The sequence below is a fragment of the Amia ocellicauda genome, chromosome 4 (assembly GCF_036373705.1).
Source record: "Amia ocellicauda isolate fAmiCal2 chromosome 4, fAmiCal2.hap1, whole genome shotgun sequence".
NCBI lineage: Eukaryota > Metazoa > Chordata > Actinopteri > Amiiformes > Amiidae > Amia > Amia ocellicauda.
In genome coordinates this window covers 40340511-40484689 of record NC_089853.1, presented here as the reverse complement: position 1 = coordinate 40484689, position 144179 = coordinate 40340511, and the positions used below count along the sequence as shown (strand labels likewise).

Sequence of the window (144179 nt, the reverse complement as noted above, 5' to 3'; positions counted from 1 at the left end):
ACGTGTTCCGAAATACCACAACACATTTCTGAGAAAGTTAATCACGTGTCTGCTTCTAATGCATGTATCATCGAGAACGATGTTCTCCAATAAATTTGGTTTCTTTTGCCGCTGCATGTCAGGATCAGTGCTGTCACTTGCGCATGGCTTCCTCCTTAACTACTACCTAAGGGAGATCAAAAGCAAATAAGATGCCGGATGATTTGATCTTCGTAGTTGATGTTTTTCTAACCCCACAGAAAATTATTTACATAAAGGGATAGGGTCAATCCAGATACGCAGCTAGGATGTTATTGATGAGGTTCCAGGGAAAAAATAAAAAGTTAGTTAAACCGTGGGTCAGACAATCAGTGATACGGTCAGAGAGAAAGAGATCCAGCAACATCTGCTTTGGAGGGATGAGAAAGCCATGACCTAATTCAGATAAAAGTCTTAATTTAACATTTCCCACAAGTGCAGCTCGTTTCCTGTATCCCCTTGTAAACACAAACACATTGCTTATTAGATCTTTATCAATAGCAATTTTTGTAAGTACACAGAAGTGGCCGTGTCCTGATAACTGGGAACATGAAAGGCAGCCCGTCATGCAGGAATGAATGTGTCTGTAGAGCGACTGAAACGTACATTAACTCACAGATACGCTTTAAAGGTCATAAATTGGTATTAAGCAAATCACAGTATGGCATTTTCATTTTGAGAACGCAGGAAGCAGCCTCAGCAATATCGACAAGTCTTAATCAGACCACAGTACATATGACACCAGATCTAGTAACAAAGGTTCATTGTAGGCGATGAACATTAAATGATGATACTTTTGGGTTTTTATTCTGTCAGTTCCTAGTCTTCTTGTCTTAGATCCTGGAGCTTGGCTGATGCAACACACATTACATCTCCACATCAAGACCAGTTACATCACATCTTATTTCCCCTTTTAGAGTTGCTTTCATTTGTGTGTAGTATAGTAGACCACTTTCTACTAATACACAGTATACAATTGAGAGAGCAGAAAACACATTTTAGAAAATAATGTTTGCAGATTGCCACAGTAAATTGTTGGCAATATACAGTTTTATGTCACATTCATAATATTGGTGGGACTGACGTGAATAATTATGTTGCATTAAAGCTTTATGTCTTCATTTTCCCACACCTGTAGAAATGTTATGGTATGGAAGCTTTTTTTGTGGGTGGAGGGCAGTATATTGAGGCACGATCAAGCATTCAAAATCAGTATATACAGTTAGGTCTATAAATATTTGGACAGTGACACAATTGTCATCATTTTGGCTCTTTACACCACCACAATGGATTTGAAAGGAAACAATCAAGATGTGCTTTAAGTGTAGAGTCTCATGTTTAATTTGAGGGTAGTTACTTCCAAATTGGGTGAACGGTGTAGGAATTACACCCATTTTCATGTGGTCCCCCCAATGTTAGGGTCTCAAAAGTATTTGGACAAACTAACATAGTCATGAATTCAATTGTGAGTTTCAATACTTGGTTGCAAATCCTTTGCAGTCAATGACTGCCTGAAGTCTGGAACCCATAGACATCAGCAGATGCTGGGTTTCTTCCCTGGTGATGCTCTGCCAGGCCTGCACTGCAGCGGTCTTTAATTCCTGCTTGTTCTTGGTGCGTTTTGCCTTCAGTTTTGCCTTAGAAATCAAAACAAACCAATCAGAGAGATGGCAAAAACATTAGGTTTGGCCAAATCAACTATTGGTACATTCTTAAAAAGAAAGAACACCCTGGTGAGCTCAGGAACACCAAAAGGCCCCGAAGACCATGGAAAACAACTGTGGTGGATGACAGAAGAATTCTTTCCCTGGTGAAGAAAACCCCCTTCACAACAGTTGGTCAGATCAAGAACACCCTCCAGGAGGTAGACGTATCTGTATCAAAGTCAACAATCAAGAGAAGACTTCACCAGAGTAAATACAGAGGGTTTACCACAAGATGTAAACCATTGGTAAGCCCCAAAAACAGGAAGACCAGATTAGAGTTTGTCAAAAAAACATCTAAAGAACCCTGTACAGTTCTGGAACAACATCCTATGGACAGATGAGACAAAGATCAACTTGTACCAGAATGATGGGAAGAGAAGAGTATGGAGAAGGGAAGGAACTGCTCATGGTCTGAAGCATACCACCTCATCTGTGAAGCATGTTATAGCATGTGCATGTATGGCTGCCCAGGGAACTGGTTCCCTTGTATTTATTGATGATTTAACTGCTGACAAAAGCAGCAGGATGAATTCTGAAGTGTTTAGGGCTGTATTATCTGCTCAGATTCAGACAAATGCTTCAAAACTCATCGGACGGCACTTCACAGTGCAGATGGACAATGACCCGAAGCATACTGCGAAAGCAATCCAAGACTTTAAGGCGAAGTGGAATGTTCTGCAATGGCCAAGTCAATCCCCTGACCTGAATCCAATTGAGCAGCATTTCACTTGCTGAAGGCAAAACTGAAGAACAAGCAAGATCTAAAGACCGCTGCAGTGCAGGCCTTGCAGAGCATCACCAGGGAAGAAACCCAGCATCTGCTGATGTCTATGGGCTCCAGACTTCAGGCAGTCATTGACTGCAAAGGATTTGCAACCAAGAATTGAAACTTACAATTTAATTCATGATTATGTTAGTTTGTCCAAATACTTTTGAGCCACTAAAATTGGGGGGGGGGCACATATAAAAATGGGTGTAATTCCTACACCGTTCACCCACTTTGGATGTAACGACCCTCAAATTAAAGATGAAAGTCTGCACTTGTTTCCTTTCAAATCCATTGAGGTGACGTACAGAGCCAAAATGATGTCACTGTCCAAATATTTATGGACCTAACTGTACACCTGAAAGTGGCATGGCATCACCAACCCATTCCCTTACTAGAAAAGATGTGAGAGAGCCATGATGAGATTGTACTCACCCCATATATTTTCAATTATTACCTTGGCACTTTTTACTCTTGCAATTACAATGTACAATGCAGTGATAAATAACTCAATGGCTTAACACAGTGGTGTGAAATAGACCCTCGCCAAGTGGTGTTTTAGGGCAGATTACTCCCTGAGGGACAATACGCTCTGATAGCATATCAATAGATCAGACTGTGGTGCGCAGTGGAGAAATGGATCTCACAAAGTCACTTAGCGAGTGACTGGGCAGTTTCAACTTCCTCCCACAATTTATGTGCCTTTTGTAGTAGGTTTTGGCTGCTGCTCTGCTTCGTGTTGGGAAGAAAGAGATTTGTATCAGGTTATTAGAACTAAGAAGTACTGTTCCCATTCAAGGGTTGTAGTGTATAGGGCTCAGGGGCTGACTGCCAGCGCAGTGAAGATGGGCCTCCGATTTCATCCTTGCTGATTGGAAGTGGAAAGTTTTGCAGTTGATTTTTTGTACTCATCAGTGTAGTCATAGCTGCTTTCCTGTTTTTTCACCATTTTCTATCAGATCAGAAGGTAGACTGTTAGCTCAGACAACACAGATCAAATCGCCAATCCATTGAACGGATTATGTCGTTGGGCTGAGAGGACAGTTCTTGTTCTTATGCAAATTGAAAAATTTGTGGATTACGCCGAAGAGCAGAAATGTGCAGGAACTGTTTATGCTGCCTGCTGACTGAAACACATTGCCCACCACACACAAAAGGATTTGCATTTACGTCCTGATGGTATGACGGGGTCACAGACACAGACGCTCAGACAGAAGAAATGTGTGGCAAACGTGTTATCTGAATATTACATCACGGTTTTGACAAAAGGATTGGAAGAACATCCATGGCGTCCTAGAATAAAATGACCAATAGTCACATGCAGCACTTATTCTTACAATATTTGAAGAGAGATATTGCCGGTTCTGTGTAAAACATATTTAAATGAATTTGATTAATAATGCGGAGAGGGTATATAAAGATAGCAAGGCCCTTAAAGTAAAGTGAAAATAGATTTAGATAGATTTAGGAAATAGAATAGGTTACGTAATCTATAACTAAAGTCATCATTCTGAACACTGATTTATACTCCTTAGTAATACACTGCATCGCCATGACAGTCCTCCTCCAACTCCTGAGATTTCCTCCACCCATTCTCTAGAGAGTCTAGGGATATCTTTAACGATGTCATTTAGCTTAAAAAAAACAATGGCTTTGAAAGGATTCCATTTTGAAAAAGAGACTAAGGTTATTTTAAATCACTTTCTTCTTTCATGACTAAAAGACAGAAGGTATAAATTACTTCCCAGACATCATGCTGTATGGTCCAACATCCCATTTGCAGCGAAAATGTAAAAAGCGACAGTTATTAAGTTGATAAAGTGCTTCTCATGGACAAAATCTGTCAGGCTCAGTTCTGAGCCGCTAAAGGGAAAAAAAAGGCATTCTTCTAGACTTGGACTAATAAATAAATAAATACATAAAAGATAACTTATTGACTTCAAAGTTGGGCATCATCCAGAAAAGTGTATTTTACCATGTCAGTTTCTTTAATACAAAAAGAGATAAAATTGACTTTCTTGTTTCATCTTAGATGTTATGTGGATTACAGTATAGATTTGGCATTAGCTGGTGTTTCCAGTAATCTTGTTACAGTAATCTTGTTTACAAATTCTACGAGTGAAAGTTAAACAGTAATACATTTAAAAATGTCACGTTCTTACATGACAGTTGGAGAACTTTCTGATGGCAAATTAATTCCCCAGTTGTGACTGATGTAGAAGCATTCCACCGAATGTATTCCTTTAGGCAATAGAAACACATTTCTCTTGTAGAAAGTCTGAACGTCTACGCTGATAACAAGGTGGCATTTACCAAGTGCATGTAGGCAGGTCTGAAAAGTATTATCGAGTTTTTAAATATTAAAAAGAAAAAACAATAGACACATTGCTTTGGAAGAACTGCTGCAGACCGTTCTTGGAAACAGCAGAGTCAGAACAGCATGTATTACAAAATGGGATTGTAGATTTGTATGCAGTATGGCAGGGTCCATTTTTAGTTCAGATTAAGATCTAAACCTGTGTACGCCCCCTCCCAAACTCCTCTCTCTCACACACAGACACAGGAATCCTCTTTTACCACCAAGCACTTTCAGCCCCCCAAGACAGTTTCTTTTTTTCTAATGGGAAAGGACTATCTATATTTAATGTTCATAAAAAGGGAGAATGGGAAGAAAACCTTTTAAATGGAGTTTGTTAGAAAGCTGCTGGGCTTGCTTTTTGGCCCACTCTGTCAGGGCTTGAGTCCCTTAGTCTTCTCTCTCTCTCTCTCTCTCTCTCTCTCTCTCTCTCTCTCTCTCTCTCTCTCTCTCTCACTCACACACACACACACAATGAAGTAATGGGGATACTGGGTGATATCAGACACTGAATGAGGTAGATTCCTTCTAATACACCACAGTAGTGTCTAAGAAACATCTCTAGTGCTCACTGGGGGAATTTGAAACAGCACTGCAGATTATGAAATGGCCAACATTTATCACTCCTTCCTGCTTTACACCCTTACCACTAAAAGCAGTGCGAGGGATTTGCCAGATCTGAGGCCAGCTCCAACACGTTTTTACACATCAAACGAGGCTCAGAAATCGCCCTGATCGATACCATGTCACCAAAACCCCGGTCCTTTGAGTGTCGCTCAAAACTGCTTAGCCGTCGATCTGCAGGGCTGTGGATCCTCTAATTGGCCTGTCAGTATCACTGCGGTTCACATTAGCGGCGGGGTGGGAGGGCAATGCTTTATGCATGCATCTGTTTTGTTCGGTTTTCTTTGAACGCATCTAGCAGTTCACAGATTGTAAGATGCACATATTGATTAACTGAACATACATTAGCGGACGACCATCCAAGGTTGCTAGCTGATTGAGGGCTAAGTGTTGGGTTGAGATGTTTTTTTAAGGGTTAAGGGTGCGTAAGCCTTGGCTGGGCCTGTTTCGTTCCTGTTTCCAGGTCTTGTCTTCTCCCCTCCTATGGGAGATCGGTAGTTTATTCACAGCAGCACCCTTCCTCAGTCTAGGGTGGGATCTGATAAGGCTAACCTAGTGTGCAATGTGAGTCCTCAATCCACAAGGGAGAAACCCAGTTTGTGGCGCAGGCAGTTGATTGTCTCAATATAGCGCTATAGTATCTCCAGGCCTCTACTTTATATGATAAGGCTGTGCCGATTCAAAGGGAATCAACTGATGTAGGACAACATGGATCCCTGGAGACAGGTCATGTATCTGTTTCGAATATGTTCGGCCTTTGACTTTAATTCCTCATTCAGGTATTTATTTATTTATTGAACTAGGGGCTTGCCAGCTGTACCAGGATTCATTGCCACTTATTTCCAGGAAGCTGTGGAATCCCCTTTCATATCAGAATTGTGTCTTTCGAGAACATTTCTTTGAATTGCCATGCATGAGCTCCACGGTCCAACACCTCATGTAAACCATTCTGACCGCATTCATCAAGCTGCTCAATCATATTATAACAGGATGCACCACCTGTCCCACCCATATGTCCAGCACACAAGCTTTGCCTGTTTCTCCAATAGAGATGTCACATCGACCCTCTCTGAGCCCTGGGCTGGCTGTTTGGGGTCAGCGATCGCGTGTGAAATGGGCCAGATCCCTCGTTTGCTGGTTGGAGGTTTTTGTTTGCACGTTTAGGATACCTCGGATACCCCTGACCTTTCTGTGGGGGACTTTCTTTGTGTGTGTGTGTGTGTGTGTGTGTATGTGTGTGTGTGTGTGTGTGTGTGTGCGCTCCTTTTAACACCAGCTGTGACTGATCCCTGCTTGTGCTCAGCAGAGCAGAAATCCACAGCCCTCCTGCCACTTTTTTCCTCTCTGCAGATTGAACCTCAGGATGCAGGTACATTAATTACAGTAAATATACATTAGCGGTTCGATTATTACCTGAGTTTTAACACAGATTTACCAACTAATTCCATTACAGGGAGCACAGCCAGTTATAAATGCACGCTGGTAATTCATTACGCATTTCACAGGATTTGCAAGAGAAGTGCATGAAGCCGGTATGCCGGTGATGGCAAATGCCTTGTAAAATACAGCACTTAATGCACCTCTGTTTTGTAGTACATCTTTGTTCCCTTTTTTTTTTTTCCTCCATCGGCTACACAATTCTTTTCTGGATTTATTTCCTGCTGTTTTCCTGGGTGTTTCTAATTAATTGTTCTCCAAATGTGCACACACCTGTTTTCCAAAAGCATTATGTTTTAAAATATCAGGATCAAAGGTATGTTGTCTGTCTTGTCTGGCATAGACACTGTAACAAGACATTCAAATTAAAAAACGCATGGCTCCGGGATCAACCTCTGCTTCAATTGGCAGCTTCTGCCAAATTATTTAACTCCTCTCTCTGTAACTTGGCATGGCATCCTGAAGTTGAGACTCTTTGAAAACGAGACCTGCAAAGGTTCGTTGTGCTGATGTAGTTTTTGTCTTTGCTCTCTGAGGGGCCAGAATCACACAAAACGATGTGCCGCTCCCAACGAGCCGGCGCACGGAGTTACATGGTGCAAGGTAGAGGGCACAACTGTACTTCAGACCCACAATGGATGCCAATATGCAGTTTGGAGGAGTGATTACCAGTTACCGCATGGATGAATCCTGCAACGGGATTATTCAGCCTCTGCTCCACAAACCATGACCCAATCCAAGCAGACCTGACCTAAGAGATTAGGCTCCTTTACAATAATGTATTCAGGCAATGAACACACTGTACTCACTTAAAAAATATAATGGTCAAGATATAATCTGAACGAGTCACAATGTAGGACTCCGAAGGCAGACCTTAGAGCTTTGCTTCGTACCGTGCACTTTGCAGAATTTACTACGAGCACTTAAGGTGCAGCAATGGGATTGTAATGAGAACAATGATTTGGAACTGAGGGCATAAATGATGTCGGTTCCACACCACTGTACTTGTGATAATGAAATCGTGGGACACGCACCCAACAAATAATGCATAATTTAGATACCAGCACACTGGGCTTTTAGTGATCCGGAGACGTGGCTTATGAACAGATGCCAAAATCTATATTTAGCATTTTTCAATTTTCAGTTACTTTTGCAGAGATATCAAAGGCAAATATCTTGCGCACATTTACACCCAACCATCCTTGTCCAGAACAGGCTCGACAGGCCAGCCTCTCTCCTGGCTAGGGTGTCCACCCCATGATGTGACTCAACCCATGGTGCACTGTTCTTTGGGGTCCTGCAGCTGAGAGCCTATCAGCTGCGCTTCCCACCGAGCAGAAGTTCGCTCACACGCCACTGCCTCAGACTGTGCTTGAGTGGACCGTGGACAGCAGTGTCAACGTGTGGAGCCCCAGCAGTGCGCGCTCTGCTCTATAATTTATCACATGAGACTCGAGCCCCTCTGCCCTGAGCTATTTACAAACCTTCTGCTTCACTCACTTGCAGTGCTCTCCCCTCTCTGGTTTGAAACAGCTTCTTTCCATTTGTGTTGTTTTCTCTCACTCTCTGTCCTTATGCATCAAGGGCTCTCCAAGACACTGGAAAGGGGCCCGGTGATTAGTGCTTTTTCTCGGAAAAGTGTAATTCAAATCCACTGCAGCAATGGTGTCGAATATGTTTTGGTTTGTTTTCTTATTTATTTTATTTTTTTATTCGAATGCATGTTGACCGCAGTTTTGTGCACCACACTCTCAGAGAGCAATTCAATCTGTTTGCATCACAATTAAGCCTTGGCCCCCCAAATAAGTACATAAATAGACAGAGAGAGACTTTGTATAAATTAATTGCATCATAAAGCAAAGCAATAGAGCAAAGTTCAAGCCAGGCATGAATTTTGTTGTTCAGAGGATGAATGTCTTCCTTGTACTTTCTCAGCTCAGAGTAGGTACTGTGCTCGGTAAAGCACTGTGTTTTAAATGCCAGGAGATTTAATTCTCCATGAAGAAGAATAAAAACCAATAATAAGATTTGTATATTTAATATTGTTATTATTAGACAAGCTTTTAAATGCATGCATTTGCTTATACCAGCTCTTACAATGAACTGGTATATCCCACAAATCAGGCCCCAGTCAATGCTGGAGCTGCTGTATGGAAGCCCTCCAGGTCTTAATCAGGTAAGTGCAGTGTTTCTGTCGGGCAGAGTGACTTTCAGCTGAAACACTGTGTGTGCCGTGGCCTGGACTGAGCCACATTAATCTGACCGCCACTGTGGGTTGTCAGCCTCAGCTGCTTCTTATTCTACTCGCAACTCCTCCGATTCCTGCAAATCAGTGGAGATGTGGGGCGGGGATTGTGCACTGGGTGTTCTCCAGGACAGAGGCTTGAATCAGGGCTCTGCCCAAACAAGGTCTCTCCCAGCGTGGAAACTAAATAAGATCCTTCTGGGAACATCACAAGATCCGTACCAAGGGGAAAAACTGCCCAGCTACAAACGCAACATTTCTCTTGGTTTCCCTGTGGACAGACTGCAGACGGTGTGCCCATTCTGTAGTAGATGAATTAGATGAGTGGTTTACTGACAGTGGGGAAATCAAGTCATTTGTTTTTTCTCCACATGCAGAATTTTCTATATGTATTTTTTGGTGTATCTCATCATGTGCATGAACTATAATTTTTGATTTCATGCATCAGGTTGGGGAATGATTATTGAATGCACTGCATATTCAGTATGCTGAATTTACACCCTCTTCAACCCCTTAAAACAATGAAACGGCTCCTGCCCCATTACTGAAATACCCATATCACATATCAAAATGTAACCAAACATGCACAAGACCAATATTAAGGTTGTACAAAATGGCACGACGGATCTTTAAAAAATCTGCATAATTTATGCAATGTCTCGTCCCTTTCCTTACATCACTGTCATTCAAACCGGAGCAGAAGTGTGTGCTGCAGAACCAGAGCTGGCGATATCAGTGCAGACAGCCCCCCTTCCTCTGGAGAATTATTTTTAAAACCGCCTATTGATGCAGTCAATTTCACGTTAACAAAGGTTATTACAAAAAAGAAAAAAGGGAGAAAAAAAACCCCTCTACTGCATTCAATCCCTTTGAGATTTACCATCTCATTTCAAGGAGGTCCTGGGGGAGATGTTCTTTCATGAATTAGAGATAGCCGTCATTCCTTCACTCGGCACTGTTGGATAAAACAGCTCACTTTGGCAGTTTGAGCGCTGATTGAAAAATAAGTGTGTGCATGAGTCACAGAGTCTACTAAGTCTCCTTAAAGCAGAGACAGTTGATGGGATTCTTGTTTTCTTTTCTTTTTTCCTCCCCTTCTTTTCTCAGGAAGGTACACAAACACAGCTGTCTTTTTATTATTATTATTATTTCTTCATCTAAAGAAATTATCTGAAAGCTGCCATAAAAAAAAAACACATAAAAGTTTCACTTAAGAGGTAGCCAGTCAAAGAAACTTTTTGACAGAATGCCCTTCATTAAACCCCGAGATTTGTGAACTGTACTAGAGTTTCTCGTTAGCCTGGCTCCAGTATTGAAGCTGACAATTTCATCTGACAGGGGCCACAGATAGTGGCTCAAAAATCGAGCAGTTGTGAAGACATCACAGAGCCAGATGTGAAAGCATAATTTAACACCCGCAAGAAATGGGGATTATGGATTCACCCCTCTAACAGGAGTTTAAACATTTAGACAATTTGACACAGTTGAAACTTAAGGGAGGAACACATCCACTTGTATATAATCTGAGTGCAGTAATGCAGACGCTGAACCATCCATCTCTTGTTATTTTGCCACTCTGTACACTTTTCTCCTCCTCCCCAGTGTTAATTTTGGCAGCAATTTTAGATATAGTTTTAATCTTACTAAAATGCTTATTAGTCTTAGTCATATTTTAGTCACTTCATCTTTCACTAGTTTTAGTTAATATTAGTTGATGAAAACTTCATTATCACCATTATGCATCATGTCTGATGTCAGATGTTTACATCATTTAGTTGATGGGTGCAAAACAAACATATTGAGTTCATTTGAAATGTATTCAAATGTGACTTGTGAAATCAAGTCACAAACAGCTATTGCAAACTTCATGGTCACTTTTCAAATTACTGTAATTCAAATGCTCTGAGGTTTGAGGTCTCTCTTGAAAAACTGTTTTTTTTGTAAAAAGAATAAAGTTACAAGAACAGAAGACCCATCAGTTGAGTTTCTTATTGTTGGTGCACAACATAAAACAAGTTAAATGGCAATAGTAACCAAAAAAGTGCTGCTACACAATATCTTATCTGCTGCATTGTCCCTTGGTGAGGTAACCAGTGACACTAAACACCCTCTCTGAAAAGGCTTGGCATGCTGGCATAGCAAGCAGACCCAGGGCAAAGGGTTTAAGAGTTGTTTCAGTGATTTGTAGTTAGGAAAAAAATACTTTTAAATATTATTAATGGTAGTAATTTGTTGTATAAAAAAGGGAAAATATATATAAAAATATCTTCTGAACTCACCTGTTATGGAGGGAAAGGGGGAACTGAACTTGAGTTGCTGGGGTTGGTGTGTGGGCAGCCATGTTGGTGAAGGACAAGGTGGTTACAGAGGCCATTCTGGAGAAGTGCAATGTATACTTGTCCATTACCATATTCATTGTGTGAAGGTAGCCACTCCTAATTCTCTGGCCACAAGGGAAGGGTTCAAGTGTTTGTAGGAAAGGGTTTGTGCAATAATGTTTTGCTTTATTTTCTTTGTAATAATGTTGGATTGTTTTGCTTTATGGTATTAGATATTATAACTAATGTTATTTATTTCTATCATGAGGGTGTGCAATGTATTGTATTTGTATTTATTAATGGTCTGTTCTGGGGGGATGAGCTCTAGACCTTGGGTATAAAGAGGGAGTGCAAGAACTGCTACAGAGTCAGGTGGGAGGAGGTGGTCAGAATAGAGCCCTGTTAACCAGGGTAGCTCTGTTTTTCCTGTTCTCAGGAGTTTTTGTTTTCTCTTTGGGAAATAGTAGGTTTGTTGCAATCATTCTGTTTGTTTATTTGTTAATGTTTTGAAGACAAGAAACTGAAATAAATTAGTTTATTTTTGAGAACTGTCTATCTGGTCCTACTTGTTCCCTGCATCATAACATCTCACCCTGGGTCCACAACATTCAGAATGTGGCTAGAAATATGGTTTTGTTCTACCAACATGGGGACTACTTTCTCTCAATGGTTTCTTGATCTCATATATGTACTTAAGCTGTAAATAAGTTTTCTATTTGAAACTTGCCAGTATTTCAGTAATACAACATCAAACTTCATACTTTTGGTCACAAATTCATATTTCAATAACTTTACTATCTCTTCAGTTAACAAGCTGATATTCGAAGGTCCTATAGAACTTTTTACTTTTTATCAAATGCCTAAATGCCAGCGAGACTTATCTTTTAACTACAATATAAATCAAAACATAAAAGTACACTTTCTGCAATATCTCAAAGGCACAAATTGAAACTTCATCACAGTTTCCTTTTTGTTTAGAAGAGTCATGCTCACCCATGGGTGCAGCCATCTTTGCTCTGATCTCGCCCCTCTGTGTGAGAACTTGATCAATATAGCCCTCTGATTGGCTAGAGCGCGGACCGAGTGATTCAACATTGTAGTTGGAATGAATACAAAAAAATTGGCAGAAATCACGCAGAGAACTTTAAGATTTACCATTAAATAGTATGAATAGAATATTTTACAAGCGTTAGTTTTTGGACCCCCGATTACAGGAACAAACAGAAAACTCGTTGATCACAATACTTTGTCGGTGATGTATTGTCAGTGATGAATTGTGGCAGGTGATGAAAAGCTTGTGATGAAATGTTCGTATTTAAAAGTTCGTGACAATGACTGAATACCACTGTTAGGAATCCTGAAGGAAAATCTTGTAGGATTTACTGCAGGATTCCTACAGCACCTTTTTGTAATTAGGGGATTGACTGCATGCCCATGAGAAACCATGGTTCATATATGATCAATAATTATTTATAATAATAATGAAATCTTATTAAGAGTTTTACTGTGAACTACTTAAATCAACGAGCTCAATTCATATGTTGGTACTAAAAATTATACAAATGTTAGTATAACAATAAAAATACCTTATTTCTATTAGCAACCGCTAACCAAACTGAGATTGAAAGCACAAGAACTGACTTTGAACTAAGAGTCCCTCAATTTTATAACACATGACACATAACACTTTGGTATTTCCCTTACAAAAAATTAATTAATAGCTAATCACGAATTCATACATGGTCAAACATAGCTAGCTATAGTAAACTTACTAAGGCATATGTTAGTGGATGGTGAGCCTTCAGATGTCTTCAAGTTAGTTGTATTCTTCCCAGAGAGCTTTTGACCACAGTCCACTAAGCTTCCCCTGGCCTTGCACAATACATACTGTTTTGTTTTTATCAGGGTTGTGTTATTATCCCACACACAAGATTTCTTATTACCGAGCTGAAAAGTGCTGTGGTGTAGCAGGTCTAATCAAGGGCCTTTTCTAAGCATTCAAATGATGGCCAATGACAGAATTGTGCTGATGATTTTGAATTTCAAGGCATTTGAAGGCATTCATGATTATGATTGGACAATGAAGTGATTGGTCCCTCACTGCCCCGCAAAATACTGTAATTTATGTCCATTAGTCATGTGTTGAATTTTCATTGGTCACATTATTCAACTAAACGTAGAAGGCATTTATTTTTAGTTATCGTTTTTTTCACAGTATGCCATCTGGTTTGTCATAGTTATCATCACTGAAAATAGGTCGTTGATTAATATTTTTCATCATAGTTTTTATTGAGGAAATTAACTCTACTCCTCCCCCCATGACATTGCATCTATCACAGACACCAGACCATGTATGTCACGACCACTGGCCTCTGTGTTCCCCCTTCTCTTCCTTTAGAGATCCCATTCCTTTGAGTTGCAGGTGTGTCTTTGCAGGTGTATTTTCATCATTAGCTCATTAACCACACACTTCTGCTCACTGCAGGCCTCTTTCGATGTTCTGGTGTAGCTTCAAAGCACCACTTACTACTTAAAAGCTGGGGGTGAAACGAAGGTTGATTTGGCCAATTAGGAGTGCATTTTGTGCAGTAAATGAATTGACAGTTCGGATGCTATGAAGCCCTGTGGTTCTTGAGCTGTGGAGCTTCCTAGTCTAGTCTGCATTCCACCCTGAACTTTTAATTGCCCAACTGGATTAATTATTTGCTTTATTGGAGCAATTTAACAGTTTAATTTAAACTTTAACTAATGTAGCTGGGGACTGAAAAAAAACTAAAAAACCTCTGGAGTTCAGATCAGGTTGAGCTCTGCTGGTCTACTCTCTCCCGCCAGACCACATTGGACACAAGACCGCCTCGGCTCTCATTTCAGCAGGGCTGGAGGGACTTTAAAATAAGGGGCCAAAGACTGCCTCAGCCGGCTGCTAGAGCGGTGATGAATATGCAAAGACCGGGACATGAGTTGCGATGGAACGCCTGATAATCAGACTCATTTATTAAAAATGAGCTGTGTGTTTTGGCGGTGGAATGTTAAGGAGACAATGGGAATACATTTACAAGTTAATAAGAGTGGTGCCACCCCCCTGGGGCGCACAACAGCCTTTGAAATGCTGTCTGAGTATAGGACTGTGACAACAGGCAATACAGAGGGAGAGAGAGAGAGAGAGAGAGAGAGAGAGAGAGAGAGAGAGAGGTGAGGGGCCAGTCCTCTCCTCAATGTGTGATTTTAGTTAAATAAATAAATAAACATGAACTCTGAAAGAGCAGGAGAGTCGGGCACTGCGGACAACAAAAGGAGCTCCTTGTGTGAAAATGATAATGGATTTTATTGCATTCTGTATGTGAGCTGGACTGTCCACTGATGCCTTTTCCTGCAGAATGAACACTCTGACCCTTCTGTGAACAAATGCCACTTGCGTGGTGTGCTTCCCATTAACCTAACGTTATTCCATTTACTCAGAGCTGTAACAGTACAGGGGCAGGCATGATGCCAGCAGGTGTCAAGAGGGCCTCCTCTGAGAGCCGCACACGTACTCTCCCCTCCAACAGAAACAGGCCGACGAGAACGAGCCTCAGAAGCCTCAGAAGTGCCTTAAAATCTGGCCTCTGCACAACACTTCAGCGTAGCATTATCCGTCTGTCCTCCCTGTGTCTCAGTGCAGGGGCAGACTGGATGTGTTGCAGTGTGCCAAAGCCCCCCAAAACCTCCCCCAGGGGGCTTCGATGGTGTCACGCAGTTCTTGCCCTCTTTATGGCAGAGGGAGGATTGCGTGGCAGATTGGTCTGAGGAAACCAAATGGTGATGTCTGTCCCGATCAAGATCACAGTCACCCTCCGCCTGACACATGCGCAGGAGCCAGCCCTCTCCCTGCGCAGCATCCGCAGCCAAACTGAAGAATAAGCAGCACAATAAAAATGCTGTTGCTTTGTCTTCCCGTCTCCTGAACTTACAAGCCATTTCCCCATCGTTTGTCTGCGATTTTGCTTTTGGACAATGAAGGCGGGAAAAAAGGAAAAACTCAGAAAGGACCTCTGTTCTGTCAGTGAGATGGAAGTAAGGCTCCCATTGCATAGCAAGTTTTACAAGCTGCAGGCCTCTGCTCAATTATACTGATGAAGCCAGAAAGCAAATCTAAATTATTTTAGCTCTGCCTGTCTGTCTTCGCAAATTGTCTCAAAACGGGAGCATTTAATATCCAGCACCTGGTCTTCCCTCGTGCACAGGAGCCTGCAGCTTGTTAAACTTGAAACCTGCACTGCAGTGGGAGTCTGATCGCAAGGCCCTTGACTCTAAAGCACTGCGGGACTGTGCGAAATGATGGCACCCCTGCATCAAACTGCATGAGTAAAAGTTCTGAACTCCTCACCCCTACTCTCCAGGACCGTTTTGTTCTCCTGCGTGGGGCTTGTTAAATAAAGCATCCCTGTGGTAAAAGCCTGGCTTGCTGCTTGCTGTCCTGTGCTGGAGGAGGGGGGACAGCATGTGGTGGGTCGTCAAGAGCCAGATCTCCAATTAAAAGAAACAAAAATTTATTAACGAGCATATCCTTTTTTGCGGATAAGCGACAGTCTTCCTTGGCATGCTCCTGATGATGACTCATTACTCTAATTACCTTCAGCACATTACTCCCATCGTGGTCTCTCAAGTGACTGGTAGCCCTGTTTTAACCTCCTGTCCGCCCACGCCACGGTTTAGAGGTTTGTGTCCCGGAGAGCCAGGGACGCAGCCTGAAGCCTGTACCTACGGCAGGCAGAAGATGGCTGTGCTTTCATAGCAACTGACCTTCAGCTGCGCAGCATCCCTTTGGAAAGAGCAGCTCTGACCTCTGTGGAAACGCAGGCAGGGAAAAAGGGTGTGGGACTTCATGGTAGATTTTTAACTTGGCAGGCATGGGGCCAGCTGCTGTTTTTATTTTTTTTGTCTTGGCACACTTTCTCATAAATGGCACAAGCTATCTGGTCCAGAAATATAAAGGTAGACCGGGGAGAGGCTAAAGTGGCACCTGTGTGCTCTCCCATGCTGGGATAAGGCATCCCGAGGTACAGCTGGGAAACAGTACATTTCTGAAAATTAGAGCTGTAAAACACCCCTGGAGAGTGTGTTATAATTAAAGAGGTAACTCAGGGTAGTCACTATGATATATATCTGTCTCACTACAAGAGGTCTGGGCCTTTCTGCAGTTGTACTTTCAAAGCTTGCACAGTGAATTACAGGGGGAATAACTCTCACATTTACAGTCAAAATTATACATTTGTTATCGAACTGATATTACATTATCTAATGCAAGAGGTTTACAAACTCCACCGCAGTGTCTTCTGTCCTCGTTGCAACTGAGCTTGACAAATACCCAATTGGACCAATTAATATGTTTAATTGGTACAAGGTAGAATTTTCTTCAGGACCCAGGCTCTGATTTGCTCACTTATCATCAGATGATGCATGCAAAACCCACAGGACTGGGGCGATCAGTGACTGGGATGCCTGACCCAGGGCTTTTAGGTTTTACAGTATTCAAATATTTTTTCTGAAACAAAATATGGGTAGCTAATTCTGCACTATTGTATTAGATTTTGATAAAAATCACAATTTTGTCGGACTGTCTGTTAAGAACATAAGAAGAACATAAGAAAGTTTACAAACGAGAGTAGGCCATTTGCTCCATCGTGCTCGTTTGGTGTCCATTAATAACTAAGTGATCCAAGGATCCTATCCAGTCTATTTTTAAATGTTCCCAAACTTTCAGTTTCTACCACATCGCTGGGGAGTTTGTTCAGATTGTGACGCCTCTCTGTGTGAAGAAGTGTCTCCTGTTTTCTGTCTTGAATGCCTTGAAGCCCAATTTCCATTTGTGTCCCTGCTGATCTGGAAAAGCTCCTCTGGTTTGATGTGGTCGATGCCTTTCATGATTTTGAAGACTTGAATCAAGTCCCCACTGTTACAGGTACTGTTACAGGTATATTACTTCACGTGAGCAAACCACTACGCAGTTTAGCACCTTTGGGCCACACTTGTGGGGGGTTTGGGTGGGAGTGTGGATGGGTCCATGAGAGGAAGGTATCTGTAGGACAGCGCACTGCCCGGGGGGTACACACAGGCTATCAAGTGTCTCCAAAATTATGGTTGTTTATTCGTGCAGTCCCAGCGTGGGCTTGGCATTTGATGAATGAGCAGCGATCTTGCCCTGTTTTTAATTAGTGCTCAGTAACTCTCTTGCTTATCTTGTGAATGAGCAACTGTCTGACACACACACACACACACACACACACACACACACGCACACGCACACACGCACACACATGCACACGCACACACGCACACACACACACACACACACACACACACACACACACACACACACACACACATGCACATGCAGTGAAGGTACATTAAATGCTTTAATTGACTGCAGGGCTTAGTTTCCCTTGCTTCAGCATTGCGAATCCAGCTCACCGCTCTCTGTCTTCAGATGTCGTGTCCCACACTCATTCTCCAGTACCTCTGTGAGGAGAATTTGCCTGACTTCAATCAGGTCCAGCAGGATCAAAGAACGGCATCGGTTTAATAAGATGAAGGCACAGAGAGCACTGGCGCGCTCTGGGCAACAGCAAAGTAACTGGCATGCAAACCCGAAAACCTGCAGCTTAAATGCATTTCTTACAATCATTAGAGCATACATTATACACAGAGTGACCTTGTGTTCGTGCTGACCATGTTGCTGACATGGCCGATTGTTAACCCCTGGACAATGTTCCTGCTATAATTATAGTCCAGATATGTATGTCTCCAGGTAACTATTTTATTTATCATTGGCCTTCAAGACTTTCACTTACCCTTCCCAGCATGCTTTACAAATGTTACCCATCCTAAGATCCCCAAAAAATGCAAAACAGGATTATATTGAAGCATTACATGTATGACTACAGGGAAATTATTCATTTATACATTCCCCACCTATAGACCTTTGATGACAGTTAAAAGAAAGCCCATATAGTGTATCCTTATGCATGTTTTTTCACTCTGGTCAATGTTCTTGAAGGTCTGGAGCTGATCCTGCTTTCTTCCTGTGTTCTTAGCATTTCTCTGACATCTCAAACCACTGAGGTGCTAGGACCCAGGGTGCAACAGCTCCAGCACTGGAAGGCTTGAGTCCCAGGAGATCTCATGAGTCTCTTTAAAGTACGCTATCCATTTCTGGTGGATGGACAGGGAAGGAGAGGAATGGAGGAAAGAAAAACAGAAGACAGAGGTGGCCTGCGACAAAAATCAGCCAATTATCATCCAATTAGATAAGACTTTATGTCTCGTATCCTTATAGTTAAATGCTTTGTCGTTTACTGCAATGAAAAGCTATTAAAACAAGGAATGAAAGGAAATGCATTTCTTTACATTGTGTGCTCACTGAGAGTGGTGAGAGTGGCAGAAATCGAGACTCATCAGACCAGGCAACATTTTTCCAGTCTTCAACTGTGCAATTTTGGTGAGCTTGTGCAAATTGTAGCCTCTTTTTCCTATTTGTAGTGGAGATGAGTGGTACCCGGTGGGGTCTTCTGCTGTTGTAGCCCATCCGCCTCAAGGTTGTACGTGTTGTGGCTTCACAAATGCTTTGCTGCATACCTCGGTTGTAACGAGTGGTTATTTCAGTCAAAGTTGCTCTTCTATCAGCTTGAATCAGTCGGCCCATTCTCCTCTGACCTCTAGCATCAACAAGGCATTTTCGCCCACAGGACTGCCGCATACTGGATGTTTTTCCCTTTTCACACCATTCTTTGTAAACCCTAGAAATGGTTGTGCGTGAAAATCCCAGTAACTGAGCAGATTGTGAAATACTCAGACCGGCCCGTCTGGCACCAACAACCATGCCACGCTCAAAATTGCTTAAATCACCTTTCTTTCCCATTCAGACATTCAGTTTGGAGTTCAGGAGATTGTCTTGACCAGGACCACACCCCTAAATGCATTGAAGCAACTGCCATGTGATTGGTTGGTTAGATAATTGCATTAATGAGAAATTGAACAGGTGTTCCTAATAATCCTTTAGGTGAGTGTATATATATATATACACACACACACACACACACCTAAATATGCTATTGATTTATACTTGAATAGTGTGGAATATTACACTTTATACTCTCTCTCTCTTATATGTGTGTGTGTGTCTGTATATATACACACACACACACACACACATGTAAGAGAGAGAGAGAGAGAGAGAGAGAGAGAACAATGGTAATAATCAGTTCTTGCCTGTTTGCATTAGTGCGTGTTTCCGTGTGTGAGATTTTATTATTGGGTTTTTGAAGTTGCAGTTTGATCGAGTGACTGTTCCACTACATTCTGCCTGCAGCAACTCTGACTTGACAGATGTTCTTGATTACAATTCCACAGGAGCTCAGTTATTGTACACTACACAGGGTCAGGGCTCCCTGACGATTCTGGGTTACAAGTGTAGCAAAAGCTGCCTTTTCAGAGGGTTAGGCTCAGATGCACTGTGCATCAGAGTACTTTCATAAAAGGTATATTTTATGTGTGGTGCTGGCAGCCATTCTGCATTGCAAAAAAGGGGGAGAATTTAGGACATTTTTTAAGTAATAAACTAGAAGAACTGAATTGGATTGGAGCCAGGACACTGGAATGAGCTCCTGTACTGTTTTCAATACTGCCATAGGATCATTAATGACGACACTAGTCAGGACTAAACATCTCAACCACATTTTAGTTATGTGTGACAAACCACAAGCATGATGGTATTCATTCTGAAGAACTGAAACTCAGCTATCCTGAGTTGTCCCTGTACATTTCACCCAGCACTGAATGCAATGCACAGTGTATCTTATTGATGGCTTATTTAAATAAAATGGAAGGGAAAGGAGAGCCTCTAGATGCAAGTCTGTGTTTTATTGTGTCGCTGCAACCAAAATCATGGCCTAATCGGAGTTTATTATTATTGCCGCACGTTCACAAACTAAATAAAAAAATTACTAAACCCGAAACGAGCTTAAGCCTAAGTGATTTATATCTAATGCGAGCATTAGAAGGAATTGATTTAAGAATGGATTTACTGTATTTATGTATCACTTATCTTAATAGAGCATAAGGAACAGGTGGGGGGCAGTAATCTGTAATCTAAAATCCTAATGTGGAGCCACATAAATGACGATAACCCTGTTCTGCATGTTAGCTGTGATCAATGTTTGCGACTGTACTCTGCTGGGGACTAGATAGTCCCTTAATTGCTCTCAGTGTAGGCTCCTTGGAAGTTTTAATTGTAGGAGAGAATATTCCACAGAAAACATTCTGCCATTAGCAGGGAAAAGCAAACAATCGTAATTAGAGATGGGGATAGGGAGTTTGCTATTCCCTTTAATAACTGTGTAGTTATTTTCAAGACCTCGGTTCTCCATCTGTGTCCTATTCCCAGATGAGATTTTATGGAGGTCAGTGTGTGTCTGCAGTTTCCCTTCCTTTTCGTTATCCGTGGTTCCCAGTCCAGATGGAATGGCGATGTTTACTGCTGTGGCCTGACCAGCTAGCTTACCGACAGTGATAGTGTGGCAGTGCCAGTCTGGGACTTTCAGCGAGGACAAAGCACCCTCTGCACAGTTCCTTCTCCTCCATTTCCTGCAATTGCATCCCTCGTCTGCCTCTCAGCTGTCAACAGTACTCCAAGTGAAACGAAGGCACAGAAATGGAAATCACGAAAAGTAAAAAAATCTAATCAAAACAACAAGGAGGAAAAGGATAGGCTGCTTTTCTTATGACATTTTGGGAAATGTAGACACACGGGCTGGTCAGTTTGAATTGATCAGCACCAGTGTCCGGAAGGGCTGACAGCACAAGAGGCATGATTTACACTTGGACAGCTAGAAAACTTGATTTTGTTGTTATGACTTATTTTATTTATGTGTCTTGCAGGATACACAACGCTGTAGGCTGTAAACACAAGACCCACACCTTCCCCTGTAATTATAAAGCTTTTGAACCAATAGCTGTGTCTGAATTGAAATGCTTTTGCTCAGGCTTAACACTCAGCTAAAGTACACTAAATTAATGAAAACCAGGACAAGAAAAATAAGCAGGTCCCTCATTGCTATTATCTTGTGTTTTTCTTCTGCATCGATGACAGAAAAAAAGCAGTGTTGATGTTTCAATACTGACAGCTTGTAACAGTACTCAGCTGCTTCGTATTGGCATAAGGGACTGCGATGCTGCTCAGTAAAGTACGTTCTAATTTATATTTCACAGATAATCCTATAGTTGTGTGGCTTATTGATATTTTATTATTATTATTTCAAAATGTTTAGCATGTGTAATTATATAGCTATATAGTGGTTATAAAGTCTTATGCACAGAGTACTGCTTTGTATTGATAACAAGTTTCATGCAGTTGAGATAGATATTTTATATATTGTCATATCCACAAGTCATTTAAAAATGTAATTACACTGTCATTATGTATCTGTAAGGCTTTTATGAATCATTATTCGCCTATAAGACACTTGTTATAACACTGTAATACTTAGCCGTTTCAGTGATTAGCCCCGAATGTCCTTTAAATTACCACGACTCATATATATTCAGTAGGAGGCACTAATCCCCTTGTCAACTCTCTCTCTTGCTGACATGTAGGCTGCTGACTACTTTAAGCCTTACATTCAATGTTTGCATTAGCTTTGCTCCAAAGTGTTTTCAGTGCTTCTTAACCCGTCAGATATTTTTGATTAAACTGAATTGAAAGACCGCAATTATTACTGTACGTCTCTGCTGGCTTTAATCTGAACTCTACACAAACTTATTTTCCCTCTTCAATCCCCACCATACCCACCCCCCACTATCTCAAGCGACGCGCTGTTGATTTGCTCGGAGTACGCTGTAATGGAAAGCACTATTTTTTCAGCCAGCCAGGTCAGCTCTGTCCTCCAGGTCCTCCGGTGCATCATTCCAGTCATTATTGTACGGAGGAGAAGTTATGAACCATCAGAGGCAGCCCGAAAGTGTGCTTTAGCAGCCTGGACATGCACTTTCTTGACATAACATTATTTGTTACTTACAGCCCCTTCAGTAGGAGCTCAAGCCTCAGCAAAGTTGCGAAGCAGAATCGGTAACGCTTGTTCAGTAAGACATCAGAAAAGAAATATCAAGCCCTGTGACATTTCACTCCCCCACCAACTATGGATATAGACTCGCTGTCTTTGTTTAGGCTGGATTTGCCTGTAGGCAAATTTGCGAAGGATAAAATAAGTGCCCATCGCTGAAAAGGGAATCTTTAAAAATCACTTTATATCTTAAACATAAAATATACAGAACCCTGCCACATGAGAATGAGCCATCCTGACATACAACCTAGAGTGGAAAAAATTAGCAATAGTTTGTTCTTTAGCCTAATGCATCACACTGGAACTATTTGGCCTTCTGCTGTGGGCAACCCAAACAGTTCCAGTGTGTGGTGGTCATTTTATTGGGTGAGGGTTTGGATTTCCTGATTTCAATTGCTTAAAAAACTCTGGTTTCCAAATCGTCCTGAGCCTACTGGTGCGAGATGCCGGAGCAACATGACTCCAAGAGCAGGCAGGGGATGGCAGGTTTAGAAGTCGAGATTTCATGTCGAGGCTGTGCTGAGGTCCTGACTGTGTCTGTTCTGTGTCTTTACAGATCCCAACCGGATGGTGCGCACCCTCTCCACAGGTAAGCCTACAGACTTCCTCTTTAACTGTCAACACTGGGTGGTCTGGTTTCCTCATCTTTCTGTGCATTGCTCGTTACACCTTCCTGCGTCCTAATTAATAAATGAATTGCCTGGAAACCTTAGGGGTAGCTAACGCAGTGCCTCAGAGAACTGGTCATGTAAAGTGACACTGGGAAGCACTTGTCAACAGCTGAGCATGGTGTTGTTACAGATGTTACACGGGTAATGCTTTTTCTGCCGTCACAGAGTAGGGACCTCACTGTAGAAGGATATGGACTGGGTGATTTAACATGTGGCTAAGCAGCTGTCACTCCTGAGCCTTTACTAGTCTGAAATTAGTATAAGGACCTAGAAAATCCATTATAATGATGTTTCTTATTTAGTGTTTGTGAATGTATAATGTCCAAAGCATTGGCATATATGTCCTAGTATTATGAGGTTGGCTTAACAAACATGGATTGAGTTATAGATTTGGCAATGACTCAGGATGGGGTTTGGCTATGATAAGGGACAATAAGGAACATATTTTAATCACAGAACTTGCCTTCGGGTTTAACAATGACATGGCTGCTACAAAACATCCATGCACTCATGTCCACTTGCTCGTGGTGCCAGTTGGATGACTGTTGTATTGGATTGCGCCTTAGGGGACAGAGCGACATGGCTGCAGGTAAGACAGTGTACAACTACAATGTGCTGCTGGCTGTTGAGTTGATCTCTGTGATCACGTTGCACTTTATATATAGAAATATATATATATATATATATATTTACTTCTTTCTGTGACAGTCAATCATCATCCTAGGATTTGCTGGAGTGAGAATCTGATTTGTAGTTAAATCTACCTGTCTTTCCATCACTATCTATCAGCAGTTTATTGGTAATGAGATATCAATGCTAAGTAGGCCAGGGATAGTGTGTGGAAAAGGATCAGGATAATGGGGATAGAGACTGCCTCTCTGTGTGCCGGTCTGTCTTGTGGTGCCAGCACTTTCCCGGGAATCCAACGGGGGTGTGCCGATGCAGTGAATAAATCAAGAGGGCCGACGAAGCCGGCAAATGAAGTGTAAAAGAGCCCTTATGAGCACATATGGCCAAATCGCAGCTTTATGAATTTACAGCCGTCACGCTCTCTGCTCCAGCAAACCCAGCCGACTTGGGCTGGCAAAATTAAACACAGTGCAGCTCCCTGCCGGCGAGCACGACCAAGCCAAGAGGGACAGCTACTTGGAGCTAGTAGCAGGAGGAAAGATTGACTGCTGTTGTAATTACCCTTACAATAATAACAGAGATGAACTGCGGAGATTTGGAGTCAAGGTGTGTGTCCAGATTGGGTTGTTTGTAATATGGCTGATTCGAAGTAGAGACAGGCAGACCTGGGTTTGCACCCGTCACCTGTGTGGGAACTGATCTGTGAGCTGCTGCACCAAGAGAACAGGGGGTCAATGTGCGGCGTTTCCCAACACCCCTCACAACATCCAGTCGACTCTCCGCTCCCCCACCTCACTCACTAGGTTGAGGACCCTGGTGCTTTAACTTAACTGTGAGGGAGCCCCATATCTCTCTGCCACAGACTTTTAATTCAGTCCCCCGGGCCTGGCTGCCTGAAACACTCTCTGATTAATCTGTTCGTAGATATGCACAAAGGGGAGCAGTCGGAGCGTCCATAAAACCCTTGCAAAGATGCTGATGTGGGGCGTTTGCTTATGATGAGTTCATTTGTGCCAAGGCGCCAGGCCAGATAGCATTAAACAATAAAAAAAGCGGACCGGCATCTTTAGCACTTTATTAAGACCTCCATCTCACTGTAACCCCTTTCCCTTATTGTTGCAATTGCAAATTACACAGAGCAGTGTGCCAGTGTATTTCACCCTGCTCCCCATGGTCCTGTGCCTCTGCCTCTCACAGATAGTGCAATTCTATTTTAGTTGTTTTTGGTCATTGGTCCTTTCTATGTTGTTTTTTTTTCTGCAGTAAAAGCGGGGGCCTGGGGGGCTGTGCAAATTAAATGATTAAAGAAAAAATGTTTCTTTTTTATCGAGGGTGCCCTGAAGAAGAAAATACGAGCAAAAAACGGAACATCACCAGTGTGCTCTTCATTGAGGGGCTTGAGGGAACAGGGGGTTGACTCTTAGGGGCAAGAAAAGTTTTTTTTAACAAAGAAGGAATGCGACGCAAACGGATAGCTTATCCTGCCTCCTAACTGCTTTATATTCACTTAATATCCCTCTCATAATGGTGTAATCTCATTAAGTGACGCAGCACACTTGGCTCGGTGAGATGGCAATCTCATTAGGATAGAGTGCCTTCAAATTATCTGCCAACGCGCGGCTGATTGTTGGGCTGCGGTGTTCCGGCCGCGGCAGGCGAAGGGCTGTAGCCGGGAGTCAGACGTGCTCCCGCTGATTGGAGCTCAGCCGCCAAATCCCGAATACGGCGTCACGGGGAGAAACTTCCTGGGATCCCGTCAACTAGAGGGTTCTACAATTGCAGGCAAACAAGCAATCAGATCGGCCAAATGACTGTCATTACATTAATGTAATGCGCTCGCAATGTAGTGTACTGGCTTATTTACAATGCTGCAAACGTCCGCCTTTTTGCATCAGATTGCTGTATTGAAATATTTCCAAGGATAAGAAAACACAAAGAGCCACTTCCCTTTAAACAAAGCTGAAATGGATATAATGAAGAGACTCCCACACATATGATAGGCATGGAGGTGGTTGAGTTAACCGTTTGCATCCCGGATCCCTGTGCAGTGATACTACATGCTTTTATTAAAAATTAAATCTTTTTTTTTTCTTAACATACTACATTGGAAGGAACTTAGGAAGCATTGTGATTTTTATAGCTTGACAATACCGATACAGAGGAAAGCATTTTGAGTTGTCTATTTTGAGGAACCCCCAGAAAATTTCGCTACCCTACTGAAATTCTCAACAGCTGACAGCTCTCACTCTCTTTCTCCGCTTATGAGACAAAGATGGGCCTAATTGGATTTGACACTGGTTCTCTGCTGGGCTCTGAGGGCCTGTGCTGCGTTGTGATTGGATGGTGTGACCTCCCGAGGGTTACAGTTGATATTCAGAGAATTGAGTCAGCGCTGTGTATGTATTTATGTGTGTGTGAGGGGGGGGGTCTATGCTTTCTGCAGGATTCGAACCCAGACCCTCAGATCTTCAACGACCACATACTACTGCAACACCAAAACAGCTGGCCAGCTTGGTCGGGGGTGTAGATACAGGCTTAAGCCAGTGTTAATTATAGAGAGTGTGTGACTGAGGGCAGCCGGGAGAGGAGACAGATTAGAGGGAACGTAGGTCGCTGTCAGGACCTGGCAGATGGTAATATTTTAGTGCTGAGGGCCCAGGTTTCGAGACCGTCCCTGCAGTTTTAGCTTTCTGCGCTACTGTGACTCTTTCGCACCGCACCTGTCCTCTTTGCTGAATGAATGGCAGCTTTGCGCTCTGAGCCTGAAGCGGGCTGCCCATCTGACTGCGGTCCAGACCGGAACGAAATCAATTGTGTTTCCATAGGACATCTTCAAATAAGATAATTTCCTGCAACAATGCGACGTAACTCTGGTGTGAGAAAAATACAAAAGATTAGATTGATGCTGCCTACATGAATTAAGGTCATTACAAAAGCATGGGGGGATTAGTCAGATACAAATTAATATACAGGGTGATTAATCTAATTAAAAAGCAACAACAATAAAAAGGTATTTTTGCTCTCTTACATTCTCCCTTTTAAACCTTCAGTAAAAAAAAAAGATAATGATTTAATTTATTGTTATCAAAGAAGCTACTCGCTTAATTAATACATTTGCCAGTTGACTAGGAGCCCCTAACAACGTGTGCAGAGCTCGGACTTGCAGTGTTGCCCAAAATAGCATGGTACACCTGCCCCCAAGGCAGTGGGCTGCTGCTCTCTCGAACGTCACATTATCAATGTAGGCATTTCTTTTTTACAACATCACTTGCTTTCAGCCTGCCTTTCTTCTTTCTCTTATTTCTCTCAGACTGAAGCAGGGTTCATAATGAAGTGTTGGTGGCACTGTAGCAGCTGATCTCATACTCTCTTAGTTGTCCATCGTCGGGCAGTCAGCTCCCCACATCATGAATTTCTCTCCTACGACCACCAACTTGCAGCTTGCATTCTAGAGTGGAACCCCGACACAAAGGGGATTTTGTGTCAGAGCACAGACAATTAATAATTTAATTTTCCTCTCTCCCTTCCCCTGCCGCCCTCCACTTGTCTTTCTGACATTGCTCTGCAGGGGGCGCTGTTTCAACCCATTTTTCCCAGCCTGCCTTGCTGCTCTCCTCCCTGCAGGAGCTCACCCCGATGGGCAGAAAGCCTGTGTCTATCGGCTCCAGAGATTCAGGCTCAGTAATGAGCACAAAATCCTTTTAATTCGAGCCTCAGCTCATCCCCGATTGCCTGTTCTCCCTTCACCAGCCCCTGCACCGAGGGGCGATTAAGAGATTTCCCCTCCTTGTCGATGAGAGAGCCGGCATTGTCCTCATCTGTTCCCTCCCTCTCTGCCCCTTGCTGTGACACTCCTCCTGCTCTGGACTTTCTTTGCCCTCTTTCTCCAGCACTTTAAATCTGTTGAATACTGACCGAACATTGCCCAGTAAAGCCCAGTAATGCCCAGTAATGCTCAGTAATGCTGAACTCAAATTCAATATCTCAATTTAAAGCTTTAGGCGATTTATTGTGGCTGATCTCAAATCACGTACTCTTAATTTTCCTGAACTTACCTAACCCCCCTTTTTAAAACATTTATTAATTTTTTTCATAATTTTTTTTGACAATATTTTGAATACTTTTGCGAGTAACATGTATTTAAGATTAACGATGAAGTGTTCTGACTTAATTAGTGAGTGAGACCAGACTCATTTACAATTCTGTCTCATATTTTGAATGACTTGATCAGAGGCTGCAGATTAGTGTCAACCTTTTCAAGTTTAAGTCACACCCACTTCATACATTTTACTTCACCTGCCTGCCAACACGATTAAAATTATAAAACAGAACAAGAAACTTGAACTTCACCTCGTGTAAAGTGGTGTGTAATTCAGTTATGAAAGGATACATATATTATGCTTCTCTTGGGAGTTATTTCTTAAAATCCGTGACACACCTGAAACACAATTTGACAATGGTGACAGCTATAATTAGCAATGGTGTAGACGCTCAGGTATCTTGTGTGAACACTGTAATGCAGCTTAAGACTTCTGAATAAAGGGTCTGAATATGAATTAATTCATTGGCATACAAAGATTATGATGCTGAAGAAATGTGAAATTAGGAAATTTGCTCTATCTATGTATTAATTAGGCATAGAGGTAATGGAAGTAATAGTTTTCTGCTTACATTCATGTTGTTTTCAGAGAAACATTTTGAGTAATTTAGCTAAATTTAGCTTTGGTGTTAAAACTGGATTTCCAGTTTTGGTCCATGCAAGGGTTATAGTTTGAGTCCCCACTGAACTTTGGCTTTCGTTAATGTTAGGGTTGTTTTAATTAGTGGCTTAACTGAACTGGGTGTAGGCCAGCTTGAATTGTCAATGTTACCCATGGCTGGGCTTCAGGCAAATGTTAATTCTTAAAATGTGATATAATACAGTTGTTTTAAGTGCCAGGTCTTTTTCTTAAATAATTTAAAGAAATTAATTAAGATTTGAAAACCTGCAGGATGCCCATCTTTGTTTGATTCTATTTAATCTGGTGTTTTGTGTATATTACTGCTTGGGAAACTTCAGACAGGTACCTTTTCCATTCGGCTTAAACTCAGAAATTGCTCATAAATTCCAGACTCTGTTCCGTGCGAAAGTTTCCTTTATTTCTGAGACATATTACCAGAGTATTGGGGTTGCTTTGATGATTACTTTAAAAATGAATGTAATGAGAGAAGTGCAGTGTCCCCTCTGTCCCGGCGAGACTGACTGTCCCCGCTGCTCGCTGCCCCAAAAGCTGTTCCCGGCGTCCTTGGTTTATCACAGCTGCTCCTGCCACAGTTTAGTTTTTTTTTGGACTCTCTGGAGTCGGCAAAGAGCAATTATGATAGCAGCGCTGCATCTCTCAATGCACGCAAGCCGGATGCGCTCATAGCTGCTGTAGGCTGGCCTGCTTATAAGAGGTAACCTCACTCAGCCTGTTTCAGGGCTACTGAGTCACATTGCTGAGACTGATACTGAGATCTTAACAACAACAACGCAAAAGACTAAAGCTGGGTATCCAGTGAGTCTCACATAGAGATGATATCCTTCCTGAATTTTGACTTAAAAACACTCACTGCTGCTCCTGGACAACCATAGCCTGGCAAGGGATTCTCTTAATAAATACCTCCATGCCAAAAGAGATGTGGAATCGGTGGCCTGAGCTAATAAGCTTATAATTAATCGAGTTACATCATTAAGTGCTCAGGTGGAATGAAGAACAGGGGGGAAATCAGTGGTTTAGATCGAGCTGAATTTCAGTTGGGTGAGTATTGATTTATAGAGAATGGGACGGCACCCTCCAGGGGTGGCTAGTGGGAACAGAGGCGTGAGTGGTGAAGTGTGGCACAGCTCCCGGAGAACTGGTGTTTCCTTGGACTTCAACCTGTTAGGGGGGTCAGTAGAATGGATTAGTAGAATGGAGCTACTGATGTCATCTCTTCGGTCTAGCATTGCTGATCCACACTGCCTTCCAAACACTTATTTTATTAAAAATGGAGTGAAAGAAAAAGTGAAATCCTGCCTATCGCGGCATGGCCTTAATCTGTGGATTAGGGTATTAAATATTGCAGCGAGTGTGTGTGTGTGTGGTGGGGGTGTGTCAGGCTGGGTTGTGCCTTCTCACTGGGTTGGGCTGTATCAGTAAATCCGCCCGGCAGATCGCAGACACTCAGGGCTGCTGCCAATCACAGCATTTCCAGGAAACCGGAGGTAGAGAATGTGGGGGCGGGGGCAGGGGAACATGCAGACCAAGCCTCCAAATGTGTTACCCTGTTCTAAAAGCCCCTTCCTCTCCTCTCACAACCGATTGCATGTTTATATATAGAGAGAGAAAGTCTACACCCCGAAGAACTTTTTTCACATTTTGTTGTGTTGTATCAGTTACTTTAGAGTTTCATGCATTTAAATGAGGATTATTTCCACTTATGTACACACCATACTGCACACTGTTAAGGGGGGGCGAACAAATATTCATATTAAAAATACAAAACTGAAATATCACAATTGGATAAGTCTGCACCCCCCCCCTTTTGCAGCAATTACAGTTGTGTGTCTGTTGCGATAGGTCTCTACAACCTAGATTTGGCAATATTTGTCCATTCTTCTTTACAAAACTGTTCAAACTCTGTCACGTTCTCTGGGGAGTGTTGAAGGACAGCAATCTTCAAGTCATGACACAAAATGTCTATTGGCTTTTAGGTCGGGGCTCTGACTGTGCCACTCAAGGATATTTACTGTTTTGTTCCTTAGCCTTAGCTTTGGCTGTGTGCTTCAGGTCATTATGATCATGAAAGGCTAACTCCTATCCCAGTGCAGCAGGTTCTCCTCAGTGTCTTGGTGGTGCCATACACCTTCTACTTCTTAATAATCATCTTAAAAGTGCTCCAAGGGATATTCATGGCCTTTGATACTATTTTATACCCATCCCCTGATCTGTGCATTTCAACAACTTTGTCCCGGAGTTCTTTTGAAAGCTCCTTGGTGCTTATGGCTTTGAAATGCTCTACCCAGTAGAGGGAAGCTACAGGAACTGCAGAATGTAACCTGAAATCATGTGAATCACTACAATTTAACACAGGTGGAGGCCACTTAACATGGTTGTGTGATTTTGAAGGCGATTGCTTAAACCTGAGCTAATTTAGGATCGCTATTACAAGGGGTTAGACACTTATCCAAGCAGGCTATTTCAGTTTTTATTTTTAAATAATTTTCTAAAAAATTCTATAATGTTTTTTTCATGTTGTGTAGTAGGATGTGTAGACAATGTGCAAACAATGTGTAAACCATTTTAATGCATTTTAATTCCAGCCTATAAGGCATCAAAATATGAAAATTTCAAAATGGGGTAACTTTCTATAGGCACTGTCATATGTATAGTGCCCTAGCCCTGCTATAATAATAATAATAAATATCTCTGTGGTCTCATTTGCTATATTTGTTTGGTTGATTCTTAAAGGAAATACGTTTATGTCAGTCAGAGAATATGTATTCCGTATCACTGCAGCTTAAGAAGATATAGACAGTGACCTGGTTGGTGTTCTGTAGTTTGCAACATCAATTTGTGCTTTTTCTAATCAAAATCTGGATCACCCATCCACTCATGCAATATCAATCGGTGCTCTTTTAGACTCGCACACACAGCACGGCTGACAGAAATAGATACAGGACTAAAACTGGTATAAAGGAACACTGTACTTAATGAAAAGAAGGTGAAATGATCTGAGTTAATCCCATTCACTCATCTGAAGTGGCGAGATCTCAGACTGAATGCCTGGGATTGGCAATTTCTCAGTCAGTGCTTAATTAGAGCTGGCGAACAGCTCAAACTGTCATCTTCCTATGTGTCCTGGTTGTCTACAAACAGCTGTTCCTTTGAAAATAGTATTCTGTTTTGCTTTACATTTTGTAATCTTTTTTTTGTACCTGTGAAAATAAAGATCATAAAATAAGTCCCAGTAACAGAAGCGAAAGGCACATGGCATAGAGTGAAGCTGCAGCTCAGGCTTGACTTCAATAAGGTCATATTCCATCCAGAGTTTGTATTTGTGATGTTGGAGGCTGCTGTTAAATAAAAAAATAAACCAGCAGCAGCCCTGAGACAAAGAATGGAATGGATTTCAAAAGAAGACTAAGTAGCAAATTCTAAAATTAGTCGTGTTGTAAATTTGGAAGTTGAAACTTGGAAGTGCTCATTATCCATGGAAGGAAGATTGGCAGGAAATTAATCTTTCCGGTCGGGGAGAGTTGGTCACCTTGTTTGACATTCATATTTGAACCAAGATCCTGTGTCCAGCCCCTGCTAACCACTCACCTTGGCCAAACGCACACTGCTAATTATGCCTCCAATCAACGCATTAGTGCAAATCGCCACTTGCTCCAGAGAAACCCCTGCCTATCCATTTCAATTCCCCATAGTTATTAACATGCCTGCCCTACAAAGTGATGAACCATTTAATACTCTCTCAACAAGGCAGGTAATAGCCCGCTAAAAGCACCATTGCATGGTGATGAGAGGCGATAGCGGGTAGATCTGAGCTCCTGTTGCACTTAACCCTCCTGCCCTGAGGCTGCTAGCCCTGAGGCTGCTAGATAGCCCACTGCAAGGGGACCTCAGCGCTGCTCTGTGGAGCTGTGACAGGATGTGCCTGGTTATAATCTTGCACATTTGAAACCCAGCTACAGGAGGGCCTGGGGACTGTTGTCATGGTAGAGATCAATACCTCTCCATCACCATATATTGGAATTTCCCCTTTCCTCCACACACTCTGGTGATTTCTCATTCCACAAGTCACTATTTAATTAACTGCATCTTGTTTGTGCTTCGCAGAGACACCAGCAATCACAATCTCCATATTTGTTATTCTTTGCTTAATAGGTGGTAGTTTGGGTTGCCATTTTGTTAGGGATGAAAAACATAAAAACATATTACAAACTGATTCTGAAACTATAACAGACATTACAAATTATATACAGTATATAAAACATTGTATGTACCAATACAGAGATATCAAGATTTCAAGATCTCTTTTGGTTATAATTGTGGTTCTGTTCTATTATTGTTTTTTATTTGTGAAGTTGTAAGTAACCCAAAGCATTGTTTTGCTCTCCAAATGTGCCTTTGTGAGATCTCACACTACAGCTCTTCTTGTCGGACAATCTATCTGGGAAGAGCACTCTGTGTGTCTAACACTTCGGGGTATTTCCAATAGAGCTTTAAATGCACACAGCTGTCATTTCTCCAAGACACACTCTCAAGCCTGCTACATCACTTCAACCGTCTACAGCGCTCTGGGCTAGAAACATTTCTGAGGATGATTTTTCTGTGCTCCCCAGCATTCCAGCTCTCTCCTCTTTGCCTCCCACAAGGCATAGAGGAAGAATAGTGCAGGAGATCTTTAGCCCATAGCCCACATGCAGATTGCCTCTGCGCAGCTCTCAGAGGGGTGTGGTTAAGGAGTTAGTCTGATCGCCAATAATACCATTACCAAATAAACCCAGCAAGCAGCGATCAAGTTACTATGTTAATTCCCCTCAATGTGGGTTACTCTATAGAGATAATGACAATGAAGACTAGATATTGAAAAGAAGAGGGTGCTGAAAGATATCCCGTACGGTAAAATAGAGATAAAGAATGAATACTTATCATTTTCAAACCTTGAACAATAATTTGAGGAATGCTGAGAGAGCTCGGCCCTGTCGCACTCAAGGTGATTGTGGAATGTTAATTTATGCCTCTCCTGTTTCACCCCATTGATTGATGACTCCCATATATCTTTAACAGTGCTGTACAATTCATCCCACCATGAGACTGCAGGCACAGTAAAGCAGCAAAGATGAGGACAATAACCTCCCACTTAGGGGGAGCCATGTAAACACCCAATACTCCCACTTCTATGCCATCCCAAATTTCTCCATCCTGCTCTTTACAGCTAAGTGCATACATGTACTGTAGTGCCTCTGTGTCAGGAAGGAACGTTTGTTTTTCTTTGTATGTATTCTCAAGTGTGATTTTTCATTTTGGAATTGGTTATGTAATTCCCCCATTGTGAAACCCTGTACCTGTACATCTATTATTAAACACCTGTGTGCTCAGATAGTGCAGGAGTGCAATGGAAAACCAATAAGACTGGCTTCAAAAGGACCTGCTGGTATTTAAGCCACTGTTTAGTTTGGTAAGCAAAAAAAAAAGATAAAAAAGACCATACCAAGCCAAAATCTAATAGAATGTAAATAAATCTACTTGTAAATAAACTACGCCCAGTGGCGTGGCAGTCAAGCAGCTTAATTCCTAGGGGACTGCCAAGTGGCCACCCCCTCTTCCTCTTTTTACCCCTCCGTTTGCCACAATCTGAGCTGGCAATGGTGCACCCTGAAAAGACAACTGCACCCTCCTCCCGCCCCTCTTCCCCCAGTCACTCCCCAACAATCCCACTGCTACCACCAATATCCCTCACAGCCCCACAAGACCTTCCACCAAGAATACTGAAAAAAACGTAAAAACATTGCAGTATCTGTATGAACTCAGGCCGAGTTGCACAACCTGCACATGGCTTTGAAGAGTACAGCATGTCTGTCTCTTCACATACCCTTAACATGGGGATACACTTTTTTCTGATTCATTACTTATTCCTGAAGCCTCTATAATGCATATGATATAGAAATGAAGCAGCTGGTTCCGGGACAGCAAATGCTACTTCTGGATTCCCTTCTAACATGGCTTTTAATGCCTCAGTTGACGTTTGGACTGAATTGATGTCAAATACAACTAACTGTAAGCTTTAAGCCATGGAGGACTTTGGAATTGGTTATCTATAAAATATAAACTCTTTTGGGACGGCGGCTCTTCGGGACCAGGGCTACAGACTCCAGAGTGATGGAGAGAGAAAGAAGGCCCTCACACTTTCTTCATAAAGAGGTGTCTGTTAGTGAAGAATTTGTCAGGGGGGAAAGAGAGAGACTAGTTCAGCCGCTTTGTTTGCATGTGATGGGGAGTTTTGTGTTAGGTGATGCATGAATACTTCAGATGGATATTAATTAAGGTAAAATAAAAGTTGGCAGTCAAGGAGAGCTGGTATAAGAATCTGAGGAAAAACTGCAGTAGGTGAAGATGGTAATATTTACTTGCATTTTCCTTCTTTTAATTTAAGCATGTGGTCATTTTTGTTTGTTTCCTGACTGTGTGATGCAGCTAGCAAGGTCTGATTAGTTATTTGTAGTGCAAGACAACAAACGCTGCACCATGCTCCCCAGAACAGAAGCCCTTCACCGATCCCATTACAGGGTCTGTGAAATTGATTTCTCAGGTTTCAAAGAACTCCACCTGAAGCCGTAATCGAATAGTTCTGTCAAACTCATATCCTTCAGAGAACCTAGGCTACAAAGACCGTTCACCTCCTGAATGGACACACACTGAGAGGTGACTTAGTGGAGTTCTGACCGCCGCAGACTCGCCTTTTATCTGTGGTGGTGGCTGTCTATCAGGGTTAGGTGATAACTAACTAACTAACTAAATAAATAAACCTAAGAGCTGCTTTATACATCATTGTGATATACCCTTTGGAAAAGCAAAGTATCATTAACAAAAAAAGAATCAGAAAGTCAGGTACGTGTTGCATATGCACAAACTGATTAAGAACTTTTGATTTCTTTCTGCCAAACATCCCCTAGCTTTGAGATAACATGAGTAAGAGGCTCTGGCACATCAGGATGGGTCACCGAAGCAATGCTGCGTCTTCCTCTTTTGCCATCTGAAGAGGCAGACTTTAAAGAGATTAGGAGGGGAATTCCTAAATTATACTGCTGCCATTCCTGTCTTCACAAATCGAATTAGTCCACACAGCCAACTTAAACGATTTTAAGTTTGGATTACTGCTACAGCTGTTTTGAAATAGTGCAATTTGCATTGGGCCCCCCTGTCCTTCTTATATATCTACTATGCAGGTGGGCTAATCAAGGAGATTGGATGGCCTATATTGATTATCACAGGAGCAATTGCCTTGTTAATTGTGCAACTCTGCTCATTGGTTTCCAAACTAAACAGGTGCTGAAGGCCAGCTTTCTTCACACAGCCCCTCTAGAACCGTGGGCATATCTATAGGGATCCCCTGCATGGTCTTAAAGCCTTCCCCAATTATCTATTTATAGCTATAGCTAATTTTCCACTTTGCACGCTATTGAGTTCTATAACACTTTATCAGATGATTTACCCATGAGATTAGATGCCATTGTCACAACCAGGTGAAAGAAGACAAAATGTTTAAATGTGCACTGCTGGAGCTGAGCTCCTTTTTTATGTTGGGTGGATGTAATGATTGAGTGTTTCACATTGTGGATGAGCTGCCGTGTCTCTGAGCACTGTTAGGGAGTTGGTTTTGCAGGCTGCTGGGTGACAACACTGGGATGGAAGAGTCTCTGCATGATGGATAGCTGTAATCAATTGGGCAGGACAGGCTGAAAAAGTAAATTAAAATTTTAGCATCTTCTGGAATGAGAGAAGAACTTGCCTTGCTATTGCTCTGATTGTTATGCAAGGTTTAAGGTGTATAAAATTGTACAATGAATATGCTAACACACATGACATTAGGGTAAGGTGATGGTTTACCTGACAGATAATGAACCCTTGTGCCAGGCTCATATTAAATGATTTAAGTCAGAAAAGCATTGAAAGATCCCATCATATTAGCATTTCTTTCAAACCCATATCTATATTTATACGCAAGAGCAGAGAGAGATTTTCTGGTGCATTTCACTTGCCATTAGTTGTAGATTTTCAGAAGATAGATTGCATGCAATCTCTTGAGCACTCCCAGGCAACAAAGGGTTATCTGTAAAATGATCATAGTTCAGGTTGTTGACAAAGCAACTGTATGGTTAAATGCAACATTTTAAAGTAATACATTCAACTAAACAAAACAATACATCAACAACACAAAACACTATTTCCAGTAGGGAATGGAGATTAAAAATATTATTCACATTAAGCATGAAAGAAATGCACACAAGTCCTAAATCTTATTCCAGCCAATTGTGATCTATTCATTACGAGAGTGATTCAGTTTGAAACCGTAACCAAACGTCTCTTCTTGCCTGATTGAATGAAGGTCAGGACTGGTCAGCTTTAAGTCCATCAATAACAATAATTACATTCCTACACTGTTTTGTAGACCTTTCGATATTTTCCATAAGATATTATATTACCAATCAATGGACGGAGCATAGAGCTAGAGAGTTATTTGGTCCTCTGAGGGATTCCATTTAAAACTGTGTTTAACCAAATTCTTATCCTCCTACCTCCTTTGTGGCAAAGGTGTAGAAGAAAGAAATGCAATACTGTGCACAAGGTTTTTTCAACACAAAGCACTTTCTTGTCACTTCTCTTCGTCTTCAAATATGTATTTGCCAATAAAATAGGCCACCTAACAGCTCAGCTTCTCATGCTCACTGCCAGATATGACTGTATTGTCTATGCAATACTCTAGCATCTAATATCCCATTGCAATGTAACTCAGACGTAAAGTAATCAAAGACTTTGGCCTACTTAAAAACAATAATAATATGGAAATGAGGAATAACTTAACATATTTTTTTAAGGATTTGCTGAGGTCAAATTCTCACTGAATCTAAATTGGAAATAAAAGTCCTTGCCAATCACACATCAAAATGGATAACGCTGCACAGAAAACAACAAAAAAAGAACAAAAAAAGAGCTTCAACATAGATAAATGCTAAGCTCACTCATAACTGATTTTTTTGTTTTTCCGATGACACCCCATCTAACCAATAATGATGTGGCAACACAGGACATAGAATCATAGGACACTGGCAAAACACAGACATGTAGACTCTAGGGGATATTGTATAATAACATTATAAAATGTGTTATATAACCAAAGAGAAAAAAAAACTATCAAAATGCAGAGAATAAAACATTTAAATGCCATTAAAAATCTAAGAAAATAAACTGTATATATGGATGGTATATACACCACTGTGCAACAATCAGAGAACATTACAGTAGCACAGTTAAGGAACCATTTCAACAACGCTGTGTGGTCAGGAAAATATATGTCTAAATACACTCAAACTACAACCTCACACTATGTTTTGTAGAATGAAACCTGTTAGCTGGGACATGTGCAACTTGAGTTAAAAAATAAAAAAAAATCCAGAAAGTATTCTCTGCAAAACAGGGCTGTCTAGTATTGTATTGCAGTCTAACCACAACAGTGAAATAGGCCAGCAGTTGCATATTTGAGCACTGTTAGGTCTCACATAGATACTGTGCAAATGGAAGCATCAGGAAACAATTGCTCTTCAATCTGGTTTATGTGCTTTAGGGGCCAAGCCTGAAAAGTCTGATGGTGTGTACAGGAAGAAAGCTGTGCTATCTGCATACTATCTAAACTCAGCTCCGTCAGAGTTAGCTGTTCAAGTATAGTCTTGTCTCTTAGTAGCACAAACCACAGCCGAGGCAGACTTAACTTGGTGAATACATAATCCATGAATTCTGCTTCTAATGTACATCTCAAATGAATTCCCTTTTACCACCCCTCTATTCCCCCCTTCTCTCAATGTATTCTGTTCTGCACGTCCTCCTCACATGGTCTTCTGTTGAGTGCTGTTCTCCTCTGCCTTTCGTGGGAATACCCAGTTTATTTCTGGAAACCTGCTGTAGCCGTTGCTGATGTAGAAACCTTTGATGTTGTAAGCCATAAAGGCTGAGCATGAAATGCATATTATGTGTGTGCGGGCTGTACACCATGGATACCAGTGCCGCATTTGTATATATATATATATATATATATATATATATATATATATATATATATATATATATATATCTGTGATGTTGAAGTAGAACAGCAGTATCGTTCAGCCCACCAATGCTTCAATAAATTGAGTTTTGTTTCTTTAAAGAACTCTCAATGCTACAGTCTGATGCCAGCCTTGCAATGCTCTGGCTTTGGAAGGAACATCCATGGCAGAGACACTTTATATATGTATATATATATATATATATATATATATATATATATATATATATATATATATATGTGTGCGATTAAAACGTCTCTACAGGATGAAAATTAGTACATTAAAATCATCATCATCATCATCAGTCTATATTGATCCTCTGCTGAATGAAGGCCTTCCCAAGATGTCTCCACTTGCTTCATTCTATAGCTTCTCTTTTCCATGTCGCGCCTGCAAGATTTATTATTTCATCTTGGTCGTCTTCTAAGTATTTTTTCATCTCTTAGGATCCATTCGATAGCTTCCTCTGTCCATATTTGATCTGTTTTCCTATATATAATGTGTGGTTATAATAATGTGATTAAAATTCCCTGTAGGATGAAAATTGAAAATAAATACATGAAAATAAAACACAAACAAACCTAGTTCTCTGCTGCAGGATTGGCCTGTAGCATCTGTACACTATAGCAGTTAAAAGGTGGTTATCTGATCAGCACTAATAAGATCTGACTGCTTACTAAAACATACGTTTCAACAGTTTGTTTTTACATGGCACAAATTCACTGCTTTTTAAATAATGCAGCACCGAATTAAGAAACAGGAGCCAATGGATACGAGGGCCAGCACTGGCGAGAGGTTAATCACTGAAGCGGGAAATGTGGAATATGGATTCCAGTGTACTGTGAGAGAATCAGGAAGGACATAAAATAGCATCAGTTAATTTCTTACAGACTAAAAGCAGCACGGCTCTGAGCAGAACAATGAAGGAATAAAACCGTATGGAGATTAATGATGCGCACTCTGTCAGCAAACAAACTGTCTTTTACAATGAACAGCAAAGCATTTAAAAGTGCCATAGAGTTCTCCAGCTCTGTTGGCGTTTACAGAGAGGGTGGAAGGGCAGTTTGTGATCACTGTAAGGAGGTTGACACACTTTAAATGCTGGGTGTTCCTTGCTGGGCTGGACTGCGGCACACTGCACTCTGGGCTGCTGGGCATGAGCATCATTGACAATGCTAACCCTTTAGGAGACCAGTTAATGGCTGCTCCAGCTTTGTGCTCTGGCTCAAATTAAATAATTAAGTGAATAAAAAATAAATAACATCAACATTAATTATGTTAAATGAAAATGCACAACTGACCCTGTGTGTTACAATGCACGAGGACCTCCTGATTGAGTGCTTCAGAGGATAAGATGTCCAAGGAAGACATTAAAACTCCAGTTCCACTGAAACCAACAGTCAAATGAGTAATTTTGAGCAATGAGCGAAGTTCTGGCATGCTGCAATTCCATCACCCATTACTGCTCTTTCTGTTTCAATATAAGAAATAACAAAAAACACTACAGGCTCAGACTGACTTTTTTAAAATGAAATGCCCAGAAGTCTGAACTCAACACCCTGTAAAGTGAAAAGCTAGCACCACCATAAAACAAAGGGTCAGATCAAAGTGTTCATCCTTGTTGAAGCCAGACATGGAAACGAGGGTTTGTATTAATAGAGAGTGTCCAAGTCAGGCTTAAAGTCTCCTCAAAGAGATCTGAGTGAGCGCTGGCATCAGCAGGATTGGCACCCAGCCTGTCTCTAGCCAATGCAATTGCCCTTCACCTCAAAGAATGAGCACTTTATTCATAAGCATATCTAATAAAATCGTTGTCATAAAATATTGACTTTATTGAGCGTATATTTTACACGAGGCACAAGCGAAGACATCTACAGATGCATTTTCCAGCCCTGTTAGGATGACGCAAAAAAAAAGAAATGCTGCCATGCAGTCACGTTTCAGAAGAGCTCCCGACTGAGCTGCACTTCAGCCAATAGCGTGCCTTTCTTTTCCTAAAGCAAGAGAAATGTCACCACTAATCCTGCAAATGTTAATAAATGTGCATGTTTAATTTGTAGGAGCTCTCATTGTATTTGGAAACTAGTGTAGCCACTCACATGTTTGCAAGGACTATACAAGCCGCTGTCACTGACAGAGAATGACTTGGATTAATTTTAACACTACAAAACGATAGAAACTGTTATTTGAAATCCAAAGGTTTGGCATGATCATTCTATTCCACATGTATAACATTAGTAGACATGAGACCCAATGGGATTTTAAACTTCCCTATAGATGACCAGACTTTATATTTAAATCAGACACTACTCTTTTGGCAAAAGATGTCCTGTTGCACTGCAATAAAACATAGTGATTCAAGCCTGTTAACATGTATGTATCACTGCGGATTCATTTGTCTTTATTTGGTGTCATTTGCAGATAGGTAAAAGTCACCGTTTATCTTGTGCTAATGAATAATGCATCACTTACTGTAGGACCGTGCGCCTCTCTGCTGATCGAATCGGTGCCGCTGATCAGATGTTCACTCAGCGGCAGCAATAATGAGCAGCTGAGCAGAGTCACCTGTTTGCTGCCCGTGGTAATTAGCTACAAAATATGAGTTATTTCATTATTTCTGTGTAATTTCAAATCTCAGTTTTTCTCACAATGTCCTGGTGACCATGGAGCTATATTGTTACCATATCCTTAATGGATCTGATAGCATATAAGACCTATTTTGGTTCATATGGAGGACACTCTCTCAGAATTCCTCCTTAATTAATTGTGGAATCAAGCCAGTTTATTAGTGTTTTCGCTTCAGTTTCTGTTATCAGTAACCCATTGTAACAAGAGTTGTGAATAGATCTGCACACTAATGGTCTGCAGTGGGTTTTTTCTTTTCCAGGAAATTCAAAGACAATGTCCAGGTTATTCTGCTCTTATTTATTTTGGAATTCCGGAATGTATATATTTAGTGTTATTGAACTGACCTGTTCTTGAATTCCGAAGGGAGAGAGTAAATATTCTAAATTGAAATGGACTAGAAGCTACCAGCACAGACAGCCTTATAAATTAAATCATGTTTTTTTCACCCCTTTAAAATCAGTTTAATTTAAATATCACACCCAGAAAGAGCAATTAACATGCTTAATAAGACAGGCCAGTCAGAACAAATTATAGTGCAATATTTTTGTACTGGTCTTATTTCAACAAAAATGCCTTGGTATTTCCTAATTGAGTCTAATTGAGATTTAAGGCTGTTTGTATATGGATGGATTGGGGTGGGGTGTCACTCCAAATATTTTAATTTGAGAATTTTATTCTAGACCTTCCACTTCCATATAGTCTCACTGAATCTGAATTGATTTTGTAATTCAGACACCTTAATCTGCTCTTTTATAGACAGTATTCGGTATTTCATAAATCATTCCTTCTTACAGAGATCAGTTTTTGGACACAATCTGATCTTGATAAATCTGCCAAGGCTTTGTACAGCACCACTGTATTGATGTCGTAATCATTCACTGACAATGTTCAAATTGACTCAATGGGATATTCTGGTTCTGCTTTTGCATTGTTTTAACTTCTGTCTCTACCAGTAGACAGTATCAGATCAATGGATATTTTCTCTCTATATATGGGAAAAAAGTTGAATTCATATGTCTTGGGAAAAGCTAATCTATTTTCTCTGTAAAACTGTGCTGTATTAAAGTGAATATCCGCAAAAGTTTCAATGTCAAATCGAATACCTAGGTATACATCAGATATAAGCAATCTGTAATGTTTCTCTTCCTTTTTTCAGCCTTGAAACCTAACCGTTTAAATTTCTGTGTACTGAATGGGGTCTCTGCGAACAATTCTCACAGTGGAATTAAAGCAGAATTTAAGAGGAATTAAATGTGCGTGAGACACAATTCAGAAACAATACAACACCTCCAATAGATCTGTCTTATACTGGTCTCTAGTAATGCGTTTCCTTCTATCAGCTTTATAACCAGACTGAAGCAGATTTGTATCACCGGTGCATTGTGTATGCTGCAGTTTCGACGTATATGGAATCCCCTACTCCTAAAGAACCACTGTGCTCTGCGCTAGGCTGCAGCTCCCTGAAGGATGAGACAGAGATAGAGAACTGAAGAACCTAGTGCCTAATTAAGGGATTTTGATTCTGAAGATGAGTATCTTTGTCATTCTTATTGTTAATTAAACAGATTCCATTAATTTTAGCTTCCGGAGGTATGACTCCGTCCATTCCCAAAATGCCACAGAAAGGAAATTCCTCCGGTGAGCCTCAGGAAGGTCTGCACATATGCCTTCATGCATACACACACACACACACACACACATTCCACTCTCAACACGCATGTGTAGTAAATCTGACAAGCCACAGTTCCCGGCTATGCTAGCTGTGAAGCTCTTTTAGTCACATGCATTTGGTGCCGAGAGGACTTTAATGTTGATGTTACCTGATACAGTAGTGTTGTCAGTTGCCTAAAATTGCTATTGACTTGTGGAGGGAATCCCCAGTGCAGTCAGACCATCCAGTATATTCAATCTGGGAAGAGCAGGGAGGCTCTGTGTTAGGCAAGAGGTCTGTGCTTCACGGTGTTTGCAGTGTACCTCGGCGTGGTGCAGTCGATGAGTTTCTGCTCTGATGTGGGGCTGTGGATCAGTGGGGGCTTCAGGACTGCAGTGAGAATTTGCCACACAGTGACTCAATCTTGTCTTTCTTTTTTTCGAAGCTTTGCAATGATTGCACAGCTGTAGAAGATCTCTAAGAATTTACAAAAGCAAATTAATTTGACTGCATTTAGACTGAAACAGGATTTTTTTGGTCCTGTTGCAGTGCATATCAACCTGCAATCTTCAATGTATACGTTTTTAAACTGCTGCTCACACAGAGCGTGCATATGTATGCGAGTCCAATTTCTGCTCTTATAGATCTTGTTTGTGCATTGGTAGATAACATTGGTCGTGCGCAATACAGATACAGTGGGGCACAGTACAGCAGCAGACATACAGTACATGTTTCAGGTTAGAGCAACAATAAATTAAACGTTCCTTTAACATAGCAGGTTGTGATGGTTGACACTTTGTTCATCATTTAATTTCACCCCAGCTTTGCATTTCCTTGTGCTTGTGCTTTTCAGTGTGGCTCTGCTTTATTCCCTCATCCCCTGCACAGTCTTTCATCTCTAGTAAAATAGTCTTGCGTTTGAACCCAGTGCTATGCAATTAAGTACCGGTTTACAAGTGTCCTGAAGAACAGCCCCCTCTGTGTGCATTGCATCCCCACCCCCCCACCCCCCCACCCCCCATCTTTTCATTTTCCCGACAACCTCTCGAAAATAAATACCGTATAGCTTAGTATATGCTAAAGATATCAAGCTGTTCGGAGATTAGGAATGTACATATATAGGCACATATCAGAAAGAAGTACAAAAAAGGAGTCTTGCCTTTTGAGGCATCCTTGCATCATGCAGAACAGAAGAACACGCTTAAGCTGGAAGAGGCAACCCCCCCAACCCCCACAGCCCCCCTTCTCCTCGCTTTCCATCACCTCTCCATCTCTGAGCATGGGAGAGAGAGATAGAGAGAGAGAGAGAGAGAGAGAGAAAGCGAGAGAAAACGAGAGAGAGAGAGAGAGAGAGAGAGAGAGAGAGGGAGAGAGAGAGCAGAGATTATACCTCCTGAATGCATGATGAATTTAGTAGTCAGGTTTAGACTGACTGGAGGCCGGTTGTGGATGCGGAGCGAGTGAGCGAGCGTGTGTGAGACTGTGTGCTGAGGCGTTCCATCATCCACTACTCCAGCAGCCTTCTCCTATCCTTACCCTCCTCCTCCTTCAGATAGAGCAAGAGAGAGAGAGAGAGAGAGAGAGAGAGAGCGAGAGCGAGAGCGTGAGAGAGAGAGAGTGGCACGCTACGGAGAGTGAGTGAGAGAGGGGGAGAGAGAAGACAAGAAGAAAAGAAGAAGAAGATTAAAGAGAAACAGGGAAGGAAGATCCCTTTCTCCCCACACCACTGTGCCCAGCTCAGGGACAGACGGCTCTCATATTCGGCGCTTGTGATTTTGAGGACGTCTTGTGCTACAGGAGGGCGCACTAAAGCCAGGACCCCAGGCAGCATCCCTCCGCACCCCCAGAGGAACTCGGGAGCCAGCGGCACGCGCCAGGGAAAGGATGCTTAACAACCTGACAGACTGCGAGGAGGGGGACGGGGGACCCAACAGTCAGGGTGAGTGACGGAATCTGTCAGAGACAGTGAGTGAGCGACAGAGAGAGAGAGAGAGAGAGAGAGAGAGAGAGAGAGAGAAAGAGAGAGAGGGAGAGAGAGAGGGAGCGAGAGAGAGAGAGAGAATGCTCATTGCTCCTGCTCCTGCTGCTGTCTGTCTGTGCTGGTTTACAGTTCTCCACTGTGGCTGTTACTGCAAGGCTGTTGTGACAGGAATAATAATTGGGTTCCTGCTCATACCGGGGAACATGAGGGCAATACAGCAGGTATACAGGCACTTGGTAAAGCCTTGCACTGCTCTAGACAAGCCAGGGTCAAGGCAATATAACTTGGCTTTGGACATAACCACAGAAGGGTATCATGCATCTCTTGGGAAATACATTCTCTACTGACCTATTTGTTAATCTGTTAGGGAATCTACAAATGTATCTATCTGTCTGCCTGCCTTTCTATCTGTCTATCTATCTGTCGGCCTCTCTGTATATTGATTTGAATGTTGTATAGGTGTAGTGGAGGGACCTGTGCATATCGAAATGCCTGCACTGTAAAGCATGCACCAGTTTCACAGAGCTCTGACGGCTCTGACATAATAGCGTGATTTCCTCGCCATACTGATGCACACGATGCATCAGCACACATGTGTACATTCAGGCAGAATTAGGGCTGTGCGCTGTATTGCAATATAATGTCTTAAGGGGCTTTCTGACGGTTTGGCAAAAATCACTGCTGTACATATTTCCTTTCTGTGTGTGTTCAGAAGAAGCAGCAGTAGGCAGATGTGAAATGGCATTCATACAAATGCATTGACATCTCATAGCCTACAACATAAACCCTGCAAAATGACAGACATAGATGTGTTACGCAAATGAGCTTACTCAACCATTAGCACTGGTTTAACCCACTGGAGCTGAATCATTTAATGCCATATTTATAGTCTGCAGGGATAGAATGAAAAGAGCTGTTTTTGCTTTTATATAAGATGCTTTCTGCTGTCATGCAATGTGACGATGCTCTGTTCTGTGATGCTTAGCGTCAAAAGATCTCTCTCTCTCCCTCCATCCCCAGCATCCGTCTCTTCATCTGCCCATCCGTGTATCTCTCTCTCTTTTGCTGTCCGTCTGTCTACCTATCTATCCCTCCTTCCCATTCTTGCTTAGGCGTCTCGCAAGCAGTGCGTGCAATCTGTCCCCATGACTACAGAAATAGACGTGTGTGGATGTGAGTGTGCCTGTGCTCTACAGGAATGTGCTGTCTGCTCTGCTGCATCTGAAAAGGCAAGATAAATAAAGAAATAAATACATACATGGTACTTCTTGATTTGTCATGACAACCCCCCACCACCCCTTTTTTCAAAATTGATTCCCAGTTGCCTTGAATGTTGCCAATAACCTGATTATTTATGTGAGCTTTTGTATCAGACATTTTCGGATCAACTGCAGTAATCTGTCTTTGTACACACACACACACACACACACGCGTCATTTCTCTCTCTGTAGTTGCTTTTTATGTTAGAATAATTTCTGTGCGTTTAACTGAGTGGACAAGGGGAGCCGCAGAAGGAATAGGGTAGGAGAGTCTCTGTCCATGGTTCTGGAGCCAGCGATGCCCTGCTGTGGATGCAGGATTAGAGCGAGGGGCTGCTGTCCTTGGTGCTGAAACATCCGCGTGTTCGCCGAGGGAAACCAAACACCGCCTGGACAATTGATCGTTCGTCAGATCTGTCAATCATCCGAATTGCATTCTTCCACTAATTCAGTTTGTATTAAATGTGTAATCCCACGGGCCAATTTGATGGATATAACATTACTAGTCATAATCATGTATATATTTTTTCATACTCTGCAGCCAAACAGATTAAATACAATTATTTATTTGAATTCGTTCGTATGGAAGTGTTTTGTGTAATTGGGTATACAGTATGACATTATGTTAGTTTTATTTTTAATTAGTATTGCTATTTTAAGTTTGCCTGGTTCTTGCATTACTGTGCCAGCCCTGTCACGCTCTTCCTTTTGTTCTGTCTCTATTAAGAGCTGTTTGCCTGCTTGACAGTTTGGGGCTGACATTCTCCGTAGCTGAAGTCATTCCACTGTTGATGGAATTTTAAGTAACTTTGCCTGTAGGGCTGGCTACTGTGGCTTTGCTGTGTGTGCCTGGCCTCTGAGAATGAGTTCTGCACTTGTTCATGTTTTTTTTCACGACTAGTATTTGCTGTGAGGAAAAGGAATCGGCTAGCTTACATATGTAGAGAGAAACTGTCAGGGGAAATGCGTGCTTGCAAATCTGGAGGTTTTTTTTAGGCTGGGAGAGAAGTGGCTTGTTACCTGGAAGCTGAGCACAACTGAGCTTGGTGTAAATCACAGTGCAGCCTCATCCAAGCGTCTGTCCTCTTGTTTTCTCTGGTCATTTGATGACTTGTCAGGGCTACTGTGGCGGTAGCCTCAGTCCTTGTGATTATCGTGCCCATGCTCGGGAGCTTTGAGTGATAGGGAGACCCAATGCTGGCATTAGTATGGGCAAAGCGTCTGGTTGACTCAAGGAAAAAGACAATGGCAAATAAATGCTGCCTTCTGCCTATGTGGGAAAAGGGAAGGAATTCCTTGGGATGAGACGATGTTCTGTGGATCTGGCATCTGGAGTCAGGACTGAGAGATACTCCTAGGTGGCTGTTTTTTTCACAGTGTATTTCTTGTAGGGATGGAAAAGAGCAGCTTTAATATTAATGCATGGTGATGTTACTGCAATAGCGTATTTCATAATAGGACTTGTAATGGTGCACAGATTTGATGACAAAGGATCTTCATTATTTTTAACATCAGTACTTGTAGTAGCAGTGATGGTTCCAATAGTATTTCCTTGGCCAACACAAGCATTTCTCAACCAGAGGGCTGAAATCAGTGTATGTGTGTGTGTGTCTTAGGCACAGAGGGGTCGATGGCACCCAGTGTGTGCTTGTCCAAAGCATGGAGACAAATGGCCCAGCATTCCTGGCTGCTGCGTGTCTGTGCGCTGCTGATATGAAGCCCCTGAGCATGGATGCACAGACGCGCTCTGTCAGGGACGCACTTCAAACACTGGAGAGCAGGGCTGTGTTGCTCTGCCTGTCCCTGTGGCAGAGTGGGCATCACTGAGGGCTTCTCTGGGAGGGTGAGGGAGCCCACTGTCACTGCTGTGCACTTCTGTCTGTCACCACTCCAGAAGTTCGTGATAGGAGTTCAGCTAGGGAAGGAGGAGCAGGGGAGTGGGGGAGGAACTGAAACCCATGGTGTGAGATCCCTGTTATCAGATAGATATAGATAGATAGATAGATAGATAGATAGATAGATAGATAGATAGATAGATAGATAGATAGATAGATAGATAGCAGTTTATTACAGTACTTAAAAGGAAAGGTTTAGCGAGACATCTGGGTGATTCAGGTTCCTTCTCAATGATTTTTTTCATTGCAGATGCTTGAGTGTCTGAATGCGCAATCGATTCGCCCAGCATGCGAGGGGTGTGCGTCTCATTGAAGGGTGCAAACTTGCTAATTACTACTTCAAAAGAGCATATTGTTCATCTTTAATCCTTAGCAGTCGCTCACTTTCCTTGGTGAATGCCAAACGCAGACGTGTGGCTTTGCTACCCGGCTTTCAACACTATTATGCAGCAAAGTGTTTCATTTTTTTTTTTCAATAAACCTAAGAAAAGCCTCATGGTTTCATTTCTTGTGTTTATTTTTTATTTTCCTTTTATTGTGATGCCAGTCCTCTCACTTTTTCTCTCCCCCTCCCTCCCTCCCTCTCTCTCTCTCTCTCTCTCTCTCTCTCTCTCTCTCTCTCGCTCTCTCTCTCTTTCTCTGTGACTTCTCAATAGCGCACAGCCCCAGCAAATTAAAAACTGGGGCAGAGACTTAGACTTGTACTTGGTCTAATCAGAGCTTGAGACGGTGATGATTGGAGGGGTGGGGGTTGGGTAGGAGTGTTGTTGTGGGTCAGATCTGTTGTGTTCAGTTTCTCTAGGGATGAGATCCAGACTCCTATTGCGCAGCAGTCAGAATCATTGTAGGTTTGACAAGCGGCACAGTCGTGAAATTAAGCCCTTTTCATTTTTGGTGTCGTAAATCTACATACGCCTATGCAGAGTTGAGAAAAAAAATATTAATCTGTTATAGTCCCATCCAGGGACTATGTACCCTGCCTTGTGCCCTGTGTCACCCAGCTCACCACTACCCTGTACTGGATGAAATGGTTCTTGAAAATGAATTTGATGTATAATACACTACATACCTGCTATATCAGTGCAGCTTAGCACACATCTCCCTTCCTCTCCCTGATCTGTGCATTCTGTGTCAGCCCACTTCGCTATGCAGGGTCTGGGATGGCGTAAGTGCTTTGGGTCAACTGTGTGTCGGGGGGGTCTGTGCTGGAATGAAGGGTGCTGACAGACAGTTCTTGCAAAACCCTGAGGTTTAAACAGAGGGGTCACTGCCACGCTGTCTCTCCCCACAATCCCCCGTCATGCACCAGTCCCCCCAGACCTCCGCCACATTCTTGCAAGGGCTTACCGTGGACTTAATGATGTTTTAGTTATGACTGACTGCATAATGCCTTAAAAACTCCCTGGGGCATTTTTCAAGAGAATTACTTTTTTTTTTTCTTCCTCTTCTTTCCTGCTGTAAAATGAGCATCAGCAGAAATCGCTGCTGTGGCTGCCACTGCACACTCCCAGGATTAAGAGAGGAGACAGAGGGGAGCCTGACAGGTTTTAACCCCCGCAGCACTGACCTGTAGCTCTCGCCACTCCTCGTGTCGCACCTGTGTGTCCGTGTTTATCAGTGTGTGATCAATAGTCGTTAATCATGACCGAAATGAGCCCAGCAATTAGGGTAATAAGCTTAACGCTTCAACGTCTACTGCTTCTAATATAATTTTAATTATAATTACATATAATTATACTACTATTATTACCCTTACTGCGGTGTCTACTATCATAACCCCTGTGACTGGTGATGAGGATATTATTATTATCATTATTATTATTAACAATCACAACCACAATAAAGGCATCTCTGGTCGTCATTCTTGAAGTAAACAAAAAATAAATACAAATACAAACTGCACTAAATGATACATACATACATCTGAATATCTAAATATATCTGTATCCACTATACAGCCTTCTTCAAGGGCAGCATGCACACAGTGCTGAAATGAAGATGCATTTATCATATTGCTGTGCAAGTACAGGGAGAATAACATATAATTAGCTGACAAGATTAATGTGGAGAATTAAAAGGAATGTAAGCATAGAAAAAACTCAAGGTAATGAGCTTCTGCCCTTTCCTGTCGATGAATGGACTCGGATGGTGGATTTGAAAGCTTTATTATTATTCATTAATTCATTTGTTTACCTATGCACGTATGTATGTATGTCCGTATGTATTTGCGTTGGCTAATTTTTGTTTGTTTGTATACACCGATCGGCCATATCATTATGACCACCTGCCTAATATTGTGACGGTCCCCCTTTTGCTGCCAAAACAGCCCTGACCCGTCGAGGCATGGACTCCACTAGACCTCTGAAGGTGTGCTGTGGTATCTGGCACCAAGACATTAGCAGCAGATCCTTTAAGTCCTGTAAGTTGCGAGGTGGGGCCTCCATGGATCAGACTTGTTTGTCCAGCACATCCCACAGATGCTCGATTGAATTGGAGGCCAAGTCAACACCTTGAACTCGTGATTCATCAGACCAGGCCACCTTCTTCCATTGCTCCGTGGTCCAGTTCTGATGCTCACATGCCCATTGTAGGTGCTATCAGCAGTGGACAAGGGTCAGCATGGACACCCTGACTGGTCTGTGGCTATGCAGCCCCATACGCAACAAACTGCGATGCACTGTGTGTTCTGACACCTTTCTATCAGAACCAGCATTCACTTTTTCAGCAATCTGAGCTACAGTAGCTCGTCTGTTGGATCGGACCACACGGGCCAGCCTTCGCTCCCCACGTGCATCAATGAGCCTTGGCCACCCATGACCCTTTCACCGGTTCACCGCTTTTCCTTCCTTGGACCACTTTTGATAGGTACTGACCACTGCAGACCGGGAACACACCACAAGAGCTGCAGTTTTGGAGATGCTCTGACCCAGTCGTCTAGCCATCACAATTTGGCCCTTGTCAGAGTTGCTCAGATCCTGACGCTTGCCCATTTTTCCTGCTTCTAACACATCAACTTTGAGGACAAAATGTTCACTTGCTGCCTAATATAACCCACCCACTGACAGGTGCCATGATAACGAGATTATCAGTGTTATTCACTTCACCTGTCAGTGGTCATATTATGGCTGATATTTATATTTATATGTATATTTTCTGTTTTTCTTTCCATATTTGGCTTGTGGCTTCCCAGCGGAGGAAGTGACATATTCCTGGTGTTACAAGCAGAGCACCGTTGCACAACAGTTCCAGTTGGGAGATGTTGCAAGGGTCACTTTGTTTATCTTCCAATCCCCCCTCGCCTGGCAACCTTTACTACTGGCCTACCCTTTTCATTAACCTCAGCCCTCAGTTTGTTGTTAGACTCACAGCTGTTATTCTTGGAGATACCATTCACCTGTGGCCTATCCAAGATGCTGGCATAATAATAATAATAATATAGAAGAGAACAAAATGTGTATTCCCATTCTTTGTCTCATAAGTCTTTAGTGGACAATAAATTAAATAAAGGTAAAAGAAAACAGTCTATGCAATAAATTAAAAAGTAGCGTTTTCTTTAAACGTCTCTAAATTGGCCATGTCTGGTTTCGATTCTGTTGTTGTCAGCCTAGCAGTGTATCAACCGACAGCTGGGCATCATAATTGATCTCCTGTCTTTACCCTCTCTCTCTGTGTTTCCTGTCTACAAACTAAATTGACACCATTTGCACCCACAGACTAACTGTGGTGACAAAGCCTAGGTTTAGTTACAACTTAAAAAAGTGGGCACAGGGGAAAATCAGGCTCCTAATGCTACAAAATCAGGAAAATTATAATTGTATTTTCACATATTTTCATCATAATTGGAAGACGTACATTAGTTGACTGAAGGATTTGCTCCTGCTTCCTCTAGTTTTAATGTGCAACCAATAACTGAAGTTCTGCCTTTTAGGTCATTATTCAAATTATTACAAGTACTAGTAAGCTTTTTCGGATCTCACAAAAATATGTATTGTAAAACTAGATATTGTATTGCCTATTAGAAACAGAGGAAACGTAGATAAATTGAGTTGTGAGTGTGTGAGAGTGTGTGTGTCTCAGAGGACGGGAGGCTATGTTCCCGAGGCTATCTGAGTCATCAATGCAAAAGATATCGGTGGATGTAAGAGAAAAATAGATGGGCTGACAATGAGAGGAATGATAGAGAGAGAGCAGAACAGAAAGACGGAGCTAACAAAGAAAGGAGGAACGTGCTGATCAGAAAAGGGTGTTTCTTGCCTTTCTGTGGGGATAATTGCCACCCTTTATAAAATCTCCTCCGCTTTGTTTGTTTCTTTCTTTCCTCCCCGGGGCCAGGGAACTGGAACTGTGCGCTGAGAGATCTCCATTTTCCATTTTGAACACAGACTCGGTGCAGTGTACCCAAAAGCACAATTACAATATGATTCAACATCCTAATAATGTCCGGCCTATACATAAATCACTAAATTTTCTGCCTGTTTAAGGACGTTCAGTGCTGCTGTATGACAGACTGATATGTTTGGTTCAGCTCTGATTATTATTATTATTATTATTATTATTATTATTAATATTATTATTATTATTATTATTAGTGTTATTGTTGTTGTTGTTGTTGTAGGATATCTCGCTATGTTTCCATGTTTCTTCATTGCTTATAGTAAGCATTTAAATAGCTTTGCTGTGGTTTGTAATTTTCTCCATTCTAATTTTAACATCTCAGATTTAGTGACGCAACAAAGTGACAGAGAGCTGTAAGTCTTGATTGATTTCTCCGTATGGTTGACAGTCCTGAGTGTCTGTCATTAGGAGCTGTGGAGTTGGGAGTTTAATTAATAACTTTACAGCCACCCCCACACCACATGGTTGGCCTCTCCCCCTGCCCGCCCCAGGTGCATCAGTGTGCTAATTGAAACCTGAAAACCACGACTCGAGGACTATCAGGGAATTAGATGTAGGACCGTGCACAAGGAGTGTCTTCTGCCCGGCCAAGTCAAGGAGTCTTCCTCAACCCTTTGCCCCAAAAGCATGCATGGGTGTATTTTATGTTTTGCTTTGTTATTTTCATTTGCAGAAGGCCTAAGTGGTTGCATTCCTATCCAATCTATTAGACGAGTCTGGCACAACCATCCCTGTAACTGTCTGACTGGTAATTCATTAATTCCTCCTATTATATAATAAAATAGGTGGTTGTGGCGAAAGCCTGCACTGGAAATCATTGACAATGGACTGGACTAGCTGCTTCAGAGACTGAAATGAAGCCTTAACTAAGAGGTACACTGGAGGATTGCAAGGAGGTGTTTGATTGTATGTGATAAACTGAGCTGTACCGCATTGCATTGAGACCCCTGCCACAAGTGAGAGAGAGAGTCAGTGATGCATGAAAAGTCATTATTGCCGGTCTTGTTCATCAGTTCTCACTTTCGGGGGGGGGGGGGGGGGGGGGCTGCGTCGCCTGCTTGTCACAGCACCCAGAAACGAAATGTTCATTTAATACATCTCATTCTTCTAAATTGTATCTTGGAAGGAACGAGCCATTTTCATTTTTTCAATTCAATTCAACAACAGCTCGTGTTATTTGATGTGAGAAGTATCTGAGGGCTGGCAGGTTTTTTATGACCCCCCCCCCCGCCACCTCCTTTCCCATTTGGCTGAATTCATGACACTGAAATGCAATCGAACCAACTGACTATAAAGTGGTGTGCATGGGCGCAGGACAGACGGGTGTTGTTCTGTTTTTCTGCAAATCAATACCAAGAGGGCTGGAGAAATGACCTCTGCGCAAATCCCAAATCACTACCCAAATTTACACCACACATAGGTCTTCCCCCTTCTCTGTACCTAATCATCATAGCCAAGGTATTTACTTAAACCAAAGGTAGATTTGTGATTTATGAGCAGAAGGTCTTCCCTTGGGACCACGAGTGAGCATTGCTGTTCCTGGTGTCAGAGACACGCGGCCAGGTCCCTGTAGGTTTCATGGGTGCTTTTTTTCATGAGTAAATGCAAAACGAATCATTACAGCAGGCCTACAACATTAAGGGAAGAGGTAGTGGAACTGAACTAATTAAGAGAAGAGGAGGAAAGAATAACAGCATATCCCCCAGCCCTCGAAAACAACAACTCTTTCTGTGTGCTGGACCTCAATGTACTTTTAAAACTGCTCTATGACTTAGTATTTTTAAGTAGTTTGTTTTAGATTAGAGCAACAATATGGCTTCCAACGTTGGAGAGTATGTGCAGGGTGCACACTCCTGTTTTAGTGAGGACAACACATTTCTTTCAGTTCATTTCCTCTGATGTAATACTACGGGTGTTAATTACAGAATCCGGCACTGAAAAGACAAGAGGCGTGCACAAACTGCACGAATCACGGCTGTCCTTGAAACATCCTGTGAAAAACAAAGACGGTGACATCACACGAACAGAACGACAAAGTCTACACACGCTCAGCGGTGTCTTCATGGTTACCAAAACACTTTTTTTTCTCTCCTTCCAGCTGCAGAAAATAGACAGAGACCCGAATTGCTCATGCAAGGAAGAAAATGCACATCACCATGGTTACAAACTGTAGCACTAGTTCTATAGAAGGCATTACCCTAGTAACCCCCTCAATGGGACTGAAACTTGACCACTGTAATATGACTTCTATAAATATCCCTCCTGTCAGTTACAAGGAAACAAAATATCTAAATACACAAGCAACAAGAATGCTATATTTTCCTCTTGAGACACACATTATATTTGCTCTGGCAGTGTGACTGATACTCATCTCTGCCCTGTTCCCTCGATCTTGCTTTTCTCTGGCCACACTCCGCTGTTGAGATCACACAGAGGAAACGCAAATAGAACGAAAAAGGCGCCATCAAAAGAGGCGTCTTCCACACCTGGCCTGCTCCACCATGTGTGCCAACACATTCAGCTTTTAATTTATGTTTCCATGTGTAATCAGTTTTAGTGGAACTTAGCAATGTGATATAACTGACAAGTGATGTTTATTGCATCTTATTGAGGCTGTAACTGAGTCATGGCAAATCCTTCTGTGTGTCGCAATCCTCCATTTATTCATATCAGCATGTTCCCATGTAGAGCGATCCTTGACATGCACTAGTTGGAAAGCTAGGAAATGTATGGGGGGGGGGACCTTGAGTGAGGAAACTCGGTGTGTGGGAGGCTCAGTTACGTGGCAGCATGTTCAGTTTTTATCATTGCGGTAAAGAATAATTATCTATTTAAACTGAATAAGTAAACGTTTTCGTTGGAGAGGATGAGTGGGCAGATGGATGAAAGATGGGCGTCTGCTAGAAATATGTAAATAGAATGACGAGGGGAAGTCAAAGGAAGGAATCCCAATTACGCTGATCAAGGGAAAATCCAGGATGATGGCACAGGCAGGGGAAATGCTGGGGATCAATTAATCCAAATTAAAAACAGGCAAGGGTATGCAACAACATTGTTGATTGAGGGACTTCCTTTAGGGTATAAGGAAGCCTTTGACTGGTGGTTACATTTTGCGTCCACTTGCTTTTAAATGTTAAAGGTTATGTTGCGTAATCGTTCTGCCTGTTCAGGTGTGAAGAGGTTGTTCATTTCAGTTCTGGTCTTGGAGTTGTCCTGGTCCTGTGTCTGATGTTGTTTTTTGTTTGTTTGTTTTTCTTGTATAATATTGGCTCTCCGTTTCTTGAACCCTTCATTTAATAATTCATTTATTCAATTACACCTACAGCTGCCAATTTCAACACACTTTTAAAAATCTTGCAAAATACCAAATGGGGAAACATTTTAGGACCAAACACAATTTAGAAGGTCTCATTAAACAAACCAGTTTCAATAACTGAGTTTAAAGCTGTTCTTGTTCTTATGAAGGCAGTTTCACCAGATTTGTATCAGCACTGTAGGCTGGGCACTTAATGCATTTCAAAGCAATCACGCTCAAAGCAACACCTCGCTGCGGTGGCAGTGTGGTGTCGTGGGTGCCGCAGCTGTAGACGGCACTGTGGGAAGGTTGTTCCTCTGATGAAATGTATTTGTTTGACCTCGAGCGCTGTGCATAGATTACAGCATGGACAGCACCAAACCACATCCCGCCCGCCTGCCTTTGTGAGTGCCCGGAGAGCCGGGAGACAACATGTGAATGCGGGGAATGCTTCAGAAGGCCACTGGCAAGCTAAGGAGGCCTACTGTTTTTGTGTTCTCATCTACAAGGCTTGACCATCACTGTCACTCAGGGCTGTGGAGTAGTGAGCGTTTAGCCCCACATTTAGTTGCTGTATTTGTTTGTGGGTTTTTTGAGGTAGCTGGGCAGATAATTCCTGTAACCGACCTCAGATGAGGCGGTGACATCCACCAACTGTTTGTATTAGAGAGAGTTGGGGGCTTCGGAAACTAATGCTAAACGTGAATCTAACCCTTTCCCATGGCAAGGAGACACCCAAGCTCCAGGCAAGACAGGATTCACATAAACCTCTTTTGTCTTTCTGTTTCCATTATGGGGCTTCTAGATAATAATAATAATAATAATAATAATAATAATAATAATAATAATAATAATAATAATAATAATAATAATAATAAATGGTAATAGTATTTAGTAGTAGTAGTAGAAATGGTAATAACAATAATAATACATTATTACTGTGGGTCATTTTGGCAAGATGGGGGCCGCTCTTTTCCTGACGTGGTCTAATCTGCCATCCAGCTGCATGCATCTCATAAGAGCTTTGACATAAATCTCTCCATTTGTGTGATTGCCCACCGACAGCTCTCCTTAACGACCCAATAATAATTTAGCTGAGCGAGACAGCAGAACAACACCAAAAAATATAGCAACTGTTGATCTCGTAAGCAAAATTGAAAAAGGAAGGAAGCTGAGCCTTATCACAGAGCTGGTCATCCCCCTTGCCACTTGCCCTGAGCCCTGTGCTGGAAGTCTCCTGCTGTCTCTGTGCCGTACTGAACTGTGCCGGCTGCAGGAGGGGCTCCGGCGCTGTGGGGTGGGTTTCTGTCGTGTCTCTGCACTGGAGGAAGGGAGAATCCTTCGAGAGGCGAGTGCATGTGTCGGCATGACGCTGGGTGCACAGGAGGGAGAGTGTGGCCTTCATTCGTACCCCTGGGGGACTGGATAAGAATTAGCAATAAGAGGGTTCAAAGGAGGCTATGTTTTACTATTACGAGTAGTAGTAATAATAGTAGTAGTAGTAGTAGTAGTAGTAGAATTGTATAGGGTCTTTACTGTGATACTCAAGGAAGAGGTGCATTCTGGGAGAGTCAGAGTGTCACGTTTGTTGACAATCCCTTTCTTTCCAAAATATGTGTTGCCCATTGAACACTGTGCCAACTCACTGCTAACAGAGCAATACATAAAAAAACTAAAACAATATGTAAATCCTTAAAAAAAAAAACTTTTAATTTGGTGAAATGTAAAAATGGATTTAAAAAATCAACAGCCTCAATTCATCCTATTCCCCCCACCCCAGCACTATCTTTGAGACTGACGTGGGTCTGTTACTTAACTGGTGTAACAAAACAGGCATGAGTAATTTGGGACATTCACCCAGAGTGTTTCATATTGAATTATGCATTACAGTAACAGCTTACAATCACATGCAATAAATAAAGAGCTGGATGTCATTAAAGAGGCTAATAGTGGCCTGCTTATGTGTTACACAATAGACCACTCTTTTCCCTGCATCAGAATAAAGAGCCGAAATAAAATAATCTCACTTCTTTTGATTAATTGTTACCAGACAAAGTTTCATGTTGGGTGACAGGCTGTCGTTGGTTCGGTTTTTTTTTTAATATTCATCCATTTTCATGCCTGTGGTAGCGGCTGGCCTGCTTTATATCGTGTTCTATATTTTTCCTTTATGATTAAATCCACATGTCTTATCCCCATGGTCAGCTGTTATACAGAAGTGCATTTCTTCAAAAAACGAAATGACATGAAGTGGTGTGACAGTACCAGGGCTCCCCAATTTCTGACTAATTACATCTCCTCTGCAGAATCCAGTTTATTTCCCAAATATGTGAAAACACATCAGCCACCTCCATTCACTTCTGTTGGTTCCCTGTCTGAGAGACACACACACTCACACACACATGCACAAGAACTGTAATCTACAAGACACATCAAATAATACATCTCGCAATATCAACATGAGCTCCCATTAGCAATTCAATGAATTCCATCTAGGGAGTTTCAATAACATCTAATATGTCTCTCATCAAATCGGTGTGCGAGCAACGCTGCAGTAATATAAGAAATAAATAAACAAATAAAGAAATCCTGGCTCTCCTTTTCATTCGCTTTGTTCTCGCCTGTCTGGCAAGACTGTGCAGACGCTGCTGTGTCTGCCTGACACCCTGAGTCAATCTGTAGTAAAGTTTACAGTCTTTTATTCTTCTTGTTGTTTGTTTTTTGGTGGTTGGCTGTGTCTTGCTACTCCTAAACCTAAAAGTTCTTTGGGTTTCCCTGGGGTTTTCCTGTGTTTTAATTATGGTTTACATACTGCGCTACCACGGAGGTAGACATGCGAGAAGTAAATGACAGTGCTACCCCGGAAGTAAATGAGAAGTGCCGAGGCAAATACGTATGGGGTCATTAGCTAAGTGGGTCCCATTAGTAATGTTCACTGTGTGTCCTTTCCTCCATCTTCTAGTCTCTATTCATTTTTATTTAGACATTGAGGTCAATTATTCAATCCCTCCACTGTGAATCATCATACATATTTTAGCTAAGTGACTTTTGGAAAGCTACAAGTTGGTTAAGAAAAAGATTTGCCCTTCCCTACTGAAAACCACTATATTGGTAAATAAGAAATGGCGGGTGCTTAAAAACAACAGCCGGTCATGTCTCTGGTGGCATGTGATTGGAGGAAACAACAACCAATGAGGGGCGCTCCTGGAGAGGTGATGAGGGGACGCTTGAAGGGCACAGGTTCTATCTTCTGGTGGCCAGGGATTTGGGGGCTGCAGGGGCTGGTCACACAACATATATAATTACACTGGTTACATAAGAGCTGAGGGATGGGTATTATATTTTACCAGAGTACCATATTCATTATACAAGCAACCCCTTTTAATACCCAATGCGGTGGTTTTAAAGGCTTCTATGGATCCCCTGCTGATGTATTTCCAGTTGATTTACAGCTTTGCTAAATTACAGCTTGCAAGCTGTTTCTCTGCGGACTGCGCTGAGCTGAGGCCATTTCTCGATCGCCCAGTGCTGCCAGGTCAGTGCAGGTCACATGATGGACATGGCTGTTCAATTACCGCACTGAAAGGGGGAGGTTGGTGGTGGGGGATGGGTTTGGATGCTGATTAGTTTATAGATGTGTTTGTAGTCTCCACATCATTCCAGTCAGGCCTGCACTACACACACACACAACTAGAGCACTATGTCACATGCTTTACTAGCCGTTCAGGTTTTTTAAGCTGCCTTTAACCAGACCTGCTTTCTCAGCATGTCTCCACGCCGAGCTTTGATGTCCTTCACACAGAAGCCCACGATCGTCCCTGGCCAAAAGCCTCAACAGGAACAGCCTCCTTGACATGGAGCTCCTGCACAGACTACTGCCCTGGTACTCTAACACCCAGCTGCTCAGCGTATGCGAACAGAAACACTTCCAGTCAGCACTTCTCTTCAGCCCGAGTGCGTTTGATGGGCTCAGTTTCTTTTATCAGCGCTCAAAGGGTTTAAAGTGTGGTTTGCTCTGAGTGGAGGGCTGCAGGGAGAGAGGGATGTACATGGATCCTCTCCGGTGACTGTTTCACTATAAGAATTTGTACTCAGCTCATGAAATGGTCTTGAAAAGGGAGAGAAAAGGCTACTGAGTTCAGTCCTCGCTCATTCAGACCATAACCAAGTGGCTGAGTAATTCTCCTGGTGTTTGATGTGAAAGTACAACTTGGGAGAATCTGATTTTCAGATTTACAGAAATTGGAGAATAGTTCTAAAAGGTAATTGTATGTAAATTATACTTTGTTTGATAGAATGAATGAAAATGTCACTGCAATTAGTTTTCTTTTAATATAATCACAAGAATTACTATAATTACTATAACCCTTAATAGAAATGTGGTATCTTGTTATTGTATGTGTTATAACAGTGTTATTACATGCCACTATTCTATGGTAGTGTATTCTGAAGGGGAAGTAGAGGTGAAAGATAATGTGTTATTGAACGCTTGTTCACCCTGTTGTCATTGTTAGACAGTCCCTACACTAAAGAGAACATGGCTGCTTATTTGAAGATGAAGTCATGAAAGGCTAAATTGTACATCCTTTCATTTGAAATGTATTGAACCAGAAATACAATATTTAACCACAACAGCAGGGGGGAGTGGAGAACAAACCCTGCTGATACAGGGTCTAGGTTTGCCCTTTAGCAGTCCCACACTTCTCCACATGCGTTAGACAATGAAAGACACGGGAGTCTCCAGTGACGGGGGAGGGAGAGAAGTGGTGGGGGTTGGGTGGTGGTATTCTGCAGGAATTGCAGAGTTACTGCTTTACTCTACATCCCAACCTTCCTCTTGGGTGTGGTATGCAGCTTTGATATGTTGGAATGGGATTTAAAGAGATTTTTTGATGTTGTTCCTAAAATATGCAGAATAAGTCACTTTCCACGGCTCTTCAAGCATGTTTCTATCAGAACAGAATGAAAGGGACATTTAGGGAGTAGAAGGAATGTTGTATTTGCATTTGTTTGTTTGTTGTTGTCCCGTGCACCTTGGCAGTCTAGATAGTATCTCACCCCTGCAGAAACAAATTGCTTATAGTTGATGATTAATAATAACTCTAGGTTGGATTACTAGCAGAACCAGCATAGGCTCACATATTGTAATAGGAGAGGGTTCTAAATAATCTCAGGTAATTGATCCTGCAGAGTGCCAGCAGACCTTGCACAGGCCGTCGATAGGCAAAGAGTAAAAAGAGTGGAAAAAACAATATCAGTGTGTAATGGGTTCTGAGGATTTTGAAATTGGCAAACATGCATCCGTGGGGAAATCTCCCTGCATTGCAACGGCATGCCCACATAAACCCGGGGAACTCTGTAGTCCAGCTGCACTGAGCCACAGTCGTGCAATGCGTATCTGCCTTTTTCAGAGCCAACATTCAGGACAGAGTCTGTTTTGAAGGCTCTCCTAACCCTATGTCCCCACTGAGGCCAGGCCCTACAACGTAAGTCCCTGCCTGCACCGAAGTTGCTGCTGCTTTGGCCTCATTCTGCGTTCAGTCTTCCTGCCCGTCCCCCTCGTCCCTGTGCTCGAAGGAGGCGGTTCAATTATCCATCTCCCTGCTTGTAATGAATTTTGAGCAGCGCCACGGTTTGACGTTTTGATCGCACCGTGGCTCTGATTAGCATCTCCTAGCAGCCGCAGCAGAGAGTGGCGGAAATAGGAAACACAACATCCATGCAAAGACGTCCCAGCTAAAACAGGATCTTCTGTTCTGCATCTTCCCTGGCATGGTGCCATGACTGGCAGAGAAAGGAGGGCATCACAAACAGAACCAGAGCTCCTCTTGACTGAGGATTTTCTAAAAACTGTTATTATATTTTTTAAATGCATATGAGATATATTCAGTCCTCACAGGCTGCAGTCATTTAGCTACTGTGCAGTTATTACGAGCCATATGTTGTCCTGAATTTCTGTTGTTTACTTGATCTCTTGTCTCAGTGAGAGTAACAAATGCTTTAATATTATATGAGTCTACAACTGATCTTTTGTAAAAGGCTCTTTCTATTTATCTCTTTATCTGTCTGTCAGTTTATTCTTTAACCTAGATGTGTTTTATCCGAATTGCATGCATATGCTCTCTGCCTGGTGAGCTGTGTTCTGTTCTCATGCTTATCTGCTTTTGGTAAACTGTCTCAGGTAACATGCAAGCAGTATTCCAAAATATCCAGCCCTGCTTTCATCAAGCAAAATCCTTCATTTTAAATGTCAAGTCAGTCAATCAATAACTGTGAGGGTCCTATTTTAAGCGCTTAGTTCCCCACGATGGATTCTGTGAAAATGCACCATTGACTGGCAAGGCAGCTGTTTAATTAAAGCAGATTTTTGAAGCTGGCTAGTGTCATAGAGGGAGAGAGAGGGAGAGAAAACTGGATCTAAAACTGTGAATCCAAGTCAAAGAACATCTGAGGGGGGTGTTGGTCCAAGAATAGGAATATGTATTAAACCGTTGTGCAATTTTTTGTTGTCCTTCTGTCCATTAAACAATTTTGTGTGGGGCTTTGAGAGATTCACACACAAAATCTGTCCCTTGTAGAAACGGGTGGTATCAGTTGTTATGACTAGGTTCCACATCCTCCTGCAAGAGACGGGCATGTCCTTAGGTTTCCTTCACATTTCCCTCAAAGGTCTAAAGCTGCAGCAGCGTCGAACCAGGCGCTTGGAGGTTAAACGGCAGCTTGGTTTATATTCAGAGATTTAATAGCTTTTACAAAGAATTCAGAAACTGTCTCAAAGCAGAGCTAGGTAGCCGTCACTCTATTGTCTGAAAAAACCTTTCATCTCTGCAAGCCTGTCACCAATCTTACTATCCTAATTTGCGTGTTGAGATCCTGTAATTTATTGATTAGGTCTTCTTTCCCAGAACTGAGGGACCCAAGACAATTACATGACAGTCACTGTGCACACAGGAAACAGGGAGGCATCCATATCATACAAACTATACCAATTGCAATTCCAATTCCAATTCCAATACCAATTCCAATACCAATTCCAATTCCAATTCCAATTCAATTCCAATTCCAATACCAATACCAATACCAATATCAATATCAATATCAATATCAATATCAATATCAATTCCAATTCCAATTCCAATTCAATTCCAATTCCAATTCCAATACCAATACCAATACCAATACCAATATCAATACCAATTCCAATTCCAATACCATTACCATTACCAATTTCAATACCAATTCCATTCCTGATTGCCAATACTAACTACAATTAGTGATGATATCAGTTTTGATCAACATACCAGATTTAACACCTCTTAGGAACCCAGATTGGCATATGTGTCACATAAAGGTCCTGGTAAATTGGGAAATATATGTGTTTTTTCCAAGCCTGTTAAAGATTTTTGAAAAGTACATCACACCGGGTTCGTACTATACATGAGCTCTTATACGAACCAGTTCCCGGCTCGGATGAACAGACCCAATGATCTCCACCTGCCATGTTTGCATAGTTAATGCAGCCTTGTAATCCCTCTTTTTCAGTGCAGATTACCCAGAGAGTGTTGTATTTGTCCTGGTGGCAATCCATGCGCTAGAAGCAAGGAAGAGTGAAGCTTGTTCTGACTGTTTAACCTCATTCGCTTTATAGCGTAGACAGGGGGACTTATTTTGAAGCTGATTGGATTTAGTGAAACCCCTGCGACCCAAACACCACAGTAATCAGTTCACAATGGCTTTAGGCTTTGTATTAATTTATATTGTCTCCTATAAAGCTGGACCAGGCTGCAACCAGGATCTCCCAATACTGTCAAAAGATTTCTATTCTGAGCCAGATAATAATCCTGCCAGTCGTGGCTAATACAACAAATACTTATGCTCCTAATGTATCTCCCTAGAATACTATATGTGTGTGTGTGTACATTTAAATATACATGTTGTTGTTGCTGCTGTTGCTGTTTTAATTCTCTCATCAGTTGTCGGTGCATATACATTTAACTGGTGTTGCCTGAGCTGTTCAGAAATAGAATATTTAAACTTTTTTTCTACAGAAAGCCCTGGGCATTTCTATTTAGCACTGTGTGTGTGTGTGTGTGTGTGTGTGTGTGTCGGATACAAGTTTAAAAGGGTTGTCTGAATCCTGAATCGTCGCTGTCTTCTACACAGCACCCCTTTGCTTTCTTGCTTTTTTAGTTTGGCTTGTGTTCCTCCCCAGTGAGCTTCCCTGCGGCGAGATGCACATTCTGCGGGGGAACCGTTACATTATTAACACTGTGGAGATAGAGAGGGGCTTTGATTGAGAACAGGAAGCCAGGGAGAAGGCGCAGTGCGTGGGCAGAAGAAGAGAGACATGCAGGGTAGAGCACACCACCACAGCACGGGCACATGCAAACACAGACAAAGGCAGCACAGGCAAACACACATCGCCATGCACAGAAACACACACACAGACACTCACAGCCTAGCACAGACAAGCACGCAGGCTCTCAAACCAACACACACATACAGCGGAAAGGGTTACGTTTGTGTTATGTAGATTTTTTCAAATCAAACTGCTTTATCTTTTTATATATGTATTCATAAGATTTTCTCAAGGTATTAAGGGAAGAACAGTGAGAAGAAGTAAGCTGCTGTTTTTTTGTTGTTGCGAGAGAGAGGTTTATTTATATACAAAGCTCATGTCATAAGTTCACCAAGGCTGAATCACAATGGCTTGAGTGACCAATCCTTCACGTATGACTTCTGGAGTCGTACAGGGAGATCCATATGGCATAAATCTCTCTCTCTTTCTCTTTCTCTCTCTGTCTCTCTCTCTCTCTCTCTCTCTCTATATATATATATATATATATATATATATATATGTAATGAGAAAGAGAGAAAGAGGAAGAGAAACAGAGAAAGCAAATTTACATTTCTTTTTTTTTTTTAATTGATTGTCAAATGCCCCATTGAGTTTTATGCATCAGTACTTGACATGAAAGTGGAGGAGGTCTCCCACTCTTCAGGGCAGTAACCAGATCTGATTGGATACAAATGTTTCTACTGCAGTGGGTAGTGAAATGCAGGTGGGTCACTGAGCTGGAGAGAGGTGGTGCGTGTATCGAAGTCTGGCTGAGGGTTAGAGGCCGGTGACCTCAATCTGCATGTGTACTACAAGTGTGGAATAGTGCCCCCTTTTCCCAGCAGCCTCTCTGTTTGGAAGGTCCCAAGCTTGTGAAACACAGACCATTGAGTCTGACTGTGGTGCTGAGCCAGTTGCCATGGCAACAGGAAGGCTGCTCTTCTTGCTGGATATGGTTTTACTCGAATTCGTGATTCTCGGCAGGGCATCTGAAGCCAGTCCTCCTCTCTGGCATTGTGGACTGTGAGTGGCATGGTTCCGAACAGAGCATTGTTGAATCTCATAGGCATTTAAATTTTTGTTTTGTGTTTTATCTCTCTTTTTTAAGTACCTAAAGCCAATTTATTCCAATTAGCAGATAGCCAAGAGACAGCACAGAGATTACACTCAATACTTAGGAAGCTTTTTGAATGTAACGTTCAGAGAGAAATCAGCACTGAGAACCAGACGCCTGGCAAAAACCAATGCAGTTCTTGAGATATTGGAACAGGGGACTTGAGATTCCAGCCATTGTTTTACAGATGAGAGAACTCAATACCAGGGATTAAATAAATCTCTTGCAGCCCAGTATGTTGATTCACAGAGTCTGAAAAAGCCGTGGTTCATGCAAACATTTTTTACAGCTTTCTGCTTCGTTCTGTGCCTATCCGCAGGTGAACCTCAACAAGGTTTACTTCAGAACAATATTCCCCTTAAAGATATTCCCATTTTGAGAAGTCCTGTGGGTTCTCGCACCTCTCTTTAATTATCCAAAGAAATAAGGCAGGAGCAGAGGGTGCTGGGTAATGCCTGTATTAATAGCAAGTGACAGGAAGCTGCGTGACATGGACAGGGTGCCTGGCAGTGCCCTCCAGCTCTCTGCTCAGCGCCCAGCCAGCACTGGCCTGCTCAGGAGATACCCACACAGCCACCACATTCTGACAAATGCCCGCATACTAGCAACCCCCCTCCACACACTCCAGCACACACAGCACACATACACACAACAAGTCATGTACATACAGTGTTAACTCTCTTCTGCATGAATGCTCTTTCCATCCACGCATAGCAGAGTGAGCACACCATTATGTAATCTAATGTAGAACATGTCAGAGCTGCCAGCTACCTGACATTGACTTTGTGTGTGTATATATATATATATATATATATATATATATATATATATATGTATATCTATAAACGAAGCTGTAATTCACTCTTTGCAATTTTTCTAATTTAATTAATAATTTTAGATACTGTAAGAGCCACTACATTGAACACAGCTAGGATAAGAGTTTTAGTTTCCCTTGGGATGACAAAGTGTGGTACCAGGAGCTGCAGACTGAATTAAAAAATCTGAATTAAAACTGCATCCAGCTGTCCATACTGTCCTTGCTCTCCGTCTCTGCATGTTTTATGGCTAATGGGAAGGTAGGGCGCGGGATACTGAAGTGTGGTAATAATTCTTCAGTTCAGCTGCACTTTAGTGAATAACAACTCAAGTCATCTGGAACTCCTTGATGGTTAGCTGCGCCGGACAGTGATGACAGCTTACGAAACCATGGCTTGAAATGAACAAAGCCCAGGTAAAACATTTTGGTACGATTATTAGCGGTTCAGGTTCTCCAATCATCATCGATCGCAGAAGACAAAAGAGGGCAATAGCTTATAACGAGATGAACAGGAAGATCTCAGAACTGTAGAGCACTGCAAAATGACTTGACTTGAATGAACAATAAACATTAGTAATTAACATTTTGTATATGGTTATTCCATTTACATTGTAATTAACGTGTAATAACAGTGTACTTACAGGTCACACTCTTGTTTTTCGCCCTTAGTAATTTCTGCACTGTGGGCCTGCCCAGAAAGGTAATCTGTGCAGGAATTATTCATGAAACATGGAAAAGCAAACAAGACAGTAACACTTCGGTGTGCAAACAGACATTAACGAAGGCTTCATAAGGTTGAATAAAACAGCAGAGCTTTCAAATAGTATTAATGACTTTATTTATTTATTCTTGCAATGGTAAACACCGTGTAGAATGATAAGCAGGCTGCGGTGCCGTTTTTTTGTTAATGTATAATTCAGTGTCATAAATGGGTCTATTATGCATGATAGGGAGGCAGCCCTGACTCTCGTCTATTAATAATGGAGCGGCTTCTTTTCTTCCCTAAGAGGGTCTTATGCCTAGTTTTCCTCGTGTTTTTCATTCCTCTGTCTTTTTAATTCTGTCTTTGTAATAGGTAAAAAAAAAGGAACCAAGAACTTTTTTTCCATCAACATAATCTTAACACGAACGTCCTCACAGCTGATCCTCTGTTTTAACCATAACTTCAGACATCTCAGTACATTCTCGACACAATTTCTTCTTTTCTTATTCTGTGTAATGGGCTCGCTGTAAGTGGCAGCCTCTCTTCTATACATGTTTGGAGGAGATAAGAGTGGAGCTATTTTTAACAACACAAGAAGCTGTACATCTCCCAAACTGCAGATGACGTCTTTTTGAAATCCCCTGGAGCTAGGAGATGGTGCACGGGGCTGTCAGGGTCTCTTCTTCACGCTGCGATGAGGAATCCAGGAGCGGGGGGGTGGGAGCTGAGGAGGTTAGGGTGCTGTACCCTGCCCACCTGCCCATCGATCTCACACACCTGCTAAAGACCCCCCTATGATCCCTATCTCTCCATCTAATTAATACCTCATTAATCTCTTATAATACCAATTGTCTTCATCACTCGTGTACTTCATGTCTATTTTATTTATATTTCCTTTCCTTTTTCATTTGACTTTCTACCTCATTTTTATTTTCCTTGCCAGTAAGGTACCACTCTCTCAAGTACATTTTTGTCAGATTAATCCACATGTCCAGACAGGCGACACATTCCTATATTCCTAGATTATATTGTTTAAGGTATGTTTTTTTGTTTAACCTTGTATATGTGTGTGTGTGTGTGTGTGTGTGTGTGTGTGTGTGCAGGTTTACAGCTCATCAGCATTTCAAGTAGCTGGATGATGTTCCCACAAAGCAGTTGACGAGGCTCTCACCTTCCATTATTCATGAGCATTTTGTGTCTTCAGGTATTTTACCTATTTGAATGCAAAGCACGTTGAAAACTGGTAATATATCTTCTTGACAAGGAAGGCATAATGAATTTGATTAAAATACCTGCAGATACGTAAAGGTGTTTATTATTATTAGAATGATTAGAATGATTAGTATTATTACTCCTGTTATTTTGCGCGTGCAGCTTTTCCAAGGTGTGATTTCCACAGTTTCCTTATGGAGACAGACCGCTTTATATTAGTGATTGACACACAGCGATTGGGACCTTCCATAGACAGAGGTGCAGTTAAGTGCTTAGTATTAATGTAGCCCTCAGGCCTCAAAAAATTGAGGCCTTGCTCCAATGTGTCTGTGTCAGTCCACAAGGCTGTAGACCGTAGGCAGAGAAATATTGAACAAGTCATCTTGGCGCTCCACACCAGCTCTTTAATTTAACTTGACTCATAGACACTTAATTCAATTGTATAATTAAGGAGGCCGTTGAACCAGGCTCCCGCATTACAATGGATCTGGAGGCCTGGTATTTTACTGTCCGTGCTCTACGCCCTCCCTTTCTCTCAATTCCTCCTCCGCCCCCCACCACACGCACACTGCAGTGCTGAATCACCCCCCCCCCGCCGGCCCTCGTCAGCCTGCACGGCACAGTGTGGCCCTGCCGCCGCGTGGCTCCAGTCTGATTTCCCCAGAGAAGACGAGAGCCGGGGTGAGAGTCCATCCGTCTGCCATGACGGTGGGACACTACTGACCTCTGAATGGAGTCACCTGCAGCCCACCCGAGCAGAAGAACGGGCCGGGGATGAGATTGTGACCCAGTTTGCAAAGAGAAATGAGAGCCTGTCTTGTGGGGATGAACTGGGTCGGGTTTAAGGCCGCAGACGCTGAGATGCAGCTCCAGAAAGGACAGAATGCTGCTTGGGTCGAGTGAAATTAAGCTTTGGGTTTAATTTGTACCATACATTTTCAACATCTATAATTAATACATGGATTCCGGGCGAAAATATATTTCAATTCTATTCCGTAGAGTATAAATATAATATGCTATTTAATAACACTGAAAGGTTAATAAATTAAAACTATATTAAACTATATATTTAAACTACAGGTTTATTGCGTATGGGACAGTGACTGCAGGCTAGAGCTGAAGAACCAAATGAAGGCAGTTTATTACAGCAGACTCACTACAGGATCATCCAAAGGCAGAGATCCACACAGACAGAGTCGGACTGGAAAACACAGGTCAATCTACTAATGAGACTTCACCCTGCGGGGCTGTGTTAAAGATAGAAGTGGCTCTGCTGGATGAGTGGCCAATTCGGTCCTGGCCTGCTTTTCTTCATTTTCCATGAATCCTGCAAGAGAACATTGACTATGTCCTAAAGGAAACGTGGAGAATATTCAGTTGTGAGTTGTAAACAGGGTGTTCCGTTCGTGCGATTGGTTTAGGGATCATCACCCTATGGGGTGTCTTCGAAATGTCTGCCGTCCTCCGCGGGGTTCTGCTGGAATATCACATATGACTCCAGGAGAGCGAAAAAAAAAACAAGCCATTGTCTTGTGCAGTAAATCTTCTATCAGAATCATAAAGCGTGAAGGTTACAAAGCTTTAAGGCAAGGGCAGGAAGAGAAAACATACAGTAATTATGCATTCGCCTTTTAAAACAACATAAAAGGTTAAATTGTGTGACAGAAGCATCTCCTACTCATATGCAATATACTGTTACAGTGGTAGGATTTACCCCCTTCTTATAATCTAGCAGAATTAAATATATTTTCTGCAATACAACACTGTGTCATAACACTGGCATTAAAAAGTAATAAGGGGTAGTTCAAGATATATACTGTTATACCTCTCCACACAAGTTTCACACACACACTGCAGGTATCCCAGAGAACAGGATGGCTTTGCTGTTTTGCTGGTGGGTCTGGGCATGAGGTGCACTGGCTGGATTGCATTCAGTGTCCATTGTGAGAGTGTGCAACTTTGCGCTTGAACAGCTCTGCATGTGACAGGCTGGCACAAATGCCACAGCAGAGTTACATAACGCATTTGCCTCTGGGGCAGCACGAGCCCCAGATGCAGAAGATACTGAAAAATGATATTGACACAGCGAGAATACAGAGCAGGAACGAGATCATTTTTTATTATGGTTGAATTAAAACAAAAAAACACACACACGGCACTGTGGTGGGGAGCTGGGATCTAGATTGAGTGGAGACGTACAGTTTCAGAGCCATGCAGCTTTGCACTTCATTAACCAGTCCCGCTGAACAAGCAGCCGCTCTCCGGATGTTTTCAGTGACCCCTCTGTATTGGGCATTGTATCTACACAAATCCCTTGCCTGTAAAGGCCGATGCCTTTGACTGATTGATCTGCTTCTACAGGCTTCGATAAATACCGCCATTGTTGGAAATCTTTGAAATGCAGCACTTCTAAGAAACTGGGGAATGTGTGGGAGTTCAGGCGGGGGGTGGGGGGGTTGATGAACAGGTAAGGCAATCCATTATACAAAGTACAAGAGGGGATTGTGAAAGATTTGTATATGCGTAGCTGCAACCAGTACCTCAGCCACCAAGGGAGACGTGTTCTGCATCTACTTTTTGTATTTCATTTCGACGTACTAATCTCCATTTCAACATCTAATAACAACCCCTATGCATCTCCCCTTTAGTGTGTTCTGATCACAAAAATAGTGGGATTGATCTTTTCTACAAACAGCGTGTCTGAATCAAATGCACAAGGTCCAAAAAAAACTGTGTTGTGCCACAGATATATTACCACACTCAGTACAACCTTGTGGCAATTGGTATATATATATATATATATATATATATATATATATATATATTGGTATATATATATATATATATATATTGGTATATATATATATATATATATATATATAATATTATTATAATATATTATGTATTCATATATGATATATACACCGATCGGCCATATCATTATGACCACCTGCCTAATATTGTGTAGGTCCCCCTTTTGCCGCCAAAACAGCCCTGACCCGTCGAGGCATGGACTCCACTAGACCTCTGAAGGTGTGCTGTGGTATCTGGCACCAAGACGTTAGGAGCAGATCCTTTAAGTCCTGTAAGTTGCGAGGTGGGGCCTCCATTGTCCAGCTCATCCCACAGATGCTCGATTGGATTGAGATCTGGGGAATTTGGAGGCCAAGTAAACACCTTGAACTTGTGATTCATCAGACCAGGCCACCTTCTTCCATTGCTCCGTGGTCCAGTTCTGATGTCTCACGTGCCCATTGTAGGCGCTTTCGGCAGTGGACAGGGGTCAGTATGGGCACCCTGACTGGTCTGCGGCTACACAGCTCCATACGCAACAAACTGCGATGCACTGTGTGTTCTGACACCTTTCTATCAAAACCAGCATGAACTTTTTCAGCAATTTGAGCTACAGTAGCTCGTCTGTTGGATCGGACCACACGGGCCAGCCTTCGCTCCCCACGTGAATCAATGAGCCTTGGCCGCCCATGACCCTGTCGCCGGTTCACCACTTTTTCTTCCTTGGACCACTTTTGATAGGTACTGACCACTGCAGACCGGGAACACCCCACAAGAGCTGCAGTTTTGGAGATGCTCTGACCCAGTCGTCTAGCCATCACAATCTGGCCCTTGTCAAAGTCGCTCAGATCCTTACGCTTGCCCATTTTTCCTGCTTCTAACACATCAACTTTGAGGACAAAATGTTCACATTCTGCCTAATATATCCCACCCACTGACAGGTGCCATGATAACGAGATTATCAGTGTTATTCACTTCACCTGTCAGTGATCATAATGTTATGGCTGATCGGTGTATTATAATAATATAAATTCATAACAGCTGTGTGCAATCTCTATAGATAGACATATATAGATAAAGAGATATAAATATAGAGCTATGAATACATCTATCTATCAACAATGCACATCAATGACAATAATCTGTCAGTCAACAGATATGGCAGGCAATGACTCAGTCAACCCTGTGGGTGGTTGTAGGGCAGTAGTGTGGCTGAGGCTCGGAGCGGGACCTCGCTGTGTGTGCAGGAGTAGGAGGTGAGCGTGGAGAGGGTGGGGCGGGTGGAGAGCGTGCCACGGGGGCGTCACTGCACCAGCTCCCTGTGTCGATCCACCACAGCAGCAGCAGCAGTAGGCTATGTAGGTCACTGTGTAGGCGCTGAGCCTTTCCCCAGCCTAGTGGCAGCAAAGAAGGAGCCATTTCTGCAGGGCTGAGAGAGAGATTGGAAGGCTACCTTTCACAATCCTCCCCCAGCCATCATCTGCCAGTGTCCAGGGACTCCTTGTTTATGAATTATTATTTGTCTTTTTATGATGATGATTATGATGATTATTGTTTTTATATTATGTGGTTTTATTTTGGACTATTTTGCCCTGTTTTCTTATTTTTCTCTCTCTCAAAAGTCTCCAACTCCCCAGTGCTTCATTATTTCTTGCTTTGCATATGTCTCTCATGGGAGCCTTGTGTGTTTGATATCAACTAGTGTGGACTGTATTTATAGCATTCTGATGGAATGGGAACTTTCAGGGAGAAAGAGAAAAGGGAGAGATGCAAGAGGGAGAGAGGGAGAGAGAGAGAGATGCAGGCAGCCAGTAAGCATGTCAATATAAGAACATAAGAACATAAGAAAGTTTACAAACGAGAGGAGGCCATTCACCCTATCATGCTTATTTGGTGTCCATTAATATCTAAGTGATCCAAGGATCCTATCTAGTCTATTTTGAAATGTTCCCAAACTTTCAGCTTCAACCACATCGCTGGGGAGTTTGTTCCAGATTGTGACGACTCTCTTTGTGAAGAAGTGGCTCCTGTTTTCCATCTTGAATGCCTTGAAGCCCAATTTCCATTTGTGTCCCCGGGTCCGTGTGTCCCTGCTGATCTGGAAAAGCTCCTCTGGTTTGATGTGGTCGATGCCTTTCATGATTTTGAAGACTTGGATAAAGTCCCCACGTAGTATCCTCTGTTCCAGGGTGAAAAGGTTCAGTTCCTCAGTCTCTCAGTAGGACATTCCCTTCAGACCTGGAATAAGTCTGGTTGCTCTCCTCTGAACTGCCTCTAGAGCAGCGATATCTTTCTTGAAGTGTGGAGCCCAGAACTGTCCACAGTATCCAGAGCTCTAACTAGTACATTGTACAGTCTTAACCAGGGTTGGGGAGTAACGGAATACAAGTAGCGGTGTTACGTAATCCGATTACAGAATTTTGATACTTGTATTCCGGTTACAGTTACTCCGGTCAGACTAGTATTCTGATTACTGATACTTTTTAAAAAGAGTAAGAGATTACTGATTACTTCTAGATCATTTACATGAAAGTGCACAAGTGTAAGGAAATTGCACGAATCTGAAGGCACCCATGTGTAGTATTTTTGCAGCATTGTTTTTATTTATGTGTCTCTAGCCAAAGAGCGGCTGATTCGGCACCATTGTACAATAGGCAGCAGAATGGAAGTAACACACAGTTTTACCATGTTGTGCCAACATAAATTAGGTTTCTACAACGCTGTGGCAACATTGTGTGTTAGCGGGGATTTAACTTGTTGAAGGTACAGGCAATTTTTCACTTTCAAAAAAAGAAAATGGAACAAAGTGCAAAATGTGTCCACCACGGGACAATGTACGGTCTCTAAAGGACTCAACTTAAAATCTAAGAAAACAAACATCTGGAGGTAAGATTTTATTTTTTAAATGTGTGCAGCCTTAATAGAATTATACTTGACATGCGAGTAGAAAATACGCATTTAAAAAAAATGATAATAAATACGATTTAATAATTACATAATTTTATGAAAGCATAATAAGCAAAACGGCAACACAGGCATAGTATAACCAAAAGCGTTATCAATAGTTTGCATTTGCAGTAATACCTTATCTTATCCAAATTTAAGATAAATCCATGTAAATTACAAATAGTTCCTGTGCATCCTAGCTGGTTCTGTGATCTTAACAATAAAATACTTAATATAATACCAAAATAACAACATACAATGTGTTAATAGTCTAAAACAAAATAGATCACATAAACTGAATAAACTCGTCCTATCCAGTGCCATGCCATGCCATGCTCTTTAACAGAGTGTGCGTTCAGGGGATCCTCACATGTCAAACCTTTAAACAAACCGATAGATATCACTTAAAAGAAGGTATCAATAATGTGTTAATTCAAGAAACAAGATGCATAACATTAATTGATACTTAAAAAATACTTCCTTAATTGCATTGATTTCAATGTGTGTTTTGAAACTTGTGATTGCATTTCTCATGGATAGAAAAATGCAATGCATTTAAATCCCCTTTGTTATAGCAAGTTGCTTGATCTGTGTATCTTCACAGATAGAACAAATAAAAACTGTAGACTTTGTAAGCATTTAACGTACTTACAATTTAGAGACGATACCTGTTTAAGTTTTCAAGAAAATGCGTTTCACATATCACTGATTAGCAGAAAACAGACCATGCGCCTGCATTAAAATGACAGTGAATGAGATACACCTTTGACATTAACGCATGACATTATTGATATGTCTGATTTATGTCAGTTTTGTAAAAATATAAAGGGTATCAAAATGCAGTTTCACTTGTTTAAAAATGCATACACTACAAAATGCAAATCTTAATTAACATTTTAATTGTCTGTACTGTGGATAAAAATAAACAATTTCAATACATCATCCATATTAGAATGTGTAGTACATTTTCTTTCACTTCTTGAACTCAGCTGCTTTTGTTTTTTTAATAAAGGGGAAAAAAGTATTCCAAAAGTAATCTAAAAGTATTCTGATTACGTTACTGACTTGGAGTAATGTATTGGATTAGGTTACAGATTATTTTCAAAACAAGGTAATCAGTATTCTGTAACGGAATACTTTTTAAAAATAACCCAACCCTGGTCTTAACATTACTGTGCTTGTTCTAAATTCTACACTTTTGACAATATACCCTAGCATTTTCTTAGATAGAAGGATATCAAGATAAATACTATGCTTAGATGCATGTGGGTGACATAGAACGCGCTGGAAACGCATACAGTTATAGATCTCAGTTAATCAGCGTTCACGTTATGGGTTATGTAGCGATTTTGCACCCAAAAGCATCTGTTATGTAGGCCAGTAACCTCTACATTGTGTTCTCAGACGCCCGATTTGCTGAAAAGAGACAACTTCCAAGACTTTTCCCGTACTCTTCTCCAGGGAACCGGCGTTTGAAGCCAGACGGTGCAGGTTTATTTATATACAAATACCTGGGCTGATGAGGCCTCTCACAGTGCTGGAGAGCGAGCACAAGCCCTGCTCTTATATAATAGCCATCTCCTTATCTCGTATTTGTTTCTCAGAGGCGTCGGGCCTCAGAGACTGCACTCTCAGTCTAATGGAGAGGCGAAGTGGCAACAGAGCAAAAGCCGAAGCTGGGGGAGGCAGGGGGGCTGTAGTCATCTGCACTCTATTTACAGTCTTGCTATTTATTTCACTGATCAGACTCCTACCATTTCCCTAACCCATCCCCCTGGCCAAAAAAAAAACCTTTCAGACTTTTGTGGTACTTTTAACTCTGTCTCCTGAAAGATTTACAGTGAGGGAAAAAAGTATTTGATCCCCTGCTGATTTTGTACGTTTGCCCACTGACAAAGAAATGATCAGTCTATAATTTTAATGATCGGTGTATTTTAACAGTGAGAGACAGAATAACAACAAAAAAATCCAGAAAAACGCAGTTCAAAAAAGTTATAAATTGATTTGCATGTTAATGAGGGAAATAAGTATTTGATCCCCTATCAATCAGCAAGATTTCTGGCTCCCAGGTGTCTTTTATACAGGTAATGAGCTGAGATTAGGAGCACTCTCTTAAAGGGAGTGCTCCTAATCTCAGCTCGTTACCTGTATAAAAGACACCTGTCCACAGAAGCAATCAATCAATCAGATTCCAAACTCTCCACCATGGCCAAGACCAAAGAGCTGTCCAAGGATGTCAGGGACAAGATTGTAGACCTACACAAGGCTGGAATGGGCTACAAGACCATCGCCAAGCAGCTTGGTGAGAAGGTGACAACAGTTGGTGCGATTATTCGCAAATGGAAGAAACACAAAATAACTGTCAGTCTCCCTCGGTCTGGGGCTCCATGCAAGATCTCACCTCGTGGAGTTTCAATGATCATGAGAACGGTGAGGAATCAGCCCAGAACTACACGGGAGGATCTTGTTGATCTTGATCTCAAGGCAGCTGGGACCATAGTCACCAAGAAAACAATTGGTAACACACTACGCCGTGAAGGACTGAAATCCTGCAGCGCCCGCAAGGTCCCCCTGCTCAAGAAAGCACATGTACAGGCCCGTCTGAAGTTTGCCAATGAACATCTGAATGATTCAGAGGAGAACTGGGTGAAAGTGTTGTGGTCAGATGAGACCAAAATCGAGCTCTTTGGCATCAACTCAACTCGCCGTGTTTGGAGGAGGAGGAATGACCCCAAGAACACCATCCCCACCATCAAACATGGAGGTGGAAACATTATGCTTTGGGGGTGTTTTTCTGCTAAGGGGACAGGACAACTGCACCGCATCAAAGGGACGATGGACGGGGCCATGTACCGTCAAATGTTGGGTGAGAACCTCCTTCCCTCAGCCAGGGCATTGAAAATGGGTCGTGGATGGGTATTCCAGCATGACAATGACCCAAAACACACAGCCAAGGCAACAAAGGAGTGGCTCAAGAAGAAGCACATTAAGGTCCTGGAGTGGCCTAGCCAGTCTCCAGACCTTAATCCCATAGAAAATCTGTGGAGGGAGCTGAAGGTTCGAGTTGCCAAACGTCAGCCTCGAAACCTTAATGACTTGGAGAGGATCTGCAAAGAGGAGTGGGACAAAATCCCTCCTGAGATGTGTGCAAACCTGGTGGCCAACTACAAGAAACGTCTGACCTCTGTGATTGCCAACAAGGGTTTTGCCACCAAGTACTAAGTCGAAGGGGTCAAATACTTATTTCCCTCATTAACATGCAAATCAATTTTTAACTTTTTTGAAATGCGTTTTTCTGGATTTTTTTGTTGTTATTCTGTCTCTCACTGTTAAAATACACCTACCATTAAAATTATAGACTGATCATTTCTTTGTCAGTGGGCAAACGTACAAAATCAGCAGGGGATCAAATACTTTTTTCCCTCACTGTATGTGACTCGTAGGAGCTTTGTTGTGTTATCTCAGGCTGGTTGTGTCAGTTTTTAATGTGTTACTGTGTGCATGTGTGTGTGTGTGTGTTGTGGGAGGGGGATATGGGACACTGGGGAAGTCTCAGCCCATTATTTTGCACATTGGCCCACCAAAATTGCAGGGTCATCACAGGGGATTTAGAAATATGATTTCAGCCTAGACCCCTGGTCCAATCTTTCTCTTTCCCTCCCTCTCACTCTCTCTCTTTATCTAAACTGGCTCTGTAATACTATGGGTCTCCTGGGAGGAAAAAATACAAAAATAATATCTCTCAGCTTCATTCTCCTCTCGATTTCACACACTCTCAGTGTTATTAAATTTGGGGAACTGATACAGTACTGGGAGCACCCCCCCTACAAGCCCTTACCAGAAGCCCCTGTTAATGTACCAGAAAGTTGTGTTTCTGATGAGAGGGGAATCGGTGTCTTTAGGGACAGCCGTGACTGAGTTCTCCTCGTGGACTTGAGCCCCAGAGAGGAGGCAAGTCGTGGCTCTGCAGTCTCTCGGTGGAGAGGTTTTGCCTGCATTGAAATGCATGCAACTCAACATTATTCACAGCTGCGACAGGCTAACCAGGGCGCTCTGTGGTGGTGGAATTCAATCATTGTCTGCATGCTGTTATAGCGACTGCAAAACCAAGCTCTCCCAAGGACGCCTCGCTAGGCTGTGCAGGGAATGAGTCGGCTATTCGTTTTCGCCCATTGTTTGGTGTTCTTGAAATTGAAGAGTGTTGTGAATTTCCTTGCATTTGTGAAAAGGTAGGGCTGTGGCGCACGCAGCAGACACCTCTGCATAAGGTTCGCTTGATGTCTGCAATGAATAACACTGCCATCGGGTCTTGTACATCCCTTATACAAGCTGCATATTGAACAGTGTTAAACGTAGGGCTGGTTTGGCGATAGAATATAACCACTTTCACTGGCACAAGAGAGAGTTGCTCCGGGAGACTTGCATGCCACCAAGTTTCCAAGACTTCATCTAGATTTTACATCATAACCAGTTAATAAACTCTGGACAGTGGACAACACCTGTAGCATCCCTGCTCAGCCCAATTCTGGGTGTTGGTTAGGATTTGGACTGTCAGCCGGTGCACAGGAGGCAGACACTGATAGGCTGGGAGTGAGCAGCAGGAAGTCAAAACTTTCAAACCGTCATTCAAACTGCTGGCATCACAGTTCACCAAGTCCCGTTCAGAACAATGGTGGCAGGTCTGCAGCTTTCAGCATTGTGCTTGACGTGAAATCTGTTCTAGTGGAACAATGCCAGATTAATTGAATTAATTCGATTTTGTGTTTGTACGCATGTGAGGAGAACAGAAATGTTGTGGGCTGTTAATTAATTAAATTAACAAACGTGCCTCAGTTGGTTGGGTATGAATTTGTGTCCTAATGAATGCACCAGTGCCACTAAGTGGGGCAATCATGTACGCAACACCGTGAAAGAGAGAGAGATAGACTTTCCATAAGTCTGGTAAATAAAACCATCTAGACATTGCCGTGGCTGGTTGTTCCTTTCTCTCGCCAACACTGCATCTTACGAGGAGATTAGAGTGGGAACAGAATAGTAATTCATTGCTTCCCACAACGAGATTAAGCCTTCAACAGCAGTTTACATCTTGATTACTAGAGAGTCTGCGTTTTGAAGGAACTGACTTGGAGTCAATCTCTCAACAAAGATGTGTGTTAAAAAAAAGACACTAACACACACACAACAGTGAGGTTTGTTGTACTCTGGGGATTCAGGTAAACAGTCAGATTTAGTTTTTGATTTATTTCGTTGCCCATTCCAGCATCTGACTATGCGGGGGCTATTCTACGTATCAAAGGGACACTCTGAGACTTTGGATCAGAAAAGGGAGGAATTGAAAACTAGATCTAATAAACAGATTATGGACCAAGTGTTGATTTGACCCTGTGCATAAATAAATGAAGGTAAACATCTGGACTTGGGTGGAATTAATCATTCTTTCCATAAACCAATCTTTTTTTTTATTCTTTACTGACATATCGATTTATTTAGTTTGTTATGAGAAGGAGCAGAAAAATCAGTCTGTGTGTTATTATTTGAAATGATGAGACAAAAAAAAAAACTCACCCAGAAACCCAGAAACTAATTTGACCTGCAAAACAGTTTATTTTAAGCATCTCCTGTCTTATTCTGGTGTTTGTTCAGGCTGGGTTTCACATTTTTCAATGCATGAGTCTAAGTTTGAATGAACGGATAAGCCTTTTAAATCCCAAGTCCGGGAGGTGCCATCCTTGTCTAGACGCCACAAAGCCTCTGAAAACCTCCTGAAGTATTCGCAAAAGAAGGCTTGTCAGCCATTCCATCCACTCGCAATGTTCATTGGAAAGAGTGAGGCAAAATCACAACTGCTATCATTTTAAAAGAGCTGAGAAACAGAGGGGAGTGACAAGGGCATTGGATGTGGAAAGAGAGAAGCTGAAGAACACGTCTCGCTTTCACCTTCAAAACTAAATGAAACCCGCGGTCTCTCTGTTCCACCGCGGAGAAGCAGCTTGAATCTGCATTGACGTTATTTACAGCAGACTGCTGAGCAGCTCGGCGCACATCAAACAAAGAGTACCTTGTTTTTCTAAAGCATCTCCAGTCCATATTCAATAAGTGATTGATCTTTTTGGATATCTCTAACCATCTCCCCATGTTCACCTGCAGTGTTCTCGGTTCCTCAACCCAACCCGGGATACTTCGGGTGGAGATTGAGCTCAGTCTGGGCTCAAATGGCAAGGAAACATTATTGTCTTTGGTTATCTCAGCTGTGAACAATTATAATGTCGCAGGGCTTTTCTTTGTGGGGGAGGGGGTTTTGTTGGTTGGTTTCTTTGTTTGTTTGTTGTTGTTTGCCGAAGACAGATGATAAACAGTGCAGTTGCATAAGCACTTATGGTTTCACAGGCTGATCTAACATGGGGAAATGCCACGGCAAACTTGCCTACTCATATCCATAGAGTTAAGCATGGAAAAGTCTTGGAAAAATCGTGACTATTCCCCTGTTTGGAGAAATACTCACGGGCCCAGTCTCACCATCTCACTCAGAAGCCCGCAAAGATACATATTCCACTCCGGCGCAGCACCTCCGAGACTCCTCTCAGTAGTGCTGATTTCTCCGTCCGCCCTGCCAGCCGGGCCATTACTGCAAATTAAACTGTGCTGCACTGTGAGCAGACCCTGAGGAGCTGAGCCCAGTCTGCCAGAGAGAAGAGCATATTAAACAGTCTCTTATTTTATTAATACCTGTGGCCATGTCAATAGCTGTAATTCTGAAGTCAACAGTCTTAATTGAATTGCACCGCTCCTGGCTCGGCTCTCCGAGACACTGCTAACACCCCCCCCCCCCCCCCAACACCACTTGTGCCTCGTCATCTCTAACTGGCCTGGGATAGACAGAGCGAGAGATGGAAAGAGAGAGAGGGAGGGACAGGAAGGACAGGGAATAAAAGTGCTATCTTGTTGAATGAATAGTGGAGGCTGAGGGAGAACGGGGGGAGTATGTTAGCTTGCTAAAAGAGATAGGCATTTAGGAGAGATGGGAGATAGGATAAGAGCTGGCTCGCTAGAAAGGTGGATAAATTGATGTAAAGAGAATATGTGCCACTTTCTACATTTCAAGTGTGAATTGTTTGCATGTTTGTTTGTGTGTGTGTGTGTGTGAGAGAGAGAGAGAGAGGGGGGTGAGAGAGCCTGTTTGATTCAATGAACAGTCAGCCTATAATACTTTGCTTTTTTGAGTCAACTGTTGGGGAGGTGAAAGCTGGAACTCTAGATATTTTTAGTTCTTTACCGACTTGACCCAGCCTGTGCCCAGATCCCGGTGGAGCCCAGGGGTTGCAATGCATTCCAGATATTTTCTCTGCTTCTAATGAGTGTGAAGGATATACATGGTGGTTCTTCATTTGGAGAACAGCAGGGTCTTGCTTTATATAGACTCATCACCGAGCTGTCCGGTCGGTGAATTGTGAGAGAGAGCTGCGGAACGGCCAGGGAGGAATCACTCATTCACTGTCAGGGTCAGAGATCAGGAAAGATACATCATTCTCGGGCAGGAGAGCACTGTGGGGAAGAATAAGGGATAGACTAAGGAAAGAGAGAAGGAAGGGGTGGATAGAAACATATATATGAAGTGGGGAAGCATGGAGAGGTGGGGATGTATTTAACATGAAACTGAAAGGTGAAATATTTGTCTCTTTTTAGCATACAGATGCAGACCTGAGATTTAATAAGATTCAAATGGACAAATCACATGCCAGCGATTGTAGTTATACAAAATTTACTCTGTGACAATATTTAACTTGATTCTAATGTTCATGAATGTGTAATACCACCTAGAGGCCTGCCATTGTAATTGGTAATGTAATCTGTAAAAAATGGAAACTCTTTCTTTGAAGGTGTCAAACAACATAGAGACGAAAAATGTAGGATCCGCCGTTCATCGATGAACAAGAGTCAAGCCATCACGCGCCCCTAAGAAAACAAACAGGTACATCACAGCAGGCGTCTGTGGGAAGCAGAGCCAAGCCAGGGATAGCGTTACATAAAAGCTCGCTTTGATGTGTATGTGATGACACTGTTCTCTTGTTATAAAAAAAGACAAGTGATATTCTTCTCAGCGCTGTTAGGAGTGGGAAAGGGGGCTGCGTTAATGTAATGAAAATGCTGTCAGTCCCGTCTCGGTTGGGAGCACCACCAGATTGCTTATCTAATCCCCCTCATCCTCCCACCCTCCCTGCCACCCACAAGCGCAGCACTGTGCTCTCTGTGGGCTCAGGCAGGCTTGCCCTGCAGAAATGTCCCTGCACGATAAGTGCAGAAATAAAAACAAGAGGAAGTAGACGAGCGATACTTGGGATAATAGCACAGTGCAGTCCAGGCCTTGGCGATCTTCTCCTGGGCTGGAGTGCTACGACAGAGATTGTTGTGGCAGGCAGGTGGGCAGGTGAGAAGGAGGGCAGGCTGTGCTTTACTGCAGATTGTAGACCCGGGTCAGTTAACATTCTCCACTTTTTCATTTTCAGTTGCTGGGATAGCCCTTACACCCCCAATCATTTCCACCCATCACCTACAATATCCACTTTTCTTATTCTCTCATGGGGGGTTGGGGTGTGGAAAGCCTAGAGTAGGAAGGTTGAGGGTTTGACTACAGGTAGCGAGTCCAGGATGCTCGTGCAGCAGCGCAGATGTCCCGCTGTACAGTTTCCACCCGTTCAGCTTTGGATCTCCCATCCCAGACGCTCAACATTAGCATCAACAAAAGATGAAAAAATGGGAGTGTGCAGAGAGAACACAATTTGTGGTATGTCTTCTTTACCATATTTACCCCCCCATCAAACCCAAAGGCTGGCATAACCCTGTGCCTGTCAAGAATGGCCTCAGTACTGTGATTGATGACATGGCCACTTATGTCTAATGGGGGTGAACACCTCTGCAGAATGAGAATGTACCAGTGGAAAGCACAGCGGCTTGACGAGTTTCAAAGTTCAACAACGTCAACTCTGTACCTGGGAGGACGCAACTCTCACTGGGCTCCCAGAGCTACACCCTGCACAGTACGGTTCCTATAGCCAGCCTGTCCGAAACTTCAGGGGAGGCTTGTCATTGAGCACAAGCTTGCTGACTGCCTGTCTTAATCCTGGAATGCCACATCATGTCAGACTGAGTGTGTTATTTGCCCTTAATCGCCATCCTGTCCTCCTTGACAGCAGAGGGAGAGAAATGGGCAGCACATGTCTAAATATATAAAAATATGTTTTAGTGATTCACACATTGCACAACATAACCAGAGCTTCACAAGAACATGGGGATGATATGGTAAAGAACAACATATTGGCCGGGAACAGTTTGTGATGGTATGTACACAGACTCGCTCATGAGCCTGTTGCAAAATGCATCAGCATGCTTTAAACAACTTTCCCGAAGGGAGCCCAAACAAGGGAGGTATCTTTTGAAGGTTTCTGACACTTGCAGTGATTTGTTTTTGTTTGAAAATTAAATCATGTTCAGAGGAGACAGCTTGTTCAGGGTGGCTTTTTTGGGTAATTTTATTTTTTTATAATCGGTATCCGGCTGTACAGCGGGTGCATCTCAACGGCAGGATTATTCTTTGCAGTCTGGGCATGCAGAGTGGAACAAATTAGCCAATTACTTTGAGACATGGATATGTGAAGCAGGCGAAATCTGGGGCTGCATGTTATCTCCGTATTTAATTAGCATTTTATTAAATTCCTGCACAAATCAAGGAAGGACTTAGAAGGACCCAGTTTCATAAAGGGGCCAGAGCAGCGGGAAGTGGAACACAGAGCTATGAAATCCGGTGTCACGACAGGTCCACATACCGCACGATTGTCCGTGGAAAGCGTCAATTCATCCATTTAAGCCAAATCCTCTCCAGCGGCCCATCAATTCTCATTGTGATGGTGGAGGCGAGTGAAGGAGCTCTCTGTGCAAGACTATATGCTTGACCAAGTCAGAGACTGATCTCAGAAATGTATGCGGAGCTGGGCTTGGAGAACGTGCTCATGAATGAAACAGGAACCTCCAGGTATTTGGAGGTGGACGGGGATAGGAATCTATACCAATACCAGTAGATGGACTTTGTATTTATTTACCTTCCTCTAGATCTGAAAAGGTGATGCACGGACAGACAAAACAAATATATCCCTATATCACCATCCCCCAGTCTCAGCTGAGCTCTCTTTTGGGGACAAGCAGCCAGTCCCGCTAAGTCCCCACCAGTTGCAGCTTGGGGTCTCCTGGAGGTGATCATATGCCCTGAAGGTGCATGGTGAGATTTTATGATGAGGGTTCACAATCAGACCTACATGACCTTCAGTTCTGCATGCTTTATTGCTACCGATAAATTGGCAACCTGATAAAGGCACGGGGGCAAAGGTTACTTTGAGCTTTGAGATGATTAATTAGATCAGTTTAATGATCGATAGCTGAAAGCGAGATCTGGATTGACCCACCACTGAGATCGTCAGAGGGACCTCACTTCACGATATGTGATGCAGCAGCTCTGGCAGGCAGTTAAATTAGTTGGTCAGTTTGGTTTGTTCCTAGTTGCTGGTTCCCAGCCGACAGCATAGATTGGCAGCATCTCAAAGGCAACATAGTGCTATACCTAACATAACCTAGAAACCCAGTCTTACTAAGTAAGAGCTAAACTCAAGATCATGGTCTTTTTTAGCAGTGACAGGGTTTCGGTTTAAGGTCTTCAGGCAACACTGCATCTGCAAAGGCTGAACGTGGCAATCTTGTGGGAATTTGCTTTGAAATTTAAAAATTGGAAACATCTCATGATATCAAAAGCAGCAACATTTTACCCAGCACTCAGACCTTCGCTGATTAAAGATTTGAGTGGCTGATGAAATACCCTTCTGTGCTGCCCAGCCAACCACAACCATTCACAAATTAAACCTGTCAGGAACAGAGAGTCTCCGGATTGAAAGAGCAACCCATCCCTTGAAACAGGCAAACCGTAAAAAGAAAATGCATCCAACTCAGAAAGATGCTTTAATCTGGCGACAACAGCCTCCATGTCTGCCCTCTACAATCATAGACTTGCAGTTGTTAAAAATTACAAATTAAAAACAGTTTAGTTCATTGTCATGTCTGGTTCTGATAAACTTTAGAGATTTACAGTGGCTTTGCTACGAACAAGCCCCTTGGATCTGGATGCCTGATTTATTAATCACAACGCTTGCCAAACTGTCAGTCTTAAGTCAAAACTATCACAGATTGCAACCCCACTGGAGTTGAGGTCCAGAGATAGTTCTACAGTCTACCTCTCATTTCTTGTCTGCTTATTGGTCCCTTCCCTCTCCCTCTCCGTCTCCCTCCTACAATGAGAAGAAGGAGCTTCAATCATGTGATGTGAAGCCCTGGTCAATGACAACACTGGCGATACCACTGGGGGACAATCCTGAGTTTCAACCTGTCACCTTCCACTCCTATACAACCATCAAGCCACACCACCTAAATATCCACCTAAAACCCTGCCAGCACTTTCTGTAGTTAACTTGATTCTTAGCTACGCAGCTGATCCGGTGGCTGCGTATTTCATAAAATTAGTTACAACAAAGCTTCCAATGGGATGGAACCATTTATCCCTCTGCTTTAATTTTGTACTGCCTCTTAGTTGCTGATCTCTGTGCTCTGTGCCATGCTTCCTTCTTGTCCCTCTCCTCTACCCAGAATAATAAAACAACAACAACATCAACATAAAACAACCGCAACAACAAACAACCCCCAGCAGTTAGAACAGGAACCTCGTGGACACAGTGCACCTGGGCACACACGAGAACTCGCTCAGAGACAAGATGCATGGCTCAGTGAGACAGCTGTGGCAGAAACAGCACATCTGGAGAAGCCAGGACAGAGAGCCCATAATCTCCACAATCCTCTGGACTCCGCAAGCGTTTTGTAGGTCAGGCGTCATAGGGAAAGATGAAGAGCTCCATCTGACCCATATTCAGGCTGCTTTGGGCTACTCAGAGCACATGGGCAGTATGCGATGCATGCAATACAATACCCTGAAACACCCGGAATGATACACTCACACACACACACACATGTACGCATGCACCCAGTGCCACCACACATGAGACACATGAGTACAAATTTCAGAGAATGTAGCTGTTATTCAAGAGTTGTGCACTAAGCCAGCAAACGTATGTACAAAAAGACTGTGTTTTCTATGCATTACAGCATTCCTATTGCACCTGCTTTTCAATGTGTGTGTGTGTGTGTGTGCATGTGCGTGTGCATGTGTGCGTGCATGCGTGCGTGCGTGCACGTGCGTGCGTGCGTGTGTGTGCGTGTGTGCGTGTGTGTGTGTGTGTGTGTAAACCCATACCCATCCTGTACCAGACAGGGGAAGGACAGCCAAGCAGTGGTCTGCTGTGTTAGCAGCCCAGACTCTGATGCTAATGAATGCGTACATGACTTGATTTCAGGATGGGGCTTTAATAAAGGTCAGATTAACAAGCCATGACTGTGCCATACATCATTTCATTAGCTGGGCTGACATGCACGCGCCACATCGCTCTCAAATCACAGGTAATTACTTCATCCCTGCCGAGCCAGCCCTCCAATCGTCTCAGGCACAGAAGCCACTGCATGTCATGCAATCCAGACTGCAGCCGAAACCAGGGGAAGCTCATAGGTCTATTATTCTGGAGTGGGATTAGCAGCGAGTCCTATAAAGAGGGAATCTGCAATGTATTTTATGGGTTTTAAAAAGGTTCTGTTGTGACTTCGGTTTGCCCTTGTTTCCCATGAACTGTAAACTTGTTCTCCAGAGCAGTGTATACTTCACCTGCGATTGCACTGTGTTTTATGACTGCAATGAACATGGCAAACGCATAAGAGCAACCCCAGGCAGGGTACAGGACGTTACCTTCTCTTTCTGTTACATTGAATCAATCTTTTTTGATATTTAAGTTACTAAAGGAAAGTGATGTGTCTTTATTTTGGTTTTATTCCTTAGTACTGCCTTGGATAAATGAGCTGTTAAGTGTATATATATATATATAATAATAATAACAATAATCATAATAATTGTCTGCTCCCCTTCAAATACATTTTTTAATATTATTTTATTCTATTTAATTCATTACATTAATGTATGACTCTGCATGACTCATCAGTCCCTTGAAATACACAGTCATGGACCACTGAAAGAAATCTGGTAACACATATTCCAGCACCTCTCTCAGTCATGTTGGTGTTGCTGCTGCTGCTTTGGTTGATTTGCTTCCTTGAAGGAAAATCTAATTAATGTTTAAATACCATTTACTCTGAGAATAAGTCTGTGGGGGGTTTCGACCATGGGAGGTGACTGCAGAGAGTCAAACATAGGCATTGCAGGAATGACGCAGTCAAAATCATGTAGATAAAAAAAAAGACTTAAGTGCAATTCCAGAGCGGGCAGAAAGGTCTTCTATAAATAGGTGTTGCTTTGACCGTAAGTCCTTGTCAAGGAGTGGCAGTGGAGAAAACAAGAACAATTAGTCTCTTGCAAACGACCCTGTGGCCAACGTTCCTGTTCCGTGGCTGGCTTGATGCGGACACCTCAGACACATCACTGCTCTCCGAGACGCCCACTGAAGGGCTCTGAGATCCTGTTCAACTCAGTCAAGCCTTCTTACAACCTGCCTGACCAGCATCATTGTCATTCACCAGGCATACAGGTGATAAACCTCCACCCCTCCCCCCAGCTTGCACACACACACCACGCAACTGAGCATGCAAATTGTACAGTCGGGTCAGGAGAGGCTTTTCGTGGAGAAATATAAAAAAGGCTGGAGAGTAACACGAGTTTGCTATGGTATTTATGGAGTCTAATGCTGCAGTACGAAAGCGAAAGATTTCCATCTTTGTGCTTTGATCTTTTTTTGCAGATATGATCTCCTCCGTTATAAGGGTGATAAATCAAGGCTACTTTTAATACATTTATATTTATATTATAAATACTGCAGTGGATTTATTCTCTGTTATCCCCAGAGACTCAGGACTCAGGTTGATTCTCAACTCCGGATATTTTATTCAATGCATGCAAGGGAAGAGCACCCCATCACCCAGGAAGCGATGAAGCAACTCTTAAAGCATTGTCAGAAATACATACAAATATATACATGTTGTTTTGATGGGCATATTGGTTGGGAGGGCAAACAGTGTGCTTGGTGGGACCAATCATGATATTTGTGTAACGTGAGACAGAGAAATGGACTAGAGATGAGATGTTTCTGGACGAGAGCTGTACCCAGCTATTGCCTTTATGCAAAGCTTGACCCCAGCCCATCTGCAAGTGAGGGCCATGTTTAATGCAGAGTCCAGTTTGATATTAGGAAGTTAATTTTCCCCTCTTCAGTACAACAGTAACTTACATAGCTCTGCAATATGATGGATATAAAACATTCACACTTCAGACCAGGGTTGTGGTATCCATTAATGGACCACATTCACCCTACAGCAACAAAGGATGTGGATCTTAGACCCACCGTTCCAAATATATCACACTAAATATTCCTGGGAGATATTACAGTTTTTCTGTTCTCGGTAACCAGGCAAAAACTCCCTCCCACAATCTTTGGCATTACATCTCATCCCCTGCAGGCTCTTGATAAAAATGTTATCAGGAGCTTCTTGGTTCTTTGTATTTGAAACAGAAAGCTGAAAGAACCCAGTTGGCCAGTCCCGATTCATTCGGTGCCAGCACTGACGGAAGCTCTCCAAACTTGAGAACACATCAGATGGACCTGGATGGTGGAGCCAATCAATGGCACTGGTGACATCACACATCCCAAAATGCTCTTTATATAGTCATGGTCAACTGTCAAGCGGGAAAATCCCTGTCATCTTGTGATAAAGAGAGGCAGGAGAGCAGTCTCACAGAATGTCAACAAGGGGGTTTTGATCAAGCCTCTCTTTAGCCAACTGAAGGGTCAATAGGAGCCTCTTGACCTTCTGTGGCTGCTCCACTCCTCTGTGTAGTGCTATGGACACTCGATTGAGATACATGGTGCTGCCTGTCACTCAGGGCCCCAAAGGGGACTAATCCCATCTCTATTGAAATAGCTTACTCCATGCAAATACGGAGAGACAATTAGCTGGAGCAGGCACATACAGATAACTTTGAAACCTTCAGAGCCTTGTATTAAATGCCCACAGACAGGGAGAGAGTCTTAAACATATTGGACTCCAGCTTGCAATCTAATTCAGTCCTTCAGTCCTTGAGAATGAGGAGTTGCCATGTTTAAGTAACAGATAACGCGACATTTGTCCTTTTTTGGAACATGATGCTTTTGTCACCATATTTTTTTGCTGTGCATCAGTGGTCTGCAGACTCCGCACCGATCTCCCTCATTGTGCCTCCGCACTGAGGGCCCTTGACACAGAATTAATAAGGGGCTTAAAGCACCATATTGAGGCAAAATTTCGGTTTCCAAAAAATGTATAGCATTATAAATCGCCCTGCATCGCTTCAACTGAAAAGAAAGCATGCCTATTTATTTATTTTTACCAAACAATGCACAGCTATTGAAAATTCGAGGTATCAGCCTTCCTGTCCTCAATCTGTGTGTGTTAGCAGGAGTCTATTAGTCCAAAGAATGAAGGCGGCTCTTGTTGTGGCTGGCACTGGGGCTGCCAGGGAGGAGAAGGATGCTGGAGCAGAGATAAGCCGGGTTTCTATAGAGTAACAAATTGCTGCCACCAAGCCATTCACAGAGATCAAAAGTGTTTTAATAAGTTTCATACAGCCGGGAAACAAAATGGGGTTAGGATGAACTAGGATTCTGAGGATGGGATTCATTATTCCTTACTGAGTCCCCTGACCTTGGTTCCCATGATTAGATACATGACACCACTTTAATGATACCATAGGGCATGTGTCTTCTGGGTATACCCTTCTCAATGCGTACTGTGCTAGTCCATGCCTAAAAGCACGCTGAATTTGAGTAGGGCACAATTAATCCATAGGAAGCACAGAGAGGTATGGAAAGCCACCTGCCAATCAAAACAAAGTAGAAATATGGGCAAGGGAACACCCTGGAAAAATGGCTCAATTCCAGGGCACGCTGATCTCTGATAAACTTTCAAGGTTATCAACCAACTTCCATTTGGGATGATGCCCTTTGCCACAAGTTGTCACAGCGTGCTTTTGCAGGTTTAACACAAACAGGGACAATCAGAATACAGGAGCAGGTGATCTTTAAGGGAGACTTATAAAACCTGTTGGACTATGGGTGCCTTGAGGACCACCAATGAGGAAGTGCAGCTCACCTGTAAAGTACTGATCAGAAACGTCTCTTTTCTAATACAAGAACCATACAGGTGGTGGGGGGTGGGATGGTTGATCAGCGTCCGAACTCCAGTTTAGACCAGAATCACCAAGCTAGCCATCAGAGTCTTCCTTTCTTCGCACACCCCCACACATTTGTGCCTCCAGGAATTATTAAACACATCTTGAATAACGGTATGCTAATTGTGAAATATGATTAGGTACCAGCTAATATGACAGTCAGATGGAAGTGGTTTAGATCACTGAAGTGCTGCTGGATATCGTTCTGCCCCAGGGGAGGAATTAACGATGCCTTAAAAGTGATGTGTTTTGGATCTGGGTAATAATATGATTTATCCTAATTTTATTACTGCTTTATTGCATGGCTGAGTGCCTCGGCTGTTTGCGACGCCTTCCCCAGCCACCTATTTCCAAATGAGATGCTAACCTCCAACATTATGTATCTCTTTTATATCTTTTCACAGCCCACATAATTCAATCCATTTACCATTACATTACAAAAGAAACAGTTATTACACTCACTTCTCTCCTGACTGTATAATTTTTTGTATTATTATTATTCAGAAAAAGTATGAAAAAAAAAAGTGCAAAGATTCCATCAAGCAAGTCTCACACAGTGGTAACCGGTCCCCGTGTCGATGGGTGATAATGCACGTTTGTCAGCATTCGTTTCGCTTCCGCTACAATGTGTGCAAAGCAAGGTTTTTCAAATGCGTTCGAGAAAGCATGAGGACGAGATTACGGGAATCCTCAGTGTTTTCACTGAGGATTCCCGTAATCTCGTCCTCATGCTTTCTCGGTAAGAAATGGTATGAGAGTCACTGGTAATTTTCCTCTTCTGATTTCCTCAAACCCTTAATCACTAACTTCATGGCAATGGAAACATGATAGGTGTGAAGGCACGTGTGTTAAATGTGGTCTGACTTGCATGGAGCAGTATGGGGCTGCCACTGAGGGAGCTGCAAAGTACTACACCGAAGCCCCCGGGAGGGAGGAATTGCTAGGGCAGGCAGGCTGTCGACAAGAGTAACGAGCGCATTGCACCATACACACAGCTACCAACACTACCCGATCGGTCTCTGGTGGACTCACGAGACACACGATCCATCTGGGGGCCGGGTTTTTGCTGTCTGAAATCATCCCAAGAATAAACTCTCCCTTTTATGACTCCACCATGCCCTGGTAAAAGTCCCCAGCCTCATGACTGCACTGTGATTTTCATGGAACCAGGCCATCTGTGATTCTCTCTTGGGAATGTTCTCGGCATGAAGTTAGCGGCGGACCATAAATTGGCGGTGAAACCTTATTGTACAGAATCATACCTCTGTACCTCACAGCACACACATAAGCAGAAAAAAGGGAACAGAACGAGTATGATATAGGAAAACCCAGGCCTTTAAAATGAAATATGAAATGTCTCAAGTCCCCCTAGAATCAATGGCAGTGCTTACTGTACTGTGAAGAATCATTTACAAGGTCAAGGAATTGTACCCCAGACTGAGTGACTAATTGATCTTGGCTTAGGGAAGAAATGGGGCGTTGCTTGGATGGGTTAGGGAGTGAATATCAAATGAGGAGCTGCTCCATAATGTCCTGAAAATGTGTAAAGCCAGGAGGGGGTTGCAAACCTATGCCATTTGTGGTGTTCGGTTTGGCTGGGTTTGGCAAACTGACCGAAAAGTAGCATTGACAGTGATAGGAATGTCACACAAAAATCAGACTTCCTTGCCCAGACGTACATCCCCACCCTGAGCTGAGGAGCAACTCCTTAGGGTATTCCTAGCTGGGATGAACAACATGGGGAAGAGTTGGCCAAACTAAAAAGAACTAGCTTACTAACTAGCTAAATACATCAACAAAATGTATAAAAAATGCATCTCACATGTCACTGTGCTGCAGCGACCACAGAAGGAGATATCTATTTTTGAAACATATAAAGTGCATTGTTGCTCATTAAGCACATAAGAAGCTTGCGTAACACACATTATTTCCAGATGGGTGATGGCAGTATGTTGCCAGACCCCCCCCCAACCCTAAAAACCCCCACGCTCCCCTTCCCCTGACAGTGCCCAGCGAGCGCACAGGGATAGTGCCATGCAGAGCAGAAATCTCTCTCAAAATCACTAATCCAGGATTAACAGTATCTGATCAAGGAGGAAGGATACAGATTAAGACTATCAAGAACCACAGAATAACACAGATTGCAGATTTTATTTCTCCTTCTTTTTCCTCCTTAAGAATCAGGTATAGGCCATCTTGGTTTATTCAATCCCCCCCCCACCCCCTTCCCTTGACACTGTAATCCTTTCCTGAGGGAAGTGCCAAGTTTCATCAGAACCAACTCTGATTGGCCTGACGTTTTTGTGTTTTATAATTTATCCTGTATCGACGTTACACACTACTGCGCCGTTGTCCGTGTACGAATGAACTGCTGTGCCTTTTTCCGATGTCGTCCGGTATTTTCCCCAGTGCGTTACAGCAGGTTTGGCATGGTAAAGTGAGACAGTGCCATGGAGATGAGCCCTGGTCCTCTGACACAGTACAGTACGTCTTTATAAAGAAGGTGGCCTATCTCTCCCTTGCAGGCAGCAGGCAGCACCACCAGCCTCTTATATAAAAGAGTAATGCGTTGCAGTGCTGCTGTCGTGTTAATGGAGCTTAATTCAATATTCTGAGCATGGCACCCGCTTAAGCCCGAGAAATATAACAGGGAAATATGCTGTACTGCCGCAACGGCGCAGCACACAGCCTGTCCGAGCCAAAAGGGGGGGTTGTGAGAGATGGTGTTAGCAGCTCAGATATCACCTGTTGTCCTGAGGTGTGTTCCCCACTTTTTTCCGCTGCTACAAAGCACCCACACTTGATGCCGCGTGCAACAAGCAGATAAAAGCAATTCTGAGTGCCTTCAATCAGTGCAGAAACAATGGCAGCAGGTCTGTGGCAGAGCCGAGCTACACTCCCCCCCCACAGGCTCTCACCTCATTAATTTGTTAAGCGCTGTCTGTCAGGACAATGCCGTACACAATGTGCTGAACCTTCATTTACCCGAGATCTGTGCTGGCTTCAGTACAGATCTGTAAGTGAGGTAAGGGAGGCATGGGGGGTGTACTGGGTCGGGGTCGGCCTCAGAGTAAAGGCATCCTGAAGTTTAGGGTCCGAGAGGGTAGGGGGGAAAGTAAGCATGCAGGGAAGGTTAGGGAATTCCACTAGCATGCAGGGTGTAGACATTTTCTTGCAAAAAAGCAGAATAAATATTGATTTAAATCGTGCTTGCAGAGATTTTATTATTTCTTGGGTCAATATATTATACTCAGGAGTTTCAAGGTTAAATTGTGTTAATTTCTTGGTTTTTTTTCTTACACCAAGAACAACTTTATTTATGAAGAGTTCTGCCTGAGCTCAGCGATTTCTTACAAGCCAGTCTTGGCCTCTGGTTGGTATTAACCAAGCGGTCATATCCCCTCTAGGGACGGCCCAGACATTGAGAGCCATTACAGGTTTAGTACCTGCAATATCACCTCGGCGAAGCTCTCAGTCGCCTTATCAGAAATAGCCAGGTTTCAGAGAAGTGGAATACATTTTGTTCAGGAGTTGGCAGTTCTTTTTTATTCAAAATCTAAGTGTATGCCGTTCAATATCCCATTGAAAGGCTTTTGCTGTGAGCACTACATTTCTAGGCATTGTGCAGCTCTCTGTGGTTTCCAATATTTACGATATGTTTTGCATTTGCTATATAATTCATTAATCAACATTCCTATTTTACCATTATTAATTGACCGTACCCAGGTCTCCACTGTCTTTTATGACCTTGTCTTCCAAAGACCAGTGTTGAAAGGCACTGGCAGAGAAAGGCTCTTCCTCATACTGCTGCTCAGTTTCTATCTGTCATCTATTACCATGGATTAGCAAAAGCATATCGGAAGTATTACAGTAGTGCATTTGAACTGTCAGAACACGCCATATGCCATTGTGCCCTTATCTCTCGCTCTCTCTGTACTGCACTGTGTGCTCCTTGAAACAAGAGCATATTTCTGTCTACTAGAAAGCTATCAAGTAAGAGCTTGAGGCACAATTGTAATTGCTCCAAAGTTGTTTCTGCCTCATTTTAAGCACACGAACTTTGCTCAGAAAAGAAAAAGGATTAAGAAAAAAATAGAAAAGACAGAGAAAAGACCATTTTTGCAGGTGAAACCTGAATGGAAGTCATTTTAGTGTGTTTATTGTGCCACCCCAGCCTGCAACTCCACAGGGGACGGCAGGGCACTTGGCTACCCAGCAGATGCTAAGTGCCCTTTTCCATACTGTGCCATGTTGATCGCAAAATGGGCAGTTTACAGAGAAAAACCTCAGCCTGCAGTCAGGTTTTAAAAGCTTAATAGAGCAGAAGCTCAAGGGGTTTATCCCGCAGATGCCCGGAACCCCCAGCACAACTTTAAACTGTGATCGTGAAACGCACTCACACACACACACGCACACACGCACACACACACACACACGTTTCATGCGAGTATTTTGCACACCACACATTTACAGAACAGCCCTCGGGGACAGAAAAGGTTTTCTAAAATTATTTTTTTAACAGCATTTAATTAATGCATTGTGGGCTGCCTACATGCTATGCATATTTAAACACAGTTAGTTGCTCAGATACTGGTTCCAATGTCACACCAGACACAAATAAGGTGAGATAAAAAGTGAATGACAACTAATTTATTTGTTTGCGGGTTTATCTTTTCCTTGGCAAGTTTCAGAACCAGTGGCTCTTCACAGATGTTATTATTCATGCCCCTTCTCCGCAGCGCAGATACTGAATACTCAATGAAGCTGTTTTTTGAAATTCTTTTTCTTTTATTTCTTGCTGAATCTCTTTCCAACCCCCTTAGATAATTGACCCATTTTTAAACACATGCGGCCGATTTTAATGAGCAATTTATTCCACCGCCATTGTCTCGATGCGTAACTGACCTTTAAGGATAATTTCAAACCTACTGTGATGCAAAAAAACAAATGGGTAAAAAAGAGGAGCAGAAATGAATTAATCAATTAATTGAAATACAATTACTTTAATGTATGCATGGATGTTCACGGCGTTCTGTCACGATCGATGGAGAAGTCGTCGTCAAGGCTGCCACTCTCAAAACTGATGAGAGTCCTCATCTTTTATTATTTTCTCTAAGCATCTGAGAAATGAGAAGGCTGAAAACAAACCACTCAGATAAGTGGAGCGTATTTTGTGTAACAGTGTAGTTTAATGACGGAGCACGGAGGAGGATATCCTCCAACAGGTCCACACCTCCAACTCAGCACTGTAGGCATCCACTGGGGCTGCTGCTCTTATGGTGTAAACTCTCAAGATGTCTACAGGACAGTATCGGTGCGAACAGGAGACGGTGTCCTCCACCACCTGCAACCAAAGGTGACACCAAGGCATCTGTAACATGCAGACCAACCACTATCACAGTGTGGCGAATTCCAATATAACGTGGTACAGCAAAAATTGATTCAGGAGTTGAGACACAAAGCCGAGCACATTTACAGCATTTTTAAACTTTCACTCTGATCTTCATTGCTTACAAAATGGTCTCGTCTGCAAGCCTTAATTAAAGTTATAATGCTTTACAAAGTTACTTGCTAAAATATCAAAAGCCTTTTCCATAACAATTTGTAAGGATGTGCAATTAAAAGCGTTTTCTGATATTTTATGTGAATTTTGCATTTTCCTAAGCATTGCATGCAGACCAGACGGTTGATGTCCACAGTGTTTAGTATGTGTGTTGTTAATACACTGTATCTTTTAATTAGGCTTATAAAAAAGTGTTGTAATTAAAGGAGATGCAATTTAACCAGAGGAGAGATTTATTTACTGCACACACCATGTTAGCTCTAACAAAAATGATTTGCTGACTATTTATAACAGGAATGCTCGAGGTCAAAGCAAGTTCGATATAACACAGTTTAACCTGTAACGCAGTAAGATTTTTTGGCACTCAATGACCGTGTTATATTGGGGTAGAGGTGTATATAGTATACTTCTTTCTTCCTCTTTAAATGGGATCATAAGATTACTACATTTCTTAAAGGGATATCACACCATGTTATATTCTATTCTATTATATTCTCAATTTCAGCTGCTTGACCAGGCATATAGGTGTATTTGTTTAGTCAGTATTGTAGCTTTATAAAATGCTTCAGTGCCCAGACAGCCTGGTGTTTGAGAACAGTAAAGCGGGACCTCTATTGTACTTGGTTCCAGATGGATTGAGAGAAGTTAAAATGCAATACAATACAGAATTCCTTAACATTAATGGCAAATAATTTCATTTGAGTGAAAATACTTGTGTCGTTATGGGCAGTAATACTATTCTTTTGGTTTTATGCCCTTGAGCTTGATAACCCCATTTTGGTAAGCGCGCTGTGTCTTTCTTTATGTATTGTTTTTCCCTGGTTGAGTAATGAAATCTCTGGGAGCAGTGAATGCATTGACTCGTCCTCTGATTCGATAAAATCCGCGATTAGATTAGAGTGAGATTGTTACAGTGAGGGAGCCGAGCGGGAATTTAAGACGGAGCGACCCACACACAAGCCTGCCACAACCAACACGTCAGCGCAATACAAAACAGCATCAGCGATGGACAGTGATTGGTGTTGCTGTAATGCACTTAACATCTCACATTGTTGTTGTTCTTCTTCTTCTTGTTATTATCGAATGATGCCATGTCTTGTTCACACGAGAGTCCCCAGGAAGGACTTCTGTTTTTAAGCATTTAATCCTACAAATAGGAAACTGCAAAGGCCTTCAGAGAATTCATGTGCCCATCCATTTACAGATGAATTCTTTAAATCGGTGTAGCAGGCAATCGTACAGCAGTCCTATTCATATTTTGTTGAAGAAGCCCTTCTCTGTGTTATTTCATTTCCGCCTCCAGACGATATTGCAATTTCTATTGCAAGGATCTCTGCTTTTTTCTCATTCTCATTCCAGTCCCTTTATAAAATAAATAAGACTGGGTCAACACAGTTAATCGTTTGCTTTTTTTTGTAACACCTCTTAATTGAACTTAGCGATCTGTGACCATTGGGGAATAAGAGATTGACAGGTCTGCACAATGCATAGAACTCCATAGTCAGCACAGGTGGTCAGCAAGATCTTCGACATTACCTGCCATCAAGCATAAAACAAAGAAGTGCCAGTGGCATTTAGGGTAGGGCTCTATCAGTTCAGCACCTGGAGAGAAAAAATCTCTGCCAATAAAACATGATTTTGAAGCTTGGCTACAGATGCTTCATGAGTTATGAAAGTTCATGAGGTGCCCTCTAGTGATTCTCAAGACACTAGATTACCCGAAGGTAAAGTTAAAGGCCCTGAGGTTGATATTTCTTTCCTACAGTTCATTATCAGGTTTCTGTTCTCACAAGGAGGGGCGGGGGGAGACTACAGCTGGATTCGAGAAGCACAAAGAATGGAGAAGTTTATAAAAGCATGGGAAAAAAATGTGCCGGGAGCCAGAAAAGTGAGACTGGAGTGTTTTCATGGAGAGCATCCCAGTTGGCTGCCCCAATCCTCCCAGCTGCCCACACCTGCATTGGGAGAAAATGTTCTTTCAGATGTTGCTGATCAGATTTCAGGGATCAGGATACTGTGTCTGAATTATTCCTCTGCCTTCCCTCAACAGGACATCCAAACCACTGTTGTTGAGGAGAACACGAAGCATGTTTTCTGTATCTATGTTCATCAATTGCAACAGGTCTTCATTCCTCTTAGAGGGCAGGAGATTCCTCAAACTGTTTTGTTATTTTTATGGTCTCAGGTGCCCACAAATAGGAAATGTCTCTAAATAGCAGCACATCCAAACCTTCTTTTGGTTTTCCATTTGTTCTTAAAATTCCCTAAGCCTGTCACTTAGGTTCACTTTGGGTTTAAATCTTAAGTTTGGGAAGCGGACAACCTCCAATCACACATCACTCTATATACACCCTCGTTCCTTCAGCCAAGCAGGTTAAGGCAAAAATAACTCCATTATTTCACACAAAAATATTAGTGAGTGCAGTGGGTCCTGGGACAATGACAAAGTTGGGTTTCTCTTGCACGTGGTTACGTAGGTACAGTGGAAGCTGTGAAGGAAGGAAATTAAAGGAACAAAGCATTTATGATTTCCGCAAAATAAAGATGCATCAAGCTCAATCCCACAGATCACGGGGGTAGCAATCACCGCAGTCATTATATCTTTCCAATCAATTATGTATTAGTCAAAGAGAGAAAAAATTAAACAGCCAATGGGCCAATTTAGCAGCTCTGTAACAGGATTAGGGGCAGTTAACATCCCCGCATCTTGCTATCGCAGTATTAATCCCATTAAAGCACATCATTTGTCCATCGTTTCTGAATCATTTACCTAGTCTCATGGGGAACGGCTGGTGTTTACAGCAGATAGTGTGCATACCAGCGTCGACCAACCCCCCCATCTCTTCCACACACACACACACACACACACACACACACACACACACACAGACTTGCACACACACACACACACACACTCTGCCTCTCCTCGGATCTCTGGCTCTGGAGTGTGCAGGTATGCAATGTTCGATTCTGATAGCAATTATCCCAGTGGCGCACTCCATCTGAGACTGGCACCACGGTGGCCAAGCTTTGAAAGCCCTCAAATTGTAGGAGAGGACACACACTTACTGACACAGGACGGCGTGTTCATATGATGTCTCAGCTTGAATCTCAGAGGTGTTAGCTGCCCTGTTTTCCGATATCTGTATATGCATTACGTGCTGATATTACCAAATGTAGCTGGCAGTGTGATTCTCTCAACCATACACTCTGGAGAACCTAATGCCTCCACAACTGTACTCTGATCTAAGCAACCTTTACTTGGGGAAAACACACTCAGTGTAACTTTGTGTGAATTTGAAAAGCTGACACGGTAATTTGTAGATGTGCTCAGCATAATTGTTTTGATTTGGCAGATGATGTGGACACGTTTACTCTGAAAGGCAAAAACAGATCATCGTCACATCAAATTGAACCCAGTCAAAACCGAACGGTTCTTTAAGGCTCAGTGAGAATGTCGTCGTATCACTATTTTATCTATGGTTTATAATCTTCTCTGGTGGCTGAGAGGCCAGGTAGCATCTGGCATCCTGCACCAATTCTTCAGAGGTCAGAGAGCAACTAACAAAACTCAGTGACAGCTGGGGTGCTGTCATCAAAACCTCGTCAGTGCGCACCGTAGACTGACACGGGCACAGAGAGAGAGGAGAAGGTAAAGGAGAGTGTTGGCATTTGAGAGAGAGAGAGAGAAATTAAAGAGAGATATGCTTAGAGAGAGACCGAGGAAACTGACAGGAGAGAGAGAGAGGATTGGAAGAGATGAGGAAAAACAGACATTCATTGAAATAAAAGAGAGGGAAATTAAGAGAGAGAGTGAGATAATGGAAAGAGGTGGATAAAGTCAAAGAAATTCCCAAACACAATTAGGACAAGTGACATTGACCCATTAGTGTGAGCTTTGCAATGTCTTCACAATCCCATTAAATACCCCCTCATAAGCCCACGGGGCAACACAATATAATACCCTAAATTTGCCCAACTAAGTGTCCTCACTCCCTTTTCAGTCTGTGGTGGGGAAGAGTACAGCTGGGCACAGAGGAGTCTTAAGATCTTCCCAGAAGGATGCCGTCCCAAAGGCACATGAGAAAGGCAATGGCAGGGTGGTAAAATCGATAGGAGGATGGTTTTCTTCTTCTTTTTTTGGGAAATTCTCATCAAGAAAATCCTTGAAATCTAAAAAAAGCCACAGCGCCACAGATGGATATGACTCTCGCCAGTTAGTGTTGGATCAGCTGCCCTCTGTGTCAGCTAATCCCCCTGTCGAGTGCCGTGCCGAGTCTGATCGGAGATATTAACATGGAGCGCTTTCTTCACACCACCTCCCCGCTTATCTCAGACATTCTCCGGCAAATCGCTCCCGGTCTCAGAGGCTCGCCAGCCTTCTTTACAGCGGCCTGGGAGGACAGTTCTGAGACCGCAAACGGCATGGCGGCATGCCCCAGATTAATCCCCCTGCCCTGCATGGCTCTCTCCCCCAGACCCTGACATCAGACAAAACACCCACCAGACTCCAATGGAAAAGCACAACCCAAACCACAGAGGTAAAAGACTTCTCCCTCTTTCTCTCTCTCCATCATGCCCGGTGTCCTCCTCCCCCTCTCTCCTCTTTTTCCATTTTACCCACTCCTCCTTCTCACTCTCTCATTGTCTCTCCTTCCCTTCCCTTTCCCCTCTCTCTTAGTTCTCCCCATTCCTCCCGGCCTCCATCTCTCCCTCTCTCTCCTATTCTTCCCTCCTTTCTCTCTCTCTCCCTGTCTCCCACCACGCACAGTTCCTGCTCCACTGCCCCTGCGCTGTAATGAGCCAGGCTGAGCAGATCGATGCCTTCGCTAGAAATTGAATTCAGACGATTCAGTGCTGAGTGAAGGAGCTGCCTGGAGAGCTCTTATTAACCCTCCGACTCCCTGTGAGCACATCACACCTGCATCCGCTCAGACTCATAATGAGACTAATGCCCCGACACATTTCTGATAGCCAGTAACAGCTTCGCCATCTGGATGCAGGAGGTCCTCTGTGGGCTGATAACAGAGTAAGGTATTTCAGTCTTATCCTGAAATAGAAGGAGACCAGATAACATAATAATACTCATATTGTCTTTAACCTCAAATGGTGATTCCGAGGAAGAATTCAAGTTCTTTCATTGAATCAGAGTAGGTTCTACTAGGTTCTAGTTCTAGTAGGTTAATAGTCTAGAATGTAAGAGTAAGGGCAGTGGTCAACAATTTACCCAAGACGAGCTTTCGGAGAGGCTCGGTAAAGATCAAGGAATCGTCAAAAGAAAAATGTCCAGCTCCCATTTCACACATCATTATCTCACACATCACAGGAGACTTTGCTACATTGTCAAGACTTGCAGGATTTAGGTTATTGCATTGGCAGCTTAATGAGCATTTTATTGCTTCAGTTGGGCCGGGTTTATGTTCAAAATCTGCCCAAAGTGTCTCACGAAAGGGTGTATTCTCCCTCACAAGTGCAGGGTAGGTAAGGGATGGAAGTGTCGAGTGTTTTGTTGCCTTAATCTGCAGCTTCAGACAACAGGGCTCCAAATGGATGCTGATCTCCGTTTAGTTTGTGATGTTCCTTTAGTGGAGTGTTCTTCGAGTCTGCAGATTAAAGTGGCTGCAGAGAAGGAAGCATCCTGACATTTTGTTCCCCTTTGATGGTGAGTGCACTTCGAGATGAGGAGAAGTGCAGATTCACCGCAGCATAGATACAGACGGGGAAGGAGCAGTCCGTACGCAACACGTAGCTCGCTCATTCTGTCACTCACTGTCAGGGGTGCGAAATAAAATGTTTTCTGTACTTTCTATTTTTAGAAACGCTTTAATCAAAATTCTCTTTATTTCTTTTCCGTTTGTCGAGAGGGCATTCCAAGGGTGTCCTGGAAAAGCAAACATATTTGGATGCAATCGCCAATATCTGTCGCAGAGGCGTAATTGAGAGTTTTGATTTGGTTTAATTTGGCTTTTCTCCGCAAGATGATTAGAAAACTTGTCAGGTTTCACAGTCACACAATGTGCTGACAAAGACGAAGTGATCGTTATAATTTATAAGCGATCGCAAACGCGGTCTGTCAGCGTTGTCACAATCTTATTTATTTATTTATTTATTTATTTATTTATTTATGTAACTGCTGCCAGATGTCGGTAATAGGAAGTATCTGCTCAGAAGCTTAAAGCAATTTAAACACACAACAAAAGTATATCTATAATAAGTCTGACACGAATGCATTTTGGTGGATTGCAGATGAGATGGGGTTGCATCACACTCCCATTCACACTCCCATTTTCCAGAACTTCGGCACAGGTGCGCTGAGAGACGGGCTCTGCTTTGAACAGGTGCTTGTTTTTTTTTTTTTACCTGCATTGAAATGAATACCCAGCTGTAATACTGATACAGGGAGCATCTGCATGTGTAAACAGCCTGCAGGATTCCAGTTAGAAAGTAAGAATAGAGGAATCCTTGACTCTGTCCTCACTGTGAGACCCATGAAGGGCTCAATAAAGACCCCGGGGCCAGTATCCTCGTATTCTCCTGCAGTGTGTGGGGGAGATTTATGAACTTGTTACTCTGATTTTTTTCCCATATGCATTTGTATACAACATTTTAGATCGTGCCAAAACATTCACAAAGAATCAGGACCTAAACCCACAATACAGCCATTGAAAATCGGTACAAATCTGAGAATGAAAATGTAAAGGAATATTTCGTTTCATATACTCTTGACCACGTCCTGAGCCAACGGGCTGGGATCGAGGTGTTTGTTCACAACATCTCAAGTCCAGTGAACCAGTTCGTGAACAGCAACGAGGTACATTTTGATCATGTCTATCTAAAGAAAAAGGGACAGGTGCCTGCGTTTGAAAATATTGAACTTCTCTGTCCTCTAGATGCTTGTCAAAGTGTGGAACATCTCTAGCGTCTGTCAAATCCCTCAAGTTACTGCGGGGAAATCTACTGCAATTTGCTTGATGCCATCTAGCCTTGTATTGTTTGATGTCTTTGAAAAAAATGACAGGAATTGCTGAGAAGGTGCATTTCTTGTTAATCGTGTCAAGAGAAGGACAGTGTGACCGGTGTTTGTTCAGTGTCAGGTAGCTGACAGACACTGAGTGAAGCCAGCAGCCACTCCCATGAGCTTGAGTACATTGATGTCAATTGCTGGTATGTAAGGTATCTAATGTCATACAGTTTGAAATAGTAGGTCTTTTGTTGTTTTTTTATGCATTAGACTACAAGTTTTGGTCCTCATGGTCCTCACGCTTTGGTTGTTAGGGCTGGGTTTTGGGAGGTAGGGATAGGGGGTAGGATTAGACTAGGATGAGTGTTAGGGTTGGGGTTGGATACAAGTCTTTAGCCCTGGTTTAGGAGTTCCAGTTCGGGGCTGTCATAGTTTTCCAGTATCCCGTTATATTTCCCTGAGCCGTGTTGTCATCATTCTTTTCTCCGGTTTTGTTCTTTTTGGCCCTCCGTCTCTCCATATTGAGAACACTGCGGGTTTGCGAAGGAGAGGATCTGCTGCTATGCTCAGAGCCCGATCCCAAGCCTGTTCGGTTGCTGTCCGATCAATTAAAGGGCTTTGTTACTCCATCGACAGCCACTCTACTCACTTTTATAAGGGGTTAGCTGCTCAGATAACTTATCAGTGATTTAAATCGGGTCTGAGATTATGGGCTTTTGTGTGTGTGTGTCGGTCTGACCCGATTGTCTTTATTTGTCTTTACTATAAACAAACAAGCAAACGAAATCTCCCATATGGGAAAGCTGTGCATCGGCCGGGTCTATAGCGTGCCAGGCTGTTAGCGTGCCCAGCTGTGCAATCTGCCACGAGCGCCTCTGCCTGCAGGACACTCACTCCGTAGAGACACTCTGTCCCCTTGGCGCTCATTGCAGCCCACTGGTTTGCAAACGGGGCCCAAGCACACTGGAGATCTCATGAGGACAAAAAATATGAAGAAGAAGGAAGGGAAGCAAGGGAGGAAAAGAAAGAAAGAAAGAAAGAAAGAAAATGTTTTTTGTTTTTTTTAAATGCATGTCACAGTGCTTCAGTGCCAGTTAATTGAGTCTTAATCAAGTTCTGGCTTGCGGTGCGGACCTGGAGGATGAGCTCAGACACATTTGTCATTGCCGCGCACTGCTTCTCAATCACGGCCCTTAATGAAAAGCCCCGGTGTTGGGAGCCACTCCTGCCTGTCTCAGCACGGTCTCCACTCAGCGCCAAGCCGGCAATTAGGTCTGTCAGGGCTGCTGGACAAGGTGACATTACTGGAGAGCAGAGAACTGAGCGTGAAAACTGCACCAAACGGGGTGGGGGCAGCCCAAGACTGAGATCGGAGAAAGTCAGATATTTGCTTGCCAGCCGTGAAGTAAAAACAGTTAAAAATATTTTGGCTTACTCCTGGGTTTTGCGCATTTGTATTGGATCTTTTTACCTTTCCTGATGCACTGTGAATAGCACAGACTCAGTCCTGAACCTTCCCTTCTATTTCGAAACCAAATAAATAGTTTGTTCAAGTGTTGAGAAACTGCATGCAAAACAACAATATGTAAGAAACGTGTTTCTGCTGCTGTCTACATCCATTTTAAGGGGACTGTTAGACCTGAACAGGGCAAAGCCATGGGGCACTGCTCTACACAGCTGGCTTCTGCAGTCGGTTTGTTTTAATTTAAACTATTGTGTGTTAAAACCATTTAAAACCATGCGCTGAGCTGTGTAACTGATTTTCACTGCCAGAGTAGAAGAGAGAGGAGGCTGCGAATAAATAACTCAGAACGCACATTATAAAAATACATCCAATTAAAAAAATAAAAATAAAAAGCACATCAAAGGGATTTGCATTTACATATTAATAATCTTCCCATAATTAATTAAAGGCTCCGTTCAGGCAATTATATTCATTATGACACTGAGTGGCAGCCTTGAACCTTGAGAGACTCTAACTAGACTCAACAAATCTGAAGGCTTTTAACTTGGTACATGACATTTTTAAATTGGTATAATTCCAGAATCCATGTCATTCATTAAAAAGTCGTAATTAATAAATAAATAAATAAATAAATAAATATAAAGTCAAAACGTTTTCTTTACTATTGTGGCCGGGCCTCGTGCGTATTAATTGATTGAATGTTTAGAAATATAGAAGGGGGGGAAAAAACTCAAAAAACATCAATAAAAACAAGCACAACATCTCTAGTTTTTCCACAGGATTGGTATACATTGAGCCATACAGCATCAAAATATTTTTTTTCTGATTTCTTATGAAGATTTATAATCAAGATTTTCTTGAGACAGGGAGTGCAGATTGAGTGGCTGCCATTGTTGAATTGTGTTTGAGGGTGTAATCTGATCACTCTCCATTCCACATCATCATAAAATAAGCACCTTGTCAGAGTGGGGGGGGGGAACAACAAAACTGTTATAGCTGTACATTTTAAACTGCAAATGGTCTGTTGCAGTCAATTAAAGATATATCCATACCTGCTTTTAATAAAGACTATAGATTTATATAGCTTTCTATGTACAATTGAAATTACTATCTACAAATGGAAATTAGGCATTCAAGACAGAAAACAGGAGACACTTCTTCACACAGAGAGGCGTCACAATCTGAATAAACTCCACAGCGATGTGGTTGAAGCTGAAAATTTGGGAACATTTAAAAATAGACTGGATAGGATCCTTGGATCACTCAGTTATTAATGGACACCAAACCAGCATGATGGGGCGAATGGCCTCCTCTCGATTGTAAACTTTCTTATGTTCTTATGTTCTTACCAGATTTTTGTCACGATTTTCCTCTGGACTGAGAGGGAGCTAGCTGATGTCACGTCCTCCACCCAACAAACACACAAGCACATATGACTACCCCCTCAAGAAGGTGGTTCCCATGGGGATGCCATTCTCATTAAATCTTTCACTTCCTTGAGGTGATTGTCAATAGGAGCAAGGCTTCTGTGAAGACTGCGATCATACATGACACTGCGCTTCCACATGTTGTCTTTTGGACAAATCCAACAGGACAGATAAAGGTTTGGCTGATGAATTGCTCGGTGGGTTTGATTTATTGATTGACTCTCCGTAATGATTCCTGGGCTGATAGATGGACTGAAACTCATTAAGGAAATTTGAGTAGATTGGACAACAATGATGCAAAAGTGCTCCAGGAAATTTAAATTAATTCAGCCTGATTGGCTACCCGTGTCAGGGCTTTTCAAGCAGCAGGCTGAGGACTGCATTGATAAGGCTTCAGTAAACTGACTGGTCCATCCTGTCAAAATTTCAATTAAAGCATCATGGTTGGACCTGCAGCCTGGAGGTCAATGTAACATCACTAGGAAGACTTTGTTCAGGACTTCCCAGGAATAGGAGACACGGAGTTGGGTTGGGTGTTGACTGGGGCTTTTTTGGCTTGCTGGATTAGTATACTGTTGGCTGATCTCGCTCTCACTCCCAATCCCTGGTCACCATGAGCAAACAGAGTCATATGGTCAGGGAGAACTGAGTGAGGTATGTCTGCTGTCTCTATTTAAACCTAGGGCATTGCAGCTGTGAGTTTGTTTTGAAAAATAATTGCCTACAGCAAACTGAGGTGGCGGTTTTGGCTGTAATAAGGGGCAGAATAATTTCCCATTCTCAATCTCGAACAGAAATATGTGCAAAAGCAAGATTAGGTGATGGAGGTCACAGATCAGACCTCCACAATACCAGGTACCTGCATTTGGTGAAATTGACTGAAATTTTGTTTGGAAATGGCGGAATATGGAGGCCCAATAATGGGTGCACAGCGAGATCCCAGAGTGGTTTTTCGGGGGCCATTTTCGACCCTAGGGAAGGTAATTGAAGAGGAGCACTGAGCACCTGTCCATTTGTGAGCACTGCTGCTGCACACCGGCTGAAAACAGATACCGTGCAGAGTCAAAGAGTCTCTGGTTTTCTCTTGAGATCAGCTCCCCGAGGGCAGGCTGGAGGGGTCCTGGGGAAAGAAAAGAGCCAGCTAGGCCATGGCTTGCTCTTCGGTACATGAAAATATCTAACCGGTCGGGGGGCAGAGTGTAAAATGAACTCAGCTGTCCCCAGAGCCAGCCACCCCCAGCTCTCCCCACAGATCGGGGAATGTAGAAGGTGACCCACATAGAAAGTGGTATTACAAATGAATGTGAGATGTGTGCAGTGTAAATTATTCATATATGTTACATAAAAACTCACAGGGACAGGCACACGGTGCACTGAGTTCAGTTATGTACTGGGATGTGTGGGAGAAGGAGTTCTAAGGCAGAAATCAAGCCCAGTACATGTCACTCTACATTGTATGAAATCTGTGCAAATTTCCAAGCATCTGATTTCTGTTTCATGTCTGTCGTTCGAGGACGTAATGTATGCATTTGATGATGGGTAATTTTCACATTAATGGAACAAATATCCCCAAGGACTACATCATGTGGGTTGTTGTTGTTTTGTTTGGGGGTTTTTTAATACATGTTTTTATTTGTTTTAATATGCTAGCCTAACTATGTTTTCTGGAGGGTTGCAGGCTGTAATAACAATCAATTGTCTTGAGCCATCAGCCTGACACATGAAGAATTTTGGCCCCCAGAGCAGTTTGCACAGTGTGTTGATGTATTGAAGGAAATGTCTAGTTTCTTATGAAAAAACCGTGTTGGAAATAATTGTGAATACTGCTTAAGCTGAAACTAATCCATTTGAACATTAACAAGCTTGATTTGTTCCAATCCCAGAAAGGATGGAGGATGCTAGAGGTTTAGGGGAAATCATGGCTAACGCTCTACTATCTGCACACAGGAAATATATATATATTTATATATATATATATATATATATATATATATATATATATATATATATATATATATATATATAAGAAGCCATGAAAGGAAAAACACAATTACTGAGGCATCCTGTAGAAGCAACTGCACTGGGACTCTCCACAAAACAGGTCGATGAGTCTCTGGGGTCTAATGATTTACCAACAACCAAACGAGCCACACCAGATAATGGCTTCCCCTAGTTTCTAACCCCTCTAATATTCTATGTCATTGTGAATTGCAGTTACTGAGCTTTCAAACCCACTGAGTTTTCATCCCAGACTTCATCAGAGCATGTTCAACCATTACCTAGAGTTCCTGCAGGTAGCACACCAGGGACTGGTGAAATATAGGGCTGGAGGAGTCATCAAGCTGTAGTTAATGGCTGCGTTTGATGGCGCTTCTAGTTCATGTTCTGCAAAGGGAAGCGGCTGCTGGCGAGGAGGGGGAGGGAAACTCCCAAGTGCTATTGATACACTATCTTCTGTCCTAATCCCCTCTCCCTGGCTGACAGTCCCATTAATTAAAATATATGGATTGTAATTGAACTACTTTAGGGTTTGGGTTTTTGCTTTTTTGGTGATTGCTCGATCTCACAGCTCTGTTGACAGTGTGACCCGAGGTCTCTGCAGGTCACAGCTCAGCCCTTCATTACAATGTATCACTCACCAATGACCAAATCAGATCTCCATTGCTGCCTGAAGAGGCTGTCAAGCTGGCTTGTGAGCCAGTGTGAAACGTCTTTTAATTATAGCTGCATCATTTTCACGGAGCCCAGGTCCCGGTGGTAATACCAAGAGTTGAAGTGAACTGCTTACTTTGAATATGCAGTGGATTCAAATTATAAATTCTTATGCTCTTCTGTGTGTGAGCATGCAACACATCAGACCCCAAACTCAGTGATTTTTTCCCTGTGGTTACTGTTCGGATTAGATTTGGGCACCCTGCACTGAAAATAGGAGCTCTTGTTTTCACCAGAGCTGCAGCACTGTTTGCCCGAGTGTGTGATAATGGCCGCTGTATGACCTGTTTCTCTGTCTCTCTATTGCCCCCCACAGGCGATGGCAACCCCAAGGAGAGTAGCCCTTTCATCAACAGCAGTGACGTGGAGAAGAACCAGCAGTACGATGGCAAGAACATGGCTCTGTTTGAGGTGAGAGCAAAAAGAATCTGGCCCAGATTAAAAAAACTATATACAAAAAACTATTAAAAAAAACCCTGGTAACTTTTATACAATAATTACACCTTTTTTTGATTTCTGTGGAAATGCATTGCAGCCATTGGTTTCAGCAGCAACCAAATTGCATATGAACCATGATAATGCATCACCTAGCAGACTGAATTTCCTGAACTCTGAACAACCCCCTGTGTCTGTGTGTCCTGCAGGAAGAGATGGACACCAGCCCCATGGTCTCCTCCTTGCTCAGCAGTCTGGCCAACTACTCCAACCTCCCACAGGGAAGCAAGGAGCACGAGGAGGCCGAGAACAACGAGGAGCAACGCAAGAAGCCTGTCAAGGTGAGACACAGATAGAGGACACCCACACAGTCTTCTGTAGTGCTGGGGTAGACTGAGGGGAGGGAAGGATCCCATCATTAATGAATGTGTGTCAAATCCCTGCCAATAAAGTGGAGTTTAAATAATCTACTGTCCCGTTGACTTTCACATTCCTTTGTCAGGCTTCCACATTCTATCTCTCGCTCTCAGTATTTACCGTTTACATCTCTCTTTCTCTCTCTATCCATGCTGTTCATCTTCCAGATCTCTTATTTTGGCTCTGGTCTATTCTCCCTGATTTATTATACAGTTGTTTGTTGTTTACTATTTTTATTATTTCACCCCCACCCCTCCCCGTCCTCCCCTACAACCCCAGATCTCTACTTCTTTTTTTTCCTCTCTCCACCTCCAGACGCTGGGCGAGCGTTTAATTGTGAGTGCTGGAGAAAATCCCAGTGTTTGAAACCGTGCTAATCCCGGTGATAAAAATAGCGTGCATCAGGGGAGCGAAACAGAAAAACAACTAGCCCTCCCTGGAGTTGTGGTGTGAAAAGAAGAACAATTATGTATTTGAATTTTTGTTTGTTCACAAGAACGTGCATCGCACTCTCTCATCTCTCTCTGGCTCACTCACTTAATTAGCGCACAATGTACAGCAGCTGCAATCAAATCGCCCCCTACTTCAAAGAGTATCTTCACATCACAACCAGACACAGTTCATTAGCAAGGCATCAAACTTTTAAATTCTGTCTTCAGGCTCTTCTCTTTTTTGCTGGGAGATTTTGGGTATAAATTCACAAACACTCTGGCTCACACAACATCCTGTGATAGGAAAGCCTCTCTCCTCTGTGGGTATTAACAGTGGATATGTTAACAAAGAACTAACCACTGCATCAGGAGTGCTTGATTTGAAAATGTGTATTGTGAATGTGTTGCACAGTGCAAAAATTATCCTGATATTCTAGGGGAGTTAATTTCCCACGCACAAGTTTTGACAGGAATGCAGACCCACAATCTCATGAGTGAGCACAGTCTGTTCTTATGTATATTGCCAATTTTCGCTTTTGAAGATCTCCGAAACCATTTCTTCCATCCCGATTGCGTAACAATTCCATAACCGTAGTAGTAACGCCACCGCTGATGCGGCAGTAACAGGCTCCAAAGCACAACTCCTGAAAAAGGTGTTAAATTACAGGAAGAGCTGGAGCGGCTGTTAATTATATATATGTAGCCAGGAGAAAAATAGCCGACTCCTAAGAACTGCAGACAAGAGCCGAGAATTGGTCCTCGGAGGATGTATCAGCAGAAAAGCAGGAAGGCCGCATTACAGTTTAATCAACCTCAATATCGCTCATTCCGCCCAGATACCACATTCGGAAAAGCAGCGCAGTCCAAAAAGAGTCTCAGAGCTCCAACACCAATCTTCATGGCTGTAAGCTGCAGGAAGACGGGCGCTGAAACGTGACTTCAGAGAGTCGCAAGCTTTTGGTTAATATCAGGCCAACTTCAGCACCAGTGCCCTTTGAAAAGGCCTCTGCCCCTTTCTGCCCCAGCGCTGCGGTGCCGTTTAATCTGGAAAGTCATTGACGAGCCCGTCCTCTGCCCTTTTCCTTCCCTACGTGCTACACGACTATTTAATAATTCATCAAACCTGAGCAGAAACACATTAGCGCTGTCAGCTTGTGTATGTGCGACAGTGCGTGAAGCTGGAATTACAAGCTCTCGCTCGCTCTCTCTGTCTCTTGTATTTCTTCACTGTATTATTATATTATAATTCAAGGTGCTGTGTCTGGCATCCTGTGGCGGGTTCCCAGGGTTGACATCCCATCGCAGCTGGTTTAGAAACAATGTTAAGACAGGTTGGCAGGTTGAAGGGTATGGTCTTCACCTGGGGAACCTGAGAATATTAATTTTATAGAATTTAAATGTCACACTGCTCCCTCAATCGTAATTATGTTGTAGTGTACATTACTGAGAGTCAGCTTTGTATAATATGTCAAATATAAACATTCCCTAATACAAAATGGGTTCCCACTAAAATCTGGGGCTTCGTTTTTCTGCAGAGATTATAAGAAAGATATGCATGTGTTATACATGTTTAATGACCTTGTAATTACATGTAATAACATAGAGCGTGCGCTGACCTGGACAATGAAACAAACAACCACAAAAAGAAAGTATGTAACACAAATTGTGACACCACAGGGTGCTTGAAATCTACGCTAGGGTGGCCTAGTCTGCCCCAATTAGAACAACAGCTGGAGTTTCCTGCAGTGGCACTCCAGCACCTGAGCCTCAGACTAGTCTCCGTCTCCCGGAGAGGGACGAGGTGTCTATCTCTGCGCTCTCTGCTCCCGCTCTCTCTCAGGGAACATAATCGCAGGCACAGGTCGACCTGTGGGAGCCCATCAGCCCTTCACTTGGTTAGACCAGATTGTGGACTTAAAGATTGATAAGCTCTAGTTGTGTCATATTGCTGTCACTAATCAGGAGTATGAATTCATGAGTGGGGAACACAGAGAGCTGTCAGATGCTGCTTGTGGTGGCTGCTGTGTAAAAGACCTGCTTTTATCATGCTTGTGAACTTGTGCAATGGCTCAATGCAATGTGCGATCAAGGCTAAAACACTGGAATGCAAACGCAGAACTTTCAACAAGCCGTTGAGTATTTCTACGCTACATAAAATTGCTGTGGCTTTAATTAAGTGGTCTATTAATACTGATCTCCTTTTTATAAATCATTACTCACGCTGTGTATTGAAACCTCCAGGCTACAGGAGAAAGAAAAGAGCATTTAAACAGCCCAACAGTTGGATCAGATTGTATGCAGAGGCAGAATCTTCCTCTCAGTCTGGCAGTCCCGAGCTCCGCTGCGAGCGTCTGCGTGAGGTTTGCTCTTCTCTGACAGCACATCTCCATGGCAGGAATCACAAGCAAATTCATTCCAAGGGTCCCAGCGATCACAATCAGTCGTCATGTTAAAGCCCTGCAGTACACTCTGTTGTCTTAACACAAACTTCATTACCTACCGTTATCAGCCGTAGCACTGTAGGACTGAGCGCGCTACTGTAATTTTCAGAGCAAAGATGATTGATGTTTATATTGAATACAGCAGCTTTTTTAATCAAGTAGAAAATCGCACAACGTACAGCCGACGAGTGGTGCCAAGCCAAGCTTATTGCAAATCTGAAATGAAACAGAATGTGCAAGATACAGCGACGCGCAGCGAAAGAGGGTTTTGTAGAGCGCAAAACAGCGAGATGCCAGGAATGATATATTTCTTCAATAAGTGCTCTGAATAAGTGACAGTCTCTGGCAGCCCTCCATCCTTTACACAGTTTTTTTCGCACACATGCATTGAGGGGAAAAAGTATTTGATCCCCTGCTGATTTTGTATGTTTGCCCACTGACAAAGAAATGATCAGTCTATAATGTTAATGGTAGGTGTATTTTAACAGTGAGAGAGAGACAGAATAACAACAGCATTTAAAAAAAGTTATAAATTGATTTGCATGTTAACGAGGGAAATAAGTATTTGACCCCTTCGACTTAGTACTTTGTGGCAAAACCCTCGTTGGCAATCACAGAGGTCAGACGTTTCTTGTAGTTGGCCACCAGGTTTGCACACATCTCAGGAGGGATTTTGTCCCACTCCTCTTTGCAGATCCTCTCCAAGTCATTAAGGTTTCGAGGCTGACGTTTGGCAACTCGAACCTTCAGCTCCCGCCACAGATTTTCTATGGGATTAAGGTCTGGAGACTGGCTAGGCCACTCCAGGACCTTAATGTGCTTCTTCTTGAGCCACTCCTTTGTTGCCTTGGCTGTGTGTTTTGGGTCATTGTCATGCTGGAATACCATCCACGACCCATTTTCAATGCCCTGGCTGAGGGAAGGAGGTTCTTACCCAAGATTTGACGGTACATGGCCCCGTCCATCATCCCTTTGATGCGGTGCAGTTGTCCTGTCCCCTTAGCAGAAAAACACCCCCAAAGCATAATGTTTCCACCTCCATGTTTGATGGTGGGGATGGTGTTCTTGGGGTCATTCCTCCTCCTCCAAACACGGCCAGTTGAGTTGATGTCAAAGAGCTTGATTTTGGTCTCATCTGACCACAACACTTTCACCCAGTTCTCCTCTGAATCATTCAGATGTTCATTGGCAAACTTCAGACGGGTCTGTACATGTGCTTTCTTGAGCAGGGGGACCTTGCGGGCGCTGCAGGATTTCAGTCCTTCACGGCGTAGTGAGTTACCAATTGTTTTCTTGGGGACTATGGTCCCAGCTGCCTTGAGATCATTAACAAGATCCTCCCGTGTAGTTCTGGGCTGATTCCTCACCGTTCTCATGATCATTGAAACTCCACGAGGTGAGATCTTGCATGGAGCCCCAGACCGAGGGTGACTGACAGTTATTTTGTGTTTCTTCCATTTGCGAATAATCGCACCAACTGTTGTCACCTTCTCACCAAGCTGCTTGGCGATGGTCTTGTAGCCCATTCCAGCCTTGTGTAGGTCTACAATCTTGTCCCTGACATCCTTGGACAGCTCTTTGGTCTTGCCCATGGTGGAGAGTTTGGAATCTGACTGATTGATTGCTTCTGTGGACAGGTGTCTTTTATACAGGTAACGAGCTGAGATTAGGAGCACTCCCTTTAAGAGAGTGCTCCTAATCTCAGCTCGTTACCTGTATAAAAGACACCTGGGAGCCAGAAATCTTGCTGATTGATAGGGGATCAAATACTTATTTCCCTCATTAACATGCAAATCAATTTATAACTTTTTTGAAATGTGTTTTTCTGGATTTTTTTGTTGTTATTCTGTCTCTCACTGTTAAAATACACCTACCATTAAAATTATAGACTGATCATTTCTTTGTCAGTGGGCAAACGTACAAAATCAGCAGGGGATCAAATACTTTTTTCCCTCACTGTACTATATATATATGAATGTGTGGGGATGTTTATTATTAAAAAGCATATACAAATGTATTTTTTGAAACTCATCCAAGCCTCAGAAGAGAAACAAGAGGAAGAACAAGAAGACTCAGCAGATCAGTTTGATTTGCTGAGTGATGTGATCTCAACCGGTTAAGGAAACAGATGACAGCGCCTGAAACAACGCACGTATGATTTATTGAAGCGCGACCGGTTGCCTGAGTACCAGCTGACTAACATTTTAACACTCCTGCCTGCCCTGAGGAAGGTACAACAATGTCAGACAGCAATCTCTTAATCAGTGCCAGTGAATACAGAGGTAAAAATAGCCCCAGTAGACGGCCCTTCTTGGCCGCTCTGCTCAGCTGACATTGAAGTGATGAACACATTGCCTTTAACTGTACATTGAAGGGCACGCGCGGCAAAACTTATTAACATACCGCCGTCTCTGGGTGACAGGCTAGAGAACGCATGCTGGTCACTAAGAGCAGAGAGAAACAGAGACAGACCTGCGTCGTCGACGCTGAGTGCCTGGTGTGTTGCATTGGGTTTGGTTTCAAGCTGATTTAAAATCCGTTGTATATTGCAGGTCCTTTCATCACCACAGTGTGAGGCACATTCCTAAAGTCAGTCACTGAATTTGATCAATTCTTTCACTGATTCGAATAATACATATAATAATATATATTGTTAAAAGTGAATTGCTGAATAGAACTGTAAATTCGGACTCTGTTAACCAGAGTTTCTTGTATAATTATTTTCTGATTCAGCTGGACCTCATTAATTGAGAAGGACAGTTCTGGCTTCCTGCATAGCGGTTTTGCATCATGGGTTTGTAAAAGTTTAATTCCTGCAGCAAATCTGGAGACCAGCCGACTAACACAGAGCTGTGGATTGCATCACCTACTCCTGTCTCAACTGCAGGAACAAAAATATTTCTAAATAGACCCCATCCATATGGTTCTGTTCATATGCAAGTCTGTCTCGTTGTCTATATAAACAAGAACTGCCCAAGATCACTGCTACAGGTATTACTGCTATTTAAAACATAACACATATTACACAGATTTTAATAATGTATACAAATCTAATTAAAGAACCAGCGATTGAGGAAGGCTAGGCTCATACCTGACTGAGGAGAAATGAAAAAGCAGGTTTGAGAAGCAGCTGCCTAAGCTATCTAAGTAAATGACAACTTGTTGTATTTGATTGGGGAATTCTGCACTGAGGGAGGTTTTTAAAATAGCTTGTTCTCATCTTAACAAATTGCTCCCCCAACCACCCGCTCCCCCAACCACCCGCCCCCCCTTCACCTCCACTACCAACCACCAATTTATTTTCATTTTTATAACTCTGACACAATCTTCAAAAGCTGACACCAGCAAGATACATATTCTGTCATAGCCTCCTACACACGCGGCTTTTCTTGGCTTTCTTCAAATGTATTTGCAAAAAAAAAGACGACAAAAATAATTGCTATATAGTATCTATACAGAATGAAAAGAATCTCTTCAATATCAATTGCACAACCTGTTCAAAACTTAGTGGATGCTGCATTTTGTTATGAATAAATTACTGCCAGCACTCGATTAATCTAGAATTAATATTTCAGGTTAATTAAATTAAAATTATTTCTTTCCCTGACATCTGGTGCCATTCTAGGCTCTAGGCTTTACTTGCCTTATTAATCTGCCTATCACCACTCTCTGACTCTCTGTCACTCGCTCTCCACCCCCAATACTCCTCCCCCACCACCAACACTATGTCCTTCCCATTAGGGCTCACTGGACCCTCTCACTTGACTGATTTAGTTCCAAAGCACTGACCAAAAATCAGCTCCCTCCAAGATTACAGCCATCATATCCCATGATGTCTAATGAAATGGCCGACATTGCTCTGATAGAGGCCGTGCTAATGGGATCAGATTCATGCCAAGCACACACAAAAAAACACACACTCGTTAGCATCCACAGAAACCAAACGACTCCAGTTTAAAATCGATCATACAGCTGCGTGCGCCTGATCCGAGCCGTGTGAGAAGCGTCCTGTTGCAAAGGGAGATGGGAAAAAGGTTGAAGTGTTTCCGATGCCCTGGCTTGAAGGGCTGTTGTAGCGTTTGATAGTGGCCTTCATGTTTTTATGAGGAGCTCGTAACGACTTAAGGACCAAGGAACCTGTTCAGTCCTTTTACAGGAGAGTAGTCCTCTTTCTTCATCCTTTTATTTCTAACCATGCATATTTGAAGCTGTCGTTTTTTTTCTCATCTCTTTGTTTATCCCACCTCTTGAAACTTCAAAGCTAGGAATGTTCTCTCCATGCACAGACAGAGGACGTGGCTACAGCATCCCCTCGGTGTGCTGCTTGTCTCTCTACAGCTCTGCTTCATTGCTGTCAATAAAGGATACAGCTGCTTGGTCCTGGCCTCTTACTTCTCTATGTTTTTAAATGCAAACACTTAAACTCTTGTACACAGTTTGTCTACATTAGCGTGTCTTATACTTTCCACTGTCTCCTCAGAGGCTGTACTTGTCCCAGAGACTTCCTTTCACAGACCTGTGTACACATACAGTGATGTACTTCTCTTGCTGGGTTAGTGAGTTAGCCAGCGCACAGTAGAGGCAGGGTTCTTGTTTGAATTTTAAAAGTGAAGGAATGGTCGGGAAACTGGATACAGATGGGTTTCACAGACTCTAGAAGACAAGAAACCGATTACGAACTTAATAGTGCAGTCTGGCAACCTTGCTCCTACTCCTACAGGACCATTGATTCTTCAATCATCCATCACCTCGCACCAAAAAAAAAAAAACTAAATAAAAAACCTCCACACAGACATCTGATTGGCTTGCCTGCCTCACCCTGGGACACAGTCTTCCCATCATGCACATGGGCAGCTAAGCTTCTCTCCAGTGAGGGGCCTCCTCGCTCCATGCACAGACACTCTGTTTAGATAGAAACCATCCCAGAAGCCTTATCAAAGAAACTCTCCATTTATCAACCTGGCGAAAGGTTCTTCACCTACTGTGCCTCTATAATTACCAGAGATCGCAGCCAAGTCTGAGCGAGGGAGGCTGTCACTCCTTATCAGCTGCAAGGGCATGGCGCCACTCTCTGGCAGAGGAATTTCACATTGGACCGCTTTACCTCCCGTTCAGCAACGAAAGCAATAGCAAAATAATACTCTGAGCTCTTATTTTTGTTGTTAATGTTGTATTACAGTATTGTATTATTGTTGTATTATTATTATTATCTTACGAGCAAGAAGAACTTCAGCAGAAAGCGCAGCAGTGCACAACAGTCTGTTAGACTGCACAGGTGTCCTAAAACTAGAGCGTTATCACTTGTGAATTGGATTATTCTAGCATATCCGAATATCCATTTATCAACACCACCCATTCGTAGGGTAGGGCTCGGATGGATATTAGGGGTACAGTACTTACAGTACATGCCTCCTCTGCTCTCTTTTAAAAGAACCAGCACCAGGGGAATTTACCAAGCATTACAAGGTGTTTAATGGGCGTAACTGTGGTAAAACAGCAGGAAAATGCACTGTTACATTTTGAGGATGTAGATCGAGGGTCGTAGGTCTCGTGCCAACTTCTCAGAGCAGCTGCCTAACTCAGGCAGTAATCACCAGCAGGAGAGTTAGAGGAAGTCCATCTAATCGCCATCTTCTCCCTCTAATGAAGTTTTAAATGCTACAAAGCATCTTTCAAAGCTCTCTCGCTCTTCCCCGAAACCACATGGACAGGGCAGTACATCTGTTTCGACATGGTGTCTTTATAGAGGGACAGCTCCCTCGACAGCTCTGTCAGTTTGCAGGGGACTTCTGAGAAGGGAGTCTCAGGCTGCTTTACTAATACTATCATGGCCTACCCTGCAGCAGGCTAACTGGTACATGGCGATGCTCACTAGTATTCACAGCAGGGGAACACATATGGAATCAGGAATATAACAGGACTTTTCAAACAGGCGTCAGCTTGTGAAATATCTCCTGTAGACTGATACTGTATTACTGAGCAGACATTACTAACCTATCCTTTAACACAGTGGTTCCCAACCTTGTTCCTGGAATACCCCTACTCTGCTGTTTTTTGTTCCAACTGAGCTCTCGATTACTTAATGAAACCTTGTTTGAACTAATAATTTCCTAAATCAGAGGCTTTGAATTATTTTAAACAGTAGGGGGTTTAATTTTAGTATAGAACTGTATAAAGAAACTTGTTAAAGAACCAACTCTTTTATTACACTATTTAAAAGTCATGTCTAAGCAGATTATTACTACAATAAAGGTTAAATTAATTAATTAAGAACTCAGTTGGAACAAAAGCCAGCAGGGTAGGGAGTGAATAAGGGCATCTGCCAAGAAATAAAATAAATAAATAAATAATAATAAAAAAATAATAATAATAATAATAATAATAATAATAATAATAATAATAATAATAGGGGGTCCCCACGACCATGGAACCACTGCTTTAAGAGACATTGTTTCGTAGTGTACAGAAGGTCTGTGTGATGCTCATTAAACTCTACCTAGTTCTCGTCCTGCTTGAGTTTGGCTAGAGTTGTGTGTCCCCTTGAATTCCTCAATAGTCTCAGCCACTCCTGGTCTTTTTCTGCTTGTTTGTTAGCTTTTCGTTCGACTGTTCAATTTAAAGGCAGTCATTATGGTTGTAATTTCACTCACGCATGCATCCAAACTCTCCATAAGCAGAGATGTGTTGACAAATTGTGGTTTGTCATGTTTGTGGAGCAGCTGCCGAGGGTATCGGCACTGACATCTGCTGTCGGCCTGGAAACGCAATAAATAAGGCCTTTTCCTCCTGGTGTGACGATACAGACAAACACAGAGAGGAATCAAAAGGCGCTTTTGTTTCACAAGTAAAATCAAGACACTTCTCTGGCATCATCAATTAAATGGCAGAAGAACTGAAATCTCTAATCAGGCCATCTGCACGTAGTGCTGAGCATGGAAACCATAAAGCGTCACCACCGCGTCTGGGTTCCCCCTGGCAATTGAGATTCTGCTGGCACTCACTGATAGAGACTCCTCGAATGCAGAGAGCTGTGCCAGTGGACAGATGAGGTAAATGTAAAGTGTGAGTTTCTGGGTATGGCAAAATGCATTACCGTCCATCGCCGGTGTGACACAGCTGTATTTAAATCTTAACTTGTGACTCTTCTCAGTACCAAAATAAGTGTGCCATGTCCTGTATTCTCTCATAATGTGCTCGACAATGTGCTCTCTCTGTTTGCAGGCTCCACGGATGGGCACGTTCATGGGCGTTTACCTGCCCTGCCTGCAGAACATCTTCGGTGTGATCCTTTTCCTGCGACTGACCTGGGTGGTGGGCGCCGGTGGGGTGCTGGAGTCCTTCATCATCGTCTTCATGTGCTGCGCCTGCGTGAGTTCCCACCCCCCACCCACCAGCCCCGCTTTGCCACATCTCCCACTGGGTCCATCGGCCCACCAACCTCTCAGCTCCCTCACTCCTACATGTCTAGCTCTGTCTGAAACAAACGAGGTCCATCCCCCGAACGCGGTCCCCTCTCCCCGGTGTGAAGAGTGTCCTGTTTCATAAGGGCACGCATGGAGCTAATGTCAGCACAAACACCAAAACTACAAACCCAATCTTTCTGAGTGACAGAGTTCGGGTTAGACTTAGAGTAACAGTCACAGCTGCAAAGACCCAGAAGTGCTTTAAACATAAGCGGAGACTCTCCCACCATAGTGGCGCAGAATCCTTTGTGATCACATGCAGTCAGGACCTCGGCTCAAAGTCAATTCCAAAACACTGTCCCTCCTACAAGCCCTGTCAACATTAGCCAGAGACACCCATGACTTTCCATTTCCCGGCTTCACTTTTCTTCTGAGGCCTGACAAGGGGAATTGAGCTCTGAATTGTAAATGCATGTGAAATGGAAGGTGATGGATCACATGAGACAATCGCGTTTCATACAAGCATCTTTCATCTGGCACGGACTCCAAAAAACACGGCGCTGCCTTTGTAGCATTATTTAAATAACAAGGTACACTGCTGACAAACCGCAGACAGATTCCCAACCGTTCGATGGCGTGCTTGTTTTATTTATTATTTCTCCTGGCCTAACTGCCTTTCTAATACAATATCCTGACAGATTTTCAGTTTGCCTTTCGAGCGCAGTGCAGATCAGTCCCCCGAGTGCCTGGAGAGACAGGGAGATAATTGATTGGACAGAGTAGAGAGGACTATCATTGGAAATTAGTTTAAAACGCAGCCCCACTCACAAGTCATCTTGTCTCGGCGTTTTGAAGTGTTTTTTTTTTTTTTTAATGCGTTTTTTTTTCGTGTGTGTGTGTGCATTGTTCTGTCAAATGTTTCAGCAGAACAGGGGATAAGCCAGTTTATTATTGATTGATATGTTTCAAAATGGCATCTCTATTGTTTTTTTATATATCATTTGTCAGTTGATTGAGTGCCGTGTATCTGATTGGTCTGGAAAAAATGTAAAACCTGACAGCTTTAGAATGTTAACGTTTTGCGGAGAAAAGATTCCTACTGGGCTCAGATTAAAGTCAGACAGATTTGAAGCATCAGAAGGGCAAGAAGAGCCGTCACACAGAGGTGCGGCAGGTGCCCGGAGAGTAATGGACCTCATCCGCAGAGAACCGAGCATAAAGTACATGGGTGACACCCCTGGGTAGGGAACATAGTGGGCTAGGTAAGAGATGATTGCCAAAATCTCCAGAGTCTGTGTTTGAGCACGGCTATGTGTACGCATACATGTGTGTGTGTGTGTGTGTGTGTGTGTGTGTGTGTGTGTGTGTGTGTGTGTGTGTGGTTAAGAATCAGCATGTTTTAGAGTTTGTTGTTTGTCATTGAGAGCAGCTGTTTGAGTTTGTGTGTCAAAGTGATGAGGCAGATTCCTCTCCAGGGAAGCACTGATGGCTTTCTTTCAGTCCAGCATCCTTGCCAGCATCACAGTTTCATCAAGCTATAGTGGCATGGGTGATGGCAGGAGAGGACGAGGGTGAAATAGCCCACACTGACATGAGGCAGGGCTGGAGACAGAATACAACATGAGCATCAATGACCAAAAACAGTCCTGCAATCCCAGGGAATTATATATACTGTTGTTGCTGTTACAAAAAGACAAAATGATGAATAAGTTTGATGTTTTTATGAACTCGTTGGTTTATATACACCGATCAGCCATAACATTATGACCACTGACAGGTGAAGTGAATAACACTAATAATCTTGTTATCATGGCACCTGTCAGTGGGTGGGATATATTAGCAAGTGAATATTTTGTTCTCAAAGTTGCTGTGTTAGAAGCAGGAAAAATGGGCAAGCGTAAGGATCTGAGTGACTTTGACAAGGGCCAGATTGTGATGGCTAGATGACTGGGTCAGAGCATCTCCAAAACTGCAGCTCTTGTGGGGTGTTCCCGGTCTGCAGTGGTCAGTACCTATCAAAAGTGGTCCAAGGAAGGAAAAGCTGTGAACCGACGACAGGGTCATGTGCGGCCAAGGCTCATTGATGCACGTGGGGAGCGAAGGCTGGCCCGTGTGGTCCGATCCAACAGACGAGCTACTGTAGCTCAAATTGCTGAAAAAGTTCATGCTGGTTCTGATAGAAAGGTGTCAGAACACACAGTGCGTCGCAGTTTGTTGCGTATGGGGCTGCGTAGCCGCAGACCAGTCAGGGTGCCCATACTGACCCCTGTCCACTGCCGAAAGTGCCTACAATGGGCACGTGAGCATCAGAACTGGACCACGGAGCAATGGAGGAAGGTGGCCTGGTCTGATGAATCACGAGTTCAAGGTGTTGACTTGGCCTCCAAATTCCCCAGATCTCAATCCAATCGAGCATCTGTGGGATGTGCTGGACAAACAAGTCCGATCCATGGAGGCCCCACCTCGCAACTTACAGGACTTAAAGGATCTGCTGCTAACGTCTTGGTGCCAGATACCACAGCACACCTTCAGAGGTCTAGTGGAGTCCATACCTCGACGGGTCAGGGCTGTTTTGGCAGCAAAAGGGGGACCTACACAATATTAGGCAGGTGGTCATAATGATATGGCTGATTATACTGTATATACTGTATTTAGATTAGTTCATTGTTCTTTAAAGAGCAAGTACTCTCTCATATGTTGCTGCAGCTTTTAAACATCTTACACCCATTTTAACTTTTTACATTTTACAATTAAGCACAAGTCAATATCCCAGTACACACTACTGGTGTATCAGATCAGTCACATTAAATTAGAGATAATTGGAGGTCGCTCTGAGATTCATTACGCCCACATGATACAACACAAGGTCTATTGACAAATAAACTCTGCTTTTATGGGCTGAGAGGTGCATTATGCTTTGAACAATTGGCAAACATCTGAATCGTAATCAATTGTATAATTTCATGATATTTTCCTTTGAACAGAATCATTTGGATGTAAATATATTATGGGAACTGAAAGGATATCGTGGAAGGCATTTCAGCGGTTTGTTTTTCTTTTGTAAATATTAACTCATCGTGTATTTTTTAAACAATAATAATAACACATACAGAACATAGATACATGCATGATATTGAGGCTAAAATAATTATAATCAGATTGAGCTCCTTTCTGGCACCAGTACTGTCTCCCATTAAAACATTTGTATTCTCTGTGGAGGTGACAGAGGCCTGACCCCCCCAAACCCCCTTCCCCCTGCTGCCTACACCATGTGGTACAGCCCTGACCCCCCAGGCAGCCAACTTCATGATCAGCCTGGCAGTGAGCATGCCATAGGCACCTTACATAACACAGCCCAGCCTGGGAGAGCTAGAGAGAGAGAGAGAGAGAGAGAGAGAGAGAGAGAGAGAGAGAGAGAGAGAGAGAGAAAGAGAGAGAGAGAGAGAGAGACAGAAAGTGGTGGGCAGATAAAAGGGATAAAAATAACCCTATCTCCTCCATGCAGGGGCTATTTGTGGAAATGGAGGATGAGCCAGGGAGTGGGGAGAACGAGACAGAATTACTCTCTTTTTTTCTTTTCCCCCCCATTTCTTATCCCCCCTCTGCTGCAGTGCTGTTTGGAGGCATTAGCAGGGCTGTGGTGAGGGAGGTTAACCGCTTGCTCTCTCCACAGAGCCGCTGTGTTTTTGTGACCAAAATTGCGCATCGCCTCCATAAAGCATTTGCCGAGGCCAGGGAGTCTAAAACCCCATCGCTTCCTCCACTCACCTCTCTTTCACGAGGAATAGCTTCTCATACATGCTGAACATCCCCCAAAGCTGTGTTCATTGTGCATGTGGCAGTTAATAACGCCGAACCGACAGAGATGCCAATGCTAGGATTATGGTTGAGACTGTAGCTAAATCAAGCATCAATGCCTGGAATTAAACCTCCTACAGGCGTTGTTTGCTTGGATTCATCCACACAATTTTCAGTATCAGTAAGGATTTCAATTATTTCCCACACAAGGTAAAAGGTAAAATATAAATATACATATATAGTGGGGGAAAAAAATTAATAAATAAAGAACATTCCAATAAAAAACAAGAAAGACCCCATATGCTTGTGTTCTGACGCAGCGTGTGATGGGGGGGCTATAGCTGAGCGTCTGAATGCCAACTTCAAGAGCAAGGTCTTAACAAAGTAGCCGGAAACCCAGGAGACAGTGCAGAGGATCTAAACAGATTGGAGAGTGTCTGCTCTATTTATACAGTTCAGACATTCATTTTAAAGCCTTTGTTGTTTCCGTGCCCTGGAGGAAAAAGCGGATTTCGCATTCCTGCTGCAGTTCGGATCCGCTGGAGAGTGTTTACACCGAGCAAACCATAGTGGGAGGCCTGACGTGTATGAAAGGGTTGTGCAGCCAGGAGGGGCAGCCCCCTCCGATACACCATACAGCCTAACAACGCAGCTCTGTAACACAAGACTGCTTAACTCATTAAACATTTATCACAACCCCTGCGTCTGATTAAATAATGGCAAAATGAGGTTTGTCTCATTAAATATTCACCACTTATTGGCATTTGGATCTGTCTAAACAATGCCAATTGAAGTGTGTCAAGCAGTGCAAAATAATGAAGACAGACAGACAGAGAGAGAGACAGATAGATAGATGTAATGCTTATCCCTTTCCGTTGTATGGTGTTGTATTCTGCACTGTTACTTGTAGTTGCTAGCGGAAAGGAATTGTATGTTTCTACTGTTAAATATTTTATTCACGAAGATGAAGAATGTTCCCTTTGGTTTTTTTCAGGTTTCCCATTGCAACTGGAGGACTCAAGCAAATAAATAAATTAATAAATAATGGAAAGGGGAGAAGCCGAGTTATAAAAATCTGCTCAATTATTAATGTGACATAAAACATCAAACAATAAAAAATAGATTAAACGCCTCCAGCTCTGCGGTTCATCCTTGGGGAGTTTGGGAAGAAATGCCTGGCGCGTGTTATCAATTGTTTTAAACAGGCCTTGTCACTGTGCAGCAACACAATACCGGCACTGAAACAACATGGCAGGGAGGCGAGAGAGAGGAACAGGAAGACCAAGAGAGAGGCAACAAAGGGAGAGGGGATTATGTAGGACGCAGAGAGAATGAAGGTGAAATTCAGAGGAATGTACAGAAATAATTGAAATACATATCTAATGCAAGAAATCTCCAATGCGGTGGAGGCACACTTCTATGAACGGCAGACCTGTAGCTGTGCAGCAAACATAGAGGGTGACTGCTGATCCCCACAAATAGCTACAATATCGAATCACTCGGTAACAACCAGGAGGTTACGTCTCTGACACCAGTGACTCTGGTCAACGTGGTAACAAGAGGCAGAACAGGGGGCAACTCTGGCGAAAGACAGGGAATGGAGGGCACCTAGCTCTACTATCTTCTATTATGTTTCTCATACTTGTTTGGTTGTCATTTTGGCTGGGATGTAGAGTGATGTCACTTGGACCCTCCAGTGATGTCATTGTGTTGTTCCCTCTGCCGCATCTGCTCTTGCGTACCTGCCTTCTGCGTTCCTCAATCAGATAAAAGCAGCTAAAACAATTCCCGTCTTATCTCCCTCATTCAGAGTGCCCCGCTCTCTTCATTACTACCTGATTAAGGAGTAATTCAGCACCAGAAAAGGCTGTCAGGCAATGAGAGTTGTGCACGAACTTAAAACTAACCCGATTAGAAAAAGCTTAAACTCCCTCATTGACGGCAGTGGTTTCAGCCAAGACTTTGCTCCAGTAAGAGAAGGCTGCCTAAATCATCTCTCTATCCCAGTGTGCCTCTGTATTGCTCTCACCTCTCTTTTTCTCTCCTTCTCCTTTTCCCTCTTCCTCATCCTCTCTTTCTCTCTCTCCCTCCCTTGTTGCCACTCTCTCTGTTTCTCTCCCCCTCTCTCTCTCCCTTTCATCTCACTATCTTTCTCTCTCTGCCCCTCTGATCTCTCTTTCCCCGTCTCTTGTGCTCTACCTGCTGGGCTGTAGAGTCCTCTCCTCAGCCCTGAGTTTTAGCAGGAAGTGTCGGCCCAGTTGCCCCAGCTCTGCTGTGTGTCACTTCTCATCTCTCTGCGACTGGAGCAGACCTGCACACCGCACCGCTAAAACGTCTCGAAAAAGTTCAAGCGCCATTTTATGTAACCGCAGACAATGCCAAGTGTTTTTAGGTTGTTGCTTTTTTATTTCCAACCCCTGCAGGGCTTCGATGGATAGGTTCAACAATGATCAGAAAGAAAGAGTGAAAGTAAGAAAGAAAGAAACAAAGATAGTCCATGGTTTTGTTCCTCTGATGTCACAATTTTACTCCAACTGAGATGTTTCTATTTAAATCTTCTGTATCCAAATGAGCTACCTGAGCAAACAGGCCTTCCCTCAGCTTCCTTAGGTTCTTGTGTTCTTACACCTGATACCTCTCTGTTTCTCTGTGTTTTCAGACCATGCTGACCGCCATCTCGATGAGTGCCATCGCTACCAATGGAGTGGTGCCAGGTGAGCAAATCCACACACTGCATACACACATGTGCACGTGGGGAGGGTGGATTCAAGTTTTTGACCCACGGTGGCAGGGGTGGGCAGGGTGACGTGAGGGTTTGTGTGACTCAGGTCCTGTTGGGCCTCGAAGGAAAGCACGATGAGCTGATTAGCAGCATCACCCCCCAGTGCTCATTAACCCATGGCTGAAGTGCCTGTATAATAATACTTGCCCTGATTGGCATGGAGAAGCACTGATGCACCATCGGCCTGAAGAGCTCTTCTCACAGCCCTTACAGGCCCCTGGCTCCGCCCCCCGTAGAGGATCACAAGAGCCCGGCGTCGGGGTCTCCTTCATTATTCCACATCCCCCACCCTTACTCGAATCACCTCCTCGTTCACAGGCACGCAGGTTAATTGCAATTAGCGGCATGTTTAATTATCGTTAATAGCGCTTCCTCATCAGCAGGTTAACCAGGCTGTTCGAGGAGATGCCTCTCTGATACAAGACTCCTTCATACACAGATTAAAAAATAATAATAAACAAGGGCCTTGAGTTTCGCAGGGTGGGAGTTTGTGGGCTCCAGGTGGCTTAGTAACTTAAGCATGTTCCCACTTTAAATCATAACTTTGCTCTCCCCACCAAACCAAACCCTGGGCAAGCTGGCCAATAGGAAGCTGTTACCCAGTCACCTGACCCACATGATTTTTTTTTTTCAACAAGACAATCTTCAGAAGTCCTAGGAAGCGCCCGAGACTCCCAGTTATTCTTCCTGCGTCTCAGAATTTGTGTCAATTTAGAGGCGTTTTGTTATCTGGAGCAGATAGCTTTATAGCTGGGCTTCTGTCTCTCCCCACAGCCGCACTGGCGCAGAGCACTCTCTCTCACGCCTGCATCGCCAGCCCTCTCCACCGCAGCGGTGCGCACCCAGAATCAAATTTCCGGAGGTCACAGTTTACGTATTAGTGGAATAATTCTCTGTTGCCAGGTTGATTGTGGAGCATGGCTAATTAGTTTTGGGTGTTAATGAGCACAACTGCACAGTTAATTAACACAGAGATTAGTGGATAAATGGCTGTTATTGTGTTTGTTGGAGAAACATAAATGAATGAGTGAAAGAAAGAAAAGAAGAACAGATACGTTAAAGTGAATTACTGATGGTATTTGTGACGAGTTCACAAGCGTGCCTCGGAGAGGTTGGAATACTGGCTGGAGGTGGAGGGGTTGGCCTGGGACTTGTAATTGTATTAGACTCAGGAAGGCTCGGAGAGACTGGGAGGCCAGATCAAACATTGATTTCTGCGCCAGACCCACAGTGATGCTCGCTGCAGCTGGCTTGTCTACCACAGCGCAGAGTATCAAGAGCACTAAACTGAGATGCAGTGAAAAAGAGACATGAACAAGAACTTCTCTACAAGACAGTTTATCCGAGCGCAACTGTGTGGTTCCGACGCATTCCTCCCTTCTGTGGCAAAGCTGCCCCACTGTCCTATATCACTAACGTGGAAGGAGAGTGAGAAAGAGAATTTGCTTGATTGCAGCTCCCTTTACCTGAACGTTGCAGACAAGAGAAGGAGGCCTTATTCTGCCTTTTCCTCAAATGTATTTGGGAGATGTTCAGCTCTCCCCTGTAGCCCTGTATGTATTGTTTTGTATTGTATGTCTTTTTTTAAGTCAAGAACAACAGGGGTGCAATTTAGAGGTTGGGATATCAACCACAGGCAGGGGGCGCTGCTCTGACACTGTGCTCTTTGATTGACAGCGGGGGGATCTTACTACATGATCTCACGATCCCTGGGGCCAGAGTTTGGGGGCGCCGTGGGACTGTGTTTCTACCTAGGGACCACTTTCGCTGGGGCCATGTACATCCTGGGGTGTATCGAGATCCTGCTGGTGAGAAAAGCATGCATTTGTGCATTATCTCGCTCCTCATTCTCTTCTCTCTCAGTTTGTTTGTTGCACCATCTCCTCCCTTTTGGCCTCCTACCTCCCAACTCTTGCACTTTTCTCTCACCTCTACCTCCCCTCCCTCTCCATTGCTCCCCTGTCATTTTCACGCCTTCCTTTTTATCTCTCTTCATTTTCTCCTGTCTTTGCCTATCCTCTCCTCTCCTCCCGCCTCCCTCCCCTCCATATTCTGCTCTTCTTTTTCCTTCTCCCTCGCCTCTATTTCTCTGTACTTGTTTTTGTATTCCCTTCTTCCATGTTTTCTCCTCCTTACTCTCACACCTTTCATCATTTCTATCCACCATGATCTCCTAATTTCCTCTCAACTCTCTCTCTCTCAAGCCTCTCTCTCTCTTTCTCTCTCTCCCCTCTTTCTCTTGTTCTGCTGCATTAGTGCATTAGGGAGAGTAATTATGCAAATTCCATATTACAAACTGAATGAAAGACAATGTTGGAAAAACAGCATTTGGCCAAGTAATGGATATACTTTGTTCGGATATTATTAACGACATCATGAGAAGAAAAAAAATATTTATTTATATCTTTATTTGTTTAAAGAAGTCAAACACAAACATTCCAGCCAGCGTTGTGGGTCTCTTTGAATGGGACCTTCATTGTTCTCCATTTGCTTTCAAACACAGCTCTCTTCCAGGACCTCAACTAACCTTCAGCCCACAGGTACCCATAACTTAGAACGCAGAGCACAGCTGTCCTATCTAACGTACCTGAATATACAGAACTATGTCAATCAAGCACATCAGTTCTACCAACTTTGTGTTCATTGATCCCCACAAGGACTCACTTCCACATGATTGTGCAACAACAACCACAAAAACACATGTGCCATGCGTAGCTGAAACTGAGACAGCAATGCGATCCAGCAGGGCAGCCATTATAGATAATTCCTGAAGGGGATGGGAGGCCAACGAGGGGAGATAGGTCTTGGGGGGTGGAGCTTTTCAGAATGCAAAGAGGTTTATGGCAGGGTCAGCCTCAGTTGAACTCTTTTAAATATTTTAAATATACCAGTGACGTGCAGTATCAGAACAGGGGATTATTTCTTTAAATGCTAGCATGTGATGCTGCAAACCTCAAAGGGTCGAGAAGTCACAATGTTAAGAGGATCACTGACTCGTATCACAGTCAGCAGAGGGGTGGGTGTCCAATAACATTCTCCCATCATAAGCCACCAGTGTGCAGAGAACCCTTAATTAACACTGAAGAGCTGAACAACTTGGTATTGATTGTTAATGTTTAGATCTCTTAATTTAGCAGTCCTGTATAAGTTTATGGCACCACTTGCTTAATCCCATTCAATCTATAGCAGTTGACAAGCAATCTGTTTAATATTAATAATGGATTAACCACATTTAACAGTTGTCTTTTAGTTTGTTCTATTGTCTGCTCTCCTTGGATGAAAAAATATGTTTGGATGGTTATAACTACAATAATAAGGCATTTATATGCTGTTATGACTATGTAATAGTATTATATAGATGGTTAATTAACTGCTGAAAATCTACCTTCTTCATCTGTCTCTCTCGCCCTCCCCTCTTTGTCACACAAAAAAATATATTCCCTTCTTATCTTCCAGTCCCTTTATTTTGCAATTTTTCTCTCTGTCTCTCTTAGTCACCACCGCTATCATAGTTTTTTCTGTGTGTGTCTTCAACTGTCTAATTTCCTTGTCTCTCATGCAGCAGCCTACCCTCTATCTCATTCTCTCTCTTTCTCTCTCTCTCTCTCTCTGTCTCCTTGCAGACCTACATTGTCCCCCAGGCTGCTATATTTAAGATGGAGGGTCTGGATGGGACAGATGCAGAGGCTGCCCTGCTCAACAACATGCGTGTGTATGGGACATGCGTCCTATCCCTCATGGCGTTGGTGGTGTTTGTGGGGGTGAAGTATGTCAACAAGCTGGCCCTGCTCTTCCTGGCCTGCGTCATCCTCTCCATCATCGCTGTCTATGCCGGCGTCATCAAGACCGCCTTTGACCCACCTGACTTCCCGTAAGTGAGACTCCCCTCTCCCTGACGCTCGGCTGTAGGAATATGGGATGAGGGGGGTAGGGGTCTTGTGTTCTGTAACAGTTTTCCCAGCCCAGTCGCAGACGCTCATATGGACTTGAGTCAGCCAGTGCTATCACAGCTATCTCTTCTGCTGTGTCTCGTCACTCTTGTTGTCTCTCCCACATGTTGTGCAGGGTCTGCATCCTGGGCAACCGCACCCTAATCTGGAAAGGCTTTGACTTGTGCGCCAAGGTGGTCGAGCGAGACAACGGCACCTTCACCACCAAGTTGTGGCGCATGTTCTGCGACTCAGACCAGCTCAACGCCACCTGTGACGAGTACTTTGTCAACAACAATGTCACCGAAATCCAGGGCATCCCCGGGGTGGCCAGCGGCATCCTGGCCGGTAAAAGAGAGCACTTTTCACTGGCGACATCAAACACATGACTCAGTTTAGCTGGAACTCACACAGATACTCCACCCTGCCATTAAAGACTGCAATTCCCCTGTAGGTAGAGTCTTTATATGTGTATCCTGGCCAGCTAGCAGGGGTCCCATCTCTCAGCACTTCCCATTCTCTAATGCACCCTCACTCGCTCTTATGGAGCTGTTACTCGTACATTCAGTGCCCTTCACATTATTTTTTACCCACAATGCACCTGCTCAAACTCTGTTGTTACTGTCTTTAACCGTCTCATTTTGCCTCTCTTTTTCTCAATCTCTCCTTCACTCTGCCTGCTCCTAATATCAAATGCTGTTCCTTCCTTTCATTCTCTTCCTGCATTTCTCTCTCGTTCTCTTCCTCTCTCTCTCTCTCTCTCTCTCTCTCTGCCTCTCTCTGCCAGAGAATCTGTGGAGCACCTACATGGAGAAGGGGGAAATTGTTGAGAAGACAGGGGTGGTCTCTTTAGTCAGCGATGACTCCCCAGTCACCAGTAGCAACCGATATGTCTTGGCTGACATGACCAGCTTCTTCACACTGTTGGTCGGGATCTACTTCCCCTCTGTAACAGGTGGGTGGGCGAATCCCATCTTGGCTCCATTTCAGACCAAGCTCAGACATGAGTAAATCCAGGATTCCAAGAGTGGTGAACTCCACTGTGTGAAAAACACCCAGCAACAGCAAAGGTATCTGCTGCAATTAGGCCCAGAGGTTTTTCAACTACCCAAATGTATATATATTTAATGGGTGTATGTATTATTTGGGTGTACAGAGTATAGCTCCTTCACCTCAAAGCACAAGCAACGTGCTGCTGCCCTCCCAAGATGAGCTGAGACAGTACCTAGGGCCTGTTTTTGTGGGAATTCTCACTGGTATTGACAACAGTACTCGACTTTAAGACAAGAACACAAAAAACTGTGTTTGGGAAAAAAGTGTGAGTTTGACCACATCTTATAGAAAAGCATCACATATTACAAGCTGGAGTCGGGCTAAAAAGGGCACACAGAGTTCCTGCAGGAGCTATATTTGCGGTACAGTTCGTTACACACCTCCAGGCAAAGCATTGTGTAAGACAGTATGAGACAGACAGTTTCTCCCAAAGGACTCAATCTAACCAGTTGCGATCACACACTTGCCATTACAGCCAAGACACTCACAAACAGACATGCACCCTCCCACACACACACACACACACACACACACACACACACACACTTCCATTTAAATCTCATTTCGTTCTCCTCCCTGGAGTTGCTCCCATCTATCAGTTTTCCTCTCTGCGCTGGCATCACCACAGCCTAATTATTTTTTAATTACATTTCCAGTGTTACTGCTGATGAAAGGTGGCAAACAGTGAGGATCCATTAGTGTAGCATCTTCCAAGGTGTCGGAGGGAAGTGAGAAATGAGATAGGATTGGAGTGCAGTGAGCATGCAATCACACACGCACACACACACTCAGAGCTGCAGCAGATACGCTCATAGATCCAGAACTGCCGTTGGGTTGGAGAGGGAACCCAGGCTGAATGACCACCGTTCATGCTCTGATATGAAAAAAACTTTCACACTAGAGATTCAAGCTGCAATATTCACCTCTTCACTTAAAACATGGGCCATGTGTGTTCTTGGAGAGACACTCGCTGGTCATCTCAGCCTGAGCTGGATATCTTTCGCTAGTGACACAACTAATTCTTGACTAATGGCTTAATTATCATTTTTAATTATGCTTACTAATGATGCCATAATTTAAGGACTCTTTTCATAAGAATAATCATTGTCATTATCTGGACTTTACCATCTAAATGTGACGTATGTAGCATTTACATTTTACTTGTGTGTGTGTGTTTGTGTGTGTGTGTGTGTGTGTGTGTGCATGTGTCTGTCTGTGTATTTTTCAGGAATCATGGCCGGATCCAATCGCTCCGGGGATCTGCGCGATGCCCAGAAGTCCATCCCTATCGGCACCATAATGGCCATCTCTACCACCTCCTTTGTGTGTATCCTTTCCCTGCACTGCCTGTCCACTCTGGTCATTTGAGGCTTTTATTAGTCAGTCTTTAGTATTTTCTCTGTGTGCATGGATTTGTTGATTTGCTTGGGTACGTTAGATCAGTTATGGCCCAGTTAAACAAAGTTAGCAAAGTGTCATTAACCTGCAGGTAACTGTACAAAATATCCTATCAAAAGGAATCTGCAGTAGCAGACCATAAGAAAGTTTACAAACAGGAGGAGGCCATTCGCCCCATCGTGCTTGTTTGGTGTCCATTAATAACTAAGTGATCCAAGGATCCTATCCAGTCTATTTTTAAATGTTCCCAAAGTTTTCAGCTTCAACCACATCGCTGGGGAGTTTGTTCAGATTGTGACGCCTCTCCTGTTTTCTGTCTTGAATGCCTTGAAGCCCAATTTCCATTTGTGTCCCCGGGTCCGTGTGTCCCTGCTGATCTGGAAAAGCTCCTCTGGTTTGATGTGGTCAATGCCCTTCATGATTTTGAAGACTTGAATCAAGTCCCCACGTAGTCTCCTCTGTTGATGGCATTTGACCATAGTTTAATAATTCCACACTTCATCAGGGTTTGCTTTTTCCTCTTGCAATTGTGCAACAAGATTAACATGCAATGTGCGAGTGTGTATGTGTTCCTATTTGGCTTTAACTGCCTGACCAGACATTTCCAGCATCATTCTGTTTGGCGCCTGCATTGAGGGAGTGGTGCTGAGGGACAAGTAAGTCGCAGTTTTCTCATCATAAATGTTAATACAAAAATTATAAATCGCATATGACAAACCAGGCAGCATTTCCAAACATTACTATACCTAGAGGTGTAGAGCCATGCCAGGGACCCTCTCTCCCTATAAGGTGATAGAGAACTGAGCAACTGCGTCCTTTTGGTTGCAGATTTGGGGAGGGGGTCAATGGAAACCTGGTGATTGGCACGTTGGCATGGCCCTCCCCCTGGGTGATCGTGATCGGCTCCTTCTTTTCGACGTGTGGGGCTGGACTGCAGAGCTTGACAGGAGCCCCCCGCCTCCTGCAGGCCATCTCACGGGACGGGATCGTGCCCTTCCTTAGGGTCAGTCTGTCTGTCCTTCTGTCCATGCATCTGCCTGTCTGCCTGTCAGTCCACCTGTCCATTTGTCTGTGACCCTATGTAAAGCAAAGTGCTGTAGCCCTGTAGGCCACTTACCATGATGCCCATCTGCCACTATACAGTTTTGGATTCTCATAGCATTTCATTATTTAAAATTCACTTGTTGTATTTCATATAAAGCATGTCCCTGTCTGACACTTAAAAAAAAAAAATAGTGATTTTTGTGCAATGCAAATCCGCTCAGATTTGTAAATAAATATTCATAAATCCTGGTCTGTACCGTGTTTCCCTGCCAGGGGCTCAAAGCAGCACTTCTCTGCCCTTCCTGTTCAGATTCTCCAGCTGTTTTAATAAGGACGCACACTGTCCCACTGGAGACAAAGTCCACCGCCTGGCCTGGGGGACTAGTAGTGATTAAATATTTTTCAATGGAGTCTGACCTGGCTCGCAGCAGTGCAATATTCCTTCTGCCCTCTGTGAGACAGATAAGATAAAATAAAACAAAATGGAACTGGGGAGGTGGGGAGAGAAGGCTAGAGAAACAGTGATCTCATTATTGTTAAAAAGAAAATAAGTCAATATAATTAATCACTACTTAACACATGCCTAAATAGGACAGGCCGGATTTTTTGGTTTCCGTACTTTCGGACATGCTGTAGCTCACACACACACGTGCACAGAGACACGCAGACCTGCACTCACACACACACACACACACACACACACGCACACAGAGAGACACACAGACCTACACACACACACACACATGCACACACACACACACACAGAGACACACAGACCTGCACACACACACATCTGCACACACACACACACACACATGCACACAGAGACACACAGACCTGCACACACAGCGACACACAGATCTGCACACACACACTCACAGAGACACACAGACCTACACACGCACACACGCACACACACGCACACAGAGACACACAGACCTACACACGCACACACACACACACAGACACACAGACTGCACACACACACACACACACACACACACACACACACAGACTTGCAGACACACACACAAACACAAACACACACTTGCATGCAGAGACACACAGACCTGCACACACTCTCACCTCTGTGTCTCTCCTCGGTGAGAATGAGGAATAATGGTCCGTGCAGTGCAGGCAGCCTGCCCCGGGTGCCTGCCAGGCTGGGTGATTTATGAGCAGTGCTGACTGCCGGCTGTGACCTGAATGGCAGGCAGGGATAGAGCACTGCGGCAACATCCAGGTCTGCAGGGGGAATGTTCTCAAGAACAGTGCGAGGAGTGTGTTTGCGTGTGTGTGTGTGTGTGCGTGTCCATGAGTGTATGCGGTGATCCCCTGTGTGCATGGGTGTGTGGGTATGTTTGCATGAGTACTTATAAAGTAATTGTGTAACCTCCCTCTTCCAGTCCTGTGTGAGTGATTGTGTGGGAATGTAAGAGTGGAGGTGAGTGGCAGTCTGTGATATCCCCTCTGCTGTGCTCCTGCACTCCCCAGGTATTCGGTCACGGCAAGGCAAACGGGGAGCCCACCTGGGCGCTGCTCCTGACCGCCTGCATCTGCGAGATCGGCATCCTGATCGCCTCTCTGGACGCCGTCGCCCCCATCCTGTCTATGTAGGTGAACAAGAACACCTGCGACACCACATACAACACACCCTGAGACTGCCACCCCCACTCCCCCGAACTGGAAAAAATATGCAGAGTCACTAGGGTCCTTCAAAAAGCAGCTTGATCAAATCCTTGGATCCATTAGCTACCTGCAACCGAATGAGCAAGACTACCCCCGTGGCCTCCTCTCCTTTGCAACGTTTTTAATTTTCCTGTTGACCTCCTTCAGTGCTGGAATACCCCACTCCCCACCACACACAGTTAAAACAGCCCTGCAGTCTCCTTTCATAGTGAAGGCTCTGTATGCCATGTTTGAACATTTAAAGCTTACCAAAAAAAAAGTTGAGTAGGAAATAATGGTTGTCTCTTTTCCCCTCTCTCACTCGTCTTCCTCTCCTTCTCCTGTAGGTTCTTCCTGATGTGCTACATGTTTGTCAACCTGGCCTGCGCCTTGCAGACTCTCCTCCGCACTCCCAACTGGAGACCTCGCTTCAAATTCTACCACTGGTGAGAACGCGCTTTGGTTGGCACCACACTGTGTGCGTGAAATAACTGTCTTCACATAAAGCTGGCAAATCTCAACCTCCAGTCCAGTCCTATAAGCCAACTAGTTGGAAATTTCAATCTTAGGGTACTTATGCTGAGAACCCTCCCATTCCTTCCTAAACCCCTTTGCAAATCCCATCCTCTTCATGACCCATCAAGTGAGCAACATATTATGAAGTATTAAAAAAAAACATTTGACACCATTTCGTCAAAGTCAGAGAGTCCAACCTGAGCCAGAAATGGCTGACTTTTAGGGAGGCGTTGCATCACTGAGGGTAAACTGGGCAGGCTGCCTGTCTCATTCCCTTCTGAGGACTCATGGCTGTGTTTCCCCTGGCAGGGCCCTGTCCTTCCTGGGCATGAGCTTGTGTCTGTCGCTGATGTTCATCTGCTCCTGGTACTATGCCATCGTTGCCATGGTGATCGCCAGCTGCATCTACAAGTACATTGAGTACCGCGGGTGAGTGACGTCTGACCCCAGGAGAGAACGAGAGCTGACCGAGAGGGAGCGAAGGCCTTCCAAGTGCCCGTATCACCATTGATGCTGGAAATAAGATAAGAGACGAGAGTTGTGTGCTAATCTACAAACAGTACACTGGCAACAGTGGGGTTCACCATTTTTACCACATCCAGAACTTCCAGACACGTCTAGGCAAAATTAAGTAGCCCTTAAACCAAATACATCCACTTGGTACCTCAGTAGGTAGCCTTTGATAGCGTGCTGAGATGAAAGGGATGCTGTGAGCTTTGTGACCTGCAGTTCCATGTCACAACTGAAAACATGTCAGATCCTTTAGCAAGATCGCTTTCCCACAAGGAAGCCTGGTGTGACATGGGTATAGTAAGGGCACAGAACACGTCTGAAGACTGTGATGATGGGGGGATTGCGGTGAGGGCTGTGCACTGATGGGGACTGTGTTGTAGGGCAGAGAAGGAGTGGGGTGATGGGATCCGTGGCCTGTCCCTCAGCGCGGCTCGCTACGCACTCATGCGACTGGAAGAAGGGCCCCCCCACACCAAGAACTGGAGGTAAGACTAGCTGAGACGGGAGAGCACTGTGATTGGCAAGCAATATTGCAATGCACACACCCTGAACATCGGTGACTTTTTCCTGGTGAAATCACAGCATGATGTGTGTTGTTGATTCGTGGTGAAACATGGAGAGGTTTGGGTACAGGTTATGTGAAGCCATACATGGTATAAGCCAGGGGGAAACCATTTAAGTAACACACACCAAGCCTTAATAATGCAGACCATATTAATAACATGGTAATTACATGTTGATAATAACACACAGAATAGAAAAAATGCACTATGGTAAAAAAAAACTAATAACACTCCTTTAATAGCACAGACATGATAAAAGCATGTAGTAACACCTCTCTCTCACCCTATTTCTCACTCTCTCTCTCTCCATCCCCTATTCCTCTCTCCCCGTCTCCCTCAGGCCCCAGCTGCTGGTGGTAGTGAATGTGGATCAGGACCAGAACGTGGAGCACCCCCAGCTCCTGTCCCTGACCAACCAGCTGAAAGCAGGCAAAGGACTGACCATCGTGGGCACAGCACTCGTGGGCACCTTCCTGGAAAACCACCCCCAGGCCCAGCGCGCAGAGCAGGTCAGTCCAGCGACCAGTCTGTCAATCAGGCGAATAATCAATCAGTTAGTTTCTTATTTCAGTTTTATTTTTATTTCAGTGTATATAGCCCATTTTTGTTTGTTTGTTTGTTTGCAGCAAATGTAATCTTTAAGCCCTCAACAAAGCCAGGTCATAGGGACCATAAAATAATCACTCTCTGCCTCTCTCTATTTGTCTACCCTCTATCTGCCCTCTCTCTCTCTCTATCTCTTTATCTCTCTGCCCTTCACACTCTCTCTCTCTCTCTCTCTCTCTCTCTCTCTCTCTCTCAGTCTCTGAGGAGGCTGATGGAGACGGAGAAGGTGAAGGGCTTCTGCCAGGTAGTTATCTCATCCAACCTGCGCGATGGGACGTCCCACCTGATCCAGGCAGGGGGGCTGGGGGGGCTGCAGCATAACACGGTGCTCGTCAGCTGGCCGCGCAACTGGAAACAGGCCGAGGATCACCAGACCTGGAGGAATTTCATTGGTGAGGCATGCGGGGGGGGGAGGGTTTGGAGAGGGGCAGGACAGGGGAAATGAGCGGCAACTGTGCTACCCCAAGGGCTGGGCTGGAAATCTAGATACCTTAGCGGGATCTCCTTGAAATCTTTGTCTTACCTCCAGGCTTTCAATTCGTGGCAAAGCGATTCCAAGAGTAAACTGAACTGTCATCACCTTCTCAGTCGGTGTGTGCCAGCCTCTCACAGTTGAGTGTTAATTACCACGGGGTGCTAAATGTTTTTTTTGATGTGTGGCAACAGAAATATCAAGGTACTCTGCATTTTCAAAGGAAATTCCCTATTCCATTGTGCTATAGGAATCCAGGGCCTCGCTAAGAACAGTAGGTTTAAGTCATTTAAATTGTTCTGGCTAATCTTCAGCTAATTAAATGACCTGCATCAATTAAGTAATCAAGGGTCAAATAACTGATTGGAAGGAGGTCCCACTTGGAAGAGCCTTCTTTTGGGACAGTGTATTGTCCTAAACCACAGGCAACGTGGTGGGGGTGTTAATGCTGGATGGCACAGGAAGACTTAATTCTTCATCTAACCCTTTCAGAGCTGGTCCGTGAGACCACAGCTGGTCACCTGGCCCTGCTGGTGCCCAAGAACATCACCGCCTATCCCTCGAACCAGGAGCGCTTCACTGAGGGCTTCATCGACGTCTGGTGGATCGTCCATGATGGCGGGATGCTCATGCTGCTTCCCTTCCTCCTCCGACAGCACAAGGTACGGCCCCCAGCTCCACCCATCTGTCTGTCAGTCAGTCTGTGGGTCTGTCCAGGTGTCAGCGTCGGCTCTACCAGGAGCTCTGACGTGGTGCTGTCCTTCAGAGTGTAATGTGCCATGAAGATGTATAGTCAGGGACATTGACTTTACTGTCACTATGGGAGATGACCTTGCTGTCCATTATATTTTGTCCTATCCAACACTGTGATCTTCTATTGTGTGTTTGTGGGGTGCATGTGTACAGGTGTGGAGGAAGTGCAAGATGCGCATTTTCACTGTGGCCCAGATGGACGACAACAGCATCCAGATGAAGAAAGACCTGACCACCTTCCTGTACCACCTCCGTATTGATGCTGAAGTTGAAGTGGTGGAGATGGTGAGTCACCGGCCATCGCTCCATCTGTCTGTCCTGTCCGTCTGTTCAGTGCAGTGTGTGCACTAAGTTGGAGAAGAGGGAGGCCATCATGTTGTCCGTCTGTCTTTCTTCCTATCCATGTTGCTCTTTAGTTTCACTGCTCCCCCACCACCTGTCTCCAAGAGATCAACAATATAATCAGTGAGAGAGAGCACACGGCTGCCAGGAAAAGCACTGTCAGACTCGCAAAAGGTCAATGGTATAATTGGTAGGGAAATGCAGGGATTTCCTCTGTGAGTTTAGTGTAGTCTGTTTGTATCTGAGTGTTACCATTACAGAGACGAGTTATACGGTCTGATTGAGAGATCGGCTCGCCTGCAGGATCTCCTATGTTGCGCTGACACCCCCTCAGTCCTGTTCCACGCATCATAGCCAGTGCTGTGGATCCACACTCGCCAGGAGTGGAATTAACTTGCATTTCTGACATATTATTCAGCTATAAAAATTGTGTGTAAAGTAGTGAGGGGAATACCCCAAAGAGAAGGTTGCATTTGTGTTATTTCAATTTACACCTGGCTGTAGACTGTACAGAAAGTGGTCTCGTTTGCCATGCTGTAACTGCGTGGGTTGGCTCATTACAGCCCGCTCGTGCACAAGGCTCTGTATGTTGCATGGTCATGTCTGATGTAGCTCTTTTCTCAATCAGCACGACAGCGATATTTCGGCCTACACCTACGAGAAGACCCTGGTGATGGAGCAGCGGTCACAGATCCTCAAACAGATGCACCTGACCAAGAACGAGCGTGAGAGAGAGGTACGGCATGCCAGTAAAGACGCAAAAGGCAAATTCCACAAGGTTCTTTCTGGAGCAGAGGGATCCGGCTCTTTTCTCACCAGTGCTCCTAAAGGCTACTGGACTCAGAAGTCAGAAAACAAAAGCCTAAGCATTAATGTCATTAATAAGGCGCTCCAGACACAGAGCTCTCTCCGACTCCAACGCGGTCTGTGCCCTGGCTAATATTGTGCCCTAGAAGTGTGACGGTACGTCAGATTCACCACTTATCATGTTCTAGTTTACCCAGTAGAAATAAACTTTCTTAAAGAATTCTCCTCCAAATACCTCACAGTATTGCAAGAAAATCCTGATGGATCCTGTAATTTGATTTATTCAAGCACCAAAATAGCTCACTTGCCATCGCATTTTTAGCCAGGATGTCCACCCTATAGTGTGTACACATCTATCATAATTATTCACATTAGGTATTAAGATGTAACAGCAAAATTCAGTCCACAAAAGAACTCTAAACAGGTATATTTCCTCTACGTGTCTCAGTGTGTATTGTATAAACATTTATTCCTTCAGGTTTTGCTTCCAGGAGTCCGTGACTTTGCGTTTGCAGCTGTTATAAATGAAGCAATAGACTCACGTGGTCCTGACCTCTCCCCTCTCATATTTCTGCACAGATTCAGAGTATTACCGACGAATCCCGCGGCTCCATCCGCCGCAAGCACCCAGCCAACGCCCGCACACACCTGAGCGTCACCGAGGAGCAGCCAGGGGGCAGCGAGGAGGAGAAACCAGAGGAGGAGGTACCTCTCACAGCCCTGTGCCCCACCCCCACGTCCTCGCGCTCTCTGCCTCCCTGTGCTCCTCTCTTTCTTTGTCTTGCTCCCGTTCCTCCTCCACTTAAAAGTTTACCTTGGTCGATTTGCACAGTGGATTTGTAGTTCTCAAGCTTCTGCCATGTCATCCTTCAGTGTACGCCTCAGTACCATGCTCTTACCATGACTTCACTCTGCTGTGCTTTTACCAGGATTTCCTACAGTAAACTTTTATGAGCCTGTTACTCCCTCTATCATCTCCGCCTTCAGTTCTCTTCCTTCCCTCTGTATATCTGCAGTTACATGAATGAAGGAGTTACCCGGTTACCCCCTGGGAGCTCAGACCCTGTGATATAGTCTGCGTGCCTCTCAGTCAATGAAGTTCCAGATCAAGAGTGTGGACATCCACTGGTAAAACTATAGGAAATGCACACCACACCACGGAGGTCTGGTCAGGTCTGAAAGGCTGATGTCCTTGGCACTAGTGTGTCACACTGAGAAGCCTTGCAACTGTTTCTTCTATCGTATGTGTTTTCATTTGTTTGTCATTGTTGTTCACATCACATCACGCTAACGTCTCTCTCTCTCTCCCCCCTCGTTTCTCGCTCCGTTCTGCCCCCTCTCTCAGTCTGTCACTCTCTCCTGCCCCCCACAGGTACAGCTGATCCACGACAAGAACGCCACCCCGACCCCGGCCAGCCCCCAGACCCCTGCCGAGGAGGTCCAGACCCCCGGCGAGAAGGTGCACATGACCTGGACGGACAAGGCCAAGGCCACAGCTGCCAGCACTCCAGAGGGCATCAAGGACATCTTCAACATGAAGCCGTGAGTCTTAACAATTACTGTGATCCGCTGCGCCGTCTGGTATTAACTGACCGCGGTGTACAAGCCTGGGCACGGTGCTGTCTCTGACCCTCTCTCTCCTCCTGTCCTTTTCTCATGCTGCAGTGAATGGGAGAACCTGTGAGTATAGCTTTCCTGTCACTTCCACACGCCGCCACACACTAGCAGAACAGTTTTAGCAACAAGCGGTGGTGAATAACGCTGTATTTTCCGGGGAAAATCACTTGGCACTCACGCACTGGCACTGAGTTGAGCCAGTGTTATCAGCAGGCCTGTCGTGGTGAGTTTCCTCTGCAGTCTGACGTGAGGTGCTTCTGTGTCGTCTCTTCACTCCGAGCCTGGAAGGACGCACGCTAAGACAACCTCTAAGCATTTTGGTCAAGGAGCAAAGAAGCAGAAAATTTAAATTGGGTGCACAAAGTTGTCAGGGTTTTCAATTGTTCTGTTCATCCTTTCAGCCATAAAGACTTAAATCTCTCTCTCTCTCTCTCTCTCTCTTTCTGTCTTTCCCTCTTGGTGCTCGGATCAGGAACCAGTCCAACGTGAGGCGCATGCACACCGCTCTGAGGCTGAACGAGGTCATAATTAAGAAGTCCCAGGAGGCCAAGCTGGTGCTGCTTAACATGCCTGGGCCGCCCAAGAACAGAAAGGGCGACGAGAACTGTATCCTTCCCTGCACTGTACTGGGTTACTGAACTACTGAAGTGCACTGTGTGTGTGTGTGTGTGTGTGTGTGTGTGTGTGCGCTTGCGTGCGTGTGTGCGTGTGTGTTACAGCCTGCAAAGTGCTGGCCCTTAACTCCTCCTCTCCCCCAGACATGGAGTTCCTGGAGGTCCTGACCGAAGGCCTCAATCGGGTCCTCCTCGTGCGTGGTGGCGGCCGTGAGGTCATCACCATCTACTCCTGAGAGGCCAGCCTGGCTCCTCTCCACCCACCACCCCCCCCCCCGCCCCCACCATCTCCCCACAGACTGAACCCTCCCCAGCACCCTCACCCCACGGACAATTACACCCCTCACATTCCAGCCACAGCCCCCTACCTGCTCCTCAGACATCGCCCTCCCGACCAACCGCCCTCATTGCTTTACATCCTCTCTCCCGGGTGTCGATCTGTGTCCCTTTCTCCCCTGTACGATGCGACCAGCGCTCACTACTCTACCAGAGCTGACAAACAAAACCCCCTGGGGCCAGTTCACAGGGGCCACAGCTCGTGAGGGTAGTTCGCAAGGAATCGTGAGTCTCCGGCTCCTTTCGTTTCGCCGTTATGCTTTTTTTTATTTTCATTTTTTTTTGTCTCAGTATATACAGTATTCAATACATTTTTGTATCACGAAGCTTAAAGAGATGGCACAACAGTATCCATTCAGTGATGTAAGTTGTTAGCTATTGATCACAAGACAACAGGCTCATGGCAGCTTTCTCTTCAGATCCGCAGCTGCGTTATGATAGGCAGCCAAGGTAACAGCAACCTGAAGTGCAGATCAGAGAGAAGCCAAGCTTTATTGTAGTTTTTTCCCCTTCGTTTTAATATTCTTCATCTGCCCGTGTCCTCGATCTCATGCCAGCACAACCCTGAGCCCTCCCAGTGAAACACCCACCCTTGCTACCCACCTTGCCTTCCTGAATCTCTCTCCTTCTCCCCGGCCTCTGTGCAGCGTGTGGGGACTGTCCCTTTGGCGGTTCACTGTCCAGTCCCCCCCAGTCCCTCGCGATGAACACTGTCCCGCCCGGCACAGCCCCTCCATCCGCTCACCCACATCATTCCGCCGCCCAAGGGAGGGGTCGGGGGAAGGGAAGGCGGTCCCACTGTTTGTTTTGATCGATTTCAGTTCCGTTCTCGTCTTGTTTTCGTTCAGTTCTGTTTCTGTTTCCGTTACATTTTATCATTCGATTTGTAAAAAAAATTGTTTTTCCGCGACTACAGACGTTGGGGAAGAAAGTGGGGGAGGGTTGGTGTGGGTCGGTCTGGTTGGGTTCTGTCCGGTTGGGGGGTTGCGAACACAAGATCGCTGGCTGTCGCTCTGTTTTCCCTCGGGCCCGCCTGTCCGGACGAAACATTTTCCAGAGAGGCTGCCAATGGAGGATTCAGCCAGCACAGCTCTCACAGGCTGGAGAAAGACACTGCAGACAGCGAGAGCAACAGCAGTGGGCGAAGAGAACTGAGTAGATGTTTGCAGACAGCTGAACAAGTCCCAAGTTTTTTGGGAACGGCGTGATACTCCTGCCCTGGAATATTTTTGAATACGGGCTACAGCATGTGTGTTGTTTCAGCCATAACAGCGGCTTGCTAATTTCCCTCTGAGTGCGGACTCCCTTTCCTTACGCTACTGATGCAGTAATAACAGGAAATCTGCCGAAGCAAGCCGACGATCGCAGCCCCGGTTAACATAGCTTGTCCCCTGTGGGCGAACAGTGGGCCTGCTGTGTGAACTGACAGCCACTTCCCACATGAGAGGGTGTGAAATCTTCATTACAGAAAACAAGATTTAACAAAAAAAATAAAGGAAAAAAGCCCATGCAATGGCATCCTGTGAAGCCTCTCGGCTGACAAATGCACATCGACGCGCTGCTGTTGCGGATCTCGAGAGCAGCGCATGTGAAACTAAAGGAGCAGTTGCCGCTGCACGATTCTGAGAGCAAGGGAGAGGCAGGGAGGTCTGGCAGTGGCGGAGCGCAGTGGGTTCAGCCGGCGCCCTCCTCTCTCTCTCTCCTGCTCGCTCTCTGATTTTGACATCGCCGCCACCTCCCGTCTCGTCTTTGAAATGCTAAACCGCGTCGGAACCCTTTGATTTAATGCGGACATTCCCTTCTGATCCGCACGATGGTAGCCTTCTTCTTCTAACGGTATAGAAACGAGCAGGAGAAGAGGGAAATTAGCAAGCCGGTCAAAAGAGAGTTTCATTTTGGTTGCTCTTGTTTTTTGATCCGAGGCTGAATAACACACAGGAGAGAGAGAGAGAAAGGAACGCCCTGCTGCTGAGAGGGGACACAGAGTCGCAGAGAAGCTGGGGACTGGGAGAGCGTGCTGGGCCCAGCGTGCCCAACT

At 43.5% G+C, this 144179-nt stretch overlaps 1 protein-coding gene across 1 annotated transcript; it reads left to right on the top strand.

Moving 5' to 3' along the window:
• The first annotated feature begins 44352 nt into the window (after positions 1-44352).
• On the top strand, positions 44353-142060 carry slc12a5a (solute carrier family 12 member 5a). The gene is made up of 26 exons (XM_066702206.1): positions 44353-44915; positions 108520-108614; positions 108848-108979; positions 119149-119295; positions 125788-125842; positions 127588-127718; positions 129534-129781; positions 129976-130187; positions 130627-130794; positions 132121-132219; positions 132889-132946; positions 133119-133293; positions 134829-134947; positions 135350-135448; positions 135828-135947; positions 136412-136516; positions 136935-137103; positions 137397-137592; positions 138165-138334; positions 138579-138710; positions 139396-139503; positions 140154-140291; positions 140920-141116; positions 141240-141254; positions 141664-141797; positions 141950-142060. Exons 1-26 carry the CDS (start codon positions 44861-44863, stop codon positions 142039-142041), a joined length of 3369 nt encoding a protein of 1122 aa, XP_066558303.1. The 5' UTR covers positions 44353-44860; the 3' UTR covers positions 142042-142060.
• Positions 142061-144179: the final 2119 nt, after the last annotated feature.

Excerpts from the sequence above, each read along its gene's own strand:
- slc12a5a (XM_066702206.1), top strand. The coding sequence starts at position 44,861 with ATGCTTAACAACCTGACAGACTGCGAGGAGGGGGACGGGGGACCCAAC. Across the intron at positions 132,220-132,888 it reads CTCTACCACCTCCTTTGTGT|ACATTTCCAGCATCATTCTG; the intron begins GTATCCTTTCCC and ends CTGCCTGACCAG. Across the intron at positions 138,711-139,395 it reads AAGTTGAAGTGGTGGAGATG|CACGACAGCGATATTTCGGC; the intron begins GTGAGTCACCGG and ends TTTCTCAATCAG.